Raw genomic sequence first — 140862 nt, 5'->3', positions numbered from 1 at the left:
TTTCAGCCTAATGATGGCCTTCCTCACTTGCACTGACTTCTCTTTGGTCCTCATATTTAAAATGACAGTCAACAAGTTGAATCAACTTCAGAAATTATGTCTGTCTCCTTTGTCAGGGTGAGGAGTTAGGCCATTCGTGAGGGACTCAGAGTAGAACTGCTACTTCCTCCACATCTGGGCTCATCTTATCAGGAGACGGCCCTGGGCAGACTCAGGACATGCTGGAGAGATTATATCTCTCAGTTGGCTTGGGATGTGGTTGCCACCACAACCTTTACCTAGATAAGTAGCAGAAAATGGATGGATGGATGCATTTGTCATGAAATAACAAGGGAACAGGTCTCACCTGCTCATGAAACTTCTTGTTTGTCAGTGGGCCAATTATTTTTGAACCTTTAAAAATAGGGATATATATATATAAATATATAATGCTAAACATTTGTAAACCCCTTGAAATAACGATGAACATCTGCACTTCAATCACATATTGTCCTTGTTAAGTTTGAAGTTATTTAGATCAATTTGGGGTCATCTTCCTATAATTAAGCAATGTCTGGGGTAACAACCTCACAGATGTGGTCACACTCCTCTGTGATGATTTATTATTTCAGTAGTTCAGATAACATAGCTCAGAAATAAAACTTCCACTCACTGTGATGTCTACTTTTGCTGACGTCAATATGCCTGTGACAGTGGGCACTGCACCAGTCTATAAATAAATGTAAATCGATGAAGGGATGCATGATGCCATAAATCCCTACCAGCAGCACAATACAAACACACATGCAGACACTGATATATATAATCTGCTTTCTACACTATGCATGCTTTTGCCAACTCTGTATGCATTGTGTTTACATACTGGCAATGCTACTGTGATTGCATGTGGGTGGATGCAGAATTCTGTAGAACAAAAAATACAGATTTTTAATCAATAGCTTTAAAAACATCTGATAATCTAATTTAGAGCAAAGCTGTTTTGAGAGCATTTGTCTCAACAGGTGTGCATGAGGAATACACAATTGTCATACCATATACTGAATGATGGCTGAGAGTATCTGGATAATCCATTCATTGCATTGCCTTTTAGGGGAAAAACTAAAGGGGAAACACTGAAGACTTGCAGTGTCTCTGTCAGCAATGTTTTGCTGTGGCTGGGATTGCTGCATAATGACCACAGCAGCAACAATAGTTGCAATATGTCTTCCCGAAGGGCTTTTGGATTGTAATATTAGCTTGGTCTACAGCAGAGCCACTGACTCACATTTGTCAGACATACACATAAGAGCAAGAACCTGGACAATGCTACAAAGTATTCATATGAACACAATACATATGGACGATTAGCTCTTTCAATCATCTATTTGAAAATATATCTGAATGATGACTTGCTAAAATTCCAGAAACTCCCTCAACTGCAAATTGTTTCAGGGTTTTCTTGCATGTGCGGCCCATTTCAAGTCTCCCAACAGAAATTCAACGGGGTTCCAAACTTTGGCTTTCACTGGGGCAGTCCCTCAATTTATTCTTTTTAGAACCATCCCTAGGTGGATTTGATGGCACGCCTAAAATCATTGCCCTGATGAAAGGAGCACTTCAGAGAGATGGCCTTTTGCTTGCACAAAATGTCGAATCTGAACAAAGGACGAAAAAAAACCCATAGTATAAAATTATGACCACAGTTGGAGAAACATATCCTGATACATAAAGCCTGTCAGGACACAAAACATCTATTGCACTCCAGTACCCTGTGTGTATCACTGTGTGTTATGGAGCAAGAGCTTTTTATTTCTCACAGGGTTTAACTGATAAAACCCCACGCATGTTTTATTGCAAGAACTCAATGGTTTCTGGCTGCACTTATGAAATGTGATTTAAAAGCAAGACAGTGCTGTAAGTGTGTCTGTAACTTGAAGTCCCAAAGCAGTATTTAATCTCCCACTTTCTTTAGCCTCTCCATGCTGCTAAAAATGGAACAGCTAAGCATATTAACATAAGATTCTGATAAGGAAAAAGTAATTAACATGCAGTTCAGACAGATGAATGTCTTACTCTATTATAAGCAAAAATTCAAATCCACAACACACTTCGGTTATGTTTTATAACAGCCTCTTTCAAATGAGCTTAAAAGAAACACAATGGGTGGCCTGGTGCTGCCTTCTTGCCTCCTTTCACATCCTCTCTACCATATCAGCGCTTTGGGATTTCTTTTTTCTTCTTCGGTGACTGAGCACTTCATATTCCCAAGCCAATTCTGTTATTTCAAAGATTAAGGGTACCTAATTAGGTAGTCAGGCTTTGGCCAAAGACCGAATGGGACTCAAGGTGTATGTGGGCTACATGTAGCAGTTAAGTGCATCGAAGTTTCATTTAATTCTACAGATGCTTCTGAGGCAGGACAGCCATACAACAATACATCTGCTGATGAAAATAGGACTAAAACGCTGTCAGCTTATTCACAGAGGGTCACCACTGTGAGCAGCTCCACATGTTTTGGTTACTACTTTTTTTTTTTTTACACCGGATGCACTTCCAAAGGGATTTGTGTCTCATCCCAGAATCAAACTGGGGCTCTTTCACTTGTTGAGCAAATGTGTAAACCACTACACTACAGAGCCATGAAAATAACACTTGACTAATAAACTATTTACTCCAGAGTAATGTCTACTTTTTATCCTTTTGGTTGCTTCCTTAGGTGGTCTCCACAGTGGATTATCTACCTCTATCCCTAACATCCTCCTCTGTCACACCAACCCACTGCATGTCCTCCTTCACTACACCCATGAGACTTCTATCTGGTCTTCCATATTCAACATCCTTTGTCCAGCGTATTCACTGTAATTTCTCAAAACATGACCAAACCATCTCAGCCTTGCCTCTCTCAACCTGAGCTGTCACTGTGTTCACTTCTAATCCTGTTCCTCTTTGTTTTCTTTGAACTAGAGTTAGCTATTTTAGATTTATATATCTTAAAAAATAAAAGTAGATACTGGTGATCTGTTTTTAAAGATTTATGTCTTTATTCCTGATAACTGGACTTACAAACAGGGGCAGAGGCTGCATCAGTTGGTTTGTTGGTTTATTTTATAGTAATGCAACTTTTGCTTCAGAACACTGTCTTGATCAGTAAAACTGCAGTTTGCATTGGAGCGGTTCGCAGCCGAGTGTGAAGCAGCGGGGATGAGAATCAGCACCTCCAAGTCTGCCATGGTCCTCAGCCGGAAAAGGGTGGAGTGCCCGCTCAGGGTCAAGGATGACTTTCTGCCCTAAGTGGAGGAGTTTATGTATCTCAGGGTCTTGTTAATGAGTGAGGGGAGAGGGGAGATGCAGTGATGCGGAAGCAGCACCGGTTCGTAGTGGTGAAGACAGATGAGCATAAAAGTGAAGCTCTCGAATTAACAGACCCTTTACAGGTTCATCTACATCCCTAACCTTACCTGTGGTCATGATATTTGGGTATTGACCGAAAGGACTAGATTGAAGATACAAGTAGTGGAAATGAGCTTCCTCTGAAGGGTGGCTGGCCTCTCCCTTAGGGGAGACCTAACAGATACACAGACTAGGCACACAGATGATAGGAGGAGAGGAAAAACCTGAGAATAACTAACAAAGAAAACTATGAATACTAAATCAGAATAAAAATCTTATCTGAGCAAAGGTAATATTCAAATTGAAGACTAGAACAAAGTCAAACAGAAAATGTCAAACAGAAACTGAGTCTCCAAAGTGAAAACACTGGATCGTTACAAACAGAAGTACTGTACTGTATGTACAAAAGAACTGGGAAGCCCACTTTCAATTTACTGGTAGCATCACATAAAAGTTGGGACACACTTTGGGCCATGTTTAGCACTGTGCAGCATTCCCTCTTCCATTAAGTCTGTAAACATCTGGGAATGTCTGAAAAGACCAGCTGTTGGGCCAACTATAACTGGTCGACCTAACTTCTTGGGACATGTTGCTGTTCATTGCATTCTGTTTTATTTACATTTTAAACAGAGTTTTGTTTATGATTTTTTAATTAGGGTTTGCATTTATAAGAGCGAGAAGAACATGTGGAAGATATATCATCTATACAAACCAGGTCATTCAAATCTACTGTTCAAAGCTCTGTGTGCATTCACATGTAGCTGTGATTTTCTCTCACACACAATGCCCCAGTAATCTTTGCAGCTGTGCAGGTGTTGGTTGTTTCATGCAGTTTATAGGTTTGGGCTCAGGCTGCAGGCAGTCAGCTCCATTAGAACTGCAGCTTTACTAAACATATAGACACACTCCAAAAGAGGGACGACTCTAAAGGCTCTTTGTCCCAGACAGGCCATCAGATCAGATCAATTAGTTTGTTTCCATTTACACACACACACACACACACACACACACACACACACACACACACACACACACACACACACAGACTGAGACATCTAAACTCTAAAACAATAACTACAACTACAGACTGAGTGAAGCTGCATTATACAGAGGAAAAGATGCAACATGAAAGAAATAAAAGGTCGCCACTGTGGGCGAGATCAGATTACACAACCATGTATCTGTTCCATGATTATGATGTTCTTTCTCCTCAGTCTATGCTCGTGACTCGCAGCCCGCAGTCATCTAGGTCACAGTTGACTAACAGCACTTCCTTAATGGCAAATTCATGCAAGTGTGTGTGTTTTTAACAGGTTAATGGTTCCCTGTCATTCACAACTCACCTCTCCTGTGTCACGTTACATGCTTCAGCTAATTAAAGGCTCACATGGAACTCAAAGTTTTGTTTGTTCCCTCTGTGGGAGCACATCTGTGACCCTCAAAGCACGCACGTGTGCGTAATTTTCCACTGACAGAGCAAGTCATTTGTGTGATTCTGCCTGTTTTTATATCCTGGCAACCGGACCTCTTTCTTTACTCTTTTCCTCAAGCTCAACATCTGCCACCGTACTGAGGTGGGATTATGGCTCAATAATTTCCCCAACAGATTAGCACGACTGTACCACAGGATCAGTTCACTGCCAAAATGGCTGCCTGTCCTTGAGGTTCTGTCCTTTACCAGCATCTCGGCGGAAACAGTCGACCCTCACCGAAGCTGCTTTGTGACTAAAAAGACGTGATAGTGTTAATTCAAATATCATGTGAATTCAAAGCTGGAAAAGATCAGAACTTAACTGCACTGTATTTTTGTAAATAAACTCTAGCTATGTTTTGCTTTCTTGGGACATCAGAGGTATTTGCCCTCCAGATTTTCCCAAAGTAATGCGACTTTTTTAAAGGATGGTCTTTTTAACTTTACTGAAGCTTTTTGTTGATGTGCAGTGAAGAGACAGTAATGTTAAGAAGCAAAATTGTGCGTAGAAAAAAAGACAGCGCCTTTTCCAGGGAATTAATCTGATGTTTTATGCCCTTTGAATTTTTTAAATATTAAAAGGGTATGAAATAATATTTTTGTTCACCTAGTAAATGACAAACTGTTAGAATGGAAACAAATGATTCTATGTATTACACTTAGCCAATTTCAAAGATCTACCTGCTGATGACTTTAAACACCTCAGTCTAGTGTCTCAGTATGAAAATGAAATGTGAGTTTGATACCTCTGAAAACGCCGAGCAGGCTGTCCCAGAAACATGTCAGATTCCCAGAGCAGGGTTGAATGTCCTACTTAGACTGCTGATAAAACCTGCCTGTGATGCAGGACGTCATCTTTAAGATAAGTATTATTTGACAAGGTGTCAAAGCATCAAAGAGGATAAAAAACAAAACAACATATTGAACTGCTTATCGTCCCGAACAAGTAGAGCAGCAATGATTTGAATCCCCGTGTCCTAGCTGAGCGGGGCAATCGATGCTTGGCACTAAAATGCTCTCTGACTCCAACGGGACTGCAAAGGAGCTGTGAGTGGAGTCAGAGCTCGCTGGCTACTGTAAAGACTTTGAGCTCTTGATGGAGAGCTTTGAAAACACAAGAGGCAGGAAAATGATGCGCGTATGAGCAAAAAAATTGTTGCAAAAATAAGCCTGAACTTTCAAGTCTTTTGAGATTTCATTCCTGACTTGACCAATCATAACATTGATTTCACGCTCTGTAACAAAAGTTTTTCAGCAAATCTTTTGAGACAAAATTTCCCTTCTCCTCCTTAACTGTGTTTCTCTGGCGTCTCCTATTTTTATCTTCAAACTCCAACAACACCCCACCTCCCTTTTCAATGCTGACCCCTCTGCGCTATTCCCCACACACAAGCACTCTGAATTGACAGCAGGGATATACGCCCTGACTCAGACAACTGGGTCTGTCACTTCCAGACTGAGCTTTGTTTCTGAGAGCCTGCATTGGCACTTGGCGCCATAGCCCCAGGTTATTTAAACGTGTCCATAGCACGGTGACATTACAGATCTGGTGCAGACGCATGTGACAGCGCTTCACTAAGAGAAGGGGATGAACATGAATGGTGGAGAGGAAGAGGTAATGGTGAAAGAGTGAAAGAGGAAAAGAGATAGCTGGGGGAGGTAGGATGAGAGGGACGGCTGTTTTGACTGTATCAGCCCACGAGTAGCATGACTCATACACACCTTATTCAATGCCACATGTTGAATTCAGCCTCCCTGTAGCTCTCTCTCTAATTATTTTCCTTCTAGAAAGATTACTGCCAGCTCAAATGGCTGTGTGGGTAAAAGACTGTAATATATACTGTAATTAAAAATCACACCTTCTACAATATAGTACACAATAAGGTTAAATAATCAAAAGCAAACACTAAAGCGGGCTGAGCACTGAGTTTTGCGTTTTTAACTAATTCTCAGTCATCTGAAAATTGAAAATAAATAAATAAATACTAGTGCCAAAGTCCAGGGGACCAAATGATTCCCAAAGACTCTTCTACACCATTTCCTAATTTTTGAAGAGTTTTTCACATATCTGTGATTATACACGCTCTTTCAAACTAAATGGCTGCCAATAATTGGACGTGCTGGTCATGCCTCATTACTATAATAATGTATTGAGCGCCTTAAAAATGAGAGTTTTAATACAGTTTTCACATAACGTGGAGACTTTTGGAAACTAGAATGTTGCTCTTTAAAGTACACATTCATTCATTAGATGGGGGCTTATTGATCACGGTCACTAAATGGATTCTATACCACTTAACTAATTAAAATGAAACTTTGGGGCCGATGCCAAATAGTTGCCGTAAAGCGACTAAACTGGGAACTGTGACAGTTTTGTGCTTGATGGGCTTAAAATGCAGACAAATGCACGATGTGGAGAGCACTAACTTATTAACTGTAACTGAAAATCACTTATAGTAGCAGGCCTGGGAGTGATACTGTGAACATTTGAAAATGAATACCTGTTTAGTTGGTTTAGTTAGAGATCTGGAAGTCATTGCAGTTTGTTTTGACTGTGTCTGTAGGCTTGTTTTTGCTGGTATTTGGATTTATTGATTTACATTTCTGTTAGATAAATGAAAGTAGTGAGGGAAAATTAAGTCGTCTCAATCAATACAATACTTTCCTTTATTGCAGGTACTGCAAACGCAGTGCATGAATGGCACTAAAGAAAATTACACTGTGCCTACTAAAATGAAGCACTCAAGTTTGTAACAGTAAGACTAAACTTTATCAGTGGTTAAACTAAGGGTGTCCAAAATACAGCCCATGGACCAAATCTGATAACATTTACACAATAATTATTTCCCAAGCGTGACATTACCTCGCCTATTTAGTACTTGGAGAAAGACACATATATAAAACTGACAATTTGCTTGATACAACAACATCTGTTTGTCCAGTCCTATATCCATATTCTTCCACGGTTGCACTTCAGCTTCAACTGATTTGTACTTTTTCCAGTAGTTGTATATGTAGTTACTTTGTATCTAAACCAAATATTTAAAAAAAAATTAACAAACCTCTAAAAAATATTTATATATATATAATGCAGTATCATAGATTAAACGTGGAAGCTGACATTATTCGCCTTTTATGGCAAGGAAACATTAATACTTATTAATTATTACATTAATTGTTATTATTAATAATGTAATAATTAACCCTTCATCAACGTATCTTTGAATCGTGCAGATATATCTAAGTGAAACTGTTCTATTCCCAGCCTTACTGCTGTTATCCATTTTTACATTTTGCATTTTCCTAAAAGAAATTACCTCTCTTTTCCCACCACCTGAGCCCCATCAGCAGCACCGTGTGAGAAATCAACAGGTTGCAGGTGGTATGAAATGCAAAGGTCCACAACACATCACAGACATGGTGGAGAGACAATTATACAGATTTTAACACAAGCTTAGATAACGCTAATATTTGAAGAGCTTCTGGCCATTTCCTCTCCCTTACTGAAAGCTGGCTAATCATGTCAGAGACTTCCCAGCTCACCTCTGGTCTTACTCCATCTGTCTCTGGCCCAGACAGGATGCTATGAATCAAAAGGGTGACATGACTGTTAGGGCAGGCTGCATCAAGTCCATTAAGCTGCCCAACTGCATGCCAGGGTGGTTATAATCAGTCTGTTCAAATGTTAATGATTGTCAGTTTGAATGAAGCCTGGTGTGCTCACTGGCTTTCTTATCCATACTGCTACTGAGATTCTGTTAGAGGACATGACACATGCACATCAGCAGGACACTGGATCAAGACAATTTCCCCTTCAAACCACAGCTTTCCCACAAGCTGTCCCCCTTCTGCCTGAATGGAAACAGACCCTCGGCTCTTTATAGAACACTAGTGATGTGCGATACCACTGATTTCCTTTCCGATCCGATACCAAGTAATATTCAGGGTGGTATCGACGATACTGATCCGATACCGATACTTTGTACAAAACGGATTTTATTTATTGTATCTCAAATTATAGCGTCATAATGATTACAGGACATCAGAATACCTTCTTCTTATCACTTAATAATGCAGAGTTCATCATATAGAAATAAAAAAACTAAAGTTGTGTGCTATTTGAACACCTTGCCTGCCTGGAGGACTAAAGGACTCCGTGAGAGACGTCTGTCTCGCCCTAGCAGCACCTGTCCCTCTCCTCCTCTTCAGTTCGCCTCAACATACGCTCGTCATATTTTGTGATATGATTTACTCTGAGGTGTTTGACAAGGTTAGTGATGTTGCCACAACCATACATGCCAACCCTCCCGATTTTTCCGGGAGAATCCCACCTTTCTCCAGATTTTCCACCCGGACAACAAAGTTGAAAAACCATATCGCAGAATTCATAGCGCGGCCCAGCCAATTCCAGTTTCCAACAATGACGGCAGCGACTTAGTTTTAATATCACTCTTATTTCTCTTTCTGGGTCGCAAAAAAACTTTTAACATATTTTCAGGTGAGAATGTAGCTGTGTAAACTTCAAATATCTGAGCCGACCGACACATCGTCTTCAAACCCCCGCGGTCTTTCACCACTCGGGTTAAACATGATGTACAAGTCACTTTGATAACTTAAAAATGTTCTTGTTTGGCTTTTTCAGTGTTTTATTTGTTCGTGAGTAAATCGGTTTGGCTGAGATTAAAGTTATTAGATTAGATTAAATTAAATCAAACTTTATTATTCCCTCGGGAGGGTTCCTCCGGGGTTTTCACACAGCTGAATAAACGTCAAACAGAAAACTGATTAAACAGAAGAGTTTACGTCAGTGTCCGGTTATATTTTAGACAGCAAGGAGCAGACGGCAGAGTTTCACTCCACCGAGGGAGCTCGTGACGTACTACCCGGCTTTCTTTAGACCGCGAAGGCTGGGTCCTCAGGTGGAAACAGCCTCTGAATTTGGACACCCCCGCTGTTTCCGGGCCGGCCAATAATAACGGTGACATTTAACGTATTTTATCCGATAAATAAACCCTGTAAAATATATTTATCCGCCCAAACAGCCCTTTTGAATGTCTCCCTAATTCTGAGGTCTCAAGGTTGGCAAGTATGGCCACAACACCTCACTTTTTTTTTGCCACATTTATTGCAAACCACGGCTCAGCTGTTTGTGGAGGTAAAATACATCCGCACAATTACGCTCAGCCATTGTTGTGAGTGCGCACGCCAAGGGGCTGCGAGACATTTATACAGCCGTATTTCGCACATGACTATGAAAGGCGGAAGAGGAAGTAGTTCCTTTGAATGTAGGCAATCCGAATGTTATAGTTTCTTTCCACTGTGTTCCTGTTAATGATAAACTACAAATTTACTCTAAATTACTAAAATATCGATATTTTAATGTGAGAATCGATTCTAGAACATAAATGATTGGTATCGGAGGAATCGATATTTCAGGATCGATCCGCACATCACTACTGTATGGAAACAGACCCTCGGCTCTTTATAGAACACCATGTGAGAATGGCGTCAAGGTCATTTGAGGGTAACTAAGCTGAAATAACACGCCGTTCAACTAAAAGTCAGCAGAAAATCCACCACACATCTCTTCCTTTTATTCTGCCTCGTGCACACGCGTCGTTCGGACCAGCAGTTTTTAATGAGCGCTGTGTTGGACAGGAGGAAAATATCTAATCAATAATCTGCTGCACTCTCACAGCACCGTGTCCACGGCATTTCCAGAACGCAATCCTTCATGTATTCTTGTGCGTTAGTCCCAGGAGCTACGACCCCTCTGCGCATTTCAATGCTCTCCGGAATCAGTGCACGTGTTCGCAACTCAGAACAACATCAACAACATCCCCCGATTACAGCATCATCCTGTAGGGCAGGAAACACACCTTAACATCATGCAAAATGTTTTACTGAGGTCTCTTAACCATTAAAATGTTTAGGTAGAATAACGAAATAAAAATAATATTATAAACCTTCCGGAGTGCTCTCAATCTTTGAGTTTGAGAGAATCTCGAAGCATGGGACTACAGTTGTCCGAGGTTGTGTGCACCCTGCTCAGTGCCAGCCCACAGTGTCAAAGCAATGCAGCACACAGTAAAAAACCACTTTACCTGGTAGCACAGTATACTCTCGGGGTCGTTGACTTGCGCGCTCATGGTCTCCTGGTTATCCTGCTTTACCTTCACGGAGTGTAAAGTAAGACTTTCACTGAGCCGCTTTGCGCTGTTTTCGGACGTTTTGAGTGAACAGTCACGAATGGGCTACATCAGCTCCCTTTGTTTCTGCGGCCATATTAAGTGTTTACATCTATCTCAAAGGACTAAAGCGAAGAAAACTGTTATTTTGCTCCTGTGTTGAGATGATTTCCCAGTCGCGCTTCGAGCTCCCCTCCCTCCTGCTGTAGCTGTGTGAAAGCAGGATGCGGAGAGCATCACTGCAGCCCCATCCAATCAGAGCGCAGAGGTAAGCAACGAGCTGCGACGCATTGCTGCTACCAACACGTTGAAGCCAAGACTATTATGAGCCTACAGAGCTTCTTTACAGTGTTCTTTCCAGCAGTTTCCGGTTGTGCGACTACTGTGTACAGCAAAAGGTTCAATTCCGTCTAAAACGACTGCATAATCTTAATATGACAAATAACTCAACCTACACAATAATTTATACTAACATTATTTATCTTGTTTAAAGTTCATTGGTGCTTCTCCTGTTTATTGTGCGTATGTTAGCTTTCTGTCTGTGAAAAACGTTTAATTAATAAACTTTATTTACTTACTGTAGCGCAGATCCCACCAAACTAAATGTGAAGCTGGTATGTTTTAATGGGACAACGACGCACATCTTACTAATGCTAGTAAGTGGTCTGAAATACTGAAATCCACAAAAAACAAAACAAAAAACATGCAGGTTAAAAGTCTGGCATATCACGTGAAGGCTGCTGTATCATATATGCATAAATGTACGTACCATTTACGAAAATATAACAATATGCAATATGCAAAAAAAGTCGTTCACTCATGTGTTCCTCTTTTTCAATTACAAAGCTGTTAAAAACGGTTAACTGTCATTTCAGATGCATTTCATCCTGTCTAGAAATCATATTTGGGTAAAGCTTCATCTTTACCAGTTGAATTCATTTTAAGAGACTGATCTTTGTAGGAAAAGGCGTAAAAATTTCCAACCTAACAATGAAATTCATGCAGTAGAATAAATGTTTTCATGTAGTCCAGTAGCAAACCACTCTACCTGGACTAAACTTTGTGACTGCGGGTTTCGGGTTACAAAATACGCAGATTGGTAACATAATATTAGGCTGTAACAGACGCTAGTGTTGCCTTCTTGGCGCACCGGCTTGAACGAACACAGACCTTCAGAATCTGATTGATCCAGAATATACCAGAAGTCTTCGGATGCCATCGTGTGTTAAGCTGATGCATTACGCAAAGAAAGATCCATGCGTAGTAAATGACATAATTTACCATTGAAGGCAGTTATTTACGATGTAGCACAGATGGGTTCCTTTACCTACGCAACATGTTAATCTTTATTGATAGATAAGGAGATACGATTTAATTAACCAGGCAATAAAAGCAACAGTTTTTGTTTGTTTGTTTTTTCCATCATTGACCTCGGCATGAACTCTTGCCTACCAGTCACGTTGCAGAGCACTGTATTGAATTTTGGCAAGCTGACCCTCTTTAACCACTTTGTCCATTCACACTGAATTCAAAGTGCAACTGCAACGGGATATTTCCACACACATATCATGTATGAGTGCCTTAATTGTCCGTGTGCATGTCGCATACACCTGTAAGCCACGCTGTTTGCAACTGATAGTGTCCGATAGTGATCCAGTTTCTTCAAGGCATGCCTCAAGGTGGTAGATTTTTCATCCACCGGCGTGGCGTCCTGTTTCTCCTGGACACTGTTGTTGGGGCAACTATAAACTGTCTGTGGGAGCATGCACGGTTGTTATGGGAACAGTGTGCGGCAGCATGAAGGAAGCCGGACTGAGCAAGTCTATGGACGCATACAGATACAGCCCAGTTCAGTGGGGAAGTGACAACAGAGGTTTGTATATTCATGTCCACTGTAAAATAACACCTGGTTTTATTTGAGATTCATTTATTCGTTATGCCTTTTTAATCGCTTATTTAAATCATGGAGAGTTGGCTTATCAATCCACGGCTGGTCATGGTGTATTCGTTTTATGTTTCTACTCGTGTGCGCGCACCTGCGCCCTTCATGCGCGTAGCTCTGCCAGTCATCACAGCCTAAATCAGTTCAGATTAAGATGCCTGATTAACCCAATTTACATCCTTCTTCAGCTGCTGCATAGACAAATTTAGGTACCACATGCCATACTATTTATAGTAAAGCCTCCTCTATTTTTCAGCTGCAGGGGAAACAGTAGCCAGTAGCCTAAACAGCATGTTTAGGTCTACAGTGAAAAGGTATATTTGGATATTGGAATAATGTCCCTATAAATTTGGATCTACTTATATTAGCTTGCTATTCATAGATCTGTATAATTTCAAATCCTATAATATGATGTAAAAATAGTGCAACTGGGTGCATTTTTGCTTTCTCTTTCACATTGTGCATTGGTCAGTTGAAAAGAGACCTACAGACCTCAGCGACAAATGCCAGGTAAGTCATTGTACATCTGCTGGTAAAAACATAATTAGTACTTCATATTTAAATCTGGAGTTTGTTCCAGTGTTACAATCCACAGTTGCTCCAGTGGGGGGAAGGATACGATCCAGTGTACGTAGCCTGCCAGTGATCAATCCAGACAGGCTGAAAACAGCTAAAACGCTGGTGGACAAAGCTGTGAAGGTGATCATATGTAAAAACAGATTTTTATTGTAATGCCACAGTTGATTGTGTCATATTTTTTTTCTTCGTTTCTCTTCCCGTCATTCTCAGTTAAGGAAAGTGTTTTCAGTGCAGGGACCCTATCCAGTGATCCGTGCTGCATTATGGGCCAGAGGGTGGGTTGAACGTCGTTTGCCACATCCCGTCCAAAGATCACCTACTTACCCCTGCGTTGAGGAGGGGGATGGTAATGATGGGCTGATCTGCAGTTATTTTACTGGTAAGGCCAAAAAGAGAAAGGATTGCCCCCCTCTAAGTGTGGGAATAATTAACAGAGAGTAATTGTAACACAAGTTAGATGGATTTCCCTTTAGCTGGTAAACAAGAAATCGTATGCTGCATTACAGATGCTAGCCTCTAACACCTGTAACCATGCATGTATACACACACCTCTTATCTTGTGACAGAGAGAGCGGAGGAAGGCGAGAAAGGGGAGAACCTTGATGACATGTATGATCTCATGGTAAGATAAGCTTTAGGTGTACCCACTAACTTAACACAGATATCTTGCCCAGTGTAAAGCCAAAGGGACTTTCACTTGTGTCTTTGTTGTGACTCTTGTAGTCTCGCCTTGTTCGAAATGAAACAACGTATTTCTACTGGACGACACGACGGGACAACATAGACTGTCGCTCCTTGCGGCACGACCAGATGACCAATCACTATGCGAATGCTGGAACATTTACCACAAAGGTAAAACGTTTCTAATGATTAGCTGGCACATACATTTTATTTAGCTCTTTTCCTGCAGTGTAATTGTTTTGTTTTCAGGTGGGACTTTGTGTGAATCTGCGTAACCTTCAGTGGTTTGACACAGCGGATCCAGACACTTTCTTCCCAAGATGCTACAGGCTTGGAGCAGAGGATGAAAAGCATGCATTCATAGGTCTGCTGTAAATTACATATAACAGAAAAAAAGATGTTCTACAAGACTAAATGAGGTGTAATTTAGGTGCAAAGAATTTTTAAGTTTACTTATGTCCAATAGCTTCTCTGACTGTTTTTCTCTTTTTTATGAACATAAAGAGGATTTCAGGAGAACAGCATGTACCAGTCTGCTGCAGTATGTGGTTGAGACAAGTATTTGGAGAAGAGATGAACCAGAGGGGGACAAACAAAAATCCAAGAACAGTCTCGCTGAAGGTTTAGAAATAATTTCTCACACATAGGAATAAAAATGCTTTTGATGCAAAGTTTGGACAAGAGGGAGTATAACGGTGCAATATTCTCTCTCTCTCTCTCTCTACAGAGTTGGATAATGAGGAGCATCGATCTGTTGGTCCAGAAATTATTAACACAGCCTTACACGTGTGTCAAGAGTTTCTCAGTGTTCTAAAGCACAGCGACATTGATGTAACAGCAGAAATACCGCCCTCGGTGGAGGAAGCGCAATGGGCAGAGTTTCTTAAACACTACTACATGGTTGTGCAGTGAGTTGAGAGATTTTCTGGGAGCTTCCAGGGTTTTTCTACAAATTGTCATCGGGTTACACTCGTTTTATTTTCATTACTGGCAGTGGAAGTCTGCTTATAAAAATCAATTTAGGTTGCTAACAACTTTAAAAGGTATCTGAAATAGCAAAATTGGAGTTCTCATTAGTCAGGAGAAGATCCCATAAGGGACGTGTGTGTGTTTCTTATCTTGGGTCTTCTACCAGAGACCTAGGAATTTGAGGGTTCTGCGCAATGTCTTAGCTCACTGCACTCCTCTGGACCTCAGGTGTTGTGTCTCAAATCTGCTGGAGACCATCTTCCAGTTTACAGCTTACATACAGTTTACAGATCCCAGTTCTCCCATTACCACTGGGACCACTTTGGACTTTAGCTAGAGCGGATGTGCTCTAGTTGTACTTTTCTATTATCTTGTGCTCTTTCTTCCTGATGTTACTGACCACTGAGATTGTCGCATCTATCACAACTATGGTCTTCTGCTCTTTGTAAACCACCACCAAGTCTGATTGATTGGCCCGCAGCTGCTTGTCTGTCTAGAACTTGAAGTCCCACAAGACCTTAGCCATGATGTTTCCAACCACGTTTGGTGGTGTCTCTCATTAGGACTTGGGAACTTCTGTATGCTCTTGTACACTATTCCCTCCACTTAGTTGTGCCTCCCAGTGTACGGTGTCCTGGCTTGCCTCTTACATCCTGCTACTATGTGCTGGACTGTCTCTGGGGCATCAGTCTGGGTCCTGTCGCCTGCGGTAGACTCCTGCATACATCCATCTGGTGCTTCCTGTGCCGCCATGATCAGAGCCTTTGTGCTGTCCTTTTCTAGCTGCTGGAAGGATTTATTCATGTCAGGTGCCACTTGTAGCTGTCAGTGGTACATCCCATGCAATGGCTTAGTCAAGTCAATAAGTAAAGGTTGGGGTTAAATATAGAATGACATGCTATACATGTTCAAAATACAGAGGGCTTCAGAAAACTACCACTACTATAAAACTGTATTTGCAATTCTAACAATAACATGTTTATATGCAGTAAAGGCAAACTGATCAGGGGCAGCAGTGTATTTGTGGAGCGTTGCCAGGATATGTTAACCAGACTTCAGGCTGTTTGCCCACAGCTGGACACAGATGGATTAAACAACATCTGGATCATCAAACCAGGTGCCAAATCAAGAGGAAGAGGTTAGGCTTTTTTCTGATAATTTACCTTCGTAATAGTTAATATGATACTTACATAGCAAGCTTGCTTTTTTTTTTTTTTTTACAGGTAAACAGCTGTGAAAAATATTGAAGAAAGCAAGCCTGGTTTTGTTTTCAGACATTCAACTGATGAATGGACATAATTAATATATATATATTTTTAGATTTTCCTTTTTATTTGGGAAGTTATATTACAGCAAAATAGAAAAAAAACCACAGCACATACATAAAAATTACGTAAAAATTATATGTGCATAATAATATAGTCTGCCAAGACTACAGTAGCACAACATAAATTCTAGCATCAAGTCTTCTGTGCAAACTTTCTCATAAAAACATTTGAAAAAAACCCTATATTTTATTAACATCCCTGTTTTTTCGGTTTTGTTTTACTAATTTTAATACATAGAGAAGAAAGATGTCATACTCTTTTTTTCCTCCTTTCACTGTTTTTATTTCAAGACTCACATAAGTTTTTTAACACCACTGTTTTCATCTCAACAAAGATATGATTTGTAGTCAAGTCTGGCCTAAGTGGAATTATATATGCAGGTATAGCTACTTTGCCTTCACTCTCATTTATCTTTAGTAGATGGCTGTTCATTTTGGAGGGCTCTTCTTATTTTTATTGCGCTTTGCAAGTCATTTTTTATTACTTTCTGACAAATTTCAGAGGACAACTTTGTCCAGGGATCATTTTTGTTTGTTGAGCTGTCAAATAGTTTTCTGTCTGCGATCATGCTCGAATTGTTGGTCTTGGTCGCATTTCCTTCCATCTGGCTGCACACAAGAGGCCTTTATTGCACTGCACAGCAGTGGTAAAGCCAAGCCTTCTTTTTATTTTTGAAGTACTTTGTATTTCATTATTGACTTTATGTGTGTTGTTAAGAAATTAACATGACCCATTCTTTGAATGTATGCTGGGAAATTTGACATGGTATTGACTGAAAGCTGGCATAGTGAAATTACTTTAAAAAGACTGGAAAGATATGAGATTCCATCATCAAATATCAGATTTGATTCACGAGGTCATCTTAAACACTGCTGAATCAAATAGTTGTCAAAATTGCAGTTCTGATTTTGTGTTTTAATCAACTCTGCTTTCACCTCTTTTTTCACTCCCACACCCTCATCATCATTAGGCATTATGTGTATGAATCACCTGGATGAGATTTTGGCACTTGTGGACACTGACAGAGCACTGACAAAGGAGAGTAAGTGGGTGGTTCAAAAATACTTGGAACGACCCCTGCTGGTCCACTGCACAAAGTTTGACCTCCGTCAGTGGTTCCTTGTAACTGACTGGAACCCTCTGACTATCTGGTTCTACAAAGAGTGCTACCTGCGGTTTTCCACTCAGCCTTACTCGACAAAAACTCTGGACAGGTCAGTAAGAGTTTTCAAACAAAAGACAAAAAATGAAGGTTACAGTTAAGTTTTACGGTGTCTTTTATCTAGAGTACTTTGTGGATGTTCCCATTTTCTACCATTTTCCTCAGCTCAGTCCACCTGTGCAACAACTCCATCCAGAAGCACTTCCAGCCATCTCGTAACCGCCATCCAGGACTGCCGGAGGATAATATGTGGTCCTGCTCACAGTTTCGCTCTTTTCTGCAGCGAGAGGGCCGTGAGACAGAGTGGGAGTCGGTGGTGATACCAGGCATGCAGCAAGCAGTTGTCCATGCTCTACAGACAGCCCAGGATTTGGTGGAGCCCCACAAGGCAAGCTTTGAGCTTTATGGAGCTGATTTTATGTTGGGCAGAGATCTGAGGCCTTGGCTTCTAGAGATCAATGCCAGCCCTACTATGGCCTGCTCCAGCACTGTGACTGCGCGGCTCTGTCCTGCTGTGCAAGTCGACACGCTGAGGGTTGTGCTAGATTGGAGGACTGATCCCAGCGCTTACACAGGAGGCTTCAAGCTTATTTACAAACAGGTTGGACTGGCTTCAAAGCCAATTGCTGTTTATTTCCAGGATATTTCTACTTAACGATGAATGCCATGGAGAATTTTGTGATTTGTTTTTACTTTATCACATTTTCAGGCTGCAGTTGAAGTTCCTCAGTATTTGGGAGTGAACCTGCTAGTGGAAGGAGCGACCATAAAGAGATCCAGACATTACAGACAGTCTTTTATCTCTAACTCACCTCTCCCTCATCAGGTCCATCCAGAGCAGTTATCTCAAGCTGTGGCTGAGCCAAGACACAAACAATTCAGTCAGAAGCCACATGCAGTTGCTGATTTTCCCCTTTTAGGCAAGGAGAGCCAAGTGAAAAAGAGCCAGATGACATCTACATGTCCAAAGAGGGAGCACGATAGAAAAGCAGAACGTCAAAACACCTGCCCTGTTCGCAAATCCTGCCGCAGCGTGGCATGTGAACAGCCTGCGAGTGTACACACTGAACCTCAGAAGAAAGCACAGCGTTTGGGATTACGTCGCCGTGTCAGTGGGGCAACCCTGGTGCCAAGGAGTCTATCTTTTTCCTTAGACCCGGCATGTTGTACATCAGAGGGTAAACATCAGTCCATCCATCATCATGCATCACACACGTCCAAATCCTTCCTTTCCCAGCGAAGCTCTGAGCCACAACATAAGATTTCCTCCAGGGTCTTTCCGTCACTCCAGGGTCCCCTTCCAACCCTGGAGATCTTTCAATTGCAACCAAATATTGTGACTGGAACTAACGTTTGTCATAATTCTGCCTTTTTATCTCACCCGACTACCCACAAGCACCAGTTATGCCTAAACTCTCAAAGGCAAGTCAAAGCTAGACACAAAGGGGAGCTCACAGAAGAACATAAGTACAAGAGATGTTGAGTTGATGGAGATGGAGCACAGCCAGAAATGCTGAACATAATTTACATTTTAATGGGCTGAAGCCAAATTAGCAGAATATCTGTTAGTTTATCTATATGCATGTCTGTACAAAAGTTTGGCCTTTTTATAGGATGTGGGTATTTCAATTCCCCACCAGGTGGCAATAAAGTTTCAATGATTAAAAAAAAAAGTTTTAAGGTTTGGTGATGACAGGAAATAACCAAAGAAAATCATTCTGGGTCCACAGACACGCTGATACATTTAGCAACACCTATTTAATTGAGTGTTTCGGTGCTTTTTTATAAAAATAAAATTTAAATGTAAAAACAACTTGGAAAGTTATTTTTTAAGTGATATGGGTCTTTATGCCCCAAGAAGAAGAATCTTTACTCTACTGATTACAATCATTTTCTCAAAACATTCAGACAGTAACACACTTGACTGCCACAGGTTTAATCAAATTCATGTAAACTATCGTTAACTAGATTTTGTTGAGCTGTGTGTTAAATAACATATGTGGATAAAATAATGAAGTTTTTTTCATATGCTTTGTCATAATTTTTTAACTACAGACAGGAAACAACGAGAGAGGGACAGTCGAATATGACTTGAGAAAACATGGTATTCATCTTATCCACTAATTTGCTATACTGCTGGAAGCAGCCATCATAAGATGGGTACACTGTGGTCTTAAAGGGATTGACATAGTCAGCAACAATACTCGACTGGTACCAGCAGCCATGTTCAGTGCTCCTACGTGCAAATATTCATGTATGCGGCAGCAGCTCGGTTCATTAGACATATAGACATGGTAAAAATGACCTGCTGAAGTTCAAAGCGTGCATCAGATTTAAGGATGATTTAAAGTGACTTTGAAGGTGGCATGATAGCTGGTGACTGACAGGCTGATCTGAGTATTTCGAAAACTGCTGATCTGCTGGGATTTTCCCACATAAAAGTCTCTAGGGTTTACAGAGAAAAAGAGAGAATTTCTAGAGAGCAGCAGCTCTCTGGATGAAAATGTCTTCTTAATTGCAGAGAAGAATGGCCAGACTGCTTTGAGCTGATCGGAAGGCAACAGTAATTCAAATAAGCACTTGTTACAACCAAGCTATGCTAAAGAGCATCTGGTTAGCCAGGCGGCTAATCCTATCTTTTTTTTTTTTTTTTTTTACTTTATTTATCACATTTTAGACATACAGTCAAGTAAAACAGGGATCACATAAAAGATGACATTGTGGTAGTAGCGGCTAATGCTATCTACCGCCTGACTACCGAGGACAGTGACGTCATCAGCGAGAGACCGGTGACCAGCATCGCGGAGCATGACGTCCGAGCGGCATTGAAGAGAGTTAACACAAGGAAAGCGTCGGGGCTGCGCTGCTGTGCTGACCAGCTAGCAGGTGTGTTCACTTACATCTTCAACGAGTCCCTGGCGAAGTCTGTGGTCCCCACATGCTTCAAAAGATCCACCATCATCCCTGTGCCCAAGTACAGCAAACCCTCATCCCTGAACGATTACCGGCCAGTTGCACTGACCTCGGTAGTAATGAAGGTGTTTGAGAGGCTGCTGAAGAACATCATCTCCTCCTCCATCCCAGACACTGCAGATCGCCTACAGATCCAACAGATCCACAGAGGATGCCATCGCCCACGTCCTACACACCACTCTCAGCCACGTGGACAAGAAACAGGGTAACTATGTGAGAATGCTGTTTGTTGATTACAGTTCAGCGTTTAACACAATAGTGCCCTGCAGACTGTTCACGAAGCTCAGGGATCTGGGACTTAACAGCCGTCTGTGTGCATGGGTGTTGGACTTCCTCACTGGCAGAACTCAGGTGGTGAGGGTGGGCAGGTGCTTCTCCAACAGCATCACCATCAACACAGGAGCACCTCAGGGATGTGTCCTCTCGCCACTGCTCTACTCCCTCTACACTTCAGACTGTGTGGCCACCCATGGCTCCAACACCATTGTGAAGTTTGCTGACGACACAGTGGTGTTGGGTGCCATCTCCAACAACGATGAGGCGGCCTACATGGATGAAGTGAAGAATCTGGCATCGTGGTGCCAGGACAACCAACTCCAGCTGAACGTCGGCAAGACCAAGAAGCTAGTGGTGGACTTCAGAAGGGGTCAGCACAGAGACTACAAGCCCATTATCATCAATGGAGCTCCAGTGGAGAGGGTGCAGTCCTTCAAGTATCTTGGTGTTCACATCTCCTCAGACCTGACATGGGCTGCCCACATTCAGGCCCAGACCAAAAAGGCTAGGCAGCGCCTGTATCACCTACGACAACTGAGGAAGTTCAGGGTCTCTCCAAAGATCCTCAGGATTTTCTATACAGGCGCTGTGGAGAGCATTGGGAACAGCTGTGTGAAGGACCAAAAAGCTCTCCAGAGAGTGATCCGTACAGCAGAACGCTGCTGCAGGATTGCTCTCCCCCCGCTTCAGGACACCTACACCAGGAGATGCCGGACTAGAACAGCGCAGATACTGAAGGACCCGTCCCATCCTGGCAACAAACTGTTCCAACTTCTGCATTCTGGTAGAAGGTTCCGCATCTTCCGGGCAAGGACAGAGAGACTCAAGAGGAGCTATATGGCAGCCTCGCTTCTGTCAGTCTGCCCCAGGGCAGCTGTGGCTACAACTGTAGCTGCCTCCACCAGTGTATGAATGTGAGAGTGAATGAATAGTGGTATTGTAAAGCGCTTTGGGTGCCTAGAAAAGCGCTATATAAATCCAATCCATTATTATTATTATTATTCTATCCCCAAGCCATCTGTGCCCTAAACCACACACACCCGCCTGCTCACATCATCTCACATCATCTATAATTGACTGAGACAGGACTCTCTTCCAGACACTAAACCAAGGAACAATGTACATTTCAAATTCCTTTAATTTTAAATATGTTTATATTGTCTATCCTGTAAAATAGTCAGATGTCTATTCATATTAATGTACAGAATTCACCTGCTTGCTGCTACTACTGCACATTCACCCAATGTATATACTATATATATAATGTTCTTCCTCTACAGCCCCACCCCCCCTATTTTTGCACATGTCGAGGAGTGTGTCAGGCTACATTTCACTGTGTGTTATACTTGTATAACTATGCATGTGACAAATAAAGAACCTTGGACCTTGAACCTTGAAGAGCATCTATGCAAGCACAACACAAACCTTAAAGCAGATAGTCTTTCCAGCAGATGGCCACACTGGAATTAGTACTTGGTAATCAAAATTGGATAAGATGAGACTAGAAAAACATTCGCTGGTCAGACTTTGGTGTAAAAAACTTGAAAGCATGGATCTATCCTGCCTTATATCAATATATGTGTGTGGTGATGGTGTTGTAATGGTGTGGGGTTATTTACTTGGCACACTTTGGGCTCTTAGCACCAACTGAGCATCATTTAAACACCACGGCCAATGTACTATTGCTGACATTGTCCGTCCCTTTACGACAACAGTGCACTCATCTTCTGATGAGTCCATCAGGGGGATTACAGGTCATGTCACAGAGACAAGATCATCTCAAACTGATTGCTTGAACATGACAATGAGTTCACTGTACTCAACTGGCCTCCACAGTCTCCAGATCTCATTCCAATAGAGCACCTTTGGGATGTGCTGGAACAGGAGATTCACATCATGTGTGATGTTATCATATCAGCGTAGATGGGAATTGCTTAGGAATATTTCCACCACTTCCCCTGCCGGTGGCGGACTCCCTCAGGTGTCGGTGTGTTGGTGGTTCTTTGTGTCTGGGGGTGGGCGTCTGGGTACACACCGGCTCACTCCTTGGCGGCCGCTTGTCGGGGCCTGGGGCTCGCTCGGGCCCCTTTGGAGGTGGGGTGCCCCCGGCCTCTCGGCCTGGGGCTCGGTCACTCAGGCACAGCTGGGGGCCGGCGGAGCTCACGGGCGCGTCACTGCAACTCCCCCTGACTTCTGCTCCGCGGCTGCTGGGTGAGCCCTCATCTGGGACTCTCCTCAGCTCTTTCCGGGACAGTGGCGCGGCTGCCCCTCTGTTGGTCTTCCGTGGTCTCTTGTGTTCTGGGGGCCTCTGGATGTCTGGAGTTTTGATCTCCTCCATACCCGCTTCACACCCTGGAGGACGGGGCTGTGGCCCCCCCACACTCCCTAGCAGATCATTACATGGAGAAACCTTTGGAATGCAAGCATGCTGATCCACACAGGTATGCACACATGGGTATTCACAGACGCGGACTAAAGCTTTCTTGGCTGCTACCTCAAAGCACACTGTGCGCTGTCTATCTTGCGTGCTGCACAATATCGTTTATTATTTAGTAAATATTGATATCTATGACTAGCTAGTTTATTGTGATGGTGCTTTGTTTTCTCTATTATTATGTTGCTCTTTGTTGTTTGCTGTCTCCTCTGTTTGTTTTTTTTGTTTGTTTGTTTTTTTTCTCCATACAGGTGACCCAGGAGTTCTTTTTTTTTTTCTCTCTCTTCCCCCCCCTTCTCACCGTCTCTTCTCCCCTTTGGTTTTCTTTCTTTCTCTCCCCCTCTTTCTCTCATTCATTCCCCCTGTCCTATTTATTAAAAAAAATAAATAAATAAAAAAAAATGACAAAGGATGAACTGAAGCTCTGCCATCACGTAATGTCGCATACTGCTGTTTCTGATGTCATTTAGGAAAAAAAAAAAAAAAAAAAAAAAAAAAGGAATATTTCCAGCACCTTGTTGAATCCATGCCAAGAAGAATTAAGGCATCTCTGAAGGTAAAAAGGGCTCAACTTGGCACTAGCAAGGTGTAAATAACAAAGTGGGTGGTGAGTACATGTATAATGGTTTTGCTTGCAAACTCATGACATCAATACAACATGCAACTCCTCCTGAAACAAATAAATGGAAATCAGCTTCAAGGAAACTAGTTTGAAAGATATAAATGACATTTAGGTGGCTGGTCGTAATCTCAAACTGTAGATTATATAAACAAACCAGCAACAGAATGACTAAGCTCCGAAAAAAAGGGCACTGGAAAAAAATGTGTAGGTGGGAAGACAAAGATGTTGTGACTGGCACTGGGCTTATGTTGAACTGCACTGAGATAAACCTATAATTGGAGGTGCTATCGCATAGATGAAAAATGTGATTGCACAACACAGGAGGTAGTGGTAGCATTTTTTGTAAATTATACAGCTACATGTTTTGCATGTCTCCAGGAGGTAAAGCACTCTGCAGGGAAACTAAATGCAGAGGGGTGTGTCACAAATCTGGAATAATGGTATTTACTATCGTCTCATACAGCCATAGAGACAAGATGCAGATGTATTCTGACTGTTGCCTCAGATGATTTACTGTAGCTGTTTATACTCGTGTGTTTACTTGTGTTTTTGCATTTGAGGCCACAGACGGTTAACCAGCAGGAGAGCCATGCCACAGATCTTCCATTACATAAGTGTTCCCTGTGACGTGAATGCTGTGGTGCTGTAAAACCTCTAAAAAGTATTTATTTGTTTTCACACACATTCTCACTCTCTTTCGTACATATACGGTCAGAACAAGTTTCCACGGGAAAAAAAATACTTTATTAATACACTTATATCATGTATATCAACAATTATAGACAAAATATTTACATCAAACATCTTTCATGTAGGTCCCAAAATATAAAATCTCAAGTACCTCTTTCTATAGAAAACTAGTCTTCTGGTTAAAACGTTTACATTCACTTCCTTGCTCCTTTGTCTCCAAGATTCATACATAGTACAGAGAATTAACATCTGAGATTTATCAGCTTTTCACAAGTAAAAGGCAACAGCAAGCACAAACACCGGGTTTGACTTGAGCAGAAACAGATGTCGAGTATGCAGACCAGGTCCAGCACAGTGCTACAGTATGTACACAGTTTCTGAGTACACGACGTACATTGTCCACACTCTGCCCTCCTCGTATATCTCTCGGGGCAGACAGAGTGCGAGAAGGTATCAAAAATAGAAATGTACAATAAATCTATGAACAATAATTACAGAAAAATCCATCTTAGGCGTCTGTTTAAATCATAAACGACACTTCTCTCATTCAGCGTGGCCATGCGGCGGCCTTTTCCTTCATCTACCATGTGGTGTACCCTCGCTGTCTGTACACATTTGAGGGAATCCTTGTATTTTATGGTGCCGGTCATGGCTGAAAGGGCTTTTTTTTTCCATCTCAGTAATCATAATGGTGAGCAAAGGACATAGGCGACAAACTTTGGGTGGCAAATTATCGCTAACATTTGGTGCAACACGTTCTAAATTACAAAATCGCGAGTGAGATGCGTCAATGTTCATCTGTGTTTACACTTTAACAGCAGCAGCTAAAACATTTCTTTCTTTACATTCAACCATATGTGTGTTTATGTGTGCACAGGGCAGATCCAGTTTATATGATACATATATACCACTGAACACCGCTGAGCATTTGACATTCAACCAGAGCTTTGCATTGCTCTCAGTGTGGAAGGATGCTGCTCTCACCTCTTTCTCTCTCTCTCCTTGATCATTTCTACAAGTCCTCTTATTTGATGCTTTACCCTCCAGGCTGAGGAAAAGAGGAGATGAGTGATTATGAATTATGGAACAGCTCAGTCGTGTTTTGAGAACAGGGCAATATATCAGGGCAGTCTTTTCGCCTTTATCTCTCAGTCTTTGGTTTCCAGGTTGAGGGGTGGTACTTGCTTGAGTGCCTGAAGGAGAGCAGGAGAGTCCATGGGAGTCTGAGATATGGCTGGGGCTGGAGAACCTCCCCGGGGAGACAGCACAAGCTGAGGTGGGCCGGGCCTTTCACTGGGTATGGTAGGTGATGAGCTGCTCATGCCAGGGTAGAGCATTGGCATGGCCCCAGGGTACCAGCACTTCTCAAGCATTGGTAGGTAAGCTGCAGCAGAAGGTGGAATGAGGTAGAAAGGCATGCAGAGGGGATGTGGAGGAGGGGGTGGATGGTTAGGGGATACACTCATGAAACTTCCATATCCGCTAGAGGATGAAGAAGTTGATGATTCTCCGCCTGAGAGCAGCTCATCCTCAGACGACTCCACACGGGCTCGTTTGTGGCGTGGCTCGTCATCCTCCTGCTTGATGCTGGAGTTCTGCCTGTCAGCCAGCAGTCGCTTCTGCTGGCTCCCGTGAACGTAATAATCTGGATGTCCCTGCGGCGCCCCAGATTCGTTTTTCTCCAGCTCTCCTCCGTAGCCACTGTCTGTGTCTGTATCACTGCCGCTCTGCTCGCTGCTTGGTGAAGCGTACACCCGCTGGATGACGGGCACACAGTTCCTCCCGTAGCCCTCGCTGGGCTTAGGGGCTAAGCTGGGAGACATTTCTTTATGAGGTTGGTAGGCAGGGATTTCCTCGGGTTGAGGGCTAAGAGGGGTGCGGGGTCGGGCTGGACTGTGCAGCACCTCTACAGCTAACTTGTGAATGTGGCTGATGACGTGGGATGGGGTGAAGTCTCCGTCAGTCTTGTGATTAGCGAGATACTGGAGAATTTCCTTGGCACACATGTGGAAGCCAGAGCAGAACATCTCCTCTGACTTCTCCTGGCTGATGGGAGGCTGCTCTATAAACACATAAGGAAACAACACACTCAGAAATCTAATATAGACTGTGACCTTTTGTAAACAGCTGTAAGTGAAGTTACTTTCAGTGGTGCAATTCTGCATTCATCTGCATTATTTGCATTCTGTCTAGAAAACCCATCCAGTTCCTCCTCATGTGTTTGTGCGTGTGCAAAAATGATCTGCAGCTCACCGATTTGCATGCCGTTCTGAAGAGCGAGGATCTTCTGCTGCTGCTGCTCAAGAAGAGAGGTGAGGGCTTTCACGTGCTTGAGCGTAAGCTCTAAAACCACAGCTTTCTCCAGATGGCCCAGAGTCTAATGGAGAGACACGCACACAGTCAGCATATCCTCTTATATAACAAGCAGAAACCAAGCTCTACTACACATGTACACATCACCACATGTGATTACTCTGAAATAATTTACACCAATTTATTGAAATTTCATTTGCATTAAGGAAATCAACACTGAATGTAACTTTTTAAAATATACACTCGAAACAACAAAAATCTAACAGCAGCACATTCTCTTTAACGTGAGCCGTCATCGGCATGAGCTGCTGACGCACTCAACAAAGATGTGATAGCACTAAACAGCCACTAGATGGTGCGTGCCGCTCAATACAGCCAATCCCATTAACCCTCCCACCTACACTATGAACTTACAGTTAGTTTCAGATGCTCGGGTAATAGATCTTTTAACTGGGCGATGCATTCGTTTATCCGGTCACGTCTTTTCTTCTCAATAAGTCTGTGAGGCAGCTTGTAGGTTTCCTAAGAGAATAAACAGAAATGTTGCGTAAATTTAAGTGAAACGAGAGCACATAGTTCTCCATGACCAGAGGCAGATACACCGATAGGGAGGAATCCAGGAGTTATGTCATAGTAGAAACTTGGTCAACCATTTATGGGACTATAGACCAACTCCTAATCTAATTCCTGGATGTTTGAGCTCTATGGTTATTACTTAACTTTACCAATTGGCAATAAACAACCACAAACACGAACACACACACACACACACACACACACGTAGAACGGACCTTGCTCTCTTCTCCTCGCTTCATTCCCCGCCTGGGTTTATAGACATACATTGGGAAATCCATCCTAAAGAAACACAAAAAGAGCGCACGAGTAAGGAATCAGGTCATTTTGATGGTAAAGTGCACAAAATTATACATTAGGTGCATTTTAGTTGGAGGTTAAAAAGGGGGCGACGCAGTCTGGGAAAGCTACATCTCCAAAGTATAACTTACCCCTGCACGTCTGACAGTTCAGCCTGATGTTTGGACAGAGGGGGTGGTTGCGCGCTTGGAATTCGCTCCATTCTTTGTATTCCAATTTTGCTGTCAAAACCGAGGTACTCTTCCAAAAGCACTCAGAAATAAATACGCATTTATTTACGCGCTCTATCAGCACTTGCAAAGCAATTTGTAAATAAAAAAGGAAATGATAAAATGCAACGAAAAATGCGCAGAATGCGTCGAAAAAGGTTAAAACTGTTTAATAATCTGTCATTTTTTTTAAAACAAAACGCTGTAAAGTTAGTTCCTGCGATCTCCACGCCGTGGTCCCGCAGCGGTGAGGAAGTCAAGCCTTGGTGGCGCGCTGGGAAAGTGGGGGAGGACAGAACGACGAGTTAAATAAACCCTCTGACTCTCCGCTCAGACTGATCTACCTCTGTCACATGAGGCTCACGTGTTAAACGGCGCTGTATCCTCGGCGAAAGGACGGCCCACTCCCTACAGATGAGGCGCCTCAGTGGGCGGACGGCGAATGACGTCAGAGCGCAGGGCGGGGCATGACCGATCCCGTGTACCACCATGCTGAAGTGTATGGAAACAAGGCTGTGCGCCGAGGAACGTGCTGGCAGTGAACCATCGCAGGAGTTCAACAAACCCGAACCTCGCGAGGCGAGTAGGTGTGGTACCTACTACGGTTTTTTCTTGTTTTTTTTCTTGTTTTTTTAAAAGGAACACAATAAAATTAAAAGAGTAAATCGAGCAGTTAAAGGCACACAATCTCACGTACGACTGCAAAATAGCAAAAAATATCGGAATATTTCTTCAAGGGCAATAAAAACAATTTAAGGGGCTTTTCAAACGTCACGAGCTCTGCACTAAAGGACAAAAGTTCACTTTATTAATCATTAATCTCATGGAGACAAACAACTTATTGAATCTGTAGAAGAGGAAAGATGAAATTGTCTCGTCTATTGGTCTGTTTGCAGAACGGCTCGGTCACGGTGGGAGAACCACGTGCGCCTGTGCGTGGACGGCTGTGTGGAGTCCGTGTTTACTGTCATGAGGCGGTGCCGTCTGTCACGTTGATCTCCTCATGGCCCCGGGATCCTGCTGAGCGCGCGCGGGGCACATCCAGCTCATCCAGGCACACGGCGGCTGCACCTGTCCGCTGCAGGCTGCAGGCACACTTTTAAAACGTGCTTCTTCATTGATTGCATTTCTCGCAGAAAAACGAAATGGTATACAAGGACTGGTGTGACGACGTTTACATTGCAGGATTTTGCTCATATTTTTGCATTCACTAAAAATATCCCCTAGAACTCTCATGTAATGTTGAAATAAGCAGTAAGGTACTTTTTTCCTCTCACGCAAGAATAGCTCATAAAATGAGGTTTGATGATGATCCTAACAAACTTAATACACAAGGGTATTTCCACATTTAATAGGAATAATAGGGGTCAGCTGCAGCTTAATGAACGGAAATATGAGAACACACCAACATTCAGTAGGTGTCACATGTCAGACGAAAACAGGAACGACAGCAGTGGCATTTAGGGGTCACTCAGCAACATACAAGACATGAAAATCATAAATTGTTCATCTCGTAGTTAAAGACACCTTAAATTCAAGGCACATTATGAAACCACCGTGAAAGAGGTTTAGGGTTTTCCCAGTTTTCACACCTTTTTAACACAGCAGCAGCACATTTAGTAAAATCTATGGAGAATCAGATGAAGTCGTGCACGTTTTTGTGGGGTTTTTTACATTATGAAGCTTCTTGCATTTTCATCAGTTGTTATACTCCTTCTGACAAAAAAACAAAACAAAACTAAAAATGATTACTGTGTTTAAGAGCTCATTTTGTCTCCCTGCTTTGCTGCTAAAAGCAATCTTTTCGATCTGTCTTATCTAGCAAAAGAAAAAGAAAGTTGCAGATATCAAACATGCATTCATAACATCAGAAGGCATTAGCTCTGAAAGTTTCACTTAAATGACACTAATTTTAAAAGAATCCGGAGTAAACAGACGTTTCATTGTTTCAGATAATCAGGATCCTTCACAGTAACTGGTAACAGTCTGTATTTCCACTAAAACCCTCCAGAATCTCTCGTCCTGTGATTTTATCAACTGTTCCTAGAAACTGTTCCTAGAGTTTGGTGAATAAAGTGGGGCTCAGTAATTGGAAAACAACCATAATCCCGGTCACATCCCAATCTTTTATAAATAACCATAACGATGGAAAGCACCCTGAAGGCAGTCTGGGGACACGTAACACAAGTACATCCTGTTTGTTTTTTTATGTAATGAAGCCTTTTCTTTTTCTTACAAAATGTTTGAGCTTTGGTAACAAAAATATTGTTTTTTATGTGATACTGTGAAACCACTGAGAGAATGTCAAAGGCTATTTCAACAGCCTTTTAGGCGACAACATATAGACGACAAATAGAGACGAACACTCTCTTAATCTGAAGCATATATTTAGAAACCTTACTTATCACTGTGCAAAGGTCTTGACTCTCACCCCTCATTTCGTCTTATTTTAATCCAATAGCCTGTCTTTCTTGTAATTTATTAAAAGTGGTCATGAGCAATAGTTTTCCAGGCTTTCTGGAGGTCTTTGGAATTTTTTTGATTTGGACATTGGCTGCTTTTCCACTCCTTTTCAGTCCACTCCTTATACCTGACCATTTTAAGAGACATTTGTAGGACACTTAAGACTGACCTATTGATCATTCATGCGTAAAGGCACTAACGCGAGACATGAACCAGTGTTGCATCTTCACACAACAAACAGCATAGAAAGAAACGGATTTTAAATTGTATTTTTATGCACAGTGTTATGAGCAGTGCATCCAAAAAACAAAACAAAAAACCAAACAGTTAATTTGTTGCAATTTCTTCAAGTTTAAAGTTGAATTGATAAAAAATGCCACAGATAACAGTTTGTAAAGCACCAACAGGATGATCCCCAAGAGCTATTACACAGACATTTGAAGAAACTGGACAAGTGAAGGGCAAAAGAAGAAGTGCTAGGCCTAAAACAACAACAACAAAAAAGCACCATCAGAGTTTCAGCCAACATCCAAAGAAGAGCTTTGAATGTCCTTCAAGAAGCCTGGAGAACTATTCCTGAAGATTACTTCAATAAATTCCACTAAGGCTTGCCTAAGAGAGTTGAAAATAAAGGTGTTCATACCAGATATTGACTTGCAAACTTGTTAGGATTGTACAAACTATGTTTTTGCCTCAGAAACTGCATTTCTGTGTGCGTTTGCTGCTATAAATAGCTGTAACCATTCTCATTTTCCTAACAAAATATAAAGAAATTAAGGGTGGCGCAATGCTTTTGGGCAGTACTGTTCAGTTTCAATGTTCAATGCAAATACAGGAAGCTACACAAATGTTAAACTCTACAAATATTCTGCCTGCGGAAGGATGAAATACAAAAAGATCAAATGAAGCTTACAAATGTGCAACCCATGTACGCGCAGACATTTCCCCATGCCGTATGATAATCGAAGAAGTGCACTTCCTAATTTTTAGAGGATTTCGGATAAGAGATAATCTGCCGGCAATTCCCGATTATGACTTCTGCATGCTGCATTTTTTTCATGCTCACTGCAGTATCAAAGTGCATGGCTGTGACTTAGGGAATTACCAGATCTTCACTTCCTTTTGTGTCACATTTGTAGATGCAGACATTGGTTTCAGCAACCATATTTGACACACTTATTTATTTAAATAGACTCCAAGAATGCAATGTACAGTTCAGACAGAATCCATCAGTAAGTATAAAAGTTGAGTTTGGTTTAACAGCACTCCAAATTCAATCTAGTAGTTTTTTCTTTCTTCACATTAACATGAACACAGTCTTTGTATTCTTTACAAAGTGACCAAACAAATAGCAACGATTGCTTCTGTGCTACAGAAAATATCAGTGCTTCAATCTAAACAGGTTAAACGAAGGTTAAGTAAGTCAGTGCAGACATCAAGGATAATGAAGATAATGTTGTTCCCAAAAATCTTTTATGTTTGGATCTGTGGTTTTAATGAGATCCCACATAAATCACATTGTTAAATACATCATGGACCCAGTGTCAGGGTGAAACAATCGCTTCAGCTCTCTAGGAAGTCCATAATGTTCATTATACAAAAAATATTTCTCCAAAGTTGTAACGGGTCAGAATTATTTTTTATCTTCAAAAAAAGTTACCACGTATTCCCAACGATTGTTTTTCTTATATAAACTGCCCTGGAACAAGGAGGCCCTTAGTTTGAGATTACAAAGAATTCTGAAAGTAGTATCAAATGCTTTCTCTCGACTTAAAAAACAAAGAAACAAACGATTACAGATTTAATAACATCTTTATATGCTTTGGAAAAGCTTGGTGACCTCTTCAGTGTTGTTTACAGCTTTGTCTTATATTTTAAATACATGATAAATCACTTTAAATAAAAAAAAAAGCAAACAAAATTCTCAAAACTAGTTAGTTCTTAATTAGTCATTGCATATTAAATAGCATTCGTATTGCCATCTGATGAAAGCAAAATATTAAATATCATGTTGTAGGGGTCAAACAAAACTTCAAATCCACATGTGACCTGAGTTTGCTGGTGCAACACAGAGGATGAAATCCTCATTACAAGGACACTTGAGAGGAATATTCCCTCAGGAACAATGGCTAAACTTTGGCATGCTGTCTGACAGGTCCGATGCAGAAGGCATTCAGGGTAGTAAAGCTGAAGACAGAAACTTACAGGACTGGCTTCTCAGGTCCTGAGGCACGTCGTGCACACTCCACCCACACTGACACATCTATACTACATACCAAGATAACTTTCACTCACGTCTAAGGGAGTGTTTTGGAAAATACAGCCATACATTGACCTAAATAGATACTGGAGATGGACATGTTTTGGCATTCTCCTGGCTAACATGTTGTACACTGTTACGGGTGCTCAGGCACTGGTGAAAATGGCCCCAAGGCCCCTCAGGCAGGCTGCTGGGGATTGATGTTCATGTGAGGAGGGTGACCAAGAAGTCCAATTCGTTGTTTCTGCTTCCTCTGTTCTGTCATCTGCATAGGGGGAAAAAACAAGACAGTTTAAAGGCATCATCTCAGTATAGAATCCCTGATGTTAATTCTCATGTCTTTATAGACTTTGGAGTTTTTGACAGTTAGCTGTGCAAATTTTTTCATTAGGGAACTTCGTGACTCCTATCAAAGCATTCTAAAGGTTGGCTGAGCAAATCTACAACAGAATGGCTGAAAAAGAAAAGAATCAAGGTGTTGCAGTGGCCGAATGCCCACAAAACTCAATAAACTCTATTTTAAAAAAAGGGTGGGCCAAAATACTTAAAGAACAATGTGAGACACTGACACAGTCTTAAAGAAAACTATTATTTCAGGATATTGTTGTTATAGGTGGTTCTACATGCTATTGAATCACAGGGTTTATTTGGATTTTCACAGGACTGCTTAGAGTCCTGTGAAAGCTTTCTGTTTTCACATGACTGTAAGCACGCAAGCATATGAGAAATAACATTTTCCCCCTGATTTCTCAATAGTGTGCAAACAAAGGCAAGTCAGAAATGAAGATGTAAACAATACAAAGTGTAAAAACTGGAGTTTAATATTGGTTGCAGAAAGCTTTGAATCAAAAAAAAAAAAAAACGCAAACAGAAAAACTCGATGGTGTATTACAAAATGAGGGAGTTAGTTGACTGTCACATGATATACCTGTTCTTTGAGCTCAGTCAGCTGTGCAGACAGGTTTGTCACCAGCTTCATGGTTGACTCCAGCTTCTCTTGCAGGTTCCTGATTTCATTCTGCTCCCCCTCCGAATCACTGCTCACCAGTGACATGGCACGCATCCGAGGGAACCAGTCCAGGTTGTGCTCCTGGCATTGACAGAGAACATCAGCCGAGCGTTGAACTACTTTTATTAACAGTTAATGAAAAGGCAAATTCAAAATATTGTTACCAATGGAAAAATTGGGAAAACTTTCTACTACTGCGATGAAAATCACAGTGTGCACGTGACTGATTCCTTTTTAAGCTTTAAGAGTTTTGGCTAATCTGCCTTTCTGGTGCACATACTTCCCATTGGTCTGTTTGTGTCTTTAAATGGACATGACAGGTATGTCTGTCAGTTTAGATTAAAAAAGCGGAACACAATCTACTAGGGTGTGTGGTGTGTGTGTGTGACAAGCTGGTACGTGTTTATGTGTGACTCAGTAGGATAAACTGATGAGCACTGCTTACCATAAAAATGTGACACAAAGGGAAATGCTGCCCAAAGCGCTCTTGAATTCAGGACTGAGTATTGCAAGGAGCACTCTGATTTCTAGTAAATGGCTTGGGAATGATGTCAAAGATACTTACGTCATCAAGCTGTGAGGTTAAGCAATTTTTATGCAGAAAGTTCTGCAGATTACACAGTCTTTACAGACATTCCCTCTGATTTTACACACTGTTAGTTCTAAAACAGTGCGGTCTCACAGTGAAGTCAATCAGTTTTTAACATATAGGCTTGCAAAACAACCAGATCAGTTAGCTCTTTGTTTTAAGGGTGTGTGCATGCTTTGCGTTTACCTTGATCATCTCAGCCACGTAGCTTTCCGGGCCGGTGTATTCAGTGGAATCTTTAACTTTTACCAGGACGATAAAGAACAGATAGTGCCACATGTTGTGCTCCTCTTTAATGTGCTCCTCAAAGGTCACCGTCTTGTTGTCAAACTTGTCACGCTCCAGACCTGCCATGAGGAAAACAGCACGAATAGAGGTCACAGTGTGTTTTGGAAAAATAAAGCATCAATGTTTCTTGCTGTTTTGTAAGTAATGCAATGCACATTATTTTAACAAGTTAAATTCATAAATATTTGCTAAAATGATGTGAATGTTGAATGTCAGTGAATGTTAAATCTAATCAAACTTTGGTGTTACAGGGGTCTCCTTGCATTGGGTCCTGAAGAACAACAATTGTTCTCTGTATTCACTCTTTCGCAGTGTCTTCTGTAACCCCAGACTGGCTCAGTGTGTTGAGGTCAGGACTCTATGGGTGCCAAACCATCTGCTGCAAGACTCTTTGTTCTTCTATTGGCTTAAAATGGCTCTTGAGGACATGGGCCGTCTGTCTTGTCAGACATGAAATTTCCCACTCGTGGGATTAATAAAGGTATCTTATTATTATTATTGTCATGTAACTGTCATTTGACACTGATCAGAGAGCACTAAGTGATCTAAAATGTCTAAAAAATTTGCTCAGAACCAAGACAAACAACATGCAAAGTATACAATTAAAATTGATTAAAAACTGTCAAAAGATAAGATAACATTGGTAACAAATTGCTTCCAGGAATTGTTGTTTCCAGGAATAAAGCAACATTCATACAGAAATTAAGAAGTCCTAAAGAAAAAATAAGAAGTTTTGTCAGTTTGTTAGCCTGGAGCATTTAGCTGTGTGGAAGCCCCAGCAAATTCACCCCAAGGTCAGGCTGTGCATTTCTCAGAGAAATTCTGACTCTACAGGCATCGGTTAGCATGTTACATGTTAAAGTTCATGAGAGCAAGGTTAGAGAAAGACAGAAGAGGTTTGGCTTGTTTGGAAGCACTGACAGGAAAAAGCTTTTTCTCTCTAAAAGGAACATTTTTGCTAAATTGCGTCTGAACAAACCACAGGACCCTTGAAACTCCTTTGGACAGACGAGGCCATAGTGGAGATATTTGCCCCTAATGCACAGCGGCACAGGACCTGGACACTTAAAGACAATGATTTGACCACAAACTCAGTTGTATACTAAAGTATTCTAGAGTCAAATGTGAGACCATCTATCTGAAAACTAAAACTCATATATATATATGAACTTAAAAGTTTTTTAAACGTTACCCAGTGTGACACTGACAGCCAGCAGGTTGCACCCATCCTGTTAGCTAATGTGGGCAGGGACAGGCTCCAGCTCCCCCTGTGACCCTGGTTGTATAAGCGGGTTGGAAAATGGATGAATTGTTCTTAAAGTTAATTTTCTCAAGATGGTATTTTTGGATTTATAACTGAAACCACTTCTGTAAAGTAGACAGTCGAGTTTCACATTTATTGATTAACTTGTCACATGGACTGAAAAAAATCTTACTTTCCCGAATATGGCAATTCAAATTTCAGTCTATATTATTTGCTAGCCTGTCATTACAAAAGTGATGCATGGTTTACTTTACCCATTAAGAATAATTATCCACATAATGAAACCAATTAGTCCTCACTAAAAGCCCATAAACCCTAATCTTTCTACTCAATAAAGGGGGCTGCACAATAGTGTTACTGATGTACAAATGCAGAACAAAAAAGGCCCAAGGATAAAAACCTTCTACAGTTTGATAAAAAAAAAAAAGAAGCAAGCAGAGGCTCACTCAAGGACACCGGCAGCATGAAAACCAAACCAATAAGATGGTGGAGGTCATTTTATCGTGCCAGTGAGCCTGATTTGTTGCACAACAATAAATTAAGCTACAGGTAAAAATCCCTGTGCAGGAAGTTCATGACGTAAATCAATCATTGGCAACAGCCCCCAAAGACCTGAAGACTAATACGAGACTGAGCGAAAGATCAATGGCTTATAAAACCAAGCTAGAGGATGTTGAGCCACTTAACATCCTCCTGCGGAGCCCCTAATCTCTGCATCTCCTGTTCTCTCGTGGTCCTTCTGGAAACCATAGAGACAGCAGCTCCCCCTGTGGCCTGGCCTTATTTAACATGAATGAGTCAGAGCTGATGGCTGACTGGGTGACATAATACTGTTCTCATTCCATATGCTTACCACTTGTCCTGACTGCCTGACCCAACATACGCATGCACACACATGCTCACATACAGCATGTACTTCTGGGCTTACACTCAGTAATGAGCAGAGACATGCACACGCTGCACGGCATGTTCTTATTTAGCTACTTACTTACATATAATGTACATATAAGGACATGCGGCTGATGGCACACGGAGGGACAAAGTTCGGGCAATCGGCGAAGCCTCACGAGACATATGGTAAGGAAATTAAGTGTGTGCGAGTTAGTGAGCGAGCGAGTGGGAGAAAATGTCTGTGCGTGTGAGACAGACATGAATTATGGAGGCGAGCAGAGCAGTGGCAGGAAGCCCTCATGACTCAGCCTTCTTTGGAACGGCAGCAGAGTGAGAAGGGGGAGGGAGGGCGGGAGAGACGAGGGGGAAAGCAACAAACTAATAGACTAACTAATATGGGCGTACCACAAACCACAAATACACCAAAATCAAATCAAATCTAATATTCCAAGAGGAGAATTTGGGAATAAAGTAATATTAGATAGACTGTGGAGGAGTTCTAATAACAAGCAGTCTTTAAAACCACACAGAGCCCTTCCAGCAACAGAGCACAGCCTTACCGGGCTGGCAAACTGCCCTTATGTTAAGACAAGTCATCCCATCACTGGAAAGTTAAGAGGTTTATTTCCCATGACTAACATCACAGGACTTCTTGAGACAGAAAGCTGTGCCCAACACCCGGTAGGTTACACACAACATTAAAGTATGTATGCATTTGAGCTGCAATTATACATTATCAGCTTTTATCTCTATTGTTATTTATTTTATTTTATTTTGGAGCAGTCACCTGGCCTATAATGTCTCACTAGTGGAATTTGCAAAGGGCACAAAACATGTCAGGAGGGAGAGTCTTTTACTATTTTCCTACAGAGTTATGCAGCTTCCTCATATTTTTATTCCTGGACTCTGCCAAAGTAACTTTGCATAATTCAAAGGTTATACTGGGTCTCGCTCTTTATAGCCTCTCATTTACGGGTCTGGTTGAAACACATATACATACATATAGGATATACAGTGGGGCAAAAAAGTATTTAGTCAGCCACCGATTGTGCAAGTTCCCCCACCTAAAATGATGACAGAGGTCAGTAATTTGCACCAGAGGTACACTTCAACTGTGAGAGACAGAATGTGAAAAAAAAAAATCCATGAATCCACATGGTAGGATTTGTAAAGAATTTATTCGTAAATCAGGGTGGAAAATAAGTATTTGGTCAATAACAAAAATACAACTCAATACTTTGTAACATAACCTTTGTTGGCAATAACAGAGGTCAAACGTTTACTATAGGTCTTTACCAGGTTTGCACACACAGTAGCTGGTATTTTGGCCCATTCCTCCATGCAGATCTTCTCGAGAGCAGTGATGTTTTGGGGCTGTCGCCGAGCAACACGGACTTTCAACTCCCGCCACAGATTTTCTATGGGGTTGAGGTCTGGAGACTGGCTAGGCCACTCCAGGACTTTCAAATGCTTCTTACGGAGCCACTCCTTTGTTGCCCGGGCGGTGTGTTTTGGATCATTGTCATGTTGGAAGACCCAGCCTCGTTTCATCTTCAAAGTTCTCACTGATGGAAGGAGGTTTTGGCTCAAAATCTCACGATACATGGCCCCATTCATTCTGTCCTTAACACGGATCAGTCGTCCTGTCCCCTTGGCAGAAAAACAGCCCCATAGCATGATGTTTCCACCCCCATGCTTCACAGTAGGTATGGTGTTCTTGGGATGCAACTCAGTATTCGTCTTCCTCCAAACACGACGAGTTGAGTTTATACCAAAAAGTTCTACTTTGGTTTCATCTGACCACATGACATTCTCCCAATCCTCTGCTGTATCATCCATGTGCTCTCTGGCAAACTTCAGACGGGCCTGGACATGCACTGGCTTCAGCAGCGGAACACGTCTGGCACTGCGGGATTTGATTCCCTGCCGTTGTAGTGTGTTACTGATGGTGACCTTTGTTACTTTGGTCCCAGCTCTCTGCAGGTCATTCACCAGGTCCCCCCGTGTGGTTCTGGGATCTTTGCTCACCGTTCTCATGATCATTTTGACCCCACGGGATGAGATCTTGCGTGGAGCCCCAGATCGAGGGAGATTATCAGTGGTCTTGTATGTCTTCCATTTTCTGATGATTGCTCCCACAGTTGATTTTTTCACACCAAGCTGCTTGCCTATTGTAGATTCACTCTTCCCAGTCTGGTGCAGGTCTACAATACTTTTCCTGGTGTCCTTCAAAAGCTCTTTGGTCTTGGCCGTGGCGGAGTTTGGAGTCTGACTGTTTGAGGCTGTGGACAGGTGTCTTTTATACAGATGATGAGTTCAAACAGGTGCCATTCATACAGGTAACGAGTGGGGGACAGAAAAGCTTCTTACAGAAGACGTTACAGGTCTGTGAGAGCCAGAGATTTTCCTTGTTTGAGGTGACCAAATACTTATTTTCCACCCTAATTTACGAATAAATTCTTTACAAATCCTACCATGTGGATTCATGGATTTTTTTTTCCACATTCTGTCTCTCACAGTTGAAGTGTACCTCTGGTGCAAATTACTGACCTCTGTCATCATTTTAAGTGGGGGAACTTGCACAATCGGTGGCTGACTAAATATTTTTTTGCCCCACTGTATGTGTAATAACGTATATGGAAAAAAACAACACATCCCCTTTAACACATTAGATTGAGCGGTCTTACCGCAGATAAAACACGAGGTCTTCAGGATTTCCTCTTTCTTCTGTTTTTCACTCCTCAAGTCAGCAAAGGTGTCAATGATTACACCAAAAATAAGGTTCAGGACAATGATGATGACCATGAAGAAGAACAGCAGGTCATATATCACTCTTGCTGCAAACAGTGGCTCCTGGGTAAGATACAAAAAACAGGGTTGTATGAACATTAGGGTCATGATCCCACATTAAAATAATTATAAACTTTAATTTGAGTGAGGTTAATATAGGGAGGGGAAACAATGAGGACCCCCTGTCCCATTTAATGGCATGACCTAAAAGGCAGGCCTTTATGTAAGCAGGTGTTGTGGATGATGTTATGAGTATAAAACGAGGTTAACCTTGGTCCTCACGGTTGTTCATGGAAACATAAAGCCGTGGGTATAACCTGCCAGATGCTACAGTAACAGAGAGGACAGGAAAGCCGGTCAACGCGGTGCAGCCCGTCTCGGATACACCGGTTAGATTCACCGACTCGTTTTGCTTATTTACTCATTGCTCTAGAAAGTCATGGGATGAGCCTGTCTCTGGATTCTTTCGACCACCCTGCAGTTGCCACCCACACAATGCATACTACCCCCACTTGTTTGTGACAAACCAAATAAAGTTGGAGCCACCATGCCACCCGTGTCCTACGACTGCTGTAATTTGCTTTAACAACTAGTAAGGGTCTCAGAGTCGAGTTGCGAATGAGTGATTGAGACATTCACATCCTCTTTTGACATCATAAGTGGTTAAGCCTTCATTCAGTGGAATTCTATTTTGAGGCGTAATTCTCACACAAGGCGGAGGCAGCGCAGCTGTAAGGAAACATTGCGAAACCTCCATACTTTTGAAACAAAAACAAGTTTAGTGGCTCATAGCGAGCTCACATGATCCATGGCGCAGCTGCGGGTGCTACACCTTCTCAGCCAAAAACACAGGCATATACACATGCACACACATGCAACATAGCGCCTGAGGCCTAATCGCAGTTGCACGTACCTCTTTGGAAGGCTTGCGAAGAACATCCCCCACTCCCCCTCCACTCCTCAACCCGTGACTCAGCACAGTAACAATGCACATAAGTAAAGAGTCGCACGTCCGTTCCATGTTGTCCTCCTCAATGTCATCCCCTAAATCTGAGGAAACAGAAAAGACAGCATGTTTAATAATTACAATAATTAAATGAGAGACTATTAAACAAATCATTGTTGCATATTCGCATCACTGCAGCACTAGAGAAAGCCTATAACAAGTCTTTATGCTATAATGCTTGACCGGACTGATCCAACCAGGAAATCAGCACATATAGAACCCGCAATCATCTGTTTATCTAGCATCAAAACAACAAGGTGTGACTCGAAGTGATTGTAACAGATAATAACATGATGAAACACTGACCTCTGGAAATAACAGCAGCCTGACATAGTTTTAAAATAACTCTCTGCCTGCTCAAATATAATAAAGTCATAAACTGCAAATGCATATTTATTTTCGAGTCGTTACACAAAAAAAAAAAATCCTGACCCAAATTTGTTAGGTTTTAATCGCCCCTTTTTTTTGCTGTTATATATATTTGTATATATGTATGTGTATATATGTATATATATCTCAACCACATGCACTGAGTGGCTGTGAGGCGCAGACGCAATGCAGTTAGCTGATCGATGGCTGCTCCCACAGTCTTATAATACATTTAGCAATCTTTGATTTTGAAAAATGCACCCTATACCCTATGAATATTTATTATCTACCAGTATAGGTGTTGAGTTTGTTCCACATTTATTCAGCTATCATATAGAGTTAATGGACTTCATATCAAATCGTGTGACATCATACTCAAGATGCATTGACTGCATTAGAAACTTTTCGATGCTGTATAACTGAGATGCTGTGACATAGTGGTTGCAATGTTCATATTCAGCATTTATGAATTGGTTTATGATAAATAATACATGTAGAATAATTCTCTATAGTAGGAAGTGGAATTATCCATGTAGTCATTCATTAAATATAAGACGTCGACTGCCATTCTATTATAAAATATCCTTGACTTTGATGCAGCCATGCTGGTATGTTTTGGTTCATGCTGTGAAGCCTCTAAGTCAAAGCAAAAGTGTTTGTTTGGCTGGAATGTAAGATAGATGCTGAATTTAAGGACTTCTTCCAAAGTCAAATCAAAAACAGAGTAGAACACGTGATCTCTTTGCTGTTTTGGGCCAAAGTATTTTTATTGCTATGTCAGTGATGATGGCAGAGGGAAGGAAACTCAGATGGTGAACCCCAGGAGAGTTTATAGTTTCTCTGTGGAGCAAATGTAAACATGGAGAACGGTCCAGTTTATGAGTCACATCACTGAAAATATTTTCAACCATCATTCTGGTTCCAGCTCCAGACATAAACAGTTTTTCAAACGGGTAGCATTGATGGCAACAAAGCTGGCGGGAAGTTCCCCAGAAATTTTATTCCTTTTTTGTGACTGTCATTAATCTGTGTCACATGAAGGTTGATAAGGTCGCATGTGAGTTGCTTAGGTCAAATGGCAGGCACATGAAAGACAATCGAGTCACATGGATTGAAGTGCGGATAAAAAAGGGAAACAGTGCAACAGTTTTCCTTTCCGCTTATTGTTGTTTCACAATTATATCCAACAACAGATCAAACCTAGACTAGACATGACTTCCAGTAATTTGCCATCTTCCTCAAGATATTCTCCTATCTCAGGGTAGTCAGGGGAAGAGGAATGTAAAATATATCTCAACCTTAAGTTAAACACACATGCATACAACTAATGTCTTTAAACCATCTCAGAGGAGGGTGTCAGTCCTTCTTCCAACATCTAAACACTATTTATAGATTAATGGAAGACTCTGATGTTGCCTGATAGGGTTACCTTCCTGGAGGGCATCTGTAGTGCAGTTTTCATCAGTACCTCCATGACACACTGTTGCAGACAGGAACTCGCCAACCAAACTACCTCCACTTTCTAGAAAAGAAGGGAGGCAATGTTTTCTAGTCCTTTTTTAATGTGGAGCTAACAATCTATAATTAGTCTACTTGGAAAACTGATAAATAATTGCAGTCTCTCCTCACTCATAGTTGTGTTGGGGATATGGTCCACCTCCAGGATGAAGTCATCCTTGAAAAATATGTAACCCACGATGGAGAACAAGTAGACCAAAATGAGGGCGAGCACAGCGGTCAGCACGATGGAGCGTCCATTACGAGTCACACTCTTGATCACATTCAGCAAGGTCTCCTCTCTGTATACCAGGTCAAACAGCTACGGAAACAAAGCACACATTACAGAAGAACAAACGACTAAATCAGAATACACCATGAGGTTTCTTGGCTTCCTTGCATGATTTGGCATTTTCTGTCTGCCGCAAAATATTAGATGTTCGTGTAAGATTGTGCTATTTTTTGAGCTGCTTGGACCCACGTGAAAGGAGAACATCGAGAAACACTTGGATACTCAGACCGATGCGCTAAAAAGCAGACCTGAGGCACTGGGGAATAGCAGTCAACAGTCCAACGACAACATTGTTAAAACACCAAAAAAGGAAATTTCTAGGAGGATATGGCCCTGAAGGCATCACGGCTGCAGTTTAATGAGAAAAACAAAAATAGGTGGGGTTTGTGGGTTGCTATAGTGATTAACTCCCTTTTAGTCATAGTTAAGTTTCAATCAGACTGTATTAATCTCTTCTCAGGACGGATGTGTATTTAAAAAGCGAATTCATTTGTGTGATTGTCTTACCAAAAGACTGTAGAAAAAAACATGGCCAAACACCCCCAAACAGCAGATGATGAGGTAGATGAGGTGGTAGAGGAACTCAAAGTCCATCACCATGGCTTTGTAGCCTCGTGTGAAGGTTCCTCGATTGCCAACAAAACTTATCAGGAAGATTATCTTATTACAAACCTGAAAGATAAAGACAAGCTGCCTTTAATAGCAACAATAGTGAGTAATGGATCAGCATTTTAATATTCAATTTAAGAAACAAAACAAAACAACAACAGCCTTCACTGAAGACAAGCTCTGAAAGCCCTGACAACAGTATGACTCTGGTGCCTTTTAAGCTAAACAAAGTCACAAAGTGTTTACCCCGGTGTGTGACCTGTAACTTAATTTTTTTGAACATCATCCAAACAAGAAACTCTGTTTCTTGAATCGGGTTAAAGGATTAACAGAAACCCGGTTAATGCAGCCCGAGTGGATACCTGCTTGAGAAAGTTGGCGACTCGAGCAGACACATCTGTTTAACCAAATTTCTCCACGGGGTTTTTAAAAGAGCACATTTGGCTGATAAAGAGTTCAGATAGGCGTAGTATCAATGCAACGATAGTGGAGAGTGATGAAAAGAAAGGTCATACACTCCGCAGCCTTTTGACCCAGATAATGAAAATCTATAGCCTGACTAAGAACGAAACTAACACTAAATACCAATTAATTAAGTTTCACAGTAAAAATATGATATTTATTTGAATATTTCCACCTTTCCATTTCCAATCTTTAAAAAAAAAAAAAAAAAAGGTTAAAATATGTCAAATACATAGCCAGAAGACATTTGACCTGCTGTGCATAAACTAGATTTCAGTGTACCGGAGCTACTGCAGTCCATGGTAACTTGTTCTCTGATTTCTTGCCCTAACCTGGTTTCTCCCAATAACCTGCTTTTGTGTGTACATGTAAACACAGCCTGCACAGGGAGAGATGACCGCGCGCTTGAGTCTTTATTTTGCATTGTGTGTGTGTGTGTGTAAAAGTATATAAGAGCACATCTAGAAAATCTCTGGCGGGTGAAGGGGCGGTGTAACCCTCTTTGAGATCCAGTGACGCACTTAACACCACAAAGTACAGCCAAACACAGCCAGCCTACAAGGCTGGGGGCAACACTACAGGCAGACGCGGCACTGGCATGCCAAGTGGGCTCAAGTGTGAGTGAGAGATGAAAGGAGAAGTGGAACTGGTGTGGCAAAGGTTTCTGAGTATGTGAAAGTAGTGGTGTGGGTGAAATAGTAAACCCAAAATTAAAAAAAAAACACGTCTGTCATGTAGGTAGTTTAGACTTAAAATGCCCTGTCAGTCTAAATTTGAAAAGCATCAAGTTTCTAACGCTTATCCAGGCTCACTGTGGGGCTGGAGCCCATCCCAGCTGGCACAGGGCAAGAGGTGGGGTACACTCTGGACAGTTTGCCCACTTGTCACATCATTTATTATTATTATTATTATTATGGATCAGTTAGCTTATGAAACTATTTCTGAGAGCCCAGTTTGACATCTACTTCAAACTGCTTGGAGGTTCAAATGACCAATCCAAAAGCCCTAAAATATTTAGTTTATTGAGTTATTCTTTATATTACTTTATATTTTTTAGATTAGAGAATTGCTGAAAATAAGAAAATGTTTATCTTGTTAGCTTGAAAGATTGAACCAAGGATTCAGTTATAATCTGCCTATTATAGCGATTTCTAATTCTTTTGCATTAGCTAATACTCACTTTTACAAAACTTTCTTTCATTGTATTCAGCTGGATACACAAATGCACAAATGGATGTTTGGCACTGGTGGTGGTGATTTGGGTTAAATGACCCTCCCTGTGAGCTCACTTACATTGAAAGCACCCAGAAGGAAGAGCGTGGGCTCCAGGCCCACAGAGAAGATGAGACGAAGGATTGTGACAGTGACCAAGGCACCGATGCCCAGTGGTTGTGGCATGATGATAACAATGATCAGCGCTGCCAAGACTCCCATCCACAAAAGGGCAGATAAATGGGGATCCAGGGTACCTGCAGGTAATAAATAACACATGAAGACAATTAAATGTGCAAAGCACAAACAAGCTATAGGTAAATGCACAAACCAGCCAACTCGTTATACAGTAACTGTGACACATGTGAAATATGAAAGGACATGTTGAGAGGATACATGTACAGTCTGGAACTTTTCAGTATCATCCAACTTTGTTTTTTTTTTTATGAGATCCGCTATCTTCTTCCTACTTTGGAGACTTTGAACTGAAAGAGAGCCAATTACATAACACTTAAAGTGTATGACACAGTTTCTTGCGTTAGCGTGCGCACCTGATGTTCCTCCTGATCCTGTGGTAAATCCAGGATTAGTGTCCTAGTCAGGGGTTTCATGTGACAGTGTGTCACTCAAGCTAAACCCATGTTTCAGGAGCCTAAAAACAAGGCCATATCTAACCTGCTGCCTCTTTAAGCAATGTCTTTTCTAAAACGTGTGTATTATTGTAAGAACTCCGTGAACTCTATTCACAGATCGACCTCAGGGAGCGGATACATGAGGAAAATAAATGGGGTAGAATTTAATAGATTGAAAAAGATGAAAAAGTGCAGCAGTGGGTGACAAAATAGAGGGGGGAATATTACAATGAAGGCACCACTCTTTACCTTCCCTCTCACTCTTTGTTTCCTCCCACCTTGCCTTCCCCTATTCCCTTCTCTCCTTCCCTGTCTCTCCTTTTTTCCTCTCCCTCCCCAGTCCCTGTTGAGATCACATGACAGGTGCCACTTGCATAACACTGTTCTCTAAAAATACCTCAGCTGAAAGATTCATGAGGGATGAGCGGGGAGGAACGCACAGCTCGAGTGATGTCGCAGACTGAAAGAGGGGCGTTTACGTGCACTCACAAGCTTTGCATGCGCTGCACACCTAAGGTTAATGTGCAGGCAAATGATTGTGTGCAAACAGCTAGAAAGTCTGCAGTCGAAAAGCTGGAAAAGCGTGCGCTGTTTGATTGTGATTATGTATCATGGGTGTGTGACGCTAGCCACAGCTATTCACCAAAAGCCAGTCACTCATGCATGCAGGCACAACACACTGACCTAGATTTCCTGCTCTTATAACCCTCATTCTAAAGCCTCAAGCAAAGGAGGGCGTTGAGCCAGGAGAGCAATGTATGCAAAGGCATAGGCCGAAAGCCATAAAAGTGACTGTTTAACCCTCTCCAAGCAGGCGTTGCAGATTTGCAACAGTTAAAAACTAACAACCTGATTACCCCACATACGTATTTTTTTACTCAGAAGTACCACTGCAGGACTTGGTTGTGCATTAGCAACAAAAAGTTTAATTTGAGCCTGAGAGGGTTAAGCCAAAGGTATGCTGGAGTCTCGCACACAGGTCAAGTGGTTCAGTAAGACCTTGTTGGTGACGTTATGAGAAACCGCACCAGATTTTAGTTTTCATTTCAAAATGCAGTATTTTTTGTCATCACACATAATTCACAAACCCATCAGAAAAGCTGTTAAGGCAAAATGAAGTGCTGATTGCTAAAGCAAGGCAAACTTCTTTCCTGGAAATGGGTTCATTGTTTGATTTTTATATAAAAATGTTTGATTTTTATATATATATATATATATATATAAAAATGTTTGATTTTTATATATATATATATATATATATATATATATATATATATATATATATATATATATATATATATATATATATATATATATATATACACACACACACACACATATATATATATACACACACACACACACACACACATATATGGCTTGTGCTACCTAAGACAATGCAGGCTCAGTTTACAGTAAATTAAAGTGCACCACTCCTCTGTTTATTACGGTTTCCATAGAACTACAAGGTAAATATGAGCTGAAGCTTTAAGGGCATGGTGTTACTGCGGGTGTGTCTCAAATACAGATTACCAGGTGATTAGAAGTCAGCATGTAAGAACACCGTGGCAGAATGAGATCAGTGGGTCAGTGGCCACGTCCAGCAGAGTCACCCAGCTCTTTAAAGTGTACCTCTCTGGGTGTGTAGCATGCTGTACATTACAGATTCTTTCTTTTTGGTGTCGTTTTTAAAACTTGATTCTTAAGTCATTGTTGCCTCACAACATTGTTATCGTTTTTAGAAAACTTCTACACAGCTGTCTATATTTGCATTTCTCAACCCATTGTGAGTTATAGAATGTTATAGATGTGCTTTGAAGCAGGAAGAAAACATGTCAGTGAGCCCCTGTCCTTCCGGTTTTTTCCCCCTGAGTACATAACCTTTGTCTGACCCTTGTTTCGAAAGAAATCTGATTGCAACATCATGGCGCTAGATACAAATCGTCTCAAGCAAAACAGCATCGAAACAATATCTACATTCAAAGAAAAAAAGAAAATCTCTATATTGTCTGTGAGCATGTCACATGCATGAATGACTGATAGGCAGCCTCATCGGAACACCTGACAGAAAACGTCAAATGAAATGTGTCAAAGTTTTAGTCTAAAACGATTGATTAACTGGAAATGTTGCAGAAATGCTTGCGCCTATTTTAGCAACAGGATGTGCGCGCAGTCACAGTTCATACTCGGGTGCCACCTCACTGACCTCCATGTACCCCTTCGAGGGGGTAGAAGAAGCAGACCAGGAGATTCATGAGCACAGCCAGCTTGAAGGAGATGCCACTCCACACCGACATGTTTCTTGAGCACCAGTACAGCACCGGCTGGGCTAAAGAGAAGAAGAAAGACAAAACAGATTCTATTTTTAAAATCTGCTCCAAAAGCCAAAAGTGAAGTTGGCGGGTTGCCTATGTTGAAATACCAATTCAGCAGTTTGAATTCAAATAACCTAAAAGTAAATTCTTTTATTTGAGAAGCTTTGAATATTTAAAACTTATGCAGAATAAATGAAACTTTTTGAAATATAAGGGACCAGCAGGTTCAGCTGATTTCAGTATTTGGTTTATGCATCAACAAGCTGCAAGTTTGAAAAGAAGAACTGAGGAAGTTCGGCTTCAGTGTCTTTGATATGTAAATATGAAGTAAGCGTAGCTGTCAAAAACAAAATGAATGGTTTAAAAGTTCAAGATGCAAAACATGTCACCTCGACCTTTTAACACAACATTTTGCCTACTCAGGTTTAATTGGAAAAGAAAGAAAAAAAAAAAACAGATGCAGGGACTTTTCTGTGTCCATCCCCTCCTTTACGTGAAAGACAAAATAAGGGTTTGTGTGGGTATGAGGTATGTGAATTAGAAGTGTGAATGAGTGTGGGTGTGGGTCTGCGTGTGTATGTTTGTGTGCATGCGTAAGCACGCTCTCACTTGTGATTCATAAGGTTACTGTATAAATGTTTCATGGCTCAAAGAATGTGGAAAACCCCTGTCCGCTTTTAGACAGTGGAAACATGCACATGCATAACATGAGCGCACACAGGATGACATATTTAGCCCTGCCATCAAGGTGCTGATGCACATCCTTTCATCCATTTTCCAAACACTCTTATCCTGTTCGGGCTCGCAGGGATTGAGCTCTATCCTGCATTAAGGAGGGAGGTCACCACCAGTCTATCACTTAAATACACATAAAAAAAAACACATTTATAACTACGGCTAAGTTGGAGTTTCCCCTTTCACATGACCTGCATGTTTGTGGAAAAAAAGAAAGTAAAACACCCAACAGAGCATGCAAATTACACACAGAAATTTTCAGCTATCCATGAAGCACAGTATTCCCAGAAAAAAAAAAATGCACGGAAGTTGTACTTGCCATTAGGAAACAACAGGGGCATGTTGCCACATGTTTCAGTACCTGTTTTAGTACACAGACTCTCACCTTCTCCACCTGTAGTTACTCTCCGTGAAAACAGACTGTTGTTCGCGCGCGCACACACACACACACACACACACACACACACACACACACACACACACACACACACACACACACACAGAAGACAAACTCACCTCTGAGTTTCTTCTGCCAGTTCATCTCATTAAAGAGGTCCTCTGCTCGAAGGAAGAAGTCATTGATCTTGCTGCCTTGCTCATCTCTCTCTGTGGTGTAGTACACCCGGAGCTTTGACTCTGAAGTTAGGAACTCACAGATGTTGGGTACAGGGAAAACTATCTCCTCCATGGTGCGGTCCTGACGCACAATCTGCAGAGAGACACTCACAGTCACCTCCGAGGGAAGCCCACAATTTGTGACGTAATGTACAGAAAACATGTTCCGATTCACATTCTGTGACAGGGGTTTTGCATTATGACCTCTATCTGAGCAGTGTGATTGGCATAGAACTCCAAGGCCTCATCCCCCTCTCCACTAGACACTCCTGGCTTTAACATCAAGGACAGCTCTTTATTATGACGTGCCAACTGTATAAAGGACATACAGGTAGCAAGTGAGTTGGTTACAAGGGACAACAAAAGGAAAATGCATGTTTCTAAGATACAGCATATACAGATTCTGCAAAAAGAGATAAATAAGACACCTGGTGAGCTAAGATATAGATGTTGTGTCCAACATTTCGGGGTGAAGCAGCATCATGTTCCTCTTCTTCTCCGTTATCCTCCTCCTCCTTTGAGTTTTCAAACTCAACCTCCCCCTGCAGATAGGCTTTCTTTATCACTTCCACCTGCAGACACCCACATACACATATATATACATACACATATATATATATATACATACACATATATATAATAAATAATACAATTCTCATCGTGTTGGTCTTCAGAAACTTATTCAAGATGACATCCCTTCTCCTTCACTATTTCAACACTTTCCCTGGATTCTGTTTGGGGGTGTGTGTGTGTGTGTATATATATATAACACACCCTAGTATTTTTACAAGGTAACATCAAATTGTTGTTATGTACTAACAAAAACAAGGTTATAGCTGAGTAGATTTTGCATTTGATGTAGAAATAGCAGCTCAGGACTCAATGACAAGATGGACAACAACAGGTTCTCACCAGCTCTTTAGGCCTCATATTGTACAAGATCCTCTCAGCATTCTCACTGTCATGACGGCTTTCCATGATGGCGAGCAGCAGCTTAGATGCATTGTTCTGAGAGTCAGAATTGGAAAAGATAAGAACTACAGTTTCTTCATCCAAGTAAAGCAGGCGGAAAACCTGGTGCTCTAGGAAAATAGACTGCTGCTATTTTTCTTGGCAGGTATGCAGAAAAGCTAGCTCAGACGGGTGAATTTCCTGCTCTTTCACGTCAAGCCTATTGGTGTTACTGCTGTGAAAGGAAACTACAGCGTTTTTCCCCTCATTTTTTAAACTCTAGTCTTAAAGTAAAAGTGAGATCTGGCTCAACTTACCTTGAGCTCTAAAACCAGGTCCATCCGCTTCTTCCCAAGTGGGTTAATGTCATTAAGAATCAGGGCAATAATGATATCAATGCCATTGGACTCATGAGTGGCAATGCAATTCTGGGGGAGAAAGGAATAACTGTAATAAAAAAAATAGTGGTGAAGGAGTTATAACTTCCTTCACCGCTCAGTGTCTTTTGTACCTGGTTTTCATGGCAAGGGCCTTGGCAGTACTCTGTTAGACTCTCCAGTGTTTGGTTGATGAGAGCAACATTCTTCTCATTGATGTAGAGTCCGAGCAGACCGAGACCGCCTGTGGTGCTACCACAGATACAGTCTAGAAACTGAAGCGTCTCACACACAAGGTTGTAGTTGTTTTTGTTGTTTTGGCAACGAAGGAAGTTCTAGGAAAAAAACAGTGAAGGTTTCACGCAGTTAACCAGCATGTAAACAACATCAAATTCAAGAGTGAAACGTCCAAGGAACAGCTCATGCATGCTAGTGGACGTCTGTTTTTGCACAACAACATGGAATATATTAACAAGCAGGTAAGCAAATATCTATACATGAAAATACAATTATTCTATCAAAATAATAGTCTTTTTAGAAACCTGCATATGAGTAAACAGTTGATAAAATCTCATTTTGTACATCTTGGAGGATCTTGGGGGAGGGAAGTACAATTAGTGGTACTGTTTAAGTCTCTAAACAAGCTTTGACGCAAAGAGCTACCAAGAACCAACATCCTCTGCAGATACATCAGTAGAAACTAAAACTGATTAAACAGAGCCTGAATCCTCAAGACTCAAGAGCTTAGTAACAGAAAATCTCTGCTTTACAAGCTCAGTGGAAAACAAATACATGTGAGGCTCTCTGAATAGAAGAAACTTGAAGCCCTGATATCGCTGCAAATAAAGATACTTTACAAAGACACACAAAGCTATTGGCATTGGTAATAAAAACCATTGGAAATTGTGTCTGGACTCTAAAGGCTTCAGTTTAATATTAAAAGGAAGTAAAACTGGACTCATTCTAAAGTAAATCTGTAAAACTAAATTTGCGACGCTCAGTCTGACCCACCTGTAGGTCACGGTTGTGATTCTCACAAAGTAGCTGGAGAAAGCGAAGGATAGGCTGCATGATAACAATCACAAAACTCATCTCTCCTTCATCCTGGTTCTTGTCCCCTGTGCTGGGCTGACCATCTGCTGAGGTGAAGTGGTCCTCGGGGTCAGCTTCTCGCCGATAAGAGTTAAAGGCTTTCTTTGTGGCAGACGAGGCCTCTAATAGCTGCTCTTTCACGTCTTCTGTCATCACCACAGCTGGGTCTTTTGCTATATAGAGACATAGAACTCGTACTATAAACTGAGTCACAACTAAAAGAACCTTCAAATATTTTTTTTCCTATTTTAAATTTAGAAATAAACATGAAATCAGCAGTTTTCAAACTGGGCGTTGTTTAGTGTTAACAACCCTACAGGTGACCTCTGACCTTTTTTGCGAACAGGGGGCTCTTTGTCCTGGCTGTCATCGTCTCTTTTCCTGTTTCCCAGGTCGCTTGTATTTACTGTCACCGTGGCTTTGATCTCGAGCTGGGCTGACTTCATGCGGTCATAAAAGACACGGAAGAACTTTTCTGATTTTTTGTCTTCTGTCAGACGGCAAAAGAATGAGCGCTGGAGACACAGAGAAAGAAGAGCAAACTGGAATTATTCCAAAACCACAGTACATGCTGTGTCACTGTAAAATGGAAATGAACATTCAGTGGTGTCAGATTCTTTGCTGAATGTGTTGACGCTCACCTGCAATATGAAAAACCGGAATAAGAGCAGTTGATCAACAGAAAAGCAATCTGCTACTATGCTGATAAGATTATCATATATGGTGGGGAAATAATTATTTGATCGCCCGCTGAATTTGTAAGTTTGCTCACATACAAAGAAATGAACAGTTGTTATGGTAGTTGTTATGGTAGTTTTAATGGAGTTAGAATATCAACCAAAAATCCAGAAAAAACACATTTGAGCCCAATGCAAAACATGACTTAGCAGTTGGTGGAGAAACCCTTGTTGGCAAGCACAACGCTAAGATGATTGTTTTAGTTGGTCACCAGGTTTGCACACCTTTGGCCCACTCCTCTTTACAGAAACTCTCTAAAACCCTTAGGTTTTTTTGGCTGTTGCTTGAGAACTCAAAGCTTGAGTTCTCTGCACTGATTTTCTACAGGGCTGAGGTCTGAAGATAGGCTAGGCCACTCATTATCCTTAATGTGCTTCTACTTTAGACACTACTTTGTTGCCTTGGCATATGTGGGGTATATTTGTCATGCTGGATGAGCCATCCACAACCCATCTTCAGTGTTGTGGCTGAGAGAAGGAGGTTCCTGTCCAAGATTTTATGACACATGGCCCCGTCCACTGGCCCCTTATGTGGTGAAGTCATCCTGTACCCTTAGCAGAAAAACAACCCCAAAGCATAATATTTCGACCTCCATGCTTGTGGGGATGGTGTTCTTTGGGTGATACCCAGCATTTCATTCCTCTAAACATGGCAGGTCCAGTTAATGCTAAAGCAACAGCACTTTCTCCCAACTTATTGCTGATGGTCTTGTAGCCCATTCTAGCTTTGCTCAGATCAGTCTTGCCCCTGACATCCTCTGAAAGCTCTTTGGACACGCCCATGATGGTTGAGAGGTTGAAATGGAAGAAAGTGATTCTCTGGACAGGTGTGTTTTACACACATATGGAGTTGAGATCAGGAGCATCTGTAATTGATTGGCTGTAATCTGTGGGAGTCGGAATTCTGGCTTGGTAATCGGGGATGAAATACTTACTTCGATCAATGACATGCAAATATATTTGTAACTTCTATGTATGTGTATGTGGTTTTCTTGATTTTTGGTTGATGTTTCATCTCTCTTTATTAAAACGACCATAAAAAAAAATTCAGCAGTGGATCAAAGAGTTTTTTCCCCTCATTGTATATAGCATGGAGGTTATACCACGGGAAAATTTAATATCTTTTGGTGTATGTGATCTTTAAACAAAACAAGCTAATAAAAAAAATTGTAGAAAATTTAAGAGATAAAATAGAAAGAAAGAAAACAAATAAACGGTCAAACTTTTTCTTAACAAATTAGCACACTGTCTCGGCTTACAGTAAAAAACAAACAACAAATCGTTACTTTATATCAGAAAACTCTTCTTTATAGGAAAACAAATCTTTATTCAAAAAAATATTAGAAACTCTAATGAAGCAGGTCTAATTTTACAGTGATGTGAGGATTTAATCGCTGCAGCTATGGCTGTGGAATGAGGTCACACAGAATTAGGACACTTCCATGCCCGATGTATACACTGTGTCCCAACCCACAGGTCTGTTGTTTTGATTATGTAAGAGATGTTAGCAGCACAGTCTATGGAATGGCTTCGACGAGCCAAAGCAGCTTTGCCACACTAAAAGGGTGAAAAAAATTACATGAAAGGGAGAAGCCTGGCCTACTTACACAGATACAGAAATGGAGATGGTGGGAAGTTGTGAGAAAAAAAAAAAGCTTGAGGCAAAAGATAGATACCAAGAAGTGGGAAAAAGGGGCAAAAAGAAGGGGAAAGAACCTATGATCGAGAGAGGGGAAACAAGAGCGAGTGATAGGGAGGGAGAAAATCTTATCAGATGTGGTATCTAGGCCAGCTCTCAAAGTTTGTTACATAACCATATGGTCTTTTCAGGTTAGATGTAGAACTGGGCTAGTTAAGAAAACAAATACAGTAAATGATAGTCACATGGAAAATGTTAAGCAAAAATAGACAAAGCAAGCTTTGTTTCTGCTCCTCCAAGGACATTGTTTTAAATGTGTTTGTACTGCGGCGGTTACATGCGATGCAATTTAATTTTTAATAGGCTCGCTGTGCTAAATTTTTCATTCAAAAGTAAAAATAGTGACAAACCAATTAAGGAGCCAAAGTGAGAATTTATCTGGCTTATTAATGACTCAATGAAGGGATACGCCGGTTTTACAGCCTAGTTTCCTTTAAAGAAACAATGACATAACTGTGTGACTGTGCCCCAAAGCAGATTCTCGAGCCTCGTGCCCCACCCTGGCCCTCCACCACTGAGCAGCAGCACTCCTGCACGTACACACTCTGCCAACTTAGGAACACGGAGACAGCAGCGTGGGGAGGGGAGACCTACCAACCAAGGCCATCGTGCAATAAACAAGTTGATGACAAAGTGAGGAGTACAGAGACGGGCATTAGCTACAACACTGGCAGCCCACTCGCTGCTCACACATCACAGCATGCCTGAGGAGGGAAGGGTTGAGGGGACAGTAATGGTCATGCCTGTCCGTCTTTTTTTGTTCATATAACTGCCCTCCATCAGCCGGCTAAAGCGTGGGCCTGCAGGGCGGGTGGGGGAGGAAGGCAGGGTGCAAAGGGTGAGGCATGAGGAGCGGTGGTAGGTTAACACACAGTGATTAAACCAGAGCAAACACAGGAGAGCACTCACCAGCACTCTCTCACCCCTACCATTACATAACTCAAACAGACACACACACACACACACACACACGCTCGTACAGTACCAGCACACACAGGCTGGAAAGCACATACGCTAATACGCCTACTGACTTTTACACTCACAAAAGTGGGTCAGCTGTCTCTGCCATAGGCACATGCCAGTTCAGAGAGGACACACCCACATATCACACATGCTCTGCAATACAGTATTCTCTCTCAGCTTTGTCCTTATGTAATCATCAATCATTTTCATAGCCTGTCATTCAAGTAAAATATCCTATGAGATACTATGTTTAGTCATTTACATTCAGGCCTAGCAAGACTAGCACCAGTGCTGAGCTACAGTATTTGATAAGGTGAATCAAGTTAAACTGAGTTATTGCCATTCGCTGCGATAGCGACAGTGGAGGTGAATGTACTGGGCATGCCAGAGCGTTCTTTTCTTTTTCCCAGCATCATTTCTTTTTCACCTGAGAGCTAACTGAGTATTTGTTTTGTTTTTTTTAAACACCAGTTCTTAGGAACTGAACCAAATTGAGTGACTCACTGAAACAAGGACGTGCGCACAAGTAAGGGACACCACAGTAAAGAAAAACACCACAGCAAAGCTTTCCTCTTCTGATTTCTTCAGAAAACGTATGTGACAACAATCAGAAGTGAAAACCTGTACTTTCATATCTAACCACGTTGTTACATTGTGTAGCATTTGGACGACAGTCCTCACACATTGGTTTACGAAATCTGTGCTGCTGTATCAAGACACCATCTGTGTTTTGATGGCGCTTGAAAAGCAGGAGGAAGACTGTCATAATGGAGAGATGACGTTACGGATGAAGTAACACATGGTGGTCAAGGCAAGGAGAGAACACGGTGATAGTAACGAAGGAGGATAGATGAGAGGGACGAAGATGTCACGGGCCCCTGCAGTGTTGGGTAAACACAGAGCCTGTCTGTATCTATGGAGGCAAACCCTAAGTGGAAAGAGACAGAGAAGAGCAGGACGGGGTGGGGGCGGACAACACTGAAAAACAAGGTCATAGCGCTTTCCCTTCTCTCCTTCCGTTCCGCCACTTGGCATCAACAAAGGGATGTTATGTAACAGCTATTTATACTCGCGCTCCCTTTTCCTTTCACCCTCCCTCTCATGTCAGGCAGCGCCACATGTAAACCAAATGGAACTGCTGCTGCTCCTCTCTACTCTACGCTCTTTCGAGACCTTTTCCCCGTTCCTCAGTTTCTTCCTTCTTCCTTTAAATTCGCCACCTCTGCATTCACATTTTTTCCTTTTTTTAGACTGACTACTCTGGTTTAGCACACCTGCACATCAAGGGCTTTGGAGGGAAACGGAGCAGCACACCATGCAGTTAGAAGCCAGATGGCTGACGAGTAAAATGTTAAAAGTTGTCATGTAACAACAGAATTTACAGCTGTCTGAGATCTCTCATAGCTGTAGCAAAAAGAAAAAAAAGAAAAAAGAAAGATAAAAAGCCGCTATGTGACTGAAATATAGGAGCAAAGGAGTGCAAGAGCCTGAATGTAAAATATAACCTCTAGTGGATCCGTGCATTGGCCTTGCATGACAGCAAACAGCATGCATGTGTAAGTGACTTAACTGAGCATGCAGCTGGGTTATTCTGTGTGGTTTATTTCTGTGCACTATGTAGGCCATGAGTAAATAGTTAACGGTGTTACGTGAGTACAAGACACCCAAGATCCAACAGGTGCTCAGCTCAGCACGACAGTCACACAACCCCACTTATATTTCCCATGGCGTGCTTTCTTGAAGAGACGAGAGAGAACAAAAGAAACGCCTGATCTCAAATTCAAGCTTTAAGCTGTCAGTCACAATCATCATTGTTGTATTTATAGAGATGAAACGAGGCTTTTATCTCAGGCTTCCTTTATAAGCCATCCAGTAACTAAAAGAACATAAATATTTGCACTGTATGGTGCAGTTCTAGCACTGCAGGATAGCTTTCCCTGCAAATAAATCTCCCTTTCCAGAACAAACTTAAGAATGCGAGGGTAAGAGGAGCTCCAGTTTCTCCTCAGTCCGCTCTGTGTTTCCTCATCCCTCCGCCCTCTCTCCCCACTGCCCCAGTTCCGGAGGCCCAGCGTGACCCAGTTTGGGCCAGCAAGAGAACGCAAGGGAGCGAGGCTGGAATGTTTTGAAGGCTGAGACATTCCTCATTGTTCATTCACACAGACCTTATGTAACACAGACGGATCACGTGACGTGGCTCTGCAGCAGCCGTGGGAAGCCAATGCATTATCTCTGAAACAGTGGCTTCCTCTAATCTGATTATGCAAGCTCCTTGCTTACACAACGTAGACGGACACACAAACAGAAAAATGGGGATCCACTGACAGAACAACAGACATAGGAAGAATGGACGGTGGGGGAAACAGAGCAGCTCGGGCTGAACCCGAAAGGAGGAGAGTTTATTTAAACTACCCAATACACACCTAAGAATTTCTAAAATGAAAAAACAGAAACACATGAACATTTTTGATCCAAAGTCTACTTTAGGTCTACTATTGACATTATTAGCAGCTGGTCTGGTCTCCCAGCTAAGTTATATAGGGCTAGACGTGAGGGGGAGGTGCCGCAGTAATGTACATGTGCAGCTATGGTGGCACACTGACCCACTTACTGAAGATTGTCTAGTGATGAAAAATTACCTCAATTACACAGTGTTCTTTACACTGATCGTATTGGAGCAGATCATATTTAAAGTGTATAATTTTTTTAAAGTGAGATGCAGATTTATACACAAATCAGTTGTTTCGCAGTAGACAACAGACACAAGTCCATATTCTTAAGGTTGAAATGTTTGGTTAACTGACCTGGATGGTGGTGTTTCCACCCTCCAGCAGCGCAATAGCTAAGAGGATGCTTTCTTGGAAGACTCGGTCGCTCGTGGTGTTCATGATGAGGTCAATAACCAGGTCAGAGGCTCCTTCTTTGTCCAGATGACACTGTACCTCTGCCAGGCTCATTTCCCCACGACTCAGGCCCCCATGTCCCCCTAATCCACCTAAAGACCGAGATGAGGCAATGGGACAATTCAGAACAGGCTATATCAGACATGTGGCGTTAATTTTTCATTCTAATCTGGTTTATTTTGGAAAATTTCCTGCAAATACATGGGAACTACAACTATAACCATTTAACAGCTTATTAAATCATCTGGAGATAATAACAGAGAAACACTACTTTGCTCTTAGTAAAGCAAATTATAGTTCAATTAAAACATATAGTGAGATTAAGTATTTGGACTTTTTTTCATCTTTACACCAGTACAGTGCGCTTTAAATCAAACAATTAATATGCAAGTGAGTTGCAGTGTTGAAGTATTATTTAAGTAGTATTTGTTCAGTAATTGCAGTCTTGTGTGAATTTAAATAAATTTTCAGTTTTGGTTTTTAATACTTTAATGGAAATCAAAGGAAGTCAATGACTTCAGTTGCTGCTTGTTTTGGGGGTTTTCTGCCTTCAGTAAGTGAAGAGACGCTCTGTTAGGTGGACATCAGGTGACTGACTTGGCCACTGAAGAACATCTTATTTCTTTGCCTAAAACACTGGTGAACTTACTGTACTTGCAGCCATAGACACTCATTCTCTGACGCTGCCCACACAATATTTGAGAGATCATGTGGTGTGCTTCATGAACAAACAGTGCAATTTTACATGTGTTCTGGCCTTCCTGTTCTTAAGTGTAACCAGTAGTTTGCAACTTACTGTATTGCCATTCACGAAGAAGACTCCTGATTGTGGATTTTGACAACCTGCCTGTGTGTAAGGACGTTCACTCAGCATGCAGCTCTGTGAGAGTATTCCTCATGTAGCTAGTGGTTGTGCAGATGTTTTTTCTTAACCAAGCAATAATTCTGCAGTCATTGGTTTTCTTTGTCTTCAGTGGTCCTTTAAATCTTTCGGTGTTGCATATTGGTGATTTGGTCATCACAAAATGATTTCCTCTCTCTTTGATGGGTTTATTTAGCTTTTTTAACCTAACAATGGCTTCATTTGCATCAATGTGTCTTTGGACTTCACACCAAAGACACTACCAAATTCAATTTCAAGACTTGGAATCAACTCTGCTTTTATACGGAGCCATGTTCCCTCATTATGGAATAATGAGGGAGCATGCCTCAACCTGGCCACGAATCTGTTTGTGAGTCAACTGTCAAATTACTTTTGACAGTTGAAAATGGAGGACTATATAATTTCTATTAAGTTGATGCCATATTTTGGTTAAATCCCTTTAAGGTGAAAGTCTTCACTTCCATCACATAACCTGTGGTTGTTTACAGAGACAAAGCTCTAAAAATGTGCTGTTTTCCAAATATTCATGGACCCAACAGTATACATACACAGTTAAAATTAAATAAGAAAAATAATGTGCTCAAAACTTTTTGTTGCTTTAATAATGCTGTGAGTCATCAGAAAGTGTGACCACCACTGTCAAATCAGAGGTTTTAGCAGTTTGCTAGTCTGGCATATACAGGTGTGTGTAAACACAATGGCACAATCTTCCCAGTCGTGGATATTCCAAATTCATGCCAAGGTCATACAGTGCAAAAGGCAGAGAAATTGCAAAAATCCCAAGAGCTACATCGCAGACTCTGCAGACCTCAGTTAATATGTTAAGTGTTAAAGTTCACGACAGTATAAGCAGAAAAAGACTGAAGAAAGATCCTTTTTTGAAGAAGAAGAAAAGATGCCGGGAAAAACCCTCTTTTATTTAAAAATAACAAGGCAGCATGGTTTAGGTTTACATCTGAGCAAGCCATAACTTCTTTAATAATGGCCTTTGGACAGATAATGATGCCATTCCACTTTGGCAATAATGCCAAAGTGGAGATGTCTGGTAATAATGCGAAGTGTCAAATTTGGAGAAAACCAAACACAGCATGTCAGCACAATCAACCACACAAACACTAACTATCAGCATGGTGGTGGAGGGGTGATGATTTGGGCTTGTTTTGTAGATAGAGGACCCGGGCACGTTGCAGTCACTAAGTCAGTCAAATACAAGGCCATCGCTTAGACACCTAAAGCTTGGCTGAAACTAGGTCATGCAACAGGACATTGACCCCAAAGCACAGCAATCAAAGTCCAGACCTCAACCAGAGTGAAATGCTGTGATGTGATCTTGACAGAGCTGTGCAAAAACAAGCACCCATGAATCTCAATGAACTGAGTTATTGCTGAAGTTATTGCTGCTAAAGGTGGTAAAAGTTACTGAATCATGGGGTGTACTTAGTTTTTCACTGCAAAATGTACAAACTTTTTTCTTTGTTAAAGAGTCCAAAAAGATGAACTTAAACAGGTCCCGAACATGCCGTGCTATCAATCCTTTACTAACCACCTGTGCAGTGCAACTGTCCAGTGGTGTGATTCATTGTACAAGCCTTTGCCTGTACATCCCCCCTTGAGGCCCAAGCTTCAGGCTACATATGGAATCTCAGTGTGGCTCTTGTTTCTGCAACAGGTGCAAAGTCTGTTTTCACAGGAAGTAGCAGCTTGTCACCTAGCAACAGTAAAAAGTGGATCATGGAGGGGATGGGTTTACTTCCTGCTGACTGGAAGTTTGCCAAAATGTTGGCACAAAAGGGAAAGATGGAGACCTGGGTACAACTTTAATCATCTCTGTTCTTGACTCCTGTTGAAAGAGCTTTTGTACAAACATCTGAGCTACTTATCACAAGGCTTAGTGAATCAGTGATGTCCTTTAAATCACTTGTCAAAACAGTTGTTTTTTTTGTGGTTTTTACTGTTATTGCCTTTTTTAAAATCTTAATTGCATTTATTTTCTGTTGATATTTTGTGTCCTCTTTTGTCTATCATTATTATCATTATTATTATTATTATTATTATTCAGTAGCATTCTTGCCACAGCAGATACAAAGTGTTCAGATTATTAGGTTAACAGACTCACAGCACATTGTACTGACACCAGCACAGTGTCCGTGTGTCCCCCGAATCTATATTATGATAAAATGTCTTACATCAAACATGGCAAAAATCAACCAATCGCTCAAAAAACAGAAGAAAATACACACATTGCTTTAGTATTTTGACTGCAGATAATAAAAAAGTAGCAATGTTATCAGGTAGTGATAAGAATATTTTGCTCTGCATGCTCAAAGGACAGTTCACAGCCTGACTCAGGAGCTGATAACCAGCTCAGGGCCAGACAGATAAAGCCCCATCCTTATATAACAACCCAAAAAGAGGTTTGCCACACTACAACTTCAGAGGCAGGGAAAAAAAACGCAAAAGGTTCATCTAGACTTTGATCTTAAATAATAGTAGTTGTAGTCATGTTTGGCAGCACAATCCCCCTCCTCTTCAGCAGCATGCGTTTGGTAAATGCTTCACACAGACACCAGGTCTATTAGAGATACTGAAAGATGGGTTTCCTTGGCCTTTCATGCAGGAAGAAAACACCACTGAAAAGAATGAACAACAAACTTCCGTGCTGGTTGTTAGAGATGAGTAACAATCGTCGTTGCGTCCCACCTGATTGGCTTTTGCCCGGTCCAACCTGACCGAGGGGGCCATTGCTAAATGACGTCAGGCTGTCCCTCCGCCCACCACTCCTATGGAAGTTGCCATAGTAACGATTCACCAGAATCTGTCTCAGCACCTCGCCCTGCAAGAGAAGACAGAGAAGGACGTAATGATGTGATGTCTGTGGCGGGAGAGAGAGAAATAAAGAACAGCTTGTGTAACGGGACAACGTGCATCATTAATGATGCATTGTACATTTCTTTTCTCTGTGAAGACTGCAAGAAAACGCAGCCTCAGAGTAATACAGACTAAAGACAAGTTAAATAAAGAGTAAATTAAATCTCTAATAAAAGAAAAATTCCTAAAATTCCGTGCTGGACAAACTTTTAGGTATAGGATAAACTTTCTGATATTTACCGCCTACATTACAATATTGTTATGGGTTTCATCGCAGCAGTGACTCTGTGTAGTGACAATGTGAGGTCCTGATTTTCACTTAGACAGACCTGGGGCCAGCCCTCCCACACTGTGACTCATCCTCTGTCGAGCAGTCAGCAGCACGACTTTGGCGTTGTCATGGAAACCGCAGCCCATAGCTACCTGACAGACCTCCCATGGGATAAAGTGAAGGAAATGAAAGAGAAGGGTTTTTTTTGTGTTTGTGTGCAATTATGTGCAAATCATCAACTGTGGGTGGTCCTTGATAGACGACGGAGGAGTTATGTAAGCTCCGCTGCCATAGTTATGCTCCAGAGGTCAGGATTACTTTATGTAGGAGGTGCGGGGAACACTATTCTCATTGTTCATTGGTTGGAGGTTAATCAATGGTATGCATCGTGCTTAACGGCAAAGCACAATCAGATGGAGTCAGAAAATTATTCCCTGATCTCTAGAGTCGTGAGGCATGAGCCAAACCCTTATGGCATTTTGAACAGGAGGTTATCTAAACTGTCAATACAAAGCAACTCTATAACAAAGTCTTGCCACTCGCCACTATTAAGCAGCAGGCACAAACTTTTTGAAGCATTATCTAAATCAATAGTAAATTTCGATGGTTATTGGGAAATGAAAAAGATCCAAATTTTGCGCTAAAATAAGTTTCATCCATCTTCGTCCCCCTGTAAGTTTTACCTCTACTATTTTTTACTTCAACATTTTTGCTGTTGAAAAATTCTTCCAAAAAGTAAAACAGGAGTTTCTCTGTGACATTCAAAAACATTCAATAACTCTAGGATATGAAAGGCCTTTGGAGGTAATAAAACCTTCACTGCTTATTTGGTAATAACTACATGCAAGATGCCAGGAGTCAGGATACACATATTTAATGATTGGATGAATGGTCAGTGATTAAACCTGTGTGAAAAATGTTTTCCTCTAGGAGATTAGTCCTATATATTGATGAACCCATCAGTGGCGGCCTCTAAAAATACTGATTAGACACAGACATGCCTGAGGCTCTGTAAAGTCTCTGCTTTGTCATAAACACCATTAGAGAGAGAATGCAGAGGAAAAACATGTTTTCCTTCATCAGTTACACAATCACCATGACTGATCACTTGGCTGTTGCTTAAAACACTAAAAGAAGAGTTCTCATAAACCTAGAAGGCAAAAAGAATCAGGTCACAAAGTGGGAATTTTTCATTCTATATGCATGACTGCTTTACATGTAAATCTCAGTATGAATCTGTCTAGTGTTGGGGTTTTCAGTTAGGTTGCCATGCTCTTAAAAAGTACCTACCCTCTTTTGGTCCTCCACCAACTTCTCAGGCTGGTTGTTATCCAGCTGCTGCGTGCAGTGAGTAGTGTGCGCATAGTGGTTGAACAAATACAAACACAGGGTTAGTATTCATGCAGCACAGAGAAGGCAATTGTCAGGTTAATTACCACATCTTGTACCTATTCAGCTGTTTCAAGTGGCCATGCAAAGGTCTGCTCGGTGTGACTTGCTATGCTTTTACTGGTAGGTCAGAAACCGAGGAAACATTATGGCTACGTTTAGGAGAGCTGTGATAGGAGATGTGTACTGCGGTGACTGTGTTGAAATTCTCCAGTGGATGTTTTGTTCATTTTCTGAATTCCCTGCAGAAACAAAACTGTAACCTTTTTCACACATTGGGCTCAGAGATTAAAGGTTCAAAGGTGTTTAGACACTTACGCATGAAGTTAAACAAAACCACTGAATCAATGAACCATGACGTTCTGTTCAAATACACGCCCGGCTTTGAAAAACATGCTAGGTTAATGCTGCCTATATCAGCCTAGAACGCTATTGAAAAATAGGTGCTTAATCTCAATTTTAATAAAGGTTATCATTCTAAACTTTATCAGTCTTGTTTTTTTTTTGTTTTTTTTTTTTTATCTTCCTTGAGGATGATGCCCTCCAAGTCTTTACTGCTTCACTTAAACTCTTGCTTTTGGTATTTCATATGCAGTCTTTGGGTAGTGAAACACATGCCCAGTAGGATTGAGATCAGATAAAAGACTCAGCCAATCGCCAAAATGATGAAATCTTGTCCAGTGACCTTTTGCTTATTTGGCCAAATCTGAGTCTGCAGGATGTTTCTGTCTACCTCTCTGTTGGCATATTGCTTTTTTCAGCAAAAAAAACCCAAACAAAAAACAAATAAATACCAGTGGACAGGTTTTATTTAGAGCCACAATAGCTTAAACTTTACATTCATTTAACCGTAACCAGACCTGTTTTGTGAGGGAAGCATCATGTAGTGAATCCTTTGCAGATTATTGTCATGTCTTCTCTTCAGTTTTGACCACAAAACATCAACGCCTACATCCAGAGAATCAGTCATAACGTGCATTTTTCAGCAGAATTGCGCTTCTTGCATACCTGCTTGTTTGCTATTTCCTTTCTTTTTCTACTTTGTTTTTCTATTCACAGCTAGTTTCTTCTGAATTGATGCAACACAGCTATTATTGAGAACTCTGACCAAGTTTGTTCATTTTTAAATCTTCAGTTGTATGTGCTCTTCATACAAACAGCCTGCTCTATTTGAGTTTAAATGCCAGATCTTAACTCTTAGTCAAAAAGTTTTGATGCATGATCAAGGATCCAGGTAAGGAAATCCAGAAAGTTGATTCTTTTCATCTGGATGTAGTGTTTTCAGTGGGAGAAACTTTTTGTCACTCATCCAAGTGACTCGGAGACCAAGACTAAAGAAGTCGTTTAGTCAGAAACCAACTTTCCGTTAAACATAAATTGGTCAACTGTCCAACTGATTTTGGATTTTTGCAACTTGGATAACGTGTGTATAAATGGCCATTTCCCCTCAAACAGTTCTTTCAGTGGTGAAAAAGGGCAACCAGCCTAAAACTGAGGATATGCACTTTAGCCTAGTCTGAAAAACAAACAAACAATATTGTAACTTTTCTAATGAGCCATCAAGTTTTTTAAAAGTATAGTCCAACCTGCTGGATAATATGGTTTTTCACTATTGAGTTGGGAGACCAATATAATTTTCTCATATGGCTTTTCTTTTTAAATATGAAAACTCTGCAGCTGAACTTATCATAGCTTAAAGAATGACAAAAGTCAACTATAAAAAAGTGTAGCTCTGTCTAAAAAAAAAAAAAAAAAAAAATCCAAGTATGTTTTTTAAGTTTGTTTTAAATGATCACATGCCCCAATGAAGGATAAAAAAAACATTTTGCTTTTTGAAAACATTCATGCTGACCATTTTGATCATCGTCTGAAGGAGTCATAGAGACAAAGTCTACAGTACTCTTTCTGTAAAAACTGTATGAGTCAAAAGAACGTTACTTTCAACTTTAAAATTTCCACTTTGCTTCCGCAGATAGTATTTCCTTTCTGAGTTATGGACAGTAACTCAATGCAGGATTTCCTGTGAAAGAGCCAGTAAATCTGAAAGTCTGATTTCACTTACTCAGACAGTTGAAACTTCAATTTAGCTTGAAATCAACTCATAAAAAAATATATGCATGAGGTCACTTATGTATATATTTTCCCTTTTCCATTATTGCCTTCAATAAGGGAAGTAATTACTTTATTCTGATTCAGTAAAAGGACTAGATGCTACAATCCCTGATGGTGCATATGATACAAATGCATTAGAAAGGTATAACTTTTTTAATGTTCATATGCACCCTAGATGCCATTGAAAACCCTACAGTTCCTAAGGCTTATTGTTGGCTTGCTGCATGAAGTATAAGGGCTTCTTGGTTGGTTGAATTGCAGTGTCACAAGTCTGTTACTGGACTGTTCTCCAAAATATACAATTATCATTTTAATAACTTAGACCTTCCCCACCGTGCTCCCCTCCTAAAAAACACACACACACACACACACACACACACACACACACACACACACACACACACACACACACACACACACACACACACACACACAAAAACTGAAATCACACTGCAACTGTCAGGTAGTCAGGAATGGGAAAATACAAATGAGGTGAGAGGTTCTCAGTTTGAACTATGCTATGAGTAGGACATGACAAAAAGTGCAATGATCCACTCCAGTAATATAGAGATGCATTGTGTTCCTATTTTTAATTCCTAAAGTCCTATTGGCAGAACCAAAACAGTGGCAGTTCAGATCAGATTAATATTAAAATTCAGTAACTATATAATTCTTCTGTTCACTGGGGAAAAATTCAACCAGAGTAAGCTACTGCTGTGCATACATTGTTATGTAAAAGGACAGTGTAAGAGGGCAAGAGAGGGGAAAAGACAGGAGAGGGGCGATGAGGTTAGAGTTACATAATCACTCTAAAAGAAACCAGGCCACTAAACCAATGACAGAGATGCTTGCAGAAGCCATCTGTTACCAAAAACACAGTGGGCAACAAGAAAACCAGTGAAAGGCAGAGACAGAATTAATAAAAAAAAGAAACATGCTATGAGTATGTTTTCATGTATTCATGTGAGCTGAAGCTGAACTCAAGAGTATGATGATCAGAGGTTTGCTCAGATACTCACATAAACTCCTCTTGATTGATTAAATGTTTCTAGCAAGTTGCACCTGGACCAGATGCTTTTGGTAGTCATCAACATGCTTTGGGCATATGTTTTCTTGGCAGAATTCAAAGGGTTCATTTAAAATCGTTGGTTTCCTGGCATAGACCAGGCTTTTAAATGTAGAATACAAACTTTCAATAGGGTTGAGGTCAGGTTTTGGGAAGGCTTTTTCCAGAAGCTTAATGTTAGCTTATTTTTCTTTTCCAAAACCTGTTTTGAATAGTTTGTGGGATTATTTTCCTGTTGAAATACACAGTTGTGTCCAAGTTTTACTGTCTAGCTATTTGGAGGTTGAGCAATCTGCCAGTACCACTGGTAGCAAAACAGACCCAGAGCATGATGCTACTGCCACCATACATGACAGTACAGTGTTCTTAGTTTTGAAAGCCTCACTTTTACTCCAGCGGGCATATCTCTTGTCATTATCTGACCATAAAACCTTTTCTTTGTCTCGTCCATGTGGGCAGCTGCAAATTTTAGTCAAGTTTGAAGGGGTCGATTTTGGAGCAGGGGCTTCTTTCTTGGTTGGCACCCTCTCAGTCCATGGCGATGTAAAACATCAGTGGAACATCAGTGTCACTGTGGACAGTGACACTGATGTTACAGCAGTTTCCAGTTCATGTCAGGCTTGAGCCTTGGTGGTTACTGGGTTGTTTCTGAACATCCAAACCAATTTCCACCCATCTGAGTGTAACATTTTGGGTCTTTTCCCAGACCTCAGCAAAGTGGTGACACATCGAATAAGTGCATTGTCTCTTTCAAATAGCAACTAATACTTGTTAACTTTTGTTTTTATGTTCTAGAATTTTGTTATGAAGCACTTTGTGATGTTTATCTTGAAATGTTCAATACATTTAAAATTTTACATACTTTTTTAAACACGATTGTTTGAACTGATGATCTTGGAATCTGACCTACTCAACTTGTGTAAATGTTCACTTCTTAGATCTTCACTGAGGTCTTTGGGCTTTCCCATTGTTCTCAGTATGTGTCAATCCAATGAGTGCTGTCAACAAGCTACCAACTGTAATCAAGCAGGATTGCATATGAGAAGTTAACAGACCTTGTGCAGTTAAAACATACTGTATAACCTTGCGCACCACTATCAAGACTGTATGCACTTTTGATCCTGTGTGGATTACAGCTGAACCAGAATAGATTCAGACAGGTGGATTCAATATGTAAAAGTTATGAAAGATATATGCTGTACAACACTTTTCTACTTACTTATTAAGGCTTTTGCATACATTTTTGTGTCATCAAAAGCTCTGCAAGTATTCAAAGATACGCAAAAATTGCTAACATGAATGTCAAGCAGTAAAGGAGGAGGCTAAAGAACACCCTGAGTATATCTGATGTGGCATAGTTAACACACACACACACACACACACACACACACACTTAAAAGAATACAGGTTTTTAACCCTTTACTCTTAAACATAACATCTTCACAGTTAAGAATATCTCCCCAAATCAGAATAAAAAGCAGGACTGTTTTCAGTTATGTGACCGTTCTAATGTGTTCTAACATGTTTCTTAACAGGAAAATGAGATACGCATTTTGTTTGTTGGTGTGTGCGTGTGGGTGGGGGTGAAAAAGCACAATGAGACAGAGCAAGAAAGAGAAAGTGACAGACGGAGACACAGCAAGAAAAGAAGAAAGGGAAAACACAGAATATACTCATGAGTTCTTTGGAATAGCTGAAATGCAAATAGTGGGATTTTAGCACATGGCATCAAAAAGCGACACAATTAAGTCTAGCCTGAATCTTGCAGGTTTTAAAATGATTATCTGTGCATAAGCAGCAGCTATGACCTATGAAATCTACTGATTCTAATGTTTCCAGCACTTCTGATGATGATCAAAAAGCTTATGCCTTCTGCTCATTGCAACAATTATTTCATATGAAGAGTATTATTGAGCGAGGTGTGATATGAGACGTGGCTTGGGTTCTCAGTGTTAAGCCTTTTTGACAAACACAACAGCTGATCCCAGCAGCAGATATAACAGAGTTTAGCATCAGGTTGGGGGCTACGCATGCACACGCTGGAGGATCAGCATCTTTCACAAGTCTATCGACATGTTTTCCCTGTCACTACATCAAACCACAATGCAAAACGCTGATCAGAGTAGATATATGCTTCTCACCACCCCCCGACCTCACCACAACGACCACAGGCTAACCCCTCACGTCTGCCACATCCGCCCAAACTACAGTATATTCCACCAAACTGGAATCTCCCCAGGGCAAACCCCTCGATCAGTCTCACACCTCTCAGTTGAACATAAAAGGAAGAAAGTATGCAGACACACATGCACGTACCAAAAAATTCATGCTAATTTACGTGTGTGTGTTTTCTTTTTTCTCTGACAGTGCATAAATAAACACATCTTTGCAGGTGGAGGCTGAGTCATGTTTAAACCAGCGGTGAATGACATGAAAACTGGGGTTTACCACTCGACTGCTTGTTATGGGCAGACAGTAGAGCAGACTTAAATTAAAAGGCTGTGCTCTGTCATTTACATTGTAGCTGACCCACTTCTATACCAGAGCTGTAAAACAAATTTCTGTCTTGACCAGAGATGGAAAAACCTGCTGTGAGAAAATGTGTTAAGTAGATATAAATAAAGCAAGTCAAAAAAGCAAGATTACTCTTGCAAGCCACAGGAAGAAACAGTGCAGTGAAAGGGATGATACAAGCCTTATTTTCCAACATGGAAGGCTTGCATAACTGCTTTGCCTAGACCACACACACACGCACACACATCAGGGCAGGTGAAGCCTGAGAGTAGAAAGCCTAACACTGTATCCTGAATTCCTCTGGCTCTTACATAACTCTGACAGTCAAAGAGCAATGAATTAAGCTGATATTCATCTCGGTGACATTTAGCAATGGGATAGTACGCACACATCAGCGAGGCCAGAAATATACCTCGGGCCGTCTCTGTTTCCATTTCTCCATTTCAAAAAATGCCTCCATAATACTTTGCAGACACTGCTGCATAAATCGACTTCATGTGACCCACATAAACTCTGTTTCCTGTTAAACACAAACACACAAACATGTATCCTTCTTCTATACCATATATAATGCTATTCTGCTTTGCTCAAAGATCAACAGAAGAGACAAGAGCCAGCTACGCACTTTCATATCACACCTACGCAAACATTCACAGCCAACTTCATTACGTTTACACAGAGCGGGTGTGTGTTTGCATCCATGTGAGAAAAGGTGCGAGTGGAAGTGGGGTGGGGGTGGGTGGATTTGGAGCAGTTAAGGAATTGTGTCACAATGATTTAATGGGGCCAAAAGGGGGAAAGAGGTGAGAAGAAATATGAAGATCGGCACGGGTTTCCACTTTCCTGCCACTCTTACACAGGAGCAGCTTTTCACGTGCAGACAGCCAGACAGAGATGCAGCACATGAGAGAAACTCATACAGCCCCCACCTCACTTCCCCCCCACAGGTGTGCACATGCACATGTATGCGTGCGCACACAACTGCTCTGTGGATAAACAGCTCCTCAACACTTTTATTGGCAATTACTGCTGAAGGTCACACATCAGCGGCGGGGCTGAGTTCCAGGAAAAAAAAAAGCCTGGTTCTTATGTAACCTCAGCCCAGAGTTGGCAGGCACCCAGGAATCGTGCAGCTCGCAAGCAAGGAAAACTAGGACACAGCCTCAGTGACTGCCTCAGCCCTTCACAGCCCAACACGTTCATTAATAGGCGCATATACAGAGCACGCACACAGTCAGAGCGCCCCCTATTGGAGCAGGAGATACTGGGGAGACACCCAGCCCCCCTTCCCAAAGGAATATAAAAATATAAAAAGGAAAGGGCAATGAATAATCTTCATGAGAACAGAGTGAGAGGAAATTAAGCAATGGGAAATCTCATGGTTTTAATAGATTAATCTTTATATTATCATCAGCTTTTTAGTGTTTGGGGTTTTTTGTGTGATGTTTGTCATATGGTCATTGCATTCTGCACTCTCATGTCTATTCAGTTTTTTTGTCAGTCTCTTATCGGTATTTCTGTTGCATCAGTCCGTTAATCTTAAAGATGATTTCAGTTTCTGTAAAATTGTGTTATTTCTATAGTCTTCCCTTGTAGCTAATCTATATCAAAATATAACTTCTTGACCCCGCTTTTCACAGGGCTGCAGTTTATTACATAAAAAGATAACTCCCTTAACTGGACCTGAATACAGTAAATGTGTGCAAAAATGACTTTCAACCAACACTTTGGCAAAAAGTCATGTACAGTGCAAGGACACTGAGTGGATACAAATATAGCACTGGCACATAGCCCAACCAGTAAGTGACTACCTTGGAAAATGGAAGCTCAGTTGAGCAACCTGCAGTCAGCAACAGAACACATCTCCCAGCCTCTCTTTTTTCTCACGTTTTCAGTTCTACACACCGTTTTATAGCAGACAATGCAGCAGGTGTTTAAGACAGAATTGGTCTATGACTGTTTGTTACCAGCTGTGCCCAAACCCCCACACAGCCAAAGCAGCTGCTACAGTAGGCTAATGTTAAAGTACAGCTAATATAGTTTCACAGATGTAACAGATGCTCTGGGAAACAAGGGCATGAATGGAAGATAAAGAGAAACAACCTTAGGCATATCCATCTCATCATCAAAGGCCCTGAGCTGAAAGAGAACAGAGGGTTTCAGGGGTTAGATAACAATGCAGGAAGCAGGAAGTTAAGGCAGAGGTCAATGATAAAGCATGTCATGTTAGTTAAGTGAGTTAACACTGCTGGAAAAAAAAATCGAATTCAGGAGCACAGATACAGTGCCATATCCATGTGCAGTATTTTTTCATGGATATTAGGAAAAGTGAGTATAATTAGTACAGTCTCACACAGCAGTGACCACCCCTGTTTAACTGAAAACCAAGGACAAGCCAAATCCCTTCAAAAAACTGGTTGGGGTACGTGTGATGCAGTATGTGTGTATATAGTGTAAACTCTATATAACTACACAAAAGATTTGATGAAATCATTTTCATATATAAAATCATAGTAAACATTGTATCAGATTGCTGTTTTTGTGTGAGGACTTGCCTTTTGAAAATGCATCATTTTAGGAGTTTTGTGCTTCACTTTTAGTTAAAACGAATGAAACTTAGTTGCTGAAAAGTTTCTTTTTTTTTTTTTTTTTTTTTAAACCCGGCACTTTAAAAGACATAAAAAATAGCAAGAAACTATCAACATCTTTTATTCTAAACCTGCGTTGATACAATAAAGTATATACAATGTAAAAAATGTACAGTCATACCGCCTACAGTGAAGTGAATCATCTCCCCATAGAAATACAATATGCCTGTGCTTTGCAGCATCTCCTACCTTCTCTCCATAACCTCTGTCCTTAGTCATCATCTCCCGAAGCGTTTGCAAAACTTTAATGCACAGTCTCTCCTCATTTTCCTCCAGCAGCTGCTTGGTATGTTTGATCAGCCTGCAAATGAACATTAGAGCTTTAGTCTCAATCCTAATGAGGGCCTTTACGCTTTAATTGTAAATTTCATCGATCGCAGCATTCCTTACTTGCATATAAATCCTCCGCTCTCGCACTTCTTGCGCGAGTCTGTGTTCTCAGGGAAGAGCAGCTCAGGCCGATGCAGCACATCCACCAGAACGGACAACTCAGCCTGGACCAGCGGACGAAGACGGTCTTCGAGAGCGGACACGATGTCCTATATTACAGATAAAGCAACACCCTGAAGGTTTTTGTGCAATAAAGAGACATAAAGCAGCGCAAACTCAAACAAACCTAACCTGCAGCCTCTCTATGATATTCCTGTAATCCCTTGACGCGGTCACTATAGAGTCTCTGCGTGCAGCGTTGCGAGCAGTAAGTCTCCAGCTCATGGCTGTCTTCTGAACGATGTTATTGGATTTCACAAACAGGTTGTTCACCTGGTTGTCCAGGTCCACAGGTATGGCTATTGCTCTGCCTTTGGCTGGTGGATTCAGAAAGACATACAACATTAGTGTCAAATCGCTTTAGGATTAATATAAACTGTTAAACCTTTTGAATATGATGGACTGATTTTGAGAAAGACCTTGGTCTTACCAACATCAGAGAGCACTTTGATACAGCTCTCAACATGACCCTTCTGCACTGGCATCAACCAGTTGCAGTGATAGGCCCTGAAGACAGCCTGCAGCAGCTGCACAAAAACTGGTTGCCTGGTCTGGGTAAAAAAATAAGAAGAATAAGAGAAAAACAAGTGAAACTGTAGTTTATTCTTGATTGAAGTTTTCTGATAGATGTGTCTCACACGCACACACAGTGCTGTACCTGAGCTGCTGTGATATTACTGTGCTAATCCCCGCATGCTATTGTGGTCAGTTGCTACTGCTAACCCATCAAGCAGACCTTTGCCCAAAACGCACCTGTGAAAATCTTTCATATTGTTTAAAAAAAGAAATCTTAGCACCCAGATCTTCTGTGCCCTTATTTAAATTGTAACCGATACCTGAAATATTTTCCCCAAAAGAGAAGCCTGAAGAGCACAGAAAACATACAGCAGGTGACAAATTAAATAGCAAACCAAGATATAGTAAGGGGTTAGGCCAACATTGTGCCACAAGAGCAGCTTAAATGTGCCTTTGTTAGCTCTCTGAAACACTGAATGCTATGAATGAATGAACAATGAATGCTATTCTTTGAAGTTATTTCATTAGATTTAATGATGGCAGTGGAAAGCATTATCTAGTCCGATGGTCCAAAATCTCACAGATGTTCAGTCGGGTAGGCGGTGAAACCATAGCTTATGATTCATATCATTTTTGTGCTCATCAACCATTTAATGATCCCCGTCGATGAAGGTGCTGTCATGCGGAAATCAACTACACCCAGATGTTTCATCACTGGATAAGGGTGATTACTCAGATAAACACTGTATCGAGGTTTTTTTTTTTTTTTTACCTTTAATAAACTTTTTCTATAAACAGTTTTTAAACCCTATGAAGGAAAAGAACAAAAAATGATTCATTAACCAAAATTATTGTAAATAACTACTGGCCATGTCTGATCTTGCAATACCCGATTACCTCTACCAGAAGTTGACTAACATGCTGAAAACAGAAGTGGGAAGAGAGAGGAAACATGGTGCCAACAACCCAACCTAATCACTCCAAATAATGTTACTCAGCAGACACAGTTCTCGGGAACTCTGAGGAAACGCTGAGTTTACCACTTACGGAAGCAGAGTCTTGGCATTTTCCCATAATTCTGCTTTTGCAAGAGAGACTCGGGCTATTGGTATAAAATTACATGAAGCAACAGTCATACAGTATATTTTATACTTATATTTGTTCTGATGGCCACATAAGGACAAACTGTTTGCTATTAGGCTTAAAGTTAGCAGGTAATAACTAGTTCCTAAAAGATAGTCTAGGCAGTTAGATTTACATGAACTCTACACGTTACTGTTATTTTCAAAATGTTGAAGTATACCAGGGCTGATATTGACATTAGCATATTTATAGCTACTGTAAAAGCTTTTTTTTTTTTAACCCCTTTGCATTATTGTAACAGGTTACCTGCAGGCTGGTGCTCTGGTCAGAAAAAGGTGAGCTGAAGAAGGTGGTCACAATGCCCATGACTGTCTCTGTCACATAGCGTTCAAGAATAGTGTCTGCATGCTTACGGTCACTTGTGTTGTTGCACACCTAAACAACAGAAATAACACATTTTGTCTTTTAGCTTGTTTGTTGTTTTCTTTTTTCCTTTAATATAGCTTTTATGTCATTATTGAAATAAATATGGGGTTTCTTACTCTGCAAATGTCAACTAGAAAGTTCTCAAAGAGTTTCCACATGTGGTTGGAGGTGTAGATCTCCTTCATTTCAACCTCAGTGTCCACATAGCAGTGGTTGAGAAAGTTGATATAAGCAATCTTCACCTGAAAGGTTAAGATTAAAGTTCATGTAAAAAAGATGGCACTAATCTAATAAAACAACAGCAATACCTGTAGAATTTGTAACTTTAGATACACCACAATAAGCTCTAGACTCCTAGTTAAGGATTTAATAGTACCACATTATGGACAAAATTCATAATGTGGCACTATTTGATACATTTGTCACTAAAGCTAACTATGTGACATTTTTAAAGCTTGACATGCAGCAAAAACAATGAATAACTGTATTGCATTAGCAATCTGTAAGACCTGCAATCCACACGAAATCAAATGTATTTTAGATAATCAGCCTCTATAGCATACCTATTGCAAGCAGTAACACTTATCTTTAGATATGGCTCCCTATCTTTATTTCTTCAATTTTTCCAGTGCATTAAAATCACAAACTGTGCAGCTTATTGTTTCTCATAACTCTCAAACATTCCAGCTTATCTCACCTCAGGGATACAGTCTTCATGGGTCACCACCCGCACTATGTCATCCAGTGGCAAGAGCGAATTACACTTTATCTCTGTGTAGACGTTCTTGCCCTCAGTGCACACAGCCAAGAGCTCCACTAGGTGTATGTGGTACATTAGAGGACTGTTCTCATCCATGCGATCCCTCTCTGATCGCATCATCTGGACCAGAGTCTGGAAGGAGGCACGGTCATTATAGAAGACCAGGACATCTTCACCAGCATTCACCAGCTGGAGGAAGAAACGGATACATATTAGAACATAAGGAAACTGTGGCATAAGTGAAACACAGTGGGGGGGAAAAAACTGTGTAGAATTGATTTAGCACCTCTGCCATGACAATGTCTTGGCACTTTTTGATGAACTTGTTCTCTGCCTTGACAATAGTCTGTAAGAATTTCAGGTATTGGACGTTGCGGCCATGTGTTTCAATGCAGTGGACAAAGTGCTGAACCACACGCTCATTTATTTCACTGCATAGCTGGAAGTTGTTCATGAAGATATGCTGCATGGTGATGGCCTCCAAGATCTGAACACAAGAAAACAAAGACAAGAGAAGCCAGTTTTCCAAGATGTTGTTGTTGTGCAAAATCAAAATCTGTGCTTTTGTATCATTAACACTGCAAGCGTCAATCAGTGCACAAGACAGCTCACCCCTGGGTTGAGGAAAAGATTGATGTGCTTGTGTAGCAGCGCCTGGTTCTGCTGATTTCCTGCACAGAAATTCTGTAGAAACTGATGGGCTAGCTTCATAATATCCTGCATGCGTAAGTCTTCTCCCTGGAGTGGAAAAGGGCTAACGTGAAGGTTTGCCCGCTCGTACACACAAAAGAATGTGCTACTAAAAATAAAAACAAAAAATAAACCCATTGAGAACCATTGACACCTTCTCATAAGGGATCTGTAAGAGCTCAAGAACCACAGCATGAGCCCCCATGTTCCTCAGCAGCCTCTGTTGCTGCTTCTTGCTTTTTCTACCTGACAGACCTTCTTGGACACATAACCTGCTGAGACGCAGCAGGATCTGTGAGGGAGAGTTGAGAAAAAGCAAAAACATGAGGAAAATATATGTAGAAAAACTCTAGTGCTGCGCAACAACATTTGCAAAATATTCAGATATGTTAAAACAATCTTTTAACAAGGTTAGAAAACTTGTTACCTCTTTCACCACCCTGTAGTTGTAACTGCTTGTGCTTTCTGCTTTCTTTGGTTTGTCTATGCCCCCTGAGTCACCCTGTGAACGACATAACAGCGTGTTATAGCCTTACTGTGGTAAAAAAACAACAACAAAAAAAACAAAAGGAATACTTTTTGGTGGATGGCTTTTCAGGGTTATGAGATTGGCTCTGTTCAGGAAATAACACCCTGCACCTTTTTATGTTCTGGCTCAGCGGCGAGCACGTCCACTACATCCATGCCCTCGTCTGGCCCCAGCCTCTTATACACCCAGAGCTCAGACTTCTCGACGATGGAGCGCAGCTGGTCCAGGTCCGACTTTATTTGCTTGTAATTTTCCACATCTTGGCTGGTGACGAGCAACTGGACCTGTAAATACAAAAATTTGCTGGAAGATTAGGCAAACTGCAGAGCAAAAAGCTATACAGGATCCACAAAATGTTACTGTGAAAACCTGAATATGCATTTTGTGTCACTGAGGTTTAGGAAGATCCTCCAAAGAATAATTCTTAATATTTCAATGTTTTTCATCCATTTTAGAGCAATACAAGTATTTGCAAATCATAATATACTTAAGCAAATGTCAAAAACACAAACAAGTGTACGGGTTATTGATTTCCTTGCTTTAGTTTTAAGTTGAGGGGAGTCACTGTGAGGATACCTGCTTAAATGCCTGCAAGACCTCCTGCCTTTGGCTGAAGTGCCTGAACAGCAGATGCAGGGCTCGAGACACCAGAGGAGGATAGTCGTGCATGGTTAAATGGAGCAAGACCCTCAAAAAGGTTCGGCCACCCTGATCATCCAGGTCCAGAGGGGTGTTCTCTTCACTAGACATAAACAGAACATATACTCAGAAACACTTCTCTATTTCATATTTTCGACTCTTTCGATACTCAATGTGTGTTTACCTTCCACCAAATATCCCCTCTGCCTGCTCTTCTATGTGCTCAAAATCCAGAGCCCCTGGAATCACAGAAAATCTCTCTAACTAACAAAGTCCATAACTTGTTCACACATTTGTGTATGATGTAGCTATGTTATTCTAAACCTGGCATGTTGTTTGGTCCTTCGACTGCTCCAGCTAAAGATATGTCATTTTGGGAATTACTCTCATCAAACTCCCTCTTAAAGATCGATAGCAGACAGGAGATCCTGTAGTCCAGGCGAACATTCAGGATGAACTGCAGTGAAGAAAAAAACAAAAACAAACGACATACATATATAATGTGCTGTATTTATTAAGGTTATATTGAAGTATAACAACATTAGAACATTGTATGTCTTCCACCTGCAGGATCTCGATGATCTTGAGCTTGGTGTCCATGACCAATATGTCCTGTTTCTCTGGTTCAGTCTGGGTCTTGACTGCGTCACCATTGGGGGCCCTGGTTGAAGATGGGGGAAGGAAACCCCCCCCTCTGAGCACTACTTGGGACATCAGCTCACCAACGCCATGAATTGACCTCATCACATTACTGCCTGGAAGCATTGACACGCACGCAAAACACACAAATGAACTTCATATCCATGGGATTCCGGTCCTCATCTTGCCATCCCCTTACCTTTACTGTCATCTCCTTTGTCCAGCTTGTTGAAAGCAAAAATGGTACTGACATGGACACAGTCTAGAATAGCCAGGAGGATCTTGGTTAGTCTCAATAAGTCACTGAAGGTGTAGAAGCCAAAATAAATCAGGTTCCTGGCCAGATTCACCACCTAAACATGGAAAATAGATGCTTTCAGCGAGTTTGCTGATTTGATTTTTGGAGCATGACTACTATGACATGAGTGTAATTGTAGTATATCAAGAAAGCACCAGGGTGACCTCAAAGGTGAGTTTGTTCTTCTCTTTATCTGCAAAAGGGAAGCTCTGAGACACCACATCTCTCAGGTAGTTTTCAACAAATTCCATCGTTTGTGAGAATCGCTCCTTAATTTCATCTTTAGATGTTCCATCATTGTCATAGCTACAAGTAAACCATATGTAAACAACAAGTTACGAAACTGCAAACACATACATGAGAAATGCTTTACAATATGATTATATAGTTTGTCTACTCCCTCACTCGTCAATAGCAATCTCTGAAGGGATCTCAGACCACAGTCGTGCATATTTGACTGGTGTAACCTGCTCCTGAGGGTCACGATCCACATGCATGTGCAGCATCATTCGACAGAAAGAGGCTCGTAGGTCATACGGCAGGTCTTCATCTGACATACACCGCAAGATCAGGTCCACATCCAGCTGGCCAGAGATCTTGTTGATTGCCAGATACTGACGGTCCAAACACATTCTGGCAAACAGGTTTAGCTGGTACCTGTAAGGTGTCCACACAGGTAAGTCAGGCTCTCCTTTTGTAAATTTGCCATCACAGGATACACCTTTTCCATCTTCAAGGAGCCGGCTGAGGTGCGGTATTTACCTGTAGTAACTGATCACCTCCTGGTCATCCTTCTGACCCTCCTTGGCATCCTGAGCAAGCTCCCGGATGCTTTTACTGCGGATCTCTTTAGTGTTGTCTTTCCAGAACAACCACACTTCCTCCTCGTCTTCCTCTGATTCCACAGAGTTCTCCCCGAGTGATGCTCCTTCAATCTCAAATCTCGAAAGAACCAGTCTACAGAAAAAAAAGAAATCATCAAGAAAAAACTTAATAAAAACAGACATTATTTACTTTGCTAGTGTAATCGTGTGGGCAGAAGAAAGCCTTTGTATCAAAAATGTTTTATTTATTCCAAAACTGCGACAAATAACCTTTGTATTTTTAATCACAGTACTGGATAAAATGCCTTTTCTAGACACCAATTAATGGGCAACTGTCAAAGTGAAACCTCAGTACATTCACAGTGACATCAAACAGAGGGAACAGGGAGGAGGTCAAGAGAGTGATGAGGACTCACTTCGTTTCTATGAGGATGTCTGCGTTAGCTGGATCCAGCACTGCATTACAGATGAGCTCCTGTGTCACAGGGATGGACTTATTCATTGACACACACAAGTCTGAAAGGTAGTCCAAGAACCTGAACAAACAAAAGTATAACATTTAATCCCAAGTCTTCTTTTAAAAACCTCCACGATCTCTCAAAGCACGAGAGGTGATGAGTCTTTGAAGCGAGGCTTCAGCTTTTCTGATGTCACAAAGAGTTACAGTGGGGGAAATAATTATTTGATCCCCTTTCCAATTTATCAGTTTTGCTCACTTACAAAGAAAAGATCAGTGTCTATTTTTTTGCTGGTTTCATTTTAAAGCGGAGAGATCAACCAAAAATCCAGAAAAAGAAACACATGTGGCACACAGATATCGCCCATAGGACATCTAAATGATTCAGAGAAGGCTTGGAAGAACGTACTGTGGTCTGATGAAACCAAAATCGAACCCTTTGGCATCACCTTGACCTGTTCAAGCGTGGAGGTGGAAACATTATGATTGGGGCTGTTTTTCTGCTAAAGGCACAGGATGATTATAACGCATTAAGCGGCCAATGGATGGATCATACGATCTTTGATGAGAAAATCCCTCCCTGGCTGACAGCATACTGAAGATGGGTCTTGGATGGGTGTTCCAGCATGTATGGGACCCAAAACATACCAGCAAGGCAACAAAGGAATGTCTAAAGAAGACGCACATTAAAGTCATGCAGTGACCTAGCCTGTCTCCAGACTCAAGGGAGCTCAAGTCTTGAGTTGTCAGGTGGATGCCAAGAAACCTAGAGGATTGAGAGATTTTCTGTAAAGAGGAGTGGGACTGCACACATCTTCCCCCGAGATGTGTGCAAACCTGGTGACCAACTAAAAAAACGTCTCACCTCTGTCCTTGCCAAAAAGAGTGTACCCACCAAGCACTAAGTCATATTTTGCTTGGGGCTAAAATAGTTATTGCACTCAGTGACATGCAAGTCAATGCATAATGTTTATGTAATGTGTTTTTTCTGGATTTGTGGTTCATATTCTTTCTATCGCCATTCAAATGAAACTACCATAAAAATGAGAGACTGTTCCTTTCCTTGTAACTGAGCAAACAAATAATAATTTCGTCCACTGAATGACAAAATGTTGCAACGGATGTTTATTTGATCACCAGAATGTTCTTAAGTACAATACAGACATAGAGTTATGGTAACACATAACTAAGTAATGGTTTAAATTCAATTTAATTTTAATTGGATGCAGACACACACACACAAACCTGGGCTCACGGTTCTTGCGCACCAGGCTAACAAACGTGTCGATCTCTGCAGCGGTAATATGTTTCTCCAGGAGCTTGCGGTTGTTATGGAGCAGAGCTGTGATTGTGTCCTCTGCCAGGACATCATAACCAATCTGTTTCTGCATGAAGCGAAACTGTTTGGCTATATACTCCTGCAAGGGAGGCAGACGCTCTCAACAAAAAGCAACAAAAGACAGCTTAAGCACATTTTAAAGAATGTCATTCATTACTTGGCCTGTCTCTCTTTAAGCTCTTTCTAAAAAGCATAACCTTAAGTCGAAGCCATCATTGACTCATTTTGCCCCGTCTTTATCAGTGTGCAAAAAGAACAGCATGTCCACAATGTCCTCTTCATTTAACCTAATGAAATGACTCCTCTAACTATTACACTGTAACCAAAGAAATGGACTGTTCCTAGAAAAGCCAAATGGTAACTTTACTTTACAAGAATTCTTTATAGAATGAGCTCATATCACACTGGCTTTGTGTGTTTGTGCCAACAGAAATTGATAAAGAGACCTGGCAGATGAACCAGCGCATACTTCAGAGTACTTTCAGTTACACATCTTGGATTCGGAATATTTTTTGCTTCAGTTATCAAATCAGTGTTATCACAGAACAATGGCTTATTTTACTAAGCGGAAATACACCTTTACAGAAACCACAGCGAGACCTGTACCAAACGTCAGATGGGAACTGCACTTATGAAGACTTCAGGCCAGACAAAAAGTACCTGGTTCTTGCGGTAGTCCTGCTGCGAGTGACGTAAAACTCTGTAACATAGGCGGCAGATGTGTCTGAAAGGGGCATGACGCTGGTCAGCCAACTCCTCCAGCCGCAGCATGGGCCCATCGCCGCTATCTGTAAAAGGAGCCTGCAGGAGCTTGAAGATCTGAATTTAAGAGAAATGTTAAGACAGTTGTAACAATGACATTATACATAACTATATACAACTATGCAATACTGCTAAAGCAAATGTGGCAAAGATGCCACATGTCATGAGAAGATAGAGGGACTTCAGTAAGTCAGTAGGACTCAAGAAGGTCACACAAAATGGAAAATTTAACCTTGAGTGTCTAGAAAATGTTATATTTACGGTATTAAGACATCACCTGTTTGAGAATATTCTGTTCTCTCATTAACTTCTGTCGTTCTCTGTTGGGTTTGTTAACCATGATCTCCAGAACGTCCTGTCCATTGTTGGGAATGTCCACCACAAAGAACACCAAATCCTCCAGAAGCTTGGTAACGGCTCTGATTTTATATGCAGGAATAACAGTAAGATCGTGCTTATAGTTAGAACTTAACAGTGTTTACTGTTTAACTGTCCCACTATGCATTTTATACCTCCTCTCATTCTGGGTGATTGTGCCTTTTTCCAGCTTCCCAGCAATAGAAGCCAGCACTTTACTGGCATCGTTGGCAAAGTCAAGGTCTCTCACTTCAGCTGGGGAGACGGGCACAATGGCAAAAGCCTCTTTGTCTTCTTTGAGTGCAGAAGTTCCAATCTTGAAAAAAACAAAACAAAACAAGAATTGGTCTGTGAAACACTTGTTAAAGCTCTTTGCCAAGAACCCATAATCAAAACTGCAAAAGAGCATTTTTTGTGAAAAAGAAAGAGAGCTACCCGCACTTAATATATAACAAATTTACTGCACAGCAGGTGCAGGAGGAAGAGGGAACCAATGTGATTTAGATTTGACTGATCCAAATCTCCAGCATAGTTATAGCTCAGCATCCTGCACAATTTGCTACTGATTTAGACATTATTGTAAATTAAGTGTCACTCACACGCAGCATGACAGGCTTTTCCTCCTCCTTGTCGATTGGTTGGTTGGTGCTGTGAACCCACGTGTTGGTGCACAAGTGTCTGAGGCGTACATACGAGTTTCTGAAAAGACATTTTATTGTTATGCTTTGTTCTTGTTTATATCTGCAAATTGTTTGTGCATCATAAGTGCAAAGGCTACATAACTCATGAAAAAGGTGATGTTTCCATTTTTTTTTTAAAATGCTCTTTTTTAAGAAAAATCATGCATTTGAAGCAGAACCTTTGATCACCTTACAAAAGTTCACAAATATACATATGATCTGGGGCCTACATGGTCAGTCGACCACTTCCCATAAATGTGGCTAGGCAACAGCTTTCACTTCCTCGAGCTATTCTAGCGAAATTCGGTGCATTTCTTCTGCGACACTGCGAGTCTGCGTCATATTTTCTCACTCCTCACCAAACTTACACAGACACACGTTCACATAAGAACAGAATAATTGTCTCCTTTACACACTTTATTATATGCTCTATCTCAACATCCTTATCTGCATTGCCATCATAAAGAACAACTACACCTGCGTAACTTCCAACATCCACTTTATCGTGAATAATCATCAGTTAGAGACTCTCTTACAACAATTATTATCACACACACTTGCCATGCTTGTTTTGCAAACATATTACAACAGTGGTAATATACTGTGGAAGTCCCCTGCTTGTAATGTGTCTGCTGTCTGGGTTTCCGTGGAAAAAGTGACAGGGCAGGAACCAGGCAATGAATTTCTCTGTATCGCAATAACACAATAATCAGGGTGGGTCTGAAATGCTTCATCTTTTTTATCTTTCATACCTGGGAACTAGTGAGTCTCCCCCCCTTAAAGTGGTAGGGTCGAGCTCAAATATGGAAGAGATGTCATTTCCATCAGGAACAGACACAAGAGTGTACATGACTTTGTCCTGGACATTTCTCAAACGGGCTCTCATAGCTTCTTGCTCTGAGTCAAGCTGGAGGGAAAGGGGGAAAAATAAAGTCTGATTAAAAATAAACAGCAAAATAATTTTAAAAAATGTCAGAGATATGTCAGTGAAAGTGTTAAAACTCAGTGTGGAAAGATTTCTAGGAACTGAAGCAAGATACTGCTAATATATTACAGTGACCATAAATATTTCTTCCTTTTTTTCCCCTTGTAAGTTGCATTTCCCTCGTAAAACGTCACAGTCTTAATTCAGTAACTGATAATGGTTCCCACGGAAGGCATAAGACTACCTTAAATAAGTCAAAACTCAATAAACAAAAGATGTTATATGCAAAAAAGACTTAACTATAATGAATTGAAACTAATTTCCTTTTAATCTGAAGAGCAAGGCCGTAAACTGAGGAGGTGACTGGCTAGGATTTGGTTCACTTGTTACAGCTTGGCCAACAGATGTGAACAACTTCGGCCCGGCCTGTGAGATGAGGCCTCCTGCAAGTGCAGTGTATGGTTGAGGCACACTGCTACTGCACGTTTCAGGAACACACATTCACAGTGAAAGGCTGCCATCTGCTGTTCGCTGAAAGTTAAAGCATTCACATCCAGTAAAGCTACACTGAGCCCTCTATTGGTGGAAATGGTAAACAATACAGCTCTGATTATAACACGGGAAAAGAGGCTATGCCTTCTGGTTTTTTATTCATTTTATTTTTAAGTCACAATTTGGGGTTATTGTCTCAAAATTCTGAGTTATTAAGTTGAGATTTTGAGGAAACCCAAATGGATGCCATTATAATTATTATAAACAAGGTTCCATATTAAGAAATGAGTAGGTGAGTTTCACCAACATGGTATCTGTTAAACTAAACTATAAAATACAAATACATATGTGATATGTGAAAATAATTACACATTAGCATATATTTTTAAAAACTGAAGAATTAGATTGGAGATGCTCTTCTACACTACACAAATTCTTTCTGTAGCCATGACATTCACCTACTAAGGCTTATTAAGCACTGGATTCCAATTAAATATTTCTAAATATTATGACTTTTTAAAAAAATGTCTACTTACTGAAGAGCGTGAGTCCAGGCACTCCTCTTCATAATCTGGGTTCAGCTGCAAAAAACACAAAAGTGATTCACTACTTCGTAAAATAAATAAATAAATCCAGTCCAAAAAGCATTCGGAAGATTGTAACTTAGGAAAATGAACTGAATGTTGGGTCACTGATATTTTCTTCAGTGTAAATAAAGTCTAATGGAAGTTCTTGGAATAGAAAAGCTGATGAGTAACATGTTATTAATAGGATGTTTAGATCACTTGGCTCCAATTATAACCAAAGAGGGCCTTAAAAATCACAGCTTCACATATCTGAATTAAGAGGTCTGAATCCACAGCAAAAATAAAAATGGGGTCTTTTTTTGCTGCACTCCCCCTCTTCACCTGCTTTCATGAATTTGCCCTGGTAGTTTTTGCGTAATCTTGCTGTTAAAGAGACAGACAGACAAACAAATGGAGGTTGGAGGCGTGCTGACCTCTGCAGCCAGGTAGTGTCCAGTGGCCAAGTGTTTGAACCTAAACAGGCTGTTCCAGTACCCTGCGCCCCCTCGGCACGGATCGTGCTGTACGACCTGATGCAAGAGCACAAAAAGTTGATGATATAAAATAAATAGGAAACAGATCACAGTCTCTATTCAGGTTTTTGTTGCTGCAGTTCAGAAAATCTACACCTGGGATTGCATACAAGTGCACAATAGGAAAAACCAGCTCTAACAATATTCCTGCTCACTTCTATCTCCCATAGGGCTTTGCTGCTGGTTGCCGAGGTAGCTGACTGTCGTCCCGTAGTGCGTAGAAACACATATTGCTTTTTTCTGTGATCGTCACATGTAAGGAATTTCTCTTGCTCTGCATGAAACAGTCGTACCACATCACCCTGGAGAGAAGAAAAATGTAGGTTACTTTTCTCAGGTTAATCTTAAAACCACCAAAACTTGTATGAAATGAGACTAGTTTCAACTAGTTCAGTATATGAGGAATAAGAGAAAAATAATTAAACATTTTCTGGCTGCTGCCAAACATTTCATTTCATGGAGGTCGCATGGCAGACCTAGTTGCCTACGCTGTTTTAGATGTTAAAGCCCCTAATGTAGAGCTGTTTCTGTAAGAGATAATACACATTTGTTAAAATGTTCTGTAAACTGATGATACTCAACTGGGAAAATGTATATATATATATATATATATATATATATATATATATATATATATATATATATATATATATATATATAAAAACAAGCAAACAAGCAACCAGCCCACTCAACTCTGGTGAGGGAACCTTATGCAACAGCTTTTAGTTAGAGCACAGTTTCCAAAAAAGTGGACACTGTGAGATGCAATAAGATGCAAATTATTTGAATTCTATAGGAAATGGAAAACAGCACCAAAAAAAAGCAAAGAAGAAATTCCAGATATTCCAGACTCCAGCCACTCTACAGCCCTGAATTGGACAAGCAGATAAAAATGACTGGATAGATGGGCAGACGGATGGAAATTAAATTCCTATATGGAATTTGATGCCAGCAAAATGTTTAAAAAAAAAGCTGTGGCGGTCTGCGAGAGGTGTGTTGCATCACCACTTCTTTTAACAATGCTAACACTGTAAGCATCTGGGTAGTATAAATAGGATTTCATAAGCTCCAGTTGTATATATGCAGAATGTGGTTTGATATAATCCTACTAAAACAAGCTTTATAGCTTTACAATAAAATAAAACATCTTTCTGCACTCCGGAACCGGCAGTCTCTGAGCCTGTAGCTTCCATGACTTCCAAAAGACGTTAACATTTCGATTAGTGAGGCCACAGGACATTTTCTGAATTTACCTAAACGTACTGTGAACGGAGAAGACGGCTGAAATTCTGGGTCAAGGTTACCTGTGCTTTTGCCGTTGACAGTAGAATTTTAAATTGCATTTGTGGATCTAGCAACAAATTTGGTTCACCAGCTGTGGTTCTCACTTCCTGTGTCCTTGAGCCGATTTACCGATTTCCACTACTGAATTTGAAGAGCTGTTAACGTAGTGCTGCTGCAGGACTCTTCAGTATTGGTTTCTGGCCACTTTCTTTACATTCATAAATTCTTTAATATCACATCATCACTGTAGATGATTTAAACCCTCAGTTCTTTAGTGAGAAACGTTATTCCATCATAACTGAACCATTTACCCACGCACTCTTTCACAGAGTGGTGAACTCCAACTGAATTACACTGAAATAATCATTTGCTGTGGGAAGCTTTTTTTTTTTTATAAATAGTTAAATTACTCATTTAATTAGTGTAATTAATTCATTTAGATTTTTTTTAGCTTCATGATCGCCTCCTCCGCTTGCATAAAAAACTACCAAATAGAAACTGAACACTTGCAATTCAATCAAGCTAATTTATCTGTTTCATTTGTCATTGAGGAAGAAGGGACCTGCTCGTCAGTCTGTGGGAAAGCATATAGAAACATAGCTGTGATTCTTAACGAGTTAATACAATACTTATATTAATCATATCGTGATTGTTTGATTTAAAATCCTCCGTGATGTAATGTGAAACATTACAAAACATTTGTCATTGTCCAAAAACGTATGGACTCGTAGTCTTTGTACTATTTCAGTCAAATATAGACTATGAATGCAACTAACTGAATTCTTGTTATATTGGCATTTTATAGCGTCTGAAAGGTTTTCCATAAAGCCAGACTGAACTGACTTAGATGCTGTTGTATTATTTGGTTTGTTTGTTTCTGTCATTCTATTCATGTTATATTAAAATACAGTTATGTTATAACCAGTGTTGGTCAAGTTACTTGAAAAAAGTAATCAGTAACTAATTACTGATTACTTCCCCCCAAAAGTAATCCCATTACTTTACTGATTACTTATTTTCAAAAGTAATTAATTACTTAGTTACTTGGTTACTTTTTAAAAACACGATTTACAACCTGAATAGGTGATAAAGCGATAGATCTTTCAGCCCAATTCTACTTTTTCTACATAATGCATCATACAAAATGTAATCAAATGGAAAAGTCTCTTTTAAAACTTGTTTTAACTTGTAACTAACACCTAGTTTGCATCAACTTTATGCATCAAGCAAAAATTTAATTATATGCAACATTCTATGACTGGAAGAAATTTGTTTAATATTTAAACCTATTTTCTGCACATTCCAGCACATACAGTGGGGCAAAAAAGTATTTAGTCAGCCACCGATTGTGCAAGTTCCCCCACTTAAAATGATGACAGAGGTCAGTAATTTGCACCAGAGGTACACTTCAACTGTGAGAGACAGAATGTGAAAGAAAAATCCATGAATCCACATGGTAGGATTTGTAAAGAATTTATTCGTAAATTAGGGTGGAAAATAAGTATTTGGTCAATAACAAAAATACAACTCAATACTTTGTAACATAACCTTTGTTGGCAATAACAGAGGTCAAACGTTTACTATAGGTCTTTACCAGGTTTGCACACACAGTAGCTGGTATTTTGGCCCATTCCTCCATGCAGATCTTCTCGAGAGCAGTGATGTTTTGGGGCTGTCGCCGAGCAACACGGACTTCCAACTCCCGCCACAGATTTTCTATGGGGTTGAGGTCTGGAGACTGGCTAGGCCACTCCAGGACTTTCAAATGCTTCTTACGGAGCCACTCCTTTGTTGCCCGGGCGGTGTGTTTTGGATCATTGTCATGTTGGAAGACCCAGCCTCGTTTCATCTTCAAAGTTCTCACTGATGGAAGGAGGTTTTGGCTCAAAATCTCACGATACATGGCCCCATTCATTCTGTCCTTAACACGGATCAGTCGTCCTGTCCCCTTGGCAGAAAAACAGCCCCATAGCATGATGTTTCCACCCCCATGCTTCACAGTAGGTATGGTGTTCTTGGGATGCAACTCAGTATTCTTCTTCCTCCAAACACGACGAGTTGAGTTTATACCAAAAAGTTCTACTTTGGTTTCATCTGACCACATGACATTCTCCCAATCCTCTGCTGTATCATCCATGTGCTCTCTGGCAAACTTCAGACGGGCCTGGACATGCACTGGCTTCAGCAGCGGAACACGTCTGGCACTGCGGGATTTGATTCCCTGGCGTTGTAGTGTGTTACTGATGGTGACCTTTGTTACTTTGGTCCCAGCTCTCTGCAGGTCATTCACCAGGTCCCCCCGTGTGGTTCTGGGATCTTTGCTCACCGTTCTCATGATCATTTTGACCCCACGGGATGAGATCTTGCGTGGAGCCCCAGATCGAGGGAGATTATCAGTGGTCTTGTATGTCTTCCATTTTCTGATGATTGCTCCCACAGTTGATTTTTTCACACCAAGCTGCTTGCCTATTGTAGATTCAGTCTTCCCAGTCTGGTGCAGGTCTACAATACTTTTCCTGGTGTCCTTCGAAAGCTCTTTGGTCTTGGCCATGGCGGAGTTTGGAGTCTGACTGTTTGAGGCTGTGGACAGGTGTCTTTTATACAGATGATGAGTTCAAACAGGTGCCATTCATACAGGTAACGAGTGGGGGACAGAAAAGCTTCTTGCAGAAGACGTTACAGGTCTGTGAGAGCCAGAGATTTTCCTTGTTTGAGGTGACCAAATACTTATTTTCCACCCTAATTTACGAATAAATTCTTTACAAATCCTACCATGTGGATTCATGGATTTTTTTTTCACATTCTGTCTCTCACAGTTGAAGTGTACCTCTGGTGCAAATTACTGACCTCTGTCATCATTTTAAGTGGGGGAACTTGCACAATCGGTGGCTGACTAAATACTTTTTTGCCCCACTGTAATTTTTTTTGTGTGTGTTTACACTCACTCTTTCAAATAGATGCAAGTAAAACACAGCAGAAAATAAATAAAATCAAAGACTAGCGGTCCTGTTGCTCTATTTTCACCTGTAAAGCAGGAGTAGGGTAGGCGGAGGTTTACCCTGGTGCAGGTGTGCCGCGGCGGTCAGTGCCGCGAGTTTCTCTGTGAATTTCCCATTACGTCGTTGCGCGCTCGGTACTTGCTTGGGAGTTTAGGGGTTTTTTTCGCTGTAAAAAGACGTTTTCTTCCCACGCACAATGGACACTAATGTTTTTGTCACTTTTTATGGAATCAAACTTAAAGGTCAGTACTTCCACGCTTTAAACGCTGATACTCTCTCCCGTACTCGATATATTATCCACTGTTGATCTGCAGACAGCTGTTGTCATGAACGTCGCACTCGCTTACGTCACTGTCATGAGACGTTCTCGCAAAAAAAAAAAAAAAGGTCATGGTTTTAGTAACGCAGTGTTCCTACGGGAAAGTACCAGTAATCGAATTACCGTTTTTGCAATTGTAATCCCTTACTTAACTCATTACTTGAAAAAAAGTAATCTGATTACAGTAACGCGTTACTCTCTGGTTATAACACATATGCAATGATTTTCTAAAAGCCATAGACAGTTTTTCTAGGCTGGTTTCTACTGCGAGACAAACCCCTTTAAGAATGGCATCCTGATTGTCGCTCCATTTCATAAACAAGACGATCTTCCAGCTGGTGTTACAGTTGACTGAATTCACCTGAAAAACAAACAATCAGAAGAATGTGAGTTGTAGCATCATGTAGTGACACTAGACCTTTCATTTGTTTTCTCATATTCTCCAAAGATCAAAAAAACAAAACATAAAATCATCATAAAATCATTTATTTTGAGATTAGATCAGAGACCACTCTTATTTAAAGATAATATCTAAATGTATTGTGCATACGTTGGCATATATTGCCAGAATCAGTACTTGTAATTCAGTTAATAATCTACACATGTCGCTAAGTCAACGCCAAAGAAACTGATATTTAAAAACCTATTTTAACTGTCTAGTAAACATACTACTGTAAATATGAAACTAACTAATACAACATATCAAACACAGAACTGAACTTTATTCCTCTGGTTCCTCCGTTGGAGTCTGTTTGATGCCATTAACATCCAAGATTTATGTTTTCACTTTATGTTTAAACCACTTGCAGTCATCAGTCATCAATGAGATACAAAAGTTTTTGCGTTTGCTTTTCAAAAAGAAGAAAAATAAAAGCACTTATTTCTTAATCTTTTTGTGTTTCTACTTAATGCCCTTTGATAAATTAATGAAAACAATGTTGCTTAGTAACACAGAGCAGAAAAACAGGACAACTCTCCTAACGTATTGTTAGTTTTAGCCTTTTGTTTGATTGCGCTCAATCTAAGGAGGACACCAGAAGAAGCCTGCAGTTTAACAACAGTCAGCTGTCAGCCAAGCCGGAAAAAGCGCTAATCATACCTCATTGCATCCTGGATTATCCACGAGCTGGTGTGTGCTGGCATGAAGCGGCTGACCAGCATTCACTGGGTTCAGGACCACTTTGTCCCCGATCACCACCTGCCATTAAAACAAAGAAAAAAAAAGAAAACATTAACAAAAAAAATAATAGTCTTACTTCTCTACGCTGTCTTAACTATAGTTGTGCAGATTCATTGTTTTATTTCTTTTATCTTTTACAGCTTTAAAAAATATATATTTTCAAATTCTGTGACGTTTTAAATTTTATTGACATCCCTCGACTTTCATTTGATTCTTGGTACTTCCATAACTGTACATGCTCTGGCTGCTTTGTAAAATTTGTGATTCTTTGACTTTAAGGAGGTTAAATTGAGTCAATCTATAGTAAACTGTGTCAAACGACTTAGTTAAAAAACATCTGCCAATGACATGCACACAGGCAATGGTCAGAGAGTATCACCATCCATTTATATGCCACTGCACTGTCTATTCTCAGCAGGTTGAGAGTGACTCCAATTATCTTTTTGTTCTTGACCTGCTGCTTAGGCTTCATGCCATAACTAATTTGAGAGGAGCTTAACAGGGAAGCCTGGACTCCACTGTAGTTCATTTTGTCCTTGGACAGCAGCCTACTACTTCCTGCCGTAGGACAGAAGAGCTGTTGTCAAAAACAGCTTTGTGATCAGAGAAAGTGGGCGCGAGCTGAATTCTGTTCAGGGATGTGATCAAACAGATGCCCAAGAGTAAGGCTAAGGAGGGCAAAGGCAACCTGCCTCTTAAAGGCCCCATGTATAATATATCATTACGAGTTAATCTTTCAAATAATTAATATTAGTATGAGTTCTATCATTTAAAAAAATGTAGATAATGCCTGTTTTATCTTCCCTGCAGACCTGTATAACCGACGTCTTACAAACATACCATAAATCTGGCTGAAAGTTTAAAATGGAAAAATGAAAACTTACAATTAAGAAGGTGAATATTTTGCTTAGAACTGATGGCTATGAAAATAATATTAAGTACTTGTAGTTTAATATCTCCTACTCACACCATACTAATATACTACTGCACATTAGTCACGTCATTCTAAAGGGATGTCTTAAAAATACAGGATTAAAAAAAACCTCCCAGACACAGTTCAGTTGTTTGCTTTGCCTTACACTGAATTACATACGGTATAGTGGCAACACACTCTTATCTACACAATGACTCACACTGTCCCCAATGGAGCGAAGTTTGTAGAAGGGCTGTATGTAGAACCAGGAACCCTCATTTCCAGCAGTGTCCAGCATCACCCTCATGGCATTTTTCTCCAGCAGTGCCGGCAGTCGTTTGTTCACGGTCAGATATTTGTTGCTCTTCAGGTGGAGGAGCTGAGCAGAATTACATTAAACAAATGAAATGAATTAAATTCATGGCAGACAAATCAGAGGCTGAAATCTGGTGTGAGAAGGGAAGTGTGTTTGATGGACATCAGCCTGTGATCAAGACACTCCTAATAGTGTCTGATGTTTATATAATAAAGTTTATATATGATATGAAATGGAGAGATTATTTGTCATTAATTTGTTTGTTTCCAGTATCTTTTGTTAAGGATATTTTTTAAGGTCACTTCAGTTTAGTTTCATTAGTGTGCAGCATGAATTTCAGTTTAGGGGTATTGCAAAACAATACTGTAGTTTGTTTTTTAACCAAACTTCAGCAGTTTTTTAAGTTTAATTGCACTTAGCCATAATACCTACCTTTAGCAAGCTTGCACTTATATACTTTTAAAAACACTTTTAATACTAACTTAAATCTTATTAACCTACTATTTCCATTTATAAGGCAAATAACCATATTTGGTAACTTCAGTTGGACATCAAAACTGGCCTTACAGGCCTGCCAGCCTGAAGAACCACATGGATTTCTCCCAGGCAATCAGCAAAGATCAGGCTGCGTGACTGATAGCAATATAATTGCATCTGACTAATCAGCAGAGGCCTGGAATTTTTCAAACTTCAGTGTTCTTCTGGAATTCAGGAAATTTTGTTTTTTCCCCACTTTTATATCCTCCTAAACCAATGGTCATAACACTGAAACTAACATTGGCAAGATGATGAAACTCACACCTTATGTGGTTGAATAGTTATGCTAAAGATTGGTGTTGTTTGTATAAGATTTCTAGAAATTAGTGAAAAATGGCAGCACTATATATGATCATATGACCTGTTCCTGTAAAACTAGTGCACGTGATACAATTTAAAGCATGTAGCAGAAAAATATAGAATGACAGAAATAAGAAAATATTGTGTGTTTTTCTTATATTCCTTTTTGGAAAACATCAAAAATATGTATTTGAAACATAAAAAAGGAAAAATCTTGAAAAATGTGCCTTTAATATTCTCCAATAACAAGTGAACTCTTATAGGTGTGAGGCACCCCTTGGAAGACTGTTACATATATTTAACAAACATGAAAAAACAGAGAGAGAAAAATAGTGTGTACACAAAATCACATGTGGAATATAAGTGAGTTGACACATGTCAGCACAATGTAACATATACCCAGTATATTAAAATAGGAATCCTAAGAAATTCTATGAAATGTCTGCTTGTCTTTATAATTTCTATTTAATCAGTTTATTTCTGCCAGTGATGACTAATGTCAGTTGAATGCAAACTAGGTGTTAGTTACATCAAAGTTTGTGTGACCAGCTTGTAAACAGCCATTTCCCAGAGACACACCTGAATGACATTTCCATACTGAATCACTGTTCCAAGAAGCTTTTTGTTTTCAGAGTCGTTCTGCTTCTTCTCCAAGTCAGCCGCACTCTGAGATACAAAAGAGAGATGAGAGAGAAAAAAAACAAAACAAAACCGTATCTAACAGCTATTGCAACATAAATCACTGCCAACACTCTTACACAGTAATTCCAAAAGACGCAATCACGTTGGTTAGCCATTAACAAGGCACCACATTATTAACAAAGTTCTTAGTCAAAAATATACGCAGCAGAGACTTTTAGTTAAAGCTCAGGCTCACATTTCCATGGAAACGCAGGCACGATCGCAATCTTCCAGTTTATGACTGTGTAGTCAGATTGCAGATTGCTTTAAATGGTAATGTATTGCAGCAGAAAAAGGGAAAGGAAAATGTAGAGGGTGGAAAGATAGGACAGTAGTAGGGAAATGTCAGAAAAGTCTATAAAAGGACTTCTACTTTATAAAATACCTGCAAAACCTTTAAAAACCCACCTGAAACTGTGACACAGAGTGCACACAATCGATAGAGTGATACACTCACTATGCTGTTTTTTAATTCAGCGTCTACAAAGTCTAGACTTCATCAAGACCATTTAAACCCAAAAAGTTAAAATAACAAAAAAAAAAAAATCTGACTCTTTCTTTAATGTTTATCTTGGGAGCTTTTGGGAACATGGGTGTTAACTGCAGTGGTCTGTAGTACCTGCTGGGAGGTTCACTTCACTTACATGCAACTTGTTAAGCAGCACTGACTCTGTGTTCCCTCCAGGTTTCGCCGCTTTCCAGAACTGCTTCTGGGCTGAGTAGCGGTTCATGGGACACAGTCTAAACAGACAGTCTGCACAGAGATAGAAATCACTGGCTTTAGCTGAAAAACTGGATCCAAAAACATGTAAACATGCACACACACTCAAAAAGAGATATATGTGTGTATCATTTAATCACATTAAATATCATTTAATCACATGATTTCTAATGACATCATGCTGGTGCACAGTCTAGAAACAATTCAATTATGTAAATTAAATAAATATATATTTATTTTTAAAATCTGTTTTTAATAACTAACATTAAAACTAAAATAAAACCCAGGAAAGAAAAATAAATTGGTCACCCAGGGCTAAATCGACATTTTTACTAAATATGCATATGTTCATATAACTTTGAAAAAAGGCAAAAAACGATCAGTCCAGATGGTTATAAAGAGAGAAAATGGTCACAATTTGCTCCGTCTGTTTCTGTCCACATTTGTCTTCTCCAGTCACTCCTTCTCTTCTCCTCCATTTAATACAGATGGAAAATATACCTCTGAGTCCAATGCAAATAATTTGTGTAACAATTTTGAAAAAAGAAGAAACAGAAGAACAGAAAAAGTAAAAAGATTACACATGATTCTATTTTCCCTTTATGGCTAATGACTGTTCGTACATCTCCAAGTCTTTTCATTTCACAAACTGGTGGATCCTTACCCAGCCATGAAAGCTGGGTTCACTGATGTTAGTGGATATGTGACCTGCTGTAGTCAGAATCCGTCCACATCAGACGCTACATAATGTTCAGTTCTCAAACCAGTTGAAATCGGAGCAAATTCTCAAAAATGGTTTTGGTTGTATACCACACTTATTACAGCTGACAATGGTAAATTAGTTAAAAATCAAACAATGTGTACAAAATATATTCATCTACTGGGAGTAAAGCCTGGGAAGGTTGGTGCTGTGTGGAAGATGGGTAACAGCCACAGCTCACACACAAACCAACAGCGTGAACAGCAAAAACACCACAGTAAAAATTATTAAAGACACTCACCTAAATAAATTAGACTTTTTTGCCATTTTAAGTTATGTGCTCAAATATTAAATAACCACAACATTTAAGCACACATTATTCTTTCAGTTCTCCAGAAAAAAAATTCACGCATGTGTGTTCCTGCACTTCAAAAGCATTAATAATTTGCCTGCATGAAGATCAAAGGTCTTTGTCTGCTTCACGGAGCAGTCATCACAGACAACACAGCATGTGTTTGTTATGTGTGCTTACCAGATGTATGATCATAGTAATGTATGGTTATAAGCTGTGGTTGGACTACCACACACACACACACACACACACACACCTATGTGTCTGCAATGTGATCCAGCAACACAACAAGTTGTAACTGTAGCAACGATGATTTGCAGCTGTCATCAGGAGTCTCTGATTTTGCTGCTCATTTGCATAGATACTGCAAAAACCGGTCTGCAGGGAAACTAGTGGTTTTTTTTCATTTGCATGTGGATGCAGTTTTAACAGAGTTCCTCTTCTATCCTGGGAGACTTCCTCTTTTGTAACAAGCTCTACAGCAACTTCAGTTGAATCCCTCAGAGACTTCCACAGGATGAGTACTGATAAAGCATTTCGCTGCAGAGTTATAGCCGCTTTCCCTGCTGAGTTCAACTACAATTCGACAGTGACTCCTCCCTGCGAGTCCTGGCTTTCCTCTGACTTCACCTCTCATCAAACCACAGCTTTCTTTTCTAAGAGGATGAAAAGAGGAGAAAAAAGTAGCAATGTGTCCATCCTTTCTCCATTCTCTCTCTTCTTCAGCTCTAGTTGCAGTAACATGACCAAATAAGGCCGGCCAAGAAGGGGAGTGGGATGACTGAAAGAGAGAAAGGAGGGTGGAGACTCCCCAGCCCTATATTCTGTCATCTCTCCTTCTCCTTTCTGAATTCCTCCAACCATTTCACACAGAACTTGTTCCCTCGGAGTCAACGTCTCCGTCTGTGTCTCCTAAATTGTCCTCGGGCCTCCCTTAGCCCCTCCCCATTAAATATGGTTTACTTCTTGGCCCAAAACATGGTTAGAAAAACAAAGCAAAAAGGAAGTGAAAGAGAAATGAGAAAGGCCAGAAGAGAATGAAAGAATGTAAGATAGAGCACAGAAAGGTCAACTAAGTGGAGAAATTGAGCTTTTAGATATAATCAGTGTGCGTTTATGTGTTCCACATAAATCAAAACATACAATAATGGATGTGGCTTTAACTTGTAAACATAAATGAAACAATGAATACATATTTCACACAGCACTCCATGGAAAATATTTGGTGCATGTGACAGATAGATGATCAGCTAATAGACATTTACCTTGCATCACAGCCAGCTGTGAGGGGAAACGTGCTATTTAAGTGAGACAGAGGTGAGAATTTCTTCCAGGGTCACAGATTTCTTTCTTTAGCATGCAAGTACACAATTGAGCTCAGAAATAAATCTGTCTTTGATACTGGCCACCTCGTATGTACTTATAAATGCTGACCTACAATTGTTATTGTTGATAAAACAACTGAAAAGGCTAAAAGCCTATCTTAAGTCATATGACAGAAATCTTAAGCCAATGCAGAAGCAGCACTGGATTTTTAATATATACACATCTCTTTTCATTGTTTTGTAGGACGTCCGTAACTAATATTAGTAATAACTTTGTATCGCACTTTTCAAAACAGAGTTTCAAAGTGTTTCACAATTTGATTAAAGTAACACATAAGTATACATATCCCAACATCATTCCTGCATACGCACTTCCACATACACAAATAGATGTAAACCAAGGATGGGGAAAGGATTAAGAGAAAGCTAGCCAATAAAAGTGAGTTTGTCAGAAGTCGTTTAAAAAAGCCGACCTGATAGGCTGAGGAAATTCGGTGGCTAGTGCCCTGTGCTTGCTCACGCACAGCCACAGTGACATAGAGTAAGTTATGCATGAATGGGCTGGACATTGATCTACTGCCAGTCAGTGTGCTGAAAAGGGTAAATCCACAAATCACCATAACATGTGCAAAGTATGAAAGCAGCTTTAAGGCTGGGTTCGTATTCACGCATATATTCATAGTTATTCAAAGTCCTCTTCCTCCATCTCTCCCACACACAGTGCTGAGTGATTCTTGACTCACAGCTGAAGATGGTGTTAGATTGTGACAGTGCCTTAGAGTATAAACAGAGAACAAGTGAGCTGCGAGTGTCACACACATGCATATGTGACTTAACTTAGCAAATAGCATAAACGTTGCAAATTCGGGCATCTTTTTAAAGTAACGCCACCATCTAATGTGACAACAGTCTGAAAGTCAAAGTGAGGCAACAAACTGACTATAAGAAGACATTCACTGACAGTAAATGGGAGACGTCATGGAAAACATTTTATTTCATACATCAGGCATATTGTATCAGCTGGTTGACTCAACAGAAGTATGTGACTGAAATGATTGTTGTATCTGTGCTGGTTTGATTTCACTGTCAGACTGGTTTTAAAGACAAGGTTATGAGAAAGTCTTTTAGATGCTGACAAACTTCCGCAGATTAAAGAGGATCAAAAGGACGACGCTTGAAGCCGTGCAGCCAGCAACTGAAGAAACTCTAAGGGGCTGTAAAGCACACAGAGATGATTGAAAGTTTTATTACAGCACAGAACTGCCACCATACTTGGACGGCAGGATGAAGGTACGACAGCTTCTCATTCAACTGAATGACAACATAAAGTTGCGCACTTCACTGTAGCTGAAAAAAATAATAAATTGGAAATTCAGCCTTTCACTTTATCTCCTCTTAACCGTCTGCTACCCTGTCCAAAACACAGTACTGGATTTTTTAAAAACTACGCTGAACAATTTACAAAGAAGTAGTAACATAAATAGCATCTCCTGCAGTAAATATACAACATAGTCTAGCTCAGGAACTGGGGAAACATAATGCATTACACGTTTTCTATTCTCTGCTAAATCTGAAACATCACCAACAATCTGGCTTGTATAAAGTGCTATTCACTGCATCCCTCTTATCCTGTTGGAGGTATTATAGAGGAAGCACTTGTAGTGCATCTGAGACAGTAAATGGATCTACTGACAACAGCTTCCCTTCACCGTTTCCTGCAAGACCTCTCATCTCAATAGGCAGGAGAGGAATTTGTGCAGTTGTTAGCAGGGGAAGGGGGACTAAAGACAGGCCCGTTTCTGGTGTTTATCGCAGATGAGCCACCCAGCGTTTTTCTGCAGTCCGTCTGTAACAGCATCAGTGGCTCGGCCTGACAACAGACAAGTGGTGGTAAGGAGCTGGCACTTCAAGTATAATTGAGTCTATTTAAATGTTTCAAGTTATTTCAGGTAAACCAAGGCATGAGTTGTGATAGGCAGGAGTTGGCAACATCTGAAGCCAGCACAAGAAGACGCTGCCCAGTGTAATGGCCTTCACATGCTACTAGTTAAGCAGTGAAAATGTCAGAGTACAACAAGCAAGCAAAAAAAAAAAAAAAAATCACTTGTTGTTCAGAGACCTGTTTTGTTAATGGAGTCCTTTCTAGTGTTTGTTTCAGGTTTCTCACACCAGAGCTTTATAATTAACACTATTCTAGAAATAGACCAGCAATTATATAGCACTTTTCTAGTCTCACTTCTCAAAGCACTTTAGACTACAACCCAGAATAGGTGTGGTTAAAAAAAAAAAAAAAAAGCAATGCTGTCACACATCAAACTGACAAGCATCATTTTACCATGTTCATAAAACAGGCAAATAAACCAAATCTATTAAAAATTCAGAAAAAAAAAAGAAATAAAAGATAGTTTGACTGAGAAATTATATTTATCAAGTATTTAATGAATATCTTTCATACAAACTATGACCATTCTGTTATTGTTATACAGTGTTTTACACATTCTCTTTACAACAAAGATAAATGCAAATCCACACTATGGGGCTTATTATAGACTTTTTTAGAGTGGTACACAAAGGTCTATTCAAAGCTACAAAGAGAAGAGTGTTATGAATACCCACAGCTCAAAACAAAATTTTAGGTCAGAGTCTCACTCACCAGAGACTGTACACATGTCTCAGATTTCAGCTGTTTATTACATGAAGTGCCAAGAGGTCTGATTGGTTAATACAAGTTGAGTCAAGAGGCAGCTTTGGCTCTTAGGAGAAATAAAGGCCAGTGTGATGATGACAGTCCCAGAGTGACAAAGCCAAAGTGTGCCATGTTTACATGTAGAGAGTCCCTGTCTCTTAAATTTCTTTTGTCAAGTGCCCATATACAGTAAATAAAATGTATTGTATGTTTAGTACATTAGTTGTCATGTCAATGCACTATCATTACATGGGGGTTTTGGGTGGAAACCAAAGTATTTTATTAATTAAAGTGCTGAATAAAAAGGTCTAAAAAAATATAAATAAAATTTAAAAATGGGTTGGAACGTCAAGATTTATACTCTTGGCTCCAAATCTACAAAATGCTAACTACCATCCATATAACCACATTGCTGACAACATTTAAATGCAATGGCAGGTGCATAAAATATAAAAGAAACAGCTGTTAAACTGATCCAAATGACTCCTAATATGTCAACAGAGTAAGTAGCTAAATAAAGGCTGCCTAAGTCAGCTAGAAAGACAAGGTTTCTACAGACACTCGTTGATTGAAAGTATCTGCCAGTAGGTCAAGTTTTCACCATCAATGATTTAGATAAGGGCCTTTACATGCATATTTAAGACTGACAAAGTATTTTCAGTCATAGAAAAAGTGACAGTTCTGAAGGTTTTGCAACAGCTAAAAGTGAAAGTTGCAACAGATTTTAAAGAGGAGGGCGTTTTTGAATAACGCAGCTTTCCTCCACATGTAGTAACTTTGATGAAAGCAACTGATCTGACTGGTTGTGCAAGAGAGCCTTAAATCACAGTGACTAGAATGAAACACAAAGCAGTCTCTGCCTTAGATGTGTGTGGATGTCGCTCAGTGTGTGTGTGTGTGTGTGTGTAGCATGTGTGTAAAGGTATCTGAAATACTGTAAAGGTGAAATGCAAAGAAAAGGCTGATGTCTAAGCCTATGGACAAAGGCTTCACGAGTGGGAGTATAAATTGTGTGGAGAGTGCTCATGTTTACATTAGGAGGAAATGTTAAGCATACCTCAGCAGTGACCGTATCACAGAGTGGACATGGCTCGTCTGGCCTTATTGCTCTTATGGTGTCCACTTAGTGGGATTATCACTACACAACTGGGTCTCTTTCCAGCTGTGCAACTCCTCATAGTTTTGGGGGTGGGGTGGGGGGCAAACAATGAAGACATGTATTGTGAACACATACATGAGTTTGGCAGCTGTCAGATTTTTACGTTTTACGATTGGTTTTCCCCCCCCATGGTTGAAAAGTAAATTTTCACCACATAGCTCGTGCTTCATGCATATGTCACAGCTAAAAGTTAAATGTGTCAATAATAAAATGAACGTCTTCCATGTACTTGTAGTTTCCTTTTAATCCTGGTTCACTGTCACATTGACTTAAAAGGGACACTTTCATACAACAGAGCCATTGTTAACGGTGTTTAAAAACACCGCCGCCTTTTCTTCTTTTGACATCTTAAAGTCTCTGCTGTGAAACGCTCCATTTCTTTTCTCTTTACAGTATATGCTATACCATTAATGGGACATATATTGCACACGTTATAGCAGATAAGTAAGTACACTACCTCTTTCCTATTTGGCTCCTTACAGAAACAGACTAGTTAAAGATGTCTCTGCGAAACCATTCACAACATTCTGAAGCCAAAAGACCCAGGGTCATTTCAAAGAGGTACTACAGGAACTACACTTTAATGAAGCTATAAAATTTCAAACAGATTATTATGGTCAAACTTGAAATGCGCAGGCCTGAGACACCCTGATGTTTACTCCATTTTACATCGTCCAGGCTTCTTTTCATTGCATCCTACCTGCCTGTATAAGGACATGTCTGCTTATTTGCATACCTTCGCTTAGGATCCAAGAAATGTCATAGGGTTGCTATTTTAAATTTTACAGGCTCCAAGTCCATTATATCATTGCTGTTATCACAGAGTTACTTTGTCACATTTTAAACTCTACCAGAACCAAAAGGATTATAATATTTGTACAGGTTAAGTAGTACTCTACATTTTGAGTAAACTAACCTTTAAGGAATTTGCTATGTATGGTTTTACTGGAACCTTCTCCAGGTGGCTTTGTCCACATCCATTAATAACACCTTTTTCCCCTCTAGCAGACACCCAGAATCCTCTCTCACTGGCATTAAGGCCTCTTCTGATCAAGCTGACACAGTGAATGAGTTACTAACTCCAGTTAGACACAAAAGGTCTATATATTGCCAAAAGTATTCACTAACTCATTCAATCATTGACTTATGTGTTTCAATCACTTCCATGGCCACAGGTTTATAAAATCAAGCACCTATGCATGCAGACTGCTTTTTCAAACAAACGTGAAAGAGTGGGTCAGGCTCAGTAATTTCCAGAGTAGTACCATGATAAGATGCCACCTGTGCAATAAGTCCAGTCATTATAATTTCTCGCTACTTAATATTCCACACTCAGCTGTTAGTAGTATAAACAGCCAATGCTTGGGATCATTGCAGTCCTAAATAAAATAAAGCTTCTGCAGAGTCTTTCTACGTGGTGCTTGTATGGTGGAACAAAATCTGACCTCTCCTTTCTGTATTCATAATTCCATCAGTTTTGACAAGATCCAAACCACGACAGAGCCTCCATGATGTTTTACACACGACCGTAGATGATCAATGTCGTATGTCTCTCCTGACCTCCTACACATCATTAGGCCTGCCACTTCTTCTTTTGTCCAGTTTCATAAATGTTTTTAAGGACATGCTGTACAACAAGGCAAGACATCACCTTGTTGGAACAGATATACAATTTTATGTGTGTCATACTGACAAAAAGTGAACAAATAATGTATTTTTGCGAAAGGCTGCTAAAAAAATAAATAAAAAATGCCTGAAGACACAATTTCAAATTGGTTATTTGCTAAATTGTCTGTTATGTGTAGACACAGCAATACTTCATCCCTTGTGCTCGGTGTCTTTTTATCCTTGGTTAGTGTTAAGTGGTGTAAAAAAACCGAAAGCGAAAAGGTTGAGAAGGTCACTTATATAATGAAAGACATTTAAACAAACAAGAACTCCTATCAGTAATACATACATAAACACTCACACACATCATATATAAACAGTTCATATACAAAAATAAATAAGTTAAACCATGTAAAACACAAACTAAAACGTGAAAAAGTAACAATCTTGGAAGTTGAAGGCCAATATTGATTAACACTGTGCAGAAGAAAACTATGCTCAGTATCTGCCAGATTACTGAATGGAGCTGAAGTGAAATAAACTGCCAATTTCCAAAGAAAAACATTGAAAGACGTTTGGAAAGCCTGGAGAACTATTGCTCAAGAATTTTAAGAAATTGCAAGCCTGGCTTCTTGGAAACAAAACATAATGAAAGGAGGGCTGACTCAAGAATTTTGCACAGTAAATGGTAAATGGTAAATGGCCTGTATTTATATAGCGCTTTACTAGTCCCTAAGGACCCCAAAGCGCTTTACATATCCAGTCATCCACCCATTCACGCACACATTCACACACTGGTGATGGCAAGCTACATTGTAGCCACAGCCACCCTGGGGCGCACTGACAGAGGCAGTCATTAATGCAGTCATTAATGACTGACAGAGTACAGTCATTAAGACTAAAAGCAACACAATAGTTGAAATCACGCCCAGGAAGAAAACATGTCAAACGTTGCCACTTTGTAAGTTAATAGACTTATCGTATCACTGCTCCATTGCTAAAGAACAGGTAGATCTGACTATAATTACACGGCTATTCAGTTTAATGAATGTGTTATTTAGATGTTTTATGATCCCCAAGACAGTGTTTAGCCCTATTCTCACACCTGCAAATGCATCTGTATTATATACTAATGGGAAAGTAAAGAACTAAAAGACAAATAAAATAATTCAAATGGATAAGTACTCATATGTCTTATATGCTCAAAACGTACAATTCTGAAAGGCTGTAATTACTCTCTTTTGTAGGCTTTTATAGAAATGGCCGATACAATTACTTTGAATTGCCAATGAAAACAAAGAACCAAGGAAGACTACATTTCTCTCTTTCAAAAAACTTAAATTAAAATGAAAATCTGAATATGCGGTTGAAGCTCTACCAACGGTCTAGCTATATTACATTTTCTTTAAGTGTCATCCAGCAGCAGCAAGCTAAAGTGCACGTTTCTTATAAATGTGTACCAGTGCCTGTGACTGCTCAGGCCTTCAATCATATTCTGTGTACAATGTTTAGCCAGCTCTCCCCAAGGGACATAAACCTCTAGCCTGAGAACTGCAGGTCACGAGTTCTACTTCCTGTATGAGAACTAATAATAGCAAATTCACCCAAAGACACAGCTGAAGGATTTTTATTTAGAAAACAGATTCTCAAGTGGGTGTTTTTTTTTTTTTTTTTTTCAACAAATCAGCAGAAGAGATGACTCTCCATCTGCCTCTACCTCCACAGACCTGTGCGAGCTAGGGCACACAGCTAATAAATACACACACACACACACGCCTGTTTGAAGTCCAGGAGGCTGAGATATTGTGGCTGTCACCAAAGAAACACAGCATAACACATTCAGCAGCAGGTCTTACACGCTTCACAGTATAAACAGATAGGAGTTAGTGCTATGAGGAGGAGTGTCACGAGGAAGAGGGGAGATTAATTTGCTCCTCTTACCTCTGAACTTCTTCGGCGGGTTGTTGAGGTCCCCAGCATCAGGCTGGATGACGCAGCGGTCATCCACCAGGCTGTAAATACGGACACATGACACATGTAAGCGCTATACATATAATAAGATCATATCCCAAGTTACCATGACAAAGCTGGCAAAGCCCCGAGCATAACAACCACAGCAGCAATGAGGAATAGTTAAGTTCACCTTTAAAGTTGTTTTTTTAAACAAGACTCGAATAAGTATGTAATCATTTTCTTATTCTTCTATTACAGTGAGCTGAATGCTTATGAAGTTTGGACCATTTTAACAAAAATTGAATTATCTGCAATTAGGCCATTTTGATGTTTATGATATTTTTAGAGCTCACAATGAATCAATTGGTACAAAAAATATTTAAACACTGCTTAATTTAAAAAGAAAAAGTACCAGTTGCAAGCTAATTTCAAAAACACTGCATCAGTTGAGTGTGTTTGATTAATAATTTTATAGCACAGCAATGATCGGAACATTTAAAAGGCCAGGAGGAACAGAGGGTTGATAATACTGAGACAGTCAAAGTGATCAACACCACATTTTCAGAACTACAACTCAGCATAACTGGTCAACATTTCTGCAGATGTACTAAGATTGCCATTGTTCTTGGATATCAGAGTCACTGTAATTCATCATTCCTGTGGGTTTGTGTTTAAGCTTACTGTGTATGTGCTAAACAGAGACTCAGGCAAAAAAGTATCTCCAACAAAAGCGTGTGCAAAAACTCTACCTTTGTTTCATGAATTATCTGGGATCGTTACATAGTTGCAGCATGTTTTAGCCTCCCCTTCCACAAAATAAGGAAATATTCTGGATTAAATGACCGGTGGCCAGACAGGAATTTCTGGTGACAAATTTAGCTTTCACTGGCTTAGAATAACACTTGTCTGGACACAGGCCAAATCCCACATCCACTTTCAGCCTTCTGAAGTTGCCCAAACAGACCTCACTGTTCCATCAGCCTGCACATCTCGAGGAACAAGACCGACTACAAAGGGCGAACATACCCATGCGTGTTAAGACAAATAACAGCAGAGTGCCAAATTAAAGGAAAAACTCGCACTTTTTCACCTCAAAAGTGAAGGCATTCAACTGCTCCACTATACTGTGGAAGCTCTAATCTCCCTGACCCCTTAGAAGGAATACTAACTGCAAATCAACACAAACTTGTTGCTGAAAATAACATGAATCACATGTGCTGACCTTTGCAGTTACCAGATCTAAACCTAATTTACTACGAGAATTAGCCTTTGGATCAACATGTTAGTCAGTTTTCAACACCAGTATTGTCAAAACACCAAATGAGGGAGTATCTTTTGGAAACACGGTGTTGCAGCCCTTCAGTGGAGTCTTACTGAATCAACGCTAAGCTCTGCTGAAGTTAATCTGGCATCAAAACTCCTTACTGTACTTGGGGGGGGGGGTCGTCACATGAGCATGCTTCACGCAACTTCGCTTTCACAGAGGTCAGTTATTAACACAAGTTTAATAGTTACACCTCTACACAAACAGGATGGGTCCTGCTAAATACTCAATGCACACAGCAGCATTTTCCCCCCAAAAAAAAGAAGAAAAAGAAAAATGTAGCCTTTCATTTGCTCATATAGCCCCCTCCCCTCTGCAGCTGTTGACTTGGACTGCTATTTTAGTGAAGAAAAAGAGTTAATGTGTACAGAATTTTCTCAGTATGGTGTCTTACTTTAAGGGCAGTTGATCTGCTGCTGAGTTGGTGTTTATGCGTGGAGAGGATGGCTTCTGGCCAAAACCGTCATGACAATTTTCTAAATACATGTGCTAGCATATGCGTGCGTGTGTGTGTCTATGTGGGAAGCACATGAACTCCAGAAAGGCCACAATGTCTCTATAGTGACTCAGTCTTCGCTGTAGGTCATTCCATTTTTCATGAGCCAGGAGGGGAGGTCCAGGACACTGAGCAGATAGCCCTGATACCATTACTAATGCTAATGCCATGGTTTACCGTCTTGTGATTTCCTGATGGTTCATACCAGCAAAAACATTAATGCAAACTTTCTCTTGTTGCTTTGTTTAGATTCAGAACAAAGGGGAGAGGTTAAAAGCAGCACAACTGAATCTTACTGTGCTTGTGATATTTCTGTCATATCCTAAGGCCAGTATTTCAAGCAGTAAGCCAGTGTAAGTAATCCCAACAGACAGACCATATCAAAAATATGCATTTTACAAGTAAGGAGAATTGATGGAGGAAAATGATGCTGTGACTGTGTGGGCAAATGAGTGGCTTGCCAACAGTACCACCAGACCATTTATTGTCTTCTAACTCCACCCTTCCAACCCAGGCCTGCCCCAAACTTTAGCATAATCTGCATGTTTTTTTGCATTTGTTGCAACAAATTACATTCACTACTTAATCCCATTCCGAGACCAAATGATGACCCTGTCGCTGCGTGTAAGCAAACACGTGCATACACAGGCATCGGACTAAAGGGAAGAAATGTGCTTGTTCTCGACTTTGTCATCAAAATGGTTAACAGTTGCTACTACAAGTGTGATTTCCTCCCTTCCAAAAACTGCTGGCTCAGTATCATGACTGAGCAGCATTTTTTAAGAAAAGTGTGAAGTGGGCCCTCCACACAGGCACAGGGACATACCCTAGGGTGCTGATGAAACCATTGGTTGATCCCTCTGCATACAGGGAGCAGATGTCCCCAATGTGTAGGAAACTGGACATTTTGTCCGACATGTTTGGCACACAAGGGAGCACCTGTATAGGAGAAATTGGGAGAAAATATGGATATTATTAGATCATTTAATATAACATGCCTGTCATGGACACATACCATCATGCATTTATTCAGTATCCATATGCAAATTAATAGTTCCAAGTTAGAAGCAGTTTTCAGAGAGCGGGTTCCCTTGCAGGTGGAGACTACACAAACACAACTGTCAGGCTGCAAGGATTTGCATAGAGAGGAAGAGAAAATGTCTATTAGATGTTACTGTAGCCCCGCTGGTGTTGTGCTGCGCCTTACATGTTTAGGAGCTGCAGCTGCCAGCGAGGTTTATGCACCTGCAACAGGTCATGGCCACTGAAAGCTGATAGAGAGCAATGCAGGTCCCCTCCACTCAGGTTATCTGCCTGTGTGTTTTTCTTTTTTCTTTTTTTAAGCACTGCCTCTCACTGAGGTCGATAAAGCCCCATAACAAGTTATTCTGGTAGCTTTCCGACCGCCGTCTGTTGCAAGCCCGACCAAACGATCAACGATCACACAGCAAAAGTTCGGATCTTATTCATCTAAGCACCGAAGCGCCAGCGAAACTTGAGAAAGCACATCCAGCGTTAGCATTGTAATCGCGGCTCACTATCACATTGCTTCACAGCAGCCCGAAATCATTGTCGGTGTAAGAGCCACCCGACCGTGATACAATCTTGTTGGGCTTCTCTTCAACAAAAATATTATTCACTAAAAAGCGCCACTTTTGAGCTCTGAGGTTTTTTTTAACCATTTAAGGAGAACTAAATCCTTTTCCCCCCTTTCCGCTGCGAGAAGATAGACATATGAAAGGAGGATGATGGCAAACTGCTCAAGTTAAGCTCTCAACTTTACCTCGGCTGTGCTCGGGTATTTAGCTTTCTCTGGGCCAGCTAAGACAACATGACTGCGGTTCTCCTCTCCTCCGGGCCGGGGGATGACATCCAGGCGTCAGCGACTGTAATAATCCAGTTTTTTGACAGCTCGGACACCTTTCCGCGCCTCTCAGTGCTCCCGCAGCTTGTGCTCACTGAGGCAGGCAGGCAGGCTGGTTGAACTGCCTGGCTCACTTCCACTTCTTCTTCTCAAGCGGCCGTAGTGTTGATAGCTGGGAAATGATGTCCACGTCGCCCCATCCTACCGCTAAGAAAATCTGAGCTGGGTTATCACTCCTGCTACTGCGCTGCCCAGATTTATACGAAGAAGTCTATTTTTCTGTAAAAAAAACAAAACAAAACAGAAAGGTCAAAAATCTGTGTGATTTTGGGCGAATAAGTCATTGAAGTGTATTTCAGATAAGCGATTGTATTAATATCATCATACACCCCCGGATGTAGCTGTATTTGCGAGCCGTGATCAGAATTTGCAGTGTTTTTGTGGATTAACAGAGTTTAGTCCACAGCAAACATTCACTTCGGGAAGGAAAGGGTTACGTTTTGTTACACTGTAGCCAGCTGACTGACCACGTGACTTTACGGAAGCAACAGTGTCAACATCATGCATGGACCCTGAGCTATGCCTTGGAAACAAACCATCAAAATGTTGCGTTATTTCACCTTATTGTTCATATTTGGATGTGTGAGCAAAGTGTTGTGTCTTCAGAGTTCATGTAGCGCAGAACCTCCAGGCCCGGAAAGAGCGGCGGGCTGCGGTTGTGATAAGCTGACTAGAGACGCTCCAACTGTGGATCCCTTGGACGAGGATGAGGGTAAAGCAGCTTCCACAGATCCTGATCTCAAATACTCCAAAGACGCAAATGACAGGACGAATCAGGTGCAGGACAATGAGCGGGAAACACAAAGTCCGGTATGTTGCGACTCCTGTTACAGAAAAAAAAAAAAACACCGCTATTTTGTGAGAGTGTGGAGATAAGGTTATGCGTGCAAAATGTCATAAAGTTGTTACCAAAGTCGAATCTGATCGTTCTTGGAACTATTAGGCCTCCTGAGGTTCCCATGCATAAGCAAGGCCTTGTAGCCAATCAGCTGCAACACAGATCTGTCGATTAACACCAAAACCAAGGGTTGCAAAATTGTGTCCACATATGTGCTAATTTTAGTTGTGTGTTTAAATAAACCATAACACCATGTGCTGTAAATATGACTTGAATGCAGAAGCAGGAAGTTTGACAGCCTAGCCTTTGTTTCCTGTAAGTTACCCTCTTAATATTGCACATTTGTGGCACTCTGGTGTCATATTTTTTTTATTTCTACTAGTATTTCTATTATTTATAGGTGGCTAATAACTTAGATTTTTACTAGATATATTATAGATCTTCATTGTTTTATTGTGTTCTTTATTGGTTGTTATGATCTTGTAGCTCATAAGAGTTATTAATCCTGAATCTACATTCCAGTTTCTAGCACAGTTTGTTTGCATATGTAAATAAAAATTGTACTTGTTCCGTGCAGATGGTGCAGATTTCTGGAGGGGAGTTCCTGATGGGAACAGACAACCCAGGCATCCCCCCAGACGGTGAGGGCCCCCAGAGAGTGGTGTATGTGGACTCCTTCAACATAGACATCCATGAAGTCACTAACCAACAGTTTCAGAGCTTCGTCCTTGCGACAGGATATGTGACTGAGGTTTTAAAAAATATTTAAAAAATAAAACAATATTTTTCTGTGAGTGGTTTTCATTATCCTGGTGTTGTTTTTTGCCCATAAAATCTGTGTCTTTTCTGATTTTTAGGCAGAGAAATTTGGAGACTCGTTTGTTTTTGAGGGACTTTTGAGTGAGCCAGTGAAAAGCCAAGTCACTCAAGCAGTAAGTGTACCACTGAGCAGGCGACTTACCTGTGCAGCTCACTTTTTACCTGCTACATCAGTTGTAGCTTTGAAGGAAGACATGTGCAGGCTACATGTCATGCTTTCGATTTCACTGCACAAAACGAGCACACAGTCAAAGATGTGCTCTACATTAGTTTGCACTTATGCAACGATCTAACAAACTATTTATTGCTTACACATAGATATTGGTAGCTTGCAGGACTAGAGGTCCAAGTTCACACACTATGTTTAGTAGACAACAGTAAATATAAAGTGTTGTAATAAATGTAACCTCACAGGCTTTCATGCTGTGTTTAGATGTCTGTAAATGTTTATGTGTAAAAAAGCTTTTTTGTTCATATAAGTACATGTAGCTAAAGTTCCCAAAGGGAGTTTTTCTCTCCCACAAACAACACTGATGCTGAGCTAGGTCAAAGGTTTCATTTGAACCCCATGCTTTTCTCCTTTGAGTTCTCTATATCACATTTTCATCATGCCCACCTTGTGGCTATTTTATATGCCCTCAAACAAAGGTATGAGCAGTCCACCCTTTTTTGAGCCACTTCTCACACTCTAAAATGTCCCAGTCACAAGAAAAGCACGCCAAATTTTCTGTTTTTGGCAGCAAAAGAGGAAACACAGGAGTCTTTATGCATGCTCTGAATCTGAGGACACAGTGGATCGGCTTTATTTTTGATGTCAGGGTCCCCACAACAGATGGAAAACCCTAATGTTAGCTTGCTGCATGACAAAATGTGGCTAATTTGTTTATCAAACGCCCAGAGGCTTGATAATCCAGTTCTTCGGCATGTGACAGTTTCACCTACAGTCGTGTGCTTTGCAAAAATAAAAAATAAAAATATCATGCCAAATAGGAAGAAGCCTCAAAGCACCTCCTTCACAGAAAGTCACCTTAAACAGTTTTTACCTGTCAGCTGTAAAAGGTTGATGGGGGTACTGTCGTCACCCCGCTAGGTGGGCAGGCAGGTGGCGTGAATACACAAGTCTGTAAATGCAGTAACTTGATAAAGAAGTAATGTAGAAATTTTAAGTTGATGTTTTAGGTGTATTTACTAGGAGGCGGAGGGGTAGCACTGGCAGCTTCCAGTATTTTTATTTTTATTTTTATGCACACAGGACTGAAGACTTTTACCACACTTCAGCAGCAACATGAGTCGATGAACTTTGGAGCGTGCTAAAGATAGTTTTTGTGGTTTTGGACAGAACATTTCCAAGAGATTGTTGTTTGATGCTTCCTGATGTTTCTAGTTTTCACTGTGTGTTCATTACATACCTACAGCTTGACAGGTTTACCTATAGAAGTCTTCTGTATGACCCTCAAACCTAGAGGCTTCCACACATTTACCCATATGGCACAATAACTTCACTAATTACTGCTAATTATTTCCCAAAGAGTCCCAGTTTGAAAGTTATACATTTGTTGGATTTTGGCAACAAAGTTCTTTATTCTAAAAGTGTGATGCTGTTATTAAAGTTACACATATTTTATTATAAAAGAGTGAGCCAAAAGTGAATGCAGTCCTTATATAATGTGTGACAGGTGAGTGCAATTAAGGACAAGCACCACACCCAATCAAAGGTGAGAGAACTAAACAAGGTGCATCTGGTGAAGTGAGTGAGTGGGTGGGCTGGGATGTGCTAAAAGGTGGGTCTTTACAACAATTATTGTGCACATGCATGTTTCTCTATAGCTATCTGAACCTAAAATAAAGTCATAAATGTATAAATGACCACTTTAATATAATATATCTCACATATTTACATTCAACATTTTAGATATATTAAAAATTAGCAGCACAGCATCAATATTAGCATCATGACAAATGTTGTTCTTGGGAACTGTAAGCTGCTCCAGTCAAATAATATTAAAATAAATAAGGCAGCCTTTGACAGGGATTGCATTTTATAAATGCAGCACAGTATGTTTTATTCATTTAAATAATTACATTTTAGTTTTAACCCAGCACCTTCAGAGAGCACGTTTTTGTCTTTAGCTGGACGTGATGATTTATACTACAACTGTTTAAGAGTGTTGAAAATGGCCTGTTGTTTGAGGAGTTGCACATCAGTGGGCTTTGCAAGAGAAAAACAGAAAAGAAAGTGTGAAAAGCATAATGCGGTCCGTAACAACTGTTACTACCATTTGTTGTTAGGTGGCCGCTGCCCCTTGGTGGCTTCCAGTCAAAGGAGCCTCCTGGAGGCACCCTGAGGGCCCAGACTCCAACATCACAGACAGGTAGAAAAACTCTCTTTTACTAAAAACTTCGTAATGTTTTCAATAATACGCTCCACATTTATATAAAACACCTATCAAGCATCAAACCTTCACTCTTCTTTTATTTATGAAAAGATGATAAGAGCTCGGTAAATTACTTTAAATCTGTGTTTTTTAGGCTCCATCATCCTGTTTTGCATGTCTCGTGGATAGATGCTGTTGCCTACTGCTCCTGGGCTAACAAGAGACTCCCTACAGAAGCAGAGTGGGAGTATGCCTGCAGGGGTGGCCTGAAAGACAGGTAAGATGTTAACTGATGATGATGATGATGATGCATCATAATCAGAAAACACATTATTGATCCATGTAGGGAAACTGCTTTGTTACAGTTGCTTAACACACAGTTTATAAGAGGGGGAAATACTAACAAACCTCTAGTCTGAAATGTGCATTCAAAAATGGGAATAATAACAACGTATGACCAAAGTGAGCAGAAGATTCATAAGCACAAATGCAAAAGGAACTTTTCTGTGAAAGATGTTTGAAAATGTGCATTTCCTACATGAAATATGTCTCAGATTACTTTCCTGGTATACCACGCCTACATTTAGACTTTATCCATGGGGAAACAAGTTGAACCCTAAAGGACAACACTTTGCTAACCTCTGGCAGGGAGACTTCCCCACACACAACTCTGGAGAAGATGGGTATATCAAAACATCACCGGTAAGAGACACAAGCAAGAATGAAGAAATGCCATAATTATGGGTGTGTTGAGGGATCTCATATTTCAGGTTTAGTCAGAAAACGTTTGGCCCAGGAAAATACTAGACATAATTACGCATTCCAAAGCTCGATGAAGTCACAAAAGAAGCTTGCAGCCTTGAGAGATTACATAGATTACAAAAAGACAACATAAATCCAGTCTTTCTTCACAGAGGCAACTTCATAGTTCCAATTCTAGTATGAATCCTGAATATCCGATTTCTGTGTGAAATCTTTAAGAGTATACGGTGTTGATGTAAAATGATATTCTAATCTGCATTATGTCACCTTGTTAGGGTAAAAGGCAGTCACTGATGTTGAAGTAATAGGGGAACTTGAGCTCAGTTAAGAAATCCCTTTAGTTGTCCAGCGGGTTTAGAGGTTTGATTTGTGTTTCAACATTCTGCTTTCTGCATTAAGATAACAAAGCTTTTCAGTTTCCATCTACCATGTAAATGCCCAGTCTTTTTTCCAAGAATGTCACTGAACCCATCAAACCTGAAAAGTCAACCCTCAGCTTCACTAACTTGACACTTTTTTTTGTTTACGTAACTTAAAAATCTGTGCATGTGTAAATATACAATTTTCTGCAGTCATCTTTTTTGCAAGTTATTTTAACAACAATGAACAGTATCTTACTATAAAAGAAAATCTCTGTGTTTGTTCCTTTGTCTACAAACTCCTTCTATACTGGGAGGAGTTAAGCAACCAAAATAAGTTTAAAGATTCTTATCTATATCAGATATTATAGTGTCATCATGTTTTCTAGAAACTACTTGGCAAGGGGCTAAAATGACCCGTTTTATGCATTTAAAACCTATAGCGCCTCATAATAGTATCATATCATTGGTATTTCATGTCTAATTTATGTTCACAAAAGTTGATATAGTTTTTATTATTTATGTATTTATTCATTTTATTTTCTCACTGTGATTAAGGATATCAGTTTGTCAGCAGCACTAACAGGCCAAATAATACTGTAGCATTAGCGTGTTCTAATTACCATAATATACTGTGTGTACCATTGAAAGACACAAATATTCATGCACAATAGTTCTTCAAGCCACAGGGCTTAAATATCCTTTAGATAGATAGATTAGACTACTTTTAGAATTAGTGTAGAATTTAGAAATTAGAAATGATAATATTAACAATAATGTATTTTTAAAAACATTGCAGTAAAGTGACAGTAGTGCCCTTATACCCTACAGGTGATGTCCTTTCCTCCCAATGCTTTTGGTCTGTACGACATGGTGGGGAATGCATGGGAATGGACAGCAGACTGGTGGACTGTGCATCACACCACGGACCCGCAACGCAACCCAGTAATGGCAGATTACATTCAGGCTTTTGTAATTGTCGTGGGTGTTGATTTTTTCTTTTTCTGTAATTATTATCTACCATTGCTCTCTTTCAGACGGGGCCTCCCTCAGGCAAAGATAAAGTGAAGAAGGGAGGGTCATACATGTGCCACAGGGTATGAAAAAAATTATGTTAAACATCCAGTTTTTTAAATCTGAAATTTAAAACGTGGTTAATTATTTATTTGTTTAATATACCAAGGGCCTCACTCACTGGGATTTTGTGGGATTTTTTGGAATAAAGTGATCAGTGAAAGTAAAGCGGTTCTGGCTGTTGGAGAAACCATGTTATTGTTGGAAACACTGAATCCAGACAACTGATATTAGCATTTCTAAGAGGAAGTAGGGTAGCTCTCTGCTCTCTGTTACTCTCCACCTGTGGGATAACAAAGGGATAGATGTATTCATTCTTTCCTTTCTGGTTCATGGGGCTTTTGATGCTAGTGACAGCCTTGTCACATGTTGACTGGCCACAGTTTTCTTCTTGTTTCACATTATAGTTACACATGTGAGGGACCCGAGAGGTCAGTGATTGGAGACTGTGCATAAGCAGGCTTTCTACAAGATTAATATCAGTAGTCTTGACTATCAAACAGTAAAATATCACAAAGCAGTGTCTGTTACTGACATTATTCAGTTCATTTACAGTACATTTCCCCCCCGTTCCCCCCCTTTTTCAGTCTTACTGTTACAGGTATCGCTGTGCAGCAAGAAGCCAAAATACACCGGACAGCTCAGCTTCTAATCTTGGTTTCCGCTGTGTTTCTCAGGAGAAACGATAATCTCACCTGCTTGTCTTAAACACACTTTTACTGAAGCTGCTGCCTAAACCTGTTGTTGACTATGCAGGAAGGACATGCAACCTGTGATCTGTGATCTCATTGCCAAACATCTGAATATGATGGACAGTAAATCTTCTCTACTATGATATATGTTCACAGTATTCTCACTTTTTATAGTTTTTCAGATGTTTTCATAAGAAATGAATGGAAAAGCTTTCTCTGGCCACCTTTGAGCACTGGTGGGAAAAATATTAATAATTCAAGTTACTGTACCTTTCACTGGAACAGATTAGTGTGGGTTTTTTTTATTGTTGCCATTATCAGCTAAAAGCTGGTTGTGCTGAAAGTAAATCTTAATGTACAGAAAATGACTTTGCTGTAAAATCATTATAGAAACTTGTACTTTTTTTGCTCAAAATCACTGTTTCATATATTTCCATTATAAAGTTGTTGTAATAAAGCAGTATTTCCTCTTTTTTGTATGTTGTATTAGTTATGTACTGAAAGTAAAAGCTTTGATAAACAGCCATATTAAACATGATTAGTTTTAATATGTAGCATCCACCAGAGGGCAGCACACATTCACGTCTATCTGTGGAACTGAGAGCTTACAGTACCATTTATTAAGACATGAGATTCAGAGCCTAAATACAGCATGTGTCATCAACCACTAACACTGTTAATCTAAAGCGAACAGATGCAATTCTAATGCCAAAGAGTCACAGAAAACTCCCAAAGTTCTGTAAAAGAATCAAAATGTTATTTATTTTAACGTGTTTAGTATACATGTTGCATGTGAAAATAATAAACTAAGCAGCCAACAAATGTCTAGCCAAATAAAAGAATGAACAAAAAGTCAAAAGGCTTCTAGTGCACCTTAAGGAAAAAGAAGTCAAAAGGTACTTATCAAACATTTGCATTTCTAGCATTTAACATCACATTTATCTGCAAACTAAAATCCTAATATCTTGCGCTGTAAATTAGAAAGTTCAAAGATATAGTTGATACAACATTACTGCACAATTGCTAACATTCAGTAGACAGTTTAACAAGTCTAAACCCCATTGTCAGCTTCGAAGTTTGTACAAACTCCTTTATCTATCAGTGCGCAACAGATTAACTGTTTTACAAAACCGAGAAAGAAACATTTCTAGTAATGCTGGAAGAAGTTCATCGACCCTGCTGCTGTAGAAGCTTCCCAAAAATAAGTGAGTCAAAAATGTACCACAGAAACAGAGCAGAGCAACTAAGACAACCTGGAGGCTAACTACAGCTGCCATCCTGGAAAGTCCAGAACGTTAGAAAGAATCAAACAAAGGCGATACGCTATACTAATAAAAATCCTGCACTTGATCACTCTGCCTCTTATTAGCAAAGCTGAGAATACAAAAAAATTGCAACTTTAGTCAACTTTTGCCCCAAAATGGCAAAAGTGTGTCGTTGTGCTGCTGGAGACAATAAATCCTCAGTGAATCCTCACCACATGTAATAACTGCGTGTGGTGTCAACAGGAGAGGGTTTTCCCTCTGTGCTCCCATCTTTGTCCTTCTCACCGTCAGCCTCCCATAAGTTAATGAGTGGAGGGTAGAGCTCGTTAAGTGGAATGGAGGATGTCTTCAGCATGTATTTCTTCAAGGAGTGGTGGTAATTTTTCCTCTTCCATCTTCGGGCCATGTAGATGCCCACAGTGGCCAGACTGAGGAAGAGCAACATGGTTGACATGACAGCTAGCACAGCTGCGCTTGGGTGCTGGTCTGTCAGGTCCAGGGCAAAGGTAGCGCTACGTGTTGTCACATTAACGCAAGACTTGTGTGTCTGCAGGTGGATGTTGGAGACAGTGAGGCATACCTCGTACTCGGTGGCAGGTTGAAGGTGCGTGAGGTTGTACTCGTGGACATCTACAGGGACACGAGCTGTGTAGGTGATGTGTGGATTGTCAATCTTCATGGTGGCCGAAGCCCACTTCAGGTTCGAGGACATGACATTAGAGTTGACTTTCCAGGACACCAAGATGGAGTGTGACTCCGTCTGCTTGACATAAATCTTCATCACCTGAGCGCTGTCGAGCAGGGTTCCATTTATGCGGATGGTGGCGACCCGTGTGTCGGCCCCTTCAGTGTTCTGGGCCACGCAGGTGTAACGACCAGAATCTTGCACCTGCACGTGAGAAAGCCGCAGGGTGCCCTCGCTGCTCAAGTGATAGCGCTCTGACACAGTGTCCATTGTGATTTTGTTTCCAAGAGGAGTCACCCAGTATATATCTGGATTTGGTTCAGCCATTGCCCGGCAGTCCAGGCTCACGCTCATGCCCAGCTCTAGATTCAAGTGGCTGGGAAAGGTTTCATGGGATATAAGGGGAAGACACTGCTCCGTTGACTCCAGCAGCCTGAACTCTCTGACTCGTTGACCTCTAAATTCTGGTGGGGAGGTGCACAGCATAGTCAAGGGCTCCATGAAGCGCACCGTGGTCCTGTTGGAACTCATCCACTGTATGACACAATCACACCGCAATGGGTTGCTGTGGAGACTGATCTCCCGCAGATTTGGCAACACATCCACAGTTTGCTTGTAAAGGGCAGTAAGAGCATTATTATTAAGCATCAGACTCTCAAGGGATGGCATATCCCTGAATGCAAACCTGTGGATATAAGACAGCTTCGGGTTGTTGGTTGCCTCTAGTTTAGTCAGTTCTGGGAGGTTGTCCATAGCATAACGGTCAATAGACACTAACTCCATCATGTTGTTGATGCCCAGCTCCTTCAGACGTAGCATGTTTCTGAAGTCTCCTTCTTGAATTTTCTGGACTGGATTCTTGTTTAAATCCAAGAACTTGAGATTGGGAACTTTCTGAAGGGCCAGTTGGGGGATACTGACCAATTTGTTGTCATAGAAAGAAATGCTCTCCAAATTATCTAAACCTACAAATGCATCGGGTGGAACATCAGTGAGATCCATTCCAGCCAGAACCAGACTTCTCAGCCTTACTAGGGGCTTGAAGTTCATGTCTAGGAGGCCAATAACTGGATTCTCCCCAATCATGAGAATCTCAAGATTGGGTGTTTCTTCAAACCAGCGGCTATCTATGACATGGAGCCTGTTGGAGTTAAGGTGGAGGCGCAGCAGACTGTGCAGTCCTGCAAATGCTCGAGGGGAGATGGAGCTTATCTGGTTGTGGTTGATGTAGAGCTCCTGAAGGTTGGAGAGGTTTTGCAGGCAGTGGTCTGGCAGCTGCGTGATCTGGTTCTCCTCTAGATGCAGGGTGGTCAGGTGGTTCATGCTTGTGAGGCCGACAGCTTCCACAGTGCTAAAGTTGTTTTGGGATAAATCTAGCTCCGTCAAGTTAAACAGTACCTCCAGCTCTCCGCTGGTACGAGAGATGGCGTTGCTTTGGAGCAGTAACACTTGGGTATCCACTGACAGGTTGGTAGGGATGTGTGTTAGCCTTAAATCATTGCAATCCACTGTAGTTGCCTCCTTGTAGGTTGACTGAGGGGTGAACCAAGGGCGGATCTCGCAAACACACAAATGAGGGCAATCTTTGCCGTGTGCCGGTGACAGAAAGCAAAGAAGCAATCCTATGCACAACCAGATTAGAGGAGGCCAAGGCTGACAGCTGAGCGCCATGTTGTCTCCTCTCCCTGCTCACAAAAGGCTTAAATGAGAGGCAGCGTTTGGGAGGAGGATATAAGGGTACGGTTAATAAGCATTAGTCTCCTTTGTAGCTAGCTGCTGTAGGTTGAGAATAGTGATTTCTAACCAAGAGGACGGAGTTTGCAAAAGACAGGCAGGACAGGCATTAGATCCAAACTTCAACTTGAGGTTTTGACCTGAAAAAGAAAAAGAGTAAAGCAGCTGTTAAGGGATATAAGTAACTGGGGGGGGGGGAAATTGAAAAACGGCATAACAGAATGGAGTGAGAAAGTAATGAGTTCATTATTAATTTCAAGATGATGGAAAAAAATGAGACACGTCACATTTCCATACCAGCACCTCACAGATGTTTAGGGATATTTAAAATGATGTGTCTAACAGGGCAGAAAGAATCTGTCAAATTCATGTGGTTCCCCTTGAGTCACATAGGAATTTATCATCATTTTAAATTGTAGCTCACACATCCAGACATAACTGATAATAAGCAGAAGTGTGTTTAATTAATTTGAGATCTTGAAATGAACTTCAGCTGAAACAAGTCATCCCAAAGGACTGCTTGAAATTTGCTCTTGAGCGAGGCACTCTTTATTTACATGTAAAGCTTTAGTGTTACAGCAATGAAATCACAAGGCATTGCAACGTATTTAAAATCTTGCTCCTCCTTCACTAAAACTGCCATTTTACCCAAGCAGGTTAACTAACAGGGAGAAAGAGGCAACATTTTTAGACTGAGCACTACACTTTTCAGCACGTAGGATGATAGGTTTGTTTTTGCCTGTGCCTCCTTGATGTATCTGTCTCCTTGGAGATTATGAAAATGTTTTCTCTCGCTCTCTCTCTCTGGTTTGGTTAGATTATCTGCATACCAGCTTAGTTTCAGTTATCCTCTTCAACGAGCGAGCAGGGTGGGAGCAGCCGGCAACTCTGGCTGTGAGCCCATTACACAACAGGCTTAATATACTGGGAGTGAGTGCTCTTCACTGTTAATCACTCACTGCTTATGATAAAGACCCATGGTAGGCAGTCACAAAAAAAGTTTGAGCTGTGGGCCCGCTGTATAACTGTGCACGTCCAGGTTTGTTGAGATTAAGATGAGCTGACTGTCATCCTGAGCCACCAGCGCATTTTTAAGATTTTATGCTTTTTTGCTTTTGTTCTACAGTCTGATGTCACCCAGTCTGACAAATATTACTAAGAATGACCGGCACAGACAAGCAATATGAGTGTTGAGAATGAGGAACTGCTGTCAGTTTCTTTGAACAAATAAAAAGAATTCCTCTATACTGTTACAAACTAGAAAAATAACATTCTTCTTTTAGCTAGTTTTGCACGTGCAGACACGGTATCTTGTCTGTATGTGAGGTTGTGTTTGTGTCTATGTGTCGGTACGCATCCTAAACAACTGAAAGGAAATCTCCATTTATTCCTATAATAGAAGACAGAGAAATGGGAAAGCAAAAGAGGCTCTTGGCTTTCTTTCACTAAAACAAACAACTGCAGTTTCAGCTTCCAGTGTGACTAACACTAACGCTTGTTTTGATCCTCACATACTGAGGTTGAGTTTGTGCATGCGTGTGCGTGTGTGTGTGTGTGTGTGTGTGTGTGTGTGTGTGTGTGTGCGAGATGGGTAACATTTATTTCAGATCGTAAGTAGCAGGTTCCTCAGATATTAACATAAAATAGATACAGATTGTTTTCCCTCACCTTTCATATGGTGTCTGTTCACGCTTTGCGATGTGTTGACAGATTCTCGCTGTTTTTCCCTTAACATCGCATACACCATAATGTAAAAACTGCTTGACAGATACAGAATAAAAGCCTGTGCCATGTCGAGAAATAAGTTGTTTCTAGAAATTGAAATGCAGCAGAGGAGAGGAACTGCACATACAAAAAAAAGGCAAATTCAGTCAAATAGAGGAAATATACCACAGAAAGTTTAAGCATTAAAGCTTCAGCACTCACCCCAGTTTCTCAAAAGAATTCATATGCTACCTTGGATCAGGTGGCTGATCTCTGCAGTGACCTGGTCACACACTATCCGATCTAATGATTCTCTCAGTGTGACTAAAGTGAGGCAGCAGGAACGTGTGCCTACTATTCATAGATCCTGATTAGAAAACTCTGAACATGTGGCTTCTCCTTCTGCTTTTAATCATCCATCATTTAAATAATCCAGTCATATGTTCTTCATTTTAATTACTTGCCTATAAATATATGTAGAAATCTCCTCGATAACACATTTATCTGTCCTCTCTCTCTTGCTCCATGTGTTGCGTTGCTCGGGTATTAAATTGGAGAAGACAGGAGGAGTGATGTTTGTTTTCATGCTGAGGCCATAAAACTCAGACACCTGCCACTAGGTTTCTGGCAGCCTGGCAACACTGTGGGAGTCAGCATCCGGTCCCCACCTATGTCTTGCTGTGTGTACGTGTTGACCTTATTGACCCTGGGAAGTTTTGTTGGGCACATATGCTCTTTTTCACTGGTAGTTTGCTTCATAATGATTGCAGTACACAAATTTACACTCTCTCCGCTCAACCCACACACACACATATTGTTGGCCACGGACCAGTTCTGCTGAAGTGATTGGAATGGCTTCCCACCTGTTCATAACATCGAGCCTTTGCTGGTCCAGTGCTAAGCCATGCAGCCTGCTGCTCTGACCCCCTGCTCACTGCTACTCTTAATAACGTGTTTGAAGGATAACTTTAATCTATGTCCATCGCTTTTTTTGCATACATTGTGTCAGAGTGTTATGGCCTTTAATGCACATTCTTACAGTTTTCTACACAGCTTGTGTGTTCTGTGCAGTCTTATAGACTGCTTCTGTAACTGAGAAGCTCCACGTACAACTTCCTCATGATAACTATATATTCTGTAGTGGGCAACACACTTCAGTCTCACAATTTAAACTGCAACAGAGGACTTGTAAAGTCCTACCAGATCATATCAACAAGAGGGTGGGTGGTGGACAACTTTATGAACTTTTGTTTTCACTGCTCTCAGGGATGCAGCAGAGATTCGGTTTGAGATATAATATAATACACTCACTGCCACAGCAGGGCTGCACCTCTTGGGTACGAGCACCTTTATGCTGAAAATCTATTGCTAATCACTCGGCTGTGGCAGCAGAGAGCACAGATATTGTATGAAACATATTTCTTCTTACATTTGGATCTACACTTTCACACAAAATACATTTTTCGTCCCATCGCAACACATCCCCCGACACATACCCGTCCTTGCCTATTCTTATTTGACTTGCTGATTTTTACATGCATGCATACTCAGAACACTAGAAGGAGGAAGAAAAATCCTTCAGTAGCTCGGCATTATCCAGCTGACTGTCTAAACTGAAGGCTCAAGCTGAGGGATTTACTCTCACAGCACACCCAGTAGTTATGAGGTTTTAATCCAAGTTCACATTATATATATAAAATGCGTCAACAACCATCTACAATTGCTGCACGGAATCTACAATTGGTCTGCACTTGGTTCAGCTGAACCTTCAGAGGTTCATTGGCCCTGAGTGGTCCGAAGCATGACAGCAGGATGTAATTGCGGCACATAACGAAGTTTGTCTGTTCTATGTTAAGGCTCCATAAATCTATTTATAAGACATTTTCTTTGGACAATACAAGTGGCGAGATAATGAGAGCCCCTGAAGGAAAACAAACCTGCAATCAGATGCAAGATCATTTCTCTTTAGATCTGTGGCGTGCAAGTCTTTATGGGTGCACCTGGCAGTCGTTGTTTTCAATCACAGACATTAAAGAGGTGATTTGAAAACACTTTGATTGAATAAAAATCATGACACTTGTGTTGTTTTATGAGTAATTTCAGTTCATTTGATTTTACGCCCTTCTAAGAATTGCCGCTAATATTATATTTCACCATATGCCCCTGGCACAGCCAGGAGGGACCTCACTTGATAGCGCACCACATCATTTTTCACAGGAGGCAATTCTTTCACCCATCTGTTTCTGGGGCCCGTTTCACTGGGTGCAAAATGTGAGCAGTGTTTCTGTATCAGCAGCCACACAACAGGCTCACAGACATGCCATCACCATGGCAACGGCTATGCCACCGGCATTTGTTCCATAACCAAAGATATGAGAAGACAGCTATTAGTGCCATCAGGCAGCGAATGAAATATGCCAGTAAAAACTTGGGCTGGTGCAATAGAAACCCACTGGTATGATTAAACAGCCAACCATATGTGCAAGGAAAACACTGCCCTCGCAGAGGAACCAATAAATAAAACTATACTTTGCACATACATCACCATACGCTATATTATAATAAGACACTTATTCATTTACTAATGCTTCGAGTTTGCCATGACAAACAGCATCAATCCAGAGCTGTAATGTGGCACTGAAACCTAAGCAATGCCGCCTGATGTTTTCTTCATGTCCTCACTGTGCTGGCCTGCCTGAGAGACATCCTGTTTCTGCTCCATTAGTATGCAAGTGTCTCACTTCACATCACAGAGGGCTTTGCAGAGGTGTAGCTGAGAGGGATGCATGTCCAACCAGTCAGGAAAAAGACAGAGCGCAAAGAGAGAGAAGGTGGAGAGCTCGAAGACTACAGGAGGAGCTGAAAACGCCACAGGACTCAAGGAGCAATGACAAAATCGAATAGTATGTATGGAATCACGGAAAAGTACGCTGCATGATTTCTTCAGAATCCACTGAAGGTTAAAAGTCGCAGAGCAGCAAATTGTCTCTGTATTTCCATTTACCGCAAATCCATACAGGAGGCTTATTTCCCTGTGGAACAGAGATGGATCTTGACACAATTTTTCTTCTTTGGCTTTATTTTTTTTTCTGTCCCTTTTTTTTGTCCACACTCTCCCTCTCCACCTCAGCTCTCCTTAAAGTTGCAGCGTGTGTGAAAAGCCAATATGTTGTCATTGGAGTATCGATTAATCATAGTGACATGCCAAGGTCTCTAATCTCTGGGGAATCCCTATTTGGAAAGACTCAGAGGTCAAGGGAAATTAACTTTCTCTGTTTAAATTGACCTACTGCACAGAGCAAAGAAATCGTGCCAATATTAATTCTTTTGAGTGGAATTTTAGGAAATGTGCTTCTTTATTATGTGTGAGTTTACATGTGGGAAGGGACAGTGAAGACTGCATGTGTACAATAAAAATGTTGTGAATGAATGTGGTTTGCATCGAATGGACAATAAGTCTTCACAAACTTAGTTCATTTACTATTTCTTATTTTTACCTACATTTTCAGTGTTTTAGTTTGTTTTTAATGACATACTTAATCTTTAAATTGACCGAGCATCATATTTTATTTTAAAAAGGCTTTTTAAAGTACTATGTAGAGTGTGAAAAAACATATACTGATAATGAAATAAAATAAAAACACTCATTCAGTCACAACAAAACGACAAGACCTTTAATGGCTCATTGCGTTCCCATGTTTGAATTCACATCACACTCTCAAAGGAATAAGGTCAAGCTGTTGACACCCGCAACTCCCCTCCACCACTGTGGGAACTGCAGCTCCAGAACATGCTGCAGCGGTAGCCCTATGGCGCACAATGGCGCACAGACACACCAAGTCGTGTCTTTGTGTCGGTATTTTCTCACACTCCCTGTTACCAGCTGAGGAGATACGTCACTGTGCATTGTTGATGCTAAGATTCGGGGGGGGGGGGGGGGGGGGGGGGGGGATCCACAGCTTTCATATCACTGGCTCGTTGGGCGACTACACAAAGTTGTGTGCTTGCATTTGCTGGAAGATTGGCAGTGTGCAAATCATGCACAATCTTTTTGTCTGTGTAAACAAGATGACAAAACTCAACCAGACGTTTGTAATAAACAGTTATGATCCTCAACCCTTGGTGCCGCATTAGTGACCTCAGTAACAGGTGCTCTGTAGTGCAGCAGCTGAAACAACAGAGCCAACTTGACAAAGGTGACCTGAACAATGCAGACCCCCCCCCCCGCTTTCTTTTTAGTAGAAACACAGGGTTGTCTGTCTCCTTTCCTCTCCTTGTCATAATTTCACACACTTCCTAAGGATTCATTTCCTCACCCTTATTTGGCATGCACATATATAAATATGTGTGTGTGTGTATATATATATATATATATATATATATATATATATATATATATATATATATATATATATATATATATATATATATATATATATATATGTATGTGTGTGTGTGTGTGTGTGTGTGTGTGTGTGTGTGTGTGTGTGTGAGAGAGGTGAATACTACTCAGCTGCCCCAGTGCACTCTGCACTGCACCGGGTAAGTATGTGTAAATGTTAAATGTTACACTACATTGTTAGTTCAACCAACTACAGTGGAAAGTCTGCAATACTGCGCGTTTAACAACATCCATGTAGAGATGTATTTAGATCTTTTATGGAGAAAACTATAACAATTAAAACAGAAATAATTTCACTTAAAGCCATTTTTAACACCAGGTTTGGTTCATGTTTTCTTTGTTTTCCTGCGTCCTAACGTCACACATTGATGATTGTCTAGACTTGGAACGGCTCATAATGAAGATATGCCCTGTAGAGACTGACTGCAGAGCGCAATCTCCTCGAAAAATCACAGCAAAAAAAGCATTTTATTGATAAGACTGACTGAGCACACACCGCAGAATGATAACGTCCAAACATCGATAAACCTTAATATTATTATTATTTTATTTATTTTTTTTTAATATTACTATTATTGAAAAATCTATATTTCCGTTTGTTCGGGCAATCAAATCAGTCTTGTCTCTTAACGAGAATCCATTATTGTCACATTGGATCTTTGTTGAACAGTGCAGCTCTCAAATCTTTTTAAGAACTGCAAAATGATGACTTCATCTGTATCGTTCTGAAACGGATTAAAATATTAATGCCGTCATACAAGTCAGAAATTAAGAAAATCGCCCGAGCTGTTCTATGGGCATGCACCGAAAAACATCAGCACATGCATAAAATAAACAGGCGTTTTGCTCTCACCTACGAAGCGCCGAATCCTCCGTACCAAAGAATGCTGCAGGCTACTGTATGTGACCCATGCAGCATCCGCCACTCCAGGAAGGTGACTGAGCGACGCAAACTATGTTTTCGAATACAGATGTGAACCCGAACGAAGAGATTTTGTAGCAAAGCACCCCGTACCCCGGCTTTTCGCTCCCCTTCTACTCCAACTGGTGTTTGAGACACGGCGACAGGCGATACTTCAGCAGTGAAAAGCAGCAGCGCGCAGCTTCCAGAGAGCAGCTGCCCTGTACAGGTCAGCTGGACAGAAAAGCCTCTGACACCGACTCTGGTGCCCAAACAAGCAGCCTCACCATCTGTTCTGTCATCACAACCATGGGAACGAAAATCCCACCCTACCGGCCGTAAACTGCGATGCGCGGATTATGTTGTGATTGAACCTCAGGCTGAGGAAACAATGACATGTGACTACACTGAGACTATTTCGATGTTTTCTTTTTAGATTATTAGTGTTATTGTTGAGCGCTTAAACATTGTGCGTATTTTCACTCTTCGGGTAAACCTTACTGAAAAGTAGTTATCACCAGTGAAAAAAATGTGTGAACGTGTTTGGTAGAAAATCTTTTGTCTGCCACGAGCTCGGAGTTAATAATTCATAATAATTATGAATTGAAATGGACTTTAAAGTGGATCTAGTCACCCCACTTCTTCCCCCATTTCCCTAGCTCTCTCTTCCATGTGCATGCGCGCGCGCACACATACACACGCACAGACTCGGAAGTTTAATGACTAACATTGAATTCCTGGACTTTTACCATCTTTACACACTGGACCTTACCCAATGGTTTCTCAAGACTAACTGGTGGAACATGGAGTCGCTGCAGGCATGGATGACCTGGAGAAAAACATGAAGAGAAGCTAGGTTCAGTGATATAATGATAATGTAATTTTTTATTATAATTGAATTGTTAATGATTTTTGGCTGCTGGGTGTGAACTTTGTGGCTTGTGGAGCTTCTGAAGTTTAAGAATCACTCAACTTGAACATTACCAGAACCCTTTGACCAGATCTTCAGCATTAAATTAAACTGTTTACGTCATAGGGATTTTCTTTTATCCACATACGGAAGGCGAGTCCCCACACTGACGTGGAAACAGATTTAGGCATAAGGCAAGTAATACGCAAACTCTTCACACAAACACAGGAGTCCATTTTGGGAATTTAAGAAAGATACATATTTCCTACACAACTGTCACTTCTTTGGATTCATTCTTGCTCCTCCGCCGCCTCCTCCTCCTCCCTCCTTTTCTTGCGGGAGCCGTGAAAATGACACTGTTTCATCACTTTCTGTTTGAGCTGCAAGTCTGGGCACTGCCTGTCAGGTACTTCATCCAAACTACAGCTACGGAGAACAGATGTTATCATCAATGTGTGCAAGAATGTGTGCAAGGATGTCACGTGCAGGGTTTGCTCTTTTACAAAAGAATTAAGGAGATAATTGCAGATATATGTATATACATTGTCAGCACAAAGACACTTTTGCCATTTTATTGGTTTTTATCAAAGCTTTTATAGATTCTCCATTCCACATTAGTAGACCAAGTTTGGATTTGCGTACCACTGATGAAATACTGCAGTGTTCAACCATTTCACATGGTTATGATGGACTGTTGATAGAAAGACGCAAACAGTTAAAAGGATTATGAACTGTTGACCCCAGGAAACAGATGACTCTTCAGATACATACATTCGTTTAATACTGAGCAGACCCCAAAGAAAACCTCAGTGGTAGTGGAAGTTAATATGATGGCGTCCTTCTTGTGACATCCACATAGTAGGCATTTTAGGTTATTCTTTTTGTTTTGTTGTTGGAATCTTGAATCTTTTTTGAAGAGAAAGGACCAGTCCATTCACCATTTCGATTTGTCACCCCCTAACCCTTTAAATCAGAGGGTTCTGAACATTCTCCTCAGACCCCCTCACATTGTAGTGGAGCCCTTTTTGAGTTGCATCCATCAACAAAAAAAAGGTTTATGCATTTCACTTTGTTGATGGAAACCCAACAGACTAACTCCTGTTCTGCACAGGATACAATATAATATTCTATATGTCAACATCCTGATGTCAGTAAACTAAAGGTGAGAAAGTGCATCAGGAGATTTTTTTTTTTTTTTTTACCACCCTGATCTCGAGAATTAGGCAGCATTAAGTAAGAAATTAACCTTATTTTCTTTCACTTCTGTAGGCTAGCAGTCAGTTTTCCTGCAGAAGTAAACATAAAATGAATGAATTCAATTATAGGTCATATTTTAGTCTAAAATCAAATAGAACATGTCAGCAATAATGACTAATTTTGCATAATTTATTTTGGATGCGCAGGAAAGAGAGCAGAAAAAGAGAAAAGCGAGCAGGCTGACGAGGAAACAGCTGCATCCTCTGAATCTCAGATGATGTTCTAGTCTAGATTTACATTTTGAATTATTCCGTATAGTTGCAGGGCATCTAGGTACAAATGTATAATGTTTTTTTTTTTCTTATATTTGCCAATTTGCAGAATCCATCTGGAACTTTTTCTACGTCCTTTGTGATGTATAAAACTCGCTACTGCTCACATCGTGCTACCCCCACTGAGAGCTCAAAGTTGATTCAGCAGTCAGTGCGTGCGCAGGTTGCAACCAGCAAATCATAATTTTCCACCATTAACCTGCAGTGCTTGTGGTGTGGTTGCTCTGGCAACAACTCCCTCCCAGGAATGGCGATGCAGCATATCCACCGGTTTATTAGATCTCCGATCACACAGCTCCCTCCACATGACCATCTGGGAAAAACAGTCGCAAAGAAACATGTGCCCCCTGTTTTACCTTTCGCAGGTCTTCTCGTGATTTTGCTGCACTGCACTCCGCTGAAGAGACGATAAGATGTCATTTTTCTTGTCAGTGCTTGTTTGGGGTCATAGATGGGTGGACTATAAAAGGCAGAAATGATCAGATGAATACTGAAATAAAATGCATGCTGAGAAGTAGATGGAGACACTCACAGACATGATAATGCCTCCTTTTTTTTATCCAGAAGCATTTGCTTGAGTTTATTTGGAACACATAAAATAATATTTATTGGAGCACAAGATCTCAAGGGAGTTTTATTTGAAGAGATTTTTTTTAACTGAGCTTTACTGATGTTATTATTAACAGTCTCATGCTGTTTTCAGATGGAACCAGAGCAGATGCTGCTTGCCTCTGAACATTTAACACATTTACAGCCTTGATGTGACATTATGCCATAATTACACCATCCTTGGTACCATCACCACCTTCTGCCAAACTGCAGCAAACACTTCTAAGGAACTGCAGATGCCCATTCCACCAACGCTAATAAACGGACACTTACATGTGTGAAGTTGTGAGCACATATACACTCACTAGCCACTTTATTGGGAACACCTGTTTAGCTGCTCTTTACTACAAATACATTAGCCAATCACTTGGGAGTGAGCCAGTGCATTGAAGCATGCAGACATGTTCAAGACAACCTGCTGAGGTTCAAACTGGGGAATGAAAGGTGATTTAATAAGGCTACAGTTCACATGGTCTCACCAAAACTGGAAATAGAAAACTAGAAAAACATTGTCTGGTCTCAATTTCTCCTGCTAAGGTTAAATATCATGAGAGCATGAATTCATTGTGCCTTGCATGAAAGGTTTTAAGCTGCTGGTGGTGAAATGGTGTAGCACATTTTTTCATGGCACACTTTGGGCTCCTTAGCACTATATGACTATCACAAACACCACAGCCTACCTCAGTGTTGTTGCTGACCATAGTCATCCCTTCATGACCACAGTGTGCAATCTTCTGATGGCTGCTTCCACCAGAATGACGCACCATGTGATAAAGCTTAGTTAATCTCAAACTGGTTTCTTAAACATGGCGTTCACTGCATTCAACTTACATCAACAGTCACCAGATTTCATTCCAATAGAGCGCGATTGGCATGTGGTGGAATGAGAGATTCTCATCATGGATGAGACCAGAAATTTGGAGCAAAATCTCTGAGGAAAGTTTCCAAAACTTAGATTAGTCTTTGCCAAGAAGATTTAAAGCAGTTCTAAAAGCAAAAGAGGATCCATCCCAATATAATGGCAAGATGTACGTAATGAAGTGGCCGGTGTGTGTATACATGACAAATACAGAGGTGTGTTTTTATTTCTGTTTAGTTTCTCTGTGACTTAATAACTATGAAGTTAGATTTTGGTGCAGATGGTGCAGTTGAAATGATTATTATTCACTTCCTTGAATAGTGCTTGGGCCTTGGCCTAGTTGTGAGTTTTGTAATTTTCTAACTTTATAATAATTTAGACTTGGGATGGGCAGAGAAACAGAAACATCTTACAATACTGCATGTTGCAATTCAACAAAAACTAGCACAACCAGCCTCAGAAAATCTCCCCTCAGCTGAATCAGCTCCTTTCAGTATCAACGTAGATTGAACATTTTAAGCTTCACTGCATTTATTGCAGGGTTTTCACATTTTATACCAACAGTGTACAGGTGCTGTGTTTTCTGTGACTTTCAGCTGGCTCTGTTATATTATACCAAACCATAGACTATAATACTGATGATCATTGTTTTGGGGATATCAGCAATATCACTCCCACAACTACAGCTACAGCCCAGAGTCTTAACTTAACCTAGCTCAACTATCTTTCCAAAAAATAGCAAATAAATAGCCAAAAAAAACCAACCCCATAACCAAATCAATCACCCCCACATCTCTTTGTCTACAAATTATGACAGTTTGTCCATATCACATAGGTTTTTTTTTAGGGGATTCCCAAAAAGCAGTTGGCACATGCTAATTAGTAAACTTTAAAGGTGCTGACAGGATGGAGCCAGACTGGCTTTAAGGTAAGCTAAATCTCAGATATTACAAGGATATTGTTCTTGTATCTGTATGTTGTGACTCTAATGAGTAAAGTATTTTATTACATTCTTCGAAATTCTCAAGTCACTTAGGGTCCACTCAAATAAACACACAAAAGTACGTTCTTATACACCCGCAGATAAAGGTAAACTGTGCCTACAAACCCGAACTATTTAACAAAAAATGCGAGTGATAGTTATATGAGAGAGCGTGACTGCATTATTAATCCTGGGAGAGTTAATATTTGATAATCTTTAACCATACTGTTAAACATGCTGTTTAGAAATGCAGGGCAGAGTGATACCACTGACTTTGTATGTCCAGCTCCACTGCTGAGACTCAAGGTGAATTTGTGTGAAATGTCTCATCGGAATTGGTCTTAATAGCCACAGAGGTGATGAGGTCCTGACTTCTGTTACACATGTCACTTTGCATTAGTGTCCACATTAGGGCCTTCTACTCTGCAACCAATCAGAGCCACTTAAAAACAAAATCAACAGATCCCTTTCTAATTGCTCCTTAGCAAAGCAATTTAGCAGAGGCTCTTGGGAACTGACTTTCATTTGAGTTTGTCAAATGCAGGCCTTGCTTGATTTGTTTTGGCCCAATCCAAAATTAAAACAGTTTCTGAAGCATTTGCAGTGTGTGTGTGTGTGTGTGTGTGTGTGTGTGTGTGTGTGTGTGTATAAAGTAGCCGTGTGTACTCCTTTACGTTTTGCTTTTCTTTTTGCAAAAATATATTAATAACACTAATTGCCCCTGGGTGTACTGTGGTGAAAAAGTATAATAGAATAATAGCATCTCGTTAATCAGTTGTATTTATCCATCCTTCTCATGTCCTCTCTCAGACAAATGAGAATATTAAAAGCAATTTGGTTCTTTTCTGTTCATTCCTGCAACAATAACAACTCCTTAAAAATTCAATCACACGTGGCACGAGTAGGGTTTTACATCACTGATGTCTTGCAAAGCAGGAGAAAAAAAATGCTTTGACAGCCTCAAGTCGAAGAATGAGGTTTTTTGTTTTGTTTTTTTTATACTTCCAATTTCACAGATACAGCTGGGGACGCACAAAAGAAAAATGTTGTCAAGTTCAAATATTCCGAATGAATCAAACTCTATTCTATTCATTCCATTTCAAAGCAAGACTTAAATATGCCTTATGTGTCATCATCAAGAGGTAATTGGGAGTATGTTGAGATCAGGGAAACCAGAATACTTCAGTTTGTGTCCAAAGAAGTTATTTTTTTATTTTATCGGTTACTAATGGAATAATTTTACTTTTGTATCAAGCGGAGTAATATTTTTTTTGGCTCAGTTTTTATCCTAGAGACATATTTGTGCATTTAAGTGATATCACTGCCGATCTTTGACTCAGATATTGCAAGACTTACTGGACAGACTGGCATGAAATATGATGTATTCTGGCTTTGATCATCCCTGTAACAGCAATTCACTCATGTTATGAAATATCACGTCATCAGTTTGATAGTAGCTGCAAGATGGTTCTCCTCCAGAAATCAATAAACTACTAAAAGAACGTCTTCATCGAGAAAAAACAATAAAATGTACGCATACTTTACCTGATGAATACATACCTGCAAAATTAATGTGATTCACCCAAGCTTCAATTTGTGCCTGGAGTTAATTTGCATATATTTTCATGCTAACATGCCAAAGTGGTTGGTGAACTGCATGGTAAACAAGCTTTTAAGCTGCAATATATCAGCATGATAGCATTATCATTATGAGCAAATTAGCATGCTACATTCAGCATTTTGTTCAGACCTCTCTAGCAGGGTGCAGGCCAGCCTCACAGGGCTTCTAACACTGCTGCAGACCCTTAAAAAGCTTTTGTAGCATTGCTTTAAGCTTAACTCATCCCTCAGAATAGAAATACACAGTATGCTTAAGCAGTCATTGGTATAATGCTTTATATTACACGCTTTTGTGTAAGCATAGAGCCACCTGAGTAAGCACAGCGCTGTTTAAAAGCATGGTACTCAGGATTCTGCATTTTGTGTACGTGTATTATTAGAGCAGGAAATTTTGCTTCTCAGCTCTTTTTACGTTCATACTGAGAAAAAGAGAAATCTGTCTCTCCCCATCCTCCATCCTTATCCCTCCTTGTACCCCCTCCCTCGCCTGTGCCAGCTGAACAAAGACAACTGTTCTTTGTTTGCTTCATGCTCCGTCTGAGCTTGAAGTCAGAATGTGTCTTTTTTTTCTTCTTCTTTTTTTTTACTGATGCTTGTGGCAGAGATAGAAGTACTGCTAATGTGTGCGTCTATGGGCAGCAGATATGCAGAGAAAGAAATAACCCAAAAGAAAACATTAAGCTTTGTGCCCACCAGGTTTCTGTTTGGAGTACGTTTTTGCAGATATTTTCAATAGAGGCAGCTGAAGCAGCTGTTTTTGTGAAAGCACTTTACCCGGCACCTTTTCTCGTTCAAAACACTCCACCTTTTTGTTCAGCTGCTCTCCGTGCTTGAGCTGAAAAATATCTTACAAAGAAACATTGCACTTTTGCTGTCAAGAGGATGAGATGTTCTCAGAGATCAAAGCACTTCATCCTTGAAGCATCCCAGTGCATTTTTGCAAGGGAAAAAAAAGTGTCCAGAAAGCAACAAGGATTCGGGTTGAGGGAAAGGGCAAGTTGGCCCACTTAGGAAGAAGGAAGGTGAATAAAAATGTAGTGAAGTGATTAGGGCCAGCAGAGGATTTGCATTAGGAGAAGTTAAGGGAGTGATGGATTTAAATATATATATGCCCCACTCAATTTTCTCTATATGGTAGGACTGGTGTGCGCTGGGGAGGGGCGGTGAAGTGATTCACCAGTCTGTGTTATTGGGTAAGTGGGGGGTAGAGGGTGGGTGGCCTCTTTAACCAGTCTGCTTCCTCGTGGAATATCTCTTTGTCTTTATTTTTTATAATTCCTCTTCTTGTCTTCAGAGCCCTGATTGCCTTTTCATGCTGGTTTATATTACTAGTCATTAGCACTGTGCCAGGAAGAAAAGAACGTGCATGTCACAATTAATTATTTCCATAGCATGATGAGAAAGTATGCATAATTAATCGGCATGTTCATAATGCAGATGTCAGTTTGTGTGGTCTGTGAAAATTTTGTATAATGTGCAAAATTCTCAGTTAGAGGGTAAATCCTTTGGACTGTTAAAGTCTCTCAGTGAATGGGATAATTTAGCTCCATTTCCTGGCTGACTGATATCAATAGATTGAGAGTTAAAGAGCGTGAAGAGAGTGGGTGGCTATTAGCTCTTATAAATCATGCTGAGTCTAGAACGAAAGAGCCAGTGCTTCAGAGGAGTAGTGAGTGGGTGGAGGGTGTCAAGGACAGGAAAACTTCAGAGAATGTACCTTAAAGAGTCTTTAGCAGAATGACCAAATTACGCATAGGCAGCATGCTGCAGTAAGGAAATTCACGCTCGGGCACTAGTCAAGCTATTAATTTGCTAAAGACTATCAGACTGCCCTCAGCTGCTGCTATTGTGCGTTCTATACACACAGATGACTCAAAAACAAATTATGCCCGTAGTTATATTTTAGTGTTAAAATACAACCCACACAAAATGTAAATACACACCAGGTCCAGTGTCCTCTCAGGCAATGTTGATACAGCATGCACGAATCACCATCTGCAGGTTATCCAAGAACAGCCCGCAGCACACCATCAGCTCTGGGACTAATTGTAGCTGCAGGATTCAGTGCAGTAATTGGAACAGATTTGGGATTTCTTTTAAGAGCTTTATTTGATTAAATCACCGCAGTGAAGCAGGGTTTCAGCTAGCCAGCCTCATTACATTTGAATAACACTACTCCATGTAAACAGTGGGGCCCTACCTCTAACTTTGTCATTCAGTTTTTCAGTAGCTGACTCCTAAGTGGCAAACTTTCACACATTACTGAAGCAATTCTTTGCAAAAACACTCGTAGGCATGGCATAGCACAGAGTGCAGTTTCTTCTGTAAATTATTAAGAAGCCATAAGAGAAAGAGAGGCACATTGTACAATATGCTATGTTCTCCCATTGCTCAGTGGAAATATTTCATTTTATGCCTTTTGGTCGTTTCTCTCCATCATGTACCTCTCTGTTCTTGTTAACTTGCTTAGTGGTTTGTAAAGCTGAAGTTGCATAAACATACAAAGATATCCTAAACATTGCTCCTCTGTATATCTTTACAGATATACCTCTGTATATCTGTATAACAAATTACTCTTTAAGATATACAGATTGATTTGTGGCTCTCTTTTTTTTTCACTGAATCCTGCAGTTTGCATTATTTTCTGCAAATTCTGACACAAACCTTATTGTGAGATAGAGTCTCATATCAGCTTGTGGGTGATATCATTTAATCTTCATTTGCAGAGTAAAATAGACCTTCAGCAGGAGCCACTATACTTGTTTTGGGCACTTTGTATAACAGTCACTAAATAGCTTTCCTGCTATGATCCTGTGACAGTCAGTCTTTCTCCAGACAGACAGAAGCACACATAATGATCAAGTATTCAGAGCTGTGATGACCTTTTATCTGATCCTCCATCCTCTTTGGCACACCCCTTATGCACATCCTCCTGTCTCCCGCTGCACTTGTTAAATCCAGACAAACATGAAATTTAAATATTAACAGGCTCCTTCAGACAAAAAGTGACACACACTCTGGGGCTGTTGTACAGACAGTGGAACTGTCAGTACTAGATTGAAATCATCTGAGTGAAAGTACATCTGTACACCAACCATGGCTAAAATGTTGCCATTTCATTATCAAGTCGTACACGAAGGTTAACTTTTAAAGTCTTGGAGTAAAAAAAAGTTGGAAAAATGGTGGATGCAAGCCGTATGATCTGAAAAAAAGAATCTGTTTTTATATAAATTATTGTTTAATATTCTCCTTTTTGTCTTACATTAAAGGAATCATTAGAACATTGAGGACCTCGACGACCAGAAGCTTACATTAACTAGCAGTGGTTACTGTTGCTGAGCAACTCCATGACCAGTTACAGATGGACGACTAAGAGTAGAAAAGCTTAATAAGAAGAAAAACACATTGCTAAATTTTTCTTCAGCCCCTGCAACTGAGAAATGTTGAGTTTATAGTGTGATTACTAGAGATGGCACGATACCACTTTTTTATGTCCGATACCGATACCGATATCATAAATTTGGATATCTGCCAATACCTATATGAATCCGATATAGTGTTCTTTAATCAACAAAACTGTTTTTTAAATATCTTGCTGCATTTTGTATAAGTTCATACTCAAGTTTAAAACAACAACTACACTAAAGCTATTCTGTTATACCTGTATGCAAAAAAAAATATTTCATAGTACAGCAATACTGATCAATCTAATAAACTTAAACCTACACCATCCTCCCTATTCTGGTATTTTAAAGAGTACTTAGCATAAATATTAAGCAACCTAACTAATAGGGTTCCAACTCCCAGCAACAACAAAAATAAATAAATAAAAAATAGGGAACCACCCCTCACGCTCCACCTCATGATGCTTAATCGACGTAATCAACCTTAATTTGATGCAGTGTGAAAAAAAATGCACAGAAATCAATTATTTTTCAAGAAATATTAAATAGATTCAACATCTTTCTTCAACAAAATTGCAGACTGCACAGATGGTACCTTCCCAAAGGAAAAAGTACTATAGCTTACTAGGGTATATATATTAGACTTAATAGTTACTATATACAGTAATGGACTTCTATACATTTTGCATCAAATTAAAACTTTGGCTGTCAGATAATTATTTATTAAAAGCTAGACATTTTAAATGAGAATAAGAAAGAAAAGTATGTCTTTGTGCCCCCTTTTCCCTGTTAATGCCCTATCGGCCCCCCTGGCTAAACTTTGCTAGATCCGCCCCTGCACAGTTACCAGCGTCAGCTACGTAGAAAAAGATCCTGAGTAGAAAGTAATAATAAATAAATTCTAACAACAGCTGATCAAGCTTAAACGTGCTGCTGTTGTTCAGCCGCTGGTTTCCTCTTTCTGGTGCAAAGTGGGCCAAAAGCAAACTAGAGACACGGACTCGCGACAGAAAAGCCGATCAGCTGATCGTTAAGCAGTTTCATGATTGAAGTAGCAGCAAGAAGAGGCAGTCGCTTGTTAAGCTTAACGCAGGAATGCTTTACAAACATTCAGAGATGGACTTACACACTTGCTTTACTTCTCTCGGGATAACTTTGTCGGAGATGAAATGCTGGGTTGCTAGTGAAGCTCCACATGCTATCCAGACCACCGACAGGTCCCGCATGCCACAGCCGCTCTATCACGTGATGCATACTGCTCCGACGTGCTAACGTTCTGAGGTGAGTTACGGCGTGTTGCAAGTTTTGTGAGGTGCTTTCGTGATATTTAATGGATCGGATTACATTTTTTATTTTTCTCCGATATCCGATCCAGTAATTTAGGTCAGTATCGGACCGATACCGATACGTAATATCGGATCGGTCCATCTCTAGTGATTACATTATGGTGCTATCACCAACCTCAGGCTATAGCTGGGGATATATTTTTCCATTTGACCCAGAGCCAAAGGCAATATAGTCATGCCACAAGCCCTCTTAAGATCACTGCATGACTCCCACAGTTCCAGTGTCTACCAGTGGCATCCACCTTCCATCATGGAAATAAGGTGGTGTGTTCAAGCATGTATTTCCCCAGTGGAGAGTATGGTTCCATTTGGTATTTAAATGGGTCAAAATGTGGTGATTTATTCATGCCCTGAGTCTTTAGTGAAATTCAGCCTGACAGGCAAGCTTCAGGCTTACCCTCTCTGTGCATAACACTTGCAGTCACCCTTTCTTAAGATAAATGTGTGTAAAATATATTTACACTATAGTCATTCAGGGTAATATTCCTGTATCTAACAAAACTACAAATCGTAGAATTCCAGCTACAACTCAATAAAGTCATACAACCAAAACAATTATTAATTCAGGGCCCTTTTAACTCTGTTTATTCACAAATTAATAAAGTATTGGTTCATACATAGTCAGGAAAGCAAGTGTGATTTTCAGATGAAAAACAGGATTTACTGCAGTAAATTTAGATGAAATAAAACTTACTCTCCATGATAAGCAGTGTTTCTTTTCATCAAGGAATATTATGCTTTACTCTGAAAGGTTGCCCTAAGACACAAAACTGTATGTACACACCCATATGGAAAAGAAATAGTAAAAATTTATAAAAGACTTGCATAAGATGTGGCCTACTTCATATAGTGAATCATATGAAAGTGGCCACTTTCTCATTACTTTCATATATTGTTTTAGTAAGTATCCAAAACATACAAGTCTCATTTATATAATTTTTCAAGGGATCTTATGTCTGTTTTCACTCTTGTATGCTTTTCATACAAGTTTCACACAAGACTAGAGATGGACCGATCCGATATTACGTATCGGTATCGGTCCGATACTGACCTAAATTACTGGATCGGATATCGGAGAAAAATAAAAAATGTAATCCGATCCATTAAATATCACGAAAGCACCTCACAAAACTTGCAACACGCCGTAACTCACCTCAGAACGTTAGCACGTCGGAGCAGTATGCATCACGTGATAGAGCGGCTGTGGCATGCGGGACCTGTCAGTGGTCTGGATAGCATTTGGAGCTTCGCTAGCAACCCGGCATTTCATCTCCGACAAAGTTATCCCGAGAGAAGTAAAGCAAGTGTGTAAGTCCATCTCTGAATGTTTGTAAAGCATTCCTGCGTTAAGCTTAACAAGCGACTGCCTCTTCTTGCTGCTACTTCAATCATGAAACTGCTTAACGATCAGCTGATCGGCTTTTCTGTCGCGAGTCCGTGTCTCTAGTTTGCTTTTGGCCCACTTTGCACCAGAAAGAGGAAACCAGCGGCTGAACAACAGCAGCATGTTTAAGCTTGATAAGCTGTTGTTAGAATTTATTTAATATTACTTTCTACACCAGGATCTTTTTCTATGTAGCTGACGCTGGTAACTGTGCAGGGGCGGATCTAGCAAAGTTTAGCCAGGGGGGCCGATAGGGCATTAACAGGGAAAAGGGGGCACAAAGACATACTTTTCTTTCTTATTCTCATTTAAAATGTCTAGCTTTTAATAAATAATTATCTGACACCCAAAGTTTTAATTTGATGTAAAATGAATAGAAGTCAATTACTGTATATAGTAACTATTAAGTCTAATATATATACCCTAGTAAGCTATAGTACTTTTTCCTTTGGGAAGGTACCATCTGTGCAGTCTGCAATTTTGTTGAAGAAAGATGTTGAATCTATTTAATATTTCTTGAAAAATAATTGATTTCTGTGCATTTTTTTTCACACTGCATCAAATTAAGGTTGATTACGTCGATTAAGCATCATGAGGTGGAGCGTGAGGGGTGGTTCCCTATTTTTTATTTATTTATTTTTGTTGTTGCTGGGAGTTGGAACCCTATTAGTTAGGTTGCTTAATATTTATGCTAAGTACTCTTTAAAATACCAGAATAGGGAGGATGGTGTAGGTTTAAGTTTATTAGATTGATCAGTATTGCTGAACTATGAAATATTTTTTTTTTGCATACAGGTATAACAGAATAGCTTTAGTGTAGTTGTTGTTTTAAACTTGAGTATGAACTTATACAAAATGCAGCAAGATATTTAAAAAACAGTTTTGTTGATTAAAAAACACTATATCGGATTCATATCGGTATCGGCAGATATCCAAATTTATGATATCGGTATCGGACATAAAAAAGTGGTATCGTGCCATCTCTACACAAGACAGATACAAACTACAAAGATTTACATGTATCTTTTCCATATGGGTAGACACTATGATGCATATAATGCAATGCCTTTTGAATTCAAACAAGCAGGAAAAAAAACACTATCACTATCCAACAGTCAAGATAGGGAAGATTGTGTAACCAGTCATAGTCATGTGTACTACACTGTAGCTCCTTTAGCATGAAAGCACCTCATCCAAATCAATTCTTCTAAATGGCCAAAGTCACGTATTAAAATACATTTTAATTCTGGACAAAAATCACAAATACTAGCTAGAGTCTCGCAATAATGGCAACATCCCACCAATCAGTATCTTATGAACAACTACTGACAACTGTACAGTAGTTATATTAGGTGTGAAAATAATAGATTTCCCAGTCACCTGATAAATGAATGACTGACAGTGCTTTACATGCATATTTTCCTTATAAAACAGTGCCTGACAACATGCTAAATGCTTAGCTAGCTATACAACAGCTTCATAGTTTTAAAGCTATTCAAACTGCAGCTTGCTTTTGCTATTGCTGCATGGGTTTTTTTTGGCACTCCAGGTGATATTATTGCACATTGATGTGATTCTTCAGGGGAGGACTGAAACATCAATTCAGGCCTGAAACTTGACTTCCACCTAGGGCTCTCACTTTGCCCCGTGAACCTGTGTGTTTATTCAAGACTTTCATGACATCAGATGTCCTTTCATGATTATCAAGACCAAAGAAATCACATATGAATGGCATTATTGGATGTCTAGTATAGGAATTTTGGAAAAAGGTGATTATTAACTCCCAAAATATGGAGGAAGGTGGAAAGAGAGTCTGCACCCATGACCAAAAGGTCAGTTATACAAGGCTGAAATTTGTCCATGTTTGTCTGATGAAAGATATCCAGAATACAAATGCAAAAGATTTCAAACTAACCAATCTGCTTGAATGCTGAGTTTTCAAGGTATGCTAAAGGTGTAGATGCACCTTCAAAAACTCACTAAGAATATAATAATCATAGCCCATCCTAATAAACATGATCTTTATATTCAGGTATCAAGTATTAAAAGAACTGAACAATGACTGAAACTGAACCCAAGCTACAAAAATATAAAAAGGCTTAGTGTATTTGTTCGGTTGGTGTTTCTGACTGGCGTGTTTTCTAGCTAGTAGTTATTTTTAAACATTTAGCTCCATCTCATTTTTTATGCTCTTCATCTTTCCTTTGATTATCCATCACACTCCAGTATGGCTTTGGATGACAAGTATACTGTTAGACAACATGTTATTTGAGAGACTGAACTCTGACGAGTAGTAATAAGCACTAGACAATAAAGAATTAAAGAAAGACTCACTGAGCCCAACCCCATCAAACCTAGCGCAAAAAAAATGATACATGTAAACACAGCTGTTCTGATGCCACCTGGGCTAGTGTCACTTTTAGTTCCTCTACAGAAACAAGCTTTCAGACACTGTTCACTGATGTAAAAAGCATCCAGACACTCCCTCTGAAATCTTTAGGCCTGTGCTTCTGCTTTCATTGACTCCAGGTCACCTGTATCAGTGAGCAAAACAAAAGAATAGGCCCACTGTTGGCTACAGTCAAACATGAAAAAAAAAAATTCTCGAGACAAACATATGTGATGACAGACAATAAGACACAGAGCAGCATTGTGTTTTGTTTTGTTTTTCCACTCTTGGGGGCTGTAAGTGAAGGAAAGAGAGAAAGGCGAGCAGAATGACAGCGAGAAGTTGACCCATGATTCGCCTCCAGTGAAAGGCCCACAAAGACCCACACACAGTGTCAGAAACAGGATGAGATTTTTATCAAGGTCACTAGACAGGGAGCTGTATTCCATTACTCAGACATTTATAGCCTGTAGAAAGGTCTTTTTTTTTTCAGGAAAAATGTAATATTGAAGTATAATTTTGTGCATAAAGTGTCAGACTTCCAACTTTTAATTATATAGATTTCTGTTGGATGGACATCATTACACTC

The 140862-nt window shown here is 40.5% G+C and overlaps 5 protein-coding genes across 5 annotated transcripts; 2 read left to right on the top strand and 3 right to left on the bottom strand.

Annotated features, from left to right (window-relative positions):
- Positions 1-12825: 12825 nt before the first annotated feature.
- ttll3 (tubulin tyrosine ligase-like family, member 3) lies at positions 12826-19172 on the top strand. The gene is made up of 13 exons (XM_085354850.1): positions 12826-12901; positions 13443-13480; positions 13541-13669; positions 13760-13928; positions 14116-14171; positions 14273-14401; positions 14480-14594; positions 14735-14851; positions 14958-15138; positions 16189-16337; positions 17498-17741; positions 17855-18290; positions 18399-19172. The coding sequence occupies exons 1-13, from the start codon at positions 12826-12828 to the stop codon at positions 19170-19172; spliced, it is 2613 nt and encodes an 870-aa protein (XP_085210976.1).
- Positions 19173-24725: 5553 nt separating this feature from the next.
- On the bottom strand, positions 24726-28411 carry LOC146632116 (class E basic helix-loop-helix protein 40-like). The gene is made up of 5 exons (XM_085354075.1): positions 28002-28411; positions 27789-27852; positions 27412-27519; positions 26938-27061; positions 24726-26746 (listed from the first exon to the last, which is right to left on the bottom strand). Exons 1-5 carry the CDS (start codon positions 28070-28072, stop codon positions 25833-25835), a joined length of 1281 nt encoding a protein of 426 aa, XP_085210201.1. The 5' UTR covers positions 28073-28411; the 3' UTR covers positions 24726-25832.
- Positions 28412-32516: 4105 nt separating this feature from the next.
- Positions 32517-107724, bottom strand: LOC146632115 (inositol 1,4,5-trisphosphate-gated calcium channel ITPR1-like). Its single transcript, XM_085353223.1, has 60 exons — positions 107491-107724; positions 106534-106646; positions 103876-103946; positions 94028-94137; positions 93282-93368; positions 91770-91928; positions 90556-90654; positions 89734-89817; positions 85010-85156; positions 84756-84851; positions 84292-84336; positions 83091-83245; positions 82258-82357; positions 81814-81974; positions 81579-81720; positions 81200-81358; positions 80446-80618; positions 79160-79279; positions 78682-78876; positions 78325-78576; positions 78084-78225; positions 77821-77974; positions 77547-77737; positions 77307-77439; positions 77167-77221; positions 76920-77085; positions 76454-76627; positions 76242-76316; positions 75969-76106; positions 75737-75862; positions 75411-75611; positions 75062-75313; positions 74481-74606; positions 74245-74373; positions 72770-72890; positions 72472-72656; positions 72241-72389; positions 72040-72151; positions 71306-71341; positions 63412-63459; positions 61683-61815; positions 58001-58191; positions 52129-52312; positions 51717-51970; positions 50840-51040; positions 50646-50756; positions 50290-50385; positions 49806-49949; positions 49582-49689; positions 49279-49471; positions 47919-48041; positions 45162-45337; positions 43305-43469; positions 42638-42827; positions 42438-42530; positions 40547-40683; positions 39531-39696; positions 34587-34747; positions 33731-33892; positions 32517-33067 (listed from the first exon to the last, which is right to left on the bottom strand). The coding sequence occupies exons 2-60, from the start codon at positions 106623-106625 to the stop codon at positions 32981-32983; spliced, it is 8235 nt and encodes a 2744-aa protein (XP_085209349.1). The 5' UTR covers positions 106626-106646; positions 107491-107724; the 3' UTR covers positions 32517-32980.
- Positions 107725-108116: 392 nt separating this feature from the next.
- Positions 108117-114840, top strand: sumf1 (sulfatase modifying factor 1). Its single transcript, XM_085354073.1, has 9 exons — positions 108117-108441; positions 109047-109220; positions 109327-109401; positions 111578-111660; positions 111818-111940; positions 112251-112365; positions 113616-113729; positions 113822-113881; positions 114446-114840. The coding sequence occupies exons 1-9, from the start codon at positions 108151-108153 to the stop codon at positions 114545-114547; spliced, it is 1137 nt and encodes a 378-aa protein (XP_085210199.1). The 5' UTR covers positions 108117-108150; the 3' UTR covers positions 114548-114840.
- Positions 114841-116023: 1183 nt separating this feature from the next.
- Positions 116024-118171, bottom strand: LOC146632113 (leucine-rich repeat neuronal protein 1-like). Its single transcript, XM_085354072.1, has one exon. It carries the CDS (start codon positions 118169-118171, stop codon positions 116024-116026), a length of 2148 nt encoding a protein of 715 aa, XP_085210198.1.
- Positions 118172-140862: the final 22691 nt, after the last annotated feature.

Source organism: Diplotaxodon limnothrissa, linkage group LG5, assembly GCF_057381915.1.
Source record: "Diplotaxodon limnothrissa isolate DT_005_m linkage group LG5, D_limnothrissa_male_GT1.1, whole genome shotgun sequence".
Taxonomy (NCBI): domain Eukaryota; kingdom Metazoa; phylum Chordata; class Actinopteri; order Cichliformes; family Cichlidae; genus Diplotaxodon; species Diplotaxodon limnothrissa.
Note: the sequence above shows the minus strand (reverse complement) of the source record. Positions and strands in the feature narration are given on the sequence as shown.

Bases quoted from the DNA above. Each gene is read 5' to 3' on its own strand.
- LOC146632116 (XM_085354075.1), bottom strand. From the start codon at position 28,072: ATGGAGCGAATTCCAAGCGCGCAACCACCCCCTCTGTCCAAACATCAG. The intron at 27,853-28,001 runs GTAAGTTATACT...GTGTTTCTTTAG, and splicing joins GAACTGTCAGACGTGCAGGG to GATGGATTTCCCAATGTATG. The intron at 26,747-26,937 runs GTGAGCTGCAGA...ATGTGTTTATAG, and splicing joins TCAGAACGGCATGCAAATCG to AGCAGCCTCCCATCAGCCAG.
- LOC146632115 (XM_085353223.1), bottom strand. From the start codon at position 106,625: ATGTCGGACAAAATGTCCAGTTTCCTACACATTGGGGACATCTGCTCC. The intron at 103,947-106,533 runs GTATGTCCCTGT...CCGTATTTACAG, and splicing joins GGTTTCATCAGCACCCTAGG to CCTGGTGGATGACCGCTGCG. The intron at 74,374-74,480 runs GTAAGAAACCCC...TCTGTTGTTTAG, and splicing joins TTCTAGTTGACATTTGCAGA to GTGTGCAACAACACAAGTGA.
- LOC146632113 (XM_085354072.1), bottom strand. From the start codon at position 118,171: ATGGCGCTCAGCTGTCAGCCTTGGCCTCCTCTAATCTGGTTGTGCATA.
- sumf1 (XM_085354073.1), top strand. From the start codon at position 108,151: ATGCCTTGGAAACAAACCATCAAAATGTTGCGTTATTTCACCTTATTG. The intron at 112,366-113,615 runs GTAAGAGACACA...TATACCCTACAG, and splicing joins GGTATATCAAAACATCACCG to GTGATGTCCTTTCCTCCCAA. The intron at 113,882-114,445 runs GTATGAAAAAAA...CCCCTTTTTCAG, and splicing joins GGTCATACATGTGCCACAGG to TCTTACTGTTACAGGTATCG.
- ttll3 (XM_085354850.1), top strand. From the start codon at position 12,826: ATGAAGGAAGCCGGACTGAGCAAGTCTATGGACGCATACAGATACAGC. The intron at 14,172-14,272 runs GTAAGATAAGCT...TGACTCTTGTAG, and splicing joins ATGACATGTATGATCTCATG to TCTCGCCTTGTTCGAAATGA. The intron at 14,402-14,479 runs GTAAAACGTTTC...TTTTGTTTTCAG, and splicing joins CTGGAACATTTACCACAAAG to GTGGGACTTTGTGTGAATCT.